The 144,179-nt window shown below is 37.7% G+C and overlaps 2 protein-coding genes across 2 annotated transcripts; one reads left to right on the top strand and one right to left on the bottom strand.

Moving 5' to 3' along the window:
* Positions 1–83,029: 83,029 nt before the first annotated feature.
* Positions 83,030–131,960, bottom strand: LOC124159114 (dipeptidyl peptidase 1-like). Its single transcript, XM_046534677.1, has 10 exons — positions 131,872–131,960; positions 90,817–91,036; positions 88,914–89,065; positions 87,788–87,946; positions 87,519–87,652; positions 87,016–87,138; positions 86,565–86,751; positions 85,589–85,700; positions 84,163–84,317; positions 83,030–83,313 (listed from the first exon to the last, which is right to left on the bottom strand). The coding sequence occupies exons 2-10, from the start codon at positions 90,986–90,988 to the stop codon at positions 83,131–83,133; spliced, it is 1,377 nt and encodes a 458-aa protein (XP_046390633.1). The 5' UTR covers positions 90,989–91,036; positions 131,872–131,960; the 3' UTR covers positions 83,030–83,130.
* LOC124159108 (cap-specific mRNA (nucleoside-2'-O-)-methyltransferase 2) lies at positions 96,429–142,278 on the top strand. Its single transcript, XM_046534663.1, has 14 exons — positions 96,429–96,778; positions 96,865–97,006; positions 97,656–97,817; positions 100,226–100,384; positions 102,791–103,000; positions 105,547–105,658; positions 106,110–106,316; positions 109,240–109,340; positions 111,509–111,706; positions 115,031–115,249; positions 117,492–117,842; positions 118,555–118,860; positions 140,109–140,313; positions 141,751–142,278. Exons 2-14 carry the CDS (start codon positions 96,887–96,889, stop codon positions 141,864–141,866), a joined length of 2,466 nt encoding a protein of 821 aa, XP_046390619.1. The 5' UTR covers positions 96,429–96,778; positions 96,865–96,886; the 3' UTR covers positions 141,867–142,278.
* Positions 142,279–144,179: the final 1,901 nt, after the last annotated feature.

Below are 144,179 nucleotides of genomic sequence, written 5' to 3'. Positions count from 1 at the left end.
AAAAAAGACCTAAAAACGTCACTCAACACTACGGAAGCTCCTTTTGCGCGATTTTCTTGCGTGCACTTTGTTAAAACAGTCTCGTTTAAAGCACCAGCAGTAATCTGCCATCATATATTTATCTTCCTTGGTAGCGATCTTACATTGTTTTGATTTCCTGGTGAAATCATTCGCCTTGTTTTTCACTTGTGTCGCCTAAATTTTCAGGAAAACAGTCTAAGTGACTGTGTATAGTGAACTTTTATGCTAATATTACATCCAAGTGGCTTAAAGTTAGTGAGCATATTGTTTACCAGCTCAAGATAATTTCTCTCGCTTGTGATTTCCCAGAAAAAAATTAATTACCTCAACAAATGAAAGCCAACTGTTTTTTTAAATCTCATTCAATGGCTTGACAAAAGCAGTTTTGTGGCCCATCTGTGTCTGATTTGTGGCCCATCAAAACTACCAGCTTTAAGTTTTTCTATACTTATCTGCGGAATTTTTATTCTTATGTAGCCGAAGCATGGTTCATCCTTGTCGAGAACCTTTACAAATTGCTTCATTAAGCCTAGTTTAACATGAAGGGGCGGTAAGGTGATTTTCTCCCGTTCACCAAAGACTTAGCAATAATGTTTTTACCCAATAATTAAGTTTTCTCCTTTTGACCACTCCTTAATCCAGTGGTTTGTCTGTCCCTGCTATGGCTATCACAGAGGCACCAGAAACAAGGATATTTTGTGTTGCTAAATTGCTGCCCAAGAAGAAAGTTCACCAATTTTAAATCTACACAAATTACCTAGCGATGTCCCTAGTATTTTATCTTCTGTAAGGCCAATACTATTGTATCATATTCTTCTTTCGTTTCAGTTGAATGAGCGATTGGTATTGAGCCAAACTTGTTAACATTGTGAAGAACACATTTTAAACTACGCTTGGAGCTATCAATGAACAAACGCCAATCACTAGCTTCATATTGCGGTAGTCCCATTCCTTTCAGAAGATCTCTAACGTCTAAACAAAATGTAAGATTGTCTTCTTGAGTAAAGAGGGGTAGCAGATCCTTTTCAATTGTGGGATAAAAATTATTTTTGTACCTTGTTCCATTAAATTCTTTTCATGCATCCTTGAAGCTAGTAGTTCAGATGCTTCCTTCGGTAAGTTCAATTCTCTAACAAGTGTGCTTAGTTCATCTTGATTGATGTTGAGGATTTGTTGATACTGCCTCGTAGACACTGCCACTATCGTCAATAGAATCAGGCTCATATTTATCCTCACATACATCACGTAATGTCTGAAATATTAGGATCGGGATTTCTTCTGAATGGGGTACCGGGTGTCTAGCTGAAGGCAAATCTGGATATTTCCATTTGTGGCGATTGTTTCGATTAATTCCCGAAACATTTACCATGCAAAAATAACAGTCGTTAATATGGTTTGTAGGTTCTCTCCAAACCATTGTCACACCAAACTTTAAACTTTTCCTTTTTCCTGTAGTTCAATACCGCTGATGTTCTGCACATGTTTTACACACAACATGCGGTTCCTACTTTTTACCTTGGTCACCAAGCTGAACACCAAAATATCCTAGGCATGCACGTTTCACAAAGTCTGTAATGTTTTTCCTATTTTCTTTTAAAGCATATTCCCCACAAATGTAACAAAACACATCACAATGATTTACACAGCTTCTTCGAATTGAGCTCATTTTTAGAGGCTACTTTACAAAAACTTTGAGAATTTGACCATTTGTTTTCGGAAATCCCCTTACTGCTTACTTACTCCCGCCTCTTTATTTTCAAAGACACACTCTCTCTTTACCCTATACCCCCTTTTTTACTCTTCTCCACTTATCTGTGATTCTTCCCACGTGTCATTATTCTACAGTTATGACTAAGGTCCTTTTCCACCGTCGTTTCCCACATCCCTTAGTTCTATCTTTTCCCACTGCCTCAGCTCTGTGCGCCTGTCTCCCCCTTCTTCAAACACGCCAAATCCTCCCCAACCCCTTTCTCAAAGGTATAAAGGTGATTTTTAAAGTAAATACTGTAGAGTGATTATGAATTAGTTTATTTATAGATTGATTTAAATTTGAAAAATATTTTCTGAAATATATCAAAAATTTGAAAGAATATAATTATAAAATGCACCGTATCTAAAAAATTAGAGCTGTTACATAAAAACGGATATCATATTTGGATTCAGCAACACTAATATTGTTAATATCAGCTCAAAAACTCCCGGCACCAAAAAAAAAGTTTTTTTTGTTGGCCTGTGTAATTATCATTGGAAGCCTTCCTTTGGATTCTTCTTCATGTGCCTCAGCGAAACGAAAATACCTGATCACCTCCTCAACATTCCCTTCGGAACAGGGGCTCAGCTAGGAATTAAGGCTGGGGGGGCGGGGTTGAGGTGAAACTAATACCCACCAGGATAAGCATTAAGAGCGAGATTAATAAATTGCGGAATTTTAAAGATAAATGGTTCAAAATGGTGAGTTTTACGACTTTTTGAGGGATATTTTTTGGTAATCCCTACACTATTCCAGTGGTAACATCAATCTAATTATGTGAAATGGATTAAACTTAAAAATTTCTCTGAGCTCTAGAGGGGGGGGGGGTTTATCCCCCAAACCCCCCCCTCGCTGCGCCACTACTTCGTAAGACCACAGAAAGATTTCTTCCGAGAGAACAAGACAGTGGAATAGCCAGGGGTCCCGAATTACAAAAAATATTGGGGGGGCCCAAACCGAGGACCTTGCCCCGGTAAATTTTATAAGTAGTGAATTTTGAGTTTTTTAAGCTTTTTAGAACAGTAATTTGATCAACATTAGAACCCTGATAACTCGAATATCGATATCTGGACACTACGGGGAAAATTGACCAGCCTGACATTTTTTCCCCACATCTGTAACGAATTTTTGGGGGGGCTCGGGCCCCCTGAGTCCCCATGCAGTTGGCGCCGCTGGGACTAGCAGATTCAATGGGTTGCGAATGTGTAAATGGATAAGTCAGAAGCTATCCACGGTTATCTAATTGATTTATCGGTGATTATTAACACTTAGAGTTCCCGCTGCTAAATTTAAAGCCCTACTGAAAAATCCAGCCATTTTTACTAAATTCGTACATTTTTTTTAACTTAGCATCAAAAATATATTTATATCGATGTGTATTTCGGTAAAAATGGACTTTTATCTTCTTTATGAATGAGTTGAACAACATTTATTGCTAATTTTTAAATATATAAAGTAACAATGAAAACCTACTGTTTTTGAAAAATAAAAAAGTTGCAACATATCATGTACCGCCATAACATGCATAATGATTTTTTTATTACGCTCAATTTGAACTATTTAAAGCAAGGAAATCATAAAAAAGCATTGTTCCAAGTAAAGCATTATAAATCCTGGATGACAAAGAGGGTCACTGCACCCTCAATGAACGGTTCTATCCTCCAAAGAATTTTCACACAAAGTAGGCTGAGATAAGGGTGCCAGTAGCTACAGAGGACTTTTCGTCCTCAAGGCATTGAAAGAAGTCTTTTTCCATCGAGCAGTTGATTTTTGAAAAGACAGAACCACTAAGCAGTAAACTGGAAAAGTACCATGGGCGAAATATCACAGCTTCACGCAAACAAAGACAATAAAATAGATGGACGTAATATTACGTTCACAGACAATCCTCAGAAGGATTAGCAGGACGTAATATATTATGGCAATGGCACGCATAGTGTTAGAAGTCGAAGTGGTTCGCACGAATTGAATGAAAAAATTAAATAAATCGCCATCCGCAGACGGAATAATATAAAGCGACGCTTAGGCCGGTATCCACAGTGCGAGGCTGTTCACTGGGAATGCGTATTTTCTGACCAAGGTGAGGCACGCGCTCTTCAGTATAGTTTGTAACCACGAATGCTCACTGCGAACCACCCGAATTCATAGTAAATACAATAATTCTTTGACGTTTAGAAACGTGTAACTAGCTGCCGCCACAAGTCTTCCCTCTTGTTTTTTTATCATAATATTCAGGGTGTTTCGAGCCCCACATTAAACGTTTAGTTTCATTACACTTCACTAATAGGGTGGTTCCGTATTATTTTTTATTGCCCAAATCGAAAGATTGTTACTCCTGGAGTACGTATTTCACGCTTTTAGATTTTTAAATGACAATATCTATTTTTCGCGATTTAATGAAAAGTGAAAGTATTCAGGTGCACGAAAACACGACGGCTAACTATGAATGCTGGGAAAAGTCCGTGTGACGAATTTCTAGTTCCAGCTGTCGGCGTGTGAGGTGACCTTGGGGCGAGGCTTTGAGCGCTGATACGACGCAGGCTGCTAGCAGGTAGCGGAGTACCCGGCTAGCAGTTAGCGCTTGGCTTAAATAAGGATTATTATTACCCCATCAAACGAAGGAAACTTTCCGATCTTAGCCAGTTTTAATGGGTATTTATTAAGAGATGTTTCCCTGAGCTCTGTGCCTCATGCACGCATTGGTAATATCAGACAATGTAAAACTAACTCCTATTTACTCGTATAGAAACTAGGTCCCTGTGACGTCTCATGGAGATGCATCGCATGGGCGCCAACCTGGCCTTTTTCAAATGAGGTTAAAATTTCCCATTAACATTCGTCTTAACTGGAATTTGTAAAACCAAATAATTGGTAACCTATATTATGACTACACTACTGGTGGGTAAGGAGACGCAATCAATTCGTGGGACAATTCATTAGACTAAGTTACCTGAGGGATAACAGCGTAATCTTCCCTCAGAGTTCATATTTACGGGAAGGGTTGCGACCTCGATGTTGGATTAAGATAATAATTAGGTGCAGTAGCTTAATTAATAGGTCTGTTCGAGCTTTAAATTCTTACATGATCTGAGTTCAGCCCGGTTAAAGTCAGGTCGGTTTCTATCCCCAATTTAATATCAGTTATTAGTACGAAAGGACCATAATTGAAAAATATTTTTTATGTTTTGAATTTTATTACTATTTTGGCAGAAAAGTGCTATGGATTTAGAATTAATCAATGTAGGTTAATTTCCTTCTAATAGTACTTATATTTAAATGATATTATTTTAAGATTTTTAGGAGGAAGGGTAATTCCCATAGATATAGGGTGTTTCATTAATATGAAAATAGTTCTATTTGATATGCCTAAAAATAAAAATATTAATTGTCTGATGTCAGAGGTTAGTTTTAATTGAAAATATTAGTTTTGGAGACTAATGATGAATATAATTATTTACATTTCTTTTTATTAAAGCTTATTTTTATGAGAAAAGAGATATTTGTATGTATGGTAGCTCTAAAAAATTGAATGACCCCTATTTTTTTTAGGTTTTCATGTTCTTTTCGTGATGGGGAGGGAGATTTCAAAATGCTAACTTTTATTAAGTAATTTTTATTAATATTTAATTTATTTCTTTTTATTAATGATTACTTTTCTGAGAAAAAAGATATTTGTGTTGCATTAGCATGACACGATGAATAGCTTACTTAACTTACAGCCTTTAAAATAAGCCTATCCATCTTGTAACCTCCGACTGCGACCTAGGTGTGATCTGTGATGACAAATTAAAATTTCAGGATCATATTTCGATGATCGTGAAAAGAGCAATGGCCATTGTTATGGTATGCTATATCGACTAACAGACCTTCACGACCCTACCGCTTTAAGAACAGTTTCTTTCGGATGTATTCTCCCCATACTATAATACTGCTCATCAGTTTGGTCTACCGCCTGCCCCACTACTCTAAACTTGCTCAATCGTCCTGTAAACATCTTTCTTGCTGTTGCCCGCCATCGAATCCCCGCACTCAGATATTTCGCCCGTGACGCTATCCTTTCCTCCCTCAGGATATCTAGCATAAAAAGCCGCCGTGTCTTATCTGACCTCATGTTTATGCATAGAATCTTCAGCAGTTCTCTGCGGACAAACGAAATTCTCCCTCTTTTCCGTTTTCATGTTCCTCCTCGCCCCTTACGAAATAACTCTCTGCTTCACATTCCGCGATTCCGTCTTTCCATCTCTCAACGCTCTCTCTTCTATAAAATCCCTTCCTTGTTTTAACTCCATAGCTTCAAAATTCCCTTCCCTGGACCTCTTTTCCTCTGCCACTAGTTACAAAGCCACCTTAAAATGCCATCTGAATAATTCACCATTGTCTAATTGCCCCTTGTTATGTTTAAAAATTTTGTTTTCTGTTAGTTTTTATTTTTTTGTGCTATTGTTTGTTATCTTTGAGGTATTATTCATTTAATGAACAGCCAATGTAGATGCCTTTGTGCCGTTTTTGGTGATGAAATAAATAAATAAACAAATGAATGCTTCCCAGAATCACATCTCGTAGTTTCCGTTTGACGCAGATTCTCGGAATGAAGAATAACAGTATAGATATAGTCCTTACTCTGTGGCTCGACTATGCGTAAAATTATGGCCAAAAAACATTAAAAAACGGAATGATAACAGCCTTCCCACAAAAAGTGTGACAATATAGTGGCAAGCCACAATTAATTCCTGTTCTCTCTCCATTGCAGTGGTTCTCCTTCACTAAACGTTAGAAAATGAGAGACATGCACAAGCATACCACAATGAATTCCATGTCGCCCAACAACTCCTGTTATACCATTTCTTTGTAATTGACCAATGATTCTCATCAGTGGACTGTAGGGGGGAAGGAGGGGATGCAATACCCCCCAAAACTCTCTGGGAAATCAAAAAATTATATGACAATCTTATCTGGAATTGATACATAATAACTGTATCTGCTAAAAGTTAAATTTTAAGTGCCACAATGGTGTAAAATGCATTTTCAGACTGTTAATTTTCAAAACTGGTCCTGAAATACCCGTTTCCTGGGGGGGATGTATCCCCCAATAACCCCCTTCATGTCCCCCCAAAGCTCCCTCATCCCCCCCAAAGCTAATTCCCATAGTTACGCCACTGATTCTCACGATTGTGCCATGGCAACCAACAAGGTAACAACCGGTAGCCCAGCAAGGTCAACTTGGGTTCATAGCACGCAGGTAACGAATCTATTAAATTGCGGAATGAAATAGGAAGACGTTCTGCCACTCTGTTATTACACTGGAGAATAATAACTTACGTTCCTCTGACATCTAATAAAGCATAGCGTAAACCAAGAAAACCCTTTCCATTTTAACAGAAATCTCCCAGTGAAAATCAGCGTTGGTGTTCAGACAAAAGGTCTGTTCAAACGATACATTAACACGTACGAGTTCCTTAATGTCTGTTTGCGTGAATGACTTTCGTGGACCGGAACGGAACATAAATACTAATGCATGAACCAAATCAGAACAGGTTCTATTGTCAGTACATGCGTTCGCACAAGTTAAACGGTGCATTTTCGTATTAATTCACGAGTTCATACATTCACACCTTAACTCGAGCATGTAAATGTATTGTGTGAACAGGCCTTGATAAGAAATTCCCTAAACCTTTTTTAATTTTTCATAACTACGCAACAACAATGAAACTGTAACATGGATTAAACTGAAACTGTAACAGCTGGTAACTAGTCAAGAACGATACTTACAAGGAAAAAAATAATTTCTGATATTAGGGGTGCCATCTCTCGGAAATTCTAAGAAATTATCGAACGACCCTCGCATTTGTAATCCATAACTCATTTTTTAGTTGCAAGATTTCGGTTCGTAACGAAGTCATTTAACTTTAAATGAGAACACTCATATGTAATATACAGTAAAACCTCTATGTAGTGAACCTTTTTACATTGAATTTGAATTAAAAGAGATCACATCGTTTTCTCCCGAATCATGGTAACAAATCACGTGATAGCGCTCGCTTTCTGTAATTATTAGATGATAAATATATGTTCACTAATACATGCATGTTTGTTTAAACACATAAATATAATTGTTAAGAAGACGAAGTGCCTTTCATTTCCGAAAGATATGAAAAAAATGGTGCCTATCACAGAAACCTCTATATAGGGAACCTCCAAACATCAAATTGCACAAATTTTGGTCCCCTCCATTACGATGTAAAGAGGTTTTACTGTATGTAGATGTGATAAATTGGTAAACAAACCAACATCATAATTTTATATCCATATTATTGACACGCTTTACCCGTTCAGTTGAACAATACATTTCAATCTGTAAAATCTGGTTTAGATAAACAACAGAAAACGCCTTAGGGTTAAATACTTCTCTGACTTCGAAATTAAGATACTACCTTCGTGTTGATACAATATTTAAAAATTAATTAAAGTGCAATGCACATTTTTTCAGATTTCATTTCTTTTCAACCAATAAATAGCTCAATTTTTCGGAAGAAATACAAATATTACGGACGCCCGAAGTTCCAAAATCGAAAACTGAGGGTTTACGAGGCTCTATATTTTAATTTTCGCCTAAATTCGAGGAATTGTCCTTGAAATGGATGAGGAGGATAAAACCGTGATGCATCGCACGTGAAATTAATAACAATTACTTATAGTGGGGCCGAAATAAGGGAAAGGAAAATGTGATTGGTGAGTTGAAGTGCTCCAAAAAGCCATAGCGAATTCTCCTTGTCCATTTAACACCATTCGTCCTTGAACCAAACCACCTTGACCCAATTCCTGTTTCTTTAACGATCGCTCATAATTTCCATCTTGATTTTAAAGAATTAGCCGAGTTTTCATCTCGGGAAGTGACCGTATCATAGCAACTCATTCGAAAGGTATCATTTCTTCAGCTCAAGGGAATCATAGGGTAGTTCCCTTCATCAAAGAAAACGAAATGAATTGATTTCGATTCCGTACCAACCATTAGTGTATTCATAATATACAAATTATTTGGTTTTACAAATCCCAGTTTAGACGGTCAATTTAATGTTCAATTTTAACTGCATTTGAAAAAGGCCAGATTGGCGCCCATGCGATGCCACTCCACGTGACGTCACAGGGACTTAGTTTCTACACGAGAAGATAGGAGTTTTACATCGTCTGAAATTACCAATGCATTCATGAGGCACAGAGCTCAGGGAAACATCTCTTAATAATCACCTAATAAAACTGCCTATGGTCGGAAAATTTCCTTCGTTTGATAGGGAATAAATAATCCTTATTTAAGCCAAGTGCTACCTGCTAGCAGCCTGCAATGTAGCGGCGCTCATAGCCTCGCACTAAGGTGGCCTCAAACAGCGGAAGCCGGAACTAGAATGACGTCACACGAGCTAATGCCAGCATTCATACTTAGCCGTAACGTTTTCGTGCGCTTGACAATTTTTCTCTTATCATTTAATCGCGAAATATAGACAGATCATTTAAAAATCTAAAAGCGTGAAATACGTACTCCAGGAGTAATAATCTTCCGACTCAGGCAAATAAAAATAATAGGATACCACCCTATTATATGCAATAAGCCATGCACACACTGGTAGTTGAAAATTGAAAAATAAGGTTTTATGTTATCCTGATCCTCTGATTACCGTCGGACTTCGAAGAATTTGTCCTTGAAATGGTGGAAAAAGCAGAGGCCGTGATGCATCGCATATGAACCGTTACTGAGTCCGTAATAAGGCCTGAAGATGCAGAAAAGGTCGTCAAAAATCACTCTATGGTCAACCGCCCGAACGGTTATGTAAGGAAGGAGTTTAACATTTCAACGAATAATTAATCGCTTGAGAATTCAGTAGTCATGCGACATCCCCAACACCTCGCACGACTTAATAGTTTAGCTCTAGAATAACTTTACACGGACTAAATTAAATAGGCTCTGTATTTACAAGTAATAACATACTGTATTTGTCAATGATAGCTCTAGCTAGTATTATCAACTAGTAGCTTATGCTTAGCTAATGCTTGATAAATTTGCATGCTTCTCTTGGCATGTTATAACTCTTGCATGAATCTCTCACGGCGCTAATTCCTATTACCAACTAGTAGGTTTATTTGCATAGTCGTGACTTGAACCCTTTAACCTTTCTTTCCTAGCATGTTACTCAACCCAATCCACAAACTGTACATGGAATCATTACTTTAATAACTTTCGTCGTTTAAATACACTCGCCATTTACATCCTCTTTGAGCAATGTGCATATGCAATATGTTCATTGTTTTAAACACCTCTTTTAAAAATTGAAAAACGTGTAATTACTTCGGACTCCATCTCTCACAGACCTCTACCACATCTACTACTCATAGCATAGACCTAATCGGCTACTGAACTGAGTATTAGTTAGACATAAACAGCAAGACGTAATGTGAATCTAAGGATAGGAAAAAAACCTCGCCACGGAGCCCGAAAGAAAAAACTCCGACGGCCCAAATGCCTGCAGGGACGTGAGTTTCTTCAGTGCATTCCATCCAATGATATTTATTTCGATTGGGCATTCGACCTTGGAGTTTGACTCGTGCTTCGGTAGCTCAGTTTCGTCCGCTTCCGTCCTCGTCGGCTCTTGGTGCCGCGAAGGCTAAGGATGCAGGTTGCTTCATGTGCCAACCTCCCACGTTTTCACCGACTCGACTACATCCGCTAAGTGGGAGTCATCGCTGTCTACATATTACTGAAGACGATAGAACATTCGTATAGTACGAAAAAGAACGTGATGGAGAAGAAAAACAGTCTGGAATATTTTTCAAAATTCTTATTGAAATGAGATTTTGTTTCGAATGATGATATCCGTGGAAAAGAAAATGAATTTACGCCATTCTAAATTTATAAATAAACGACAGCAGTGATTAATTTGCGTTAAAGTGGATAAGAAAAAATTAGGTACCACCATCATTTGCTTCGGAAATTCTTTTTCGGAGAAATTTGAATCTCCAACTTGAAATTGCTGCCGTGAAAAATAATCTGCTTTGCCACTAACAAGCCAACTCACTCACTGATTTCAATATAGTTTCGTAACGAGCTTTCCTAAGTCATTCAAGAGAACGAACCAGTCCTCTAGTGTCACTAAATCAAACTGAATTTTAGCACGCATTGCCAATATTTGCAGTGATGGTTCGGCGATTATTTTATACGTATTTTATTTTCGTTATCTCTCTTTGAAAAGCTACACAGTTAATTGTAAGGAAATGTACTTCGACGGATAGGCTAATTTAAATGAAAAAGTGATTAAAAGTTGCGAAGGTGGATTTATTACCAAGCATGAGCTATACAATTTATGTAGTATTAAATATTGCTCATATCACGTATGAATTTATCTTTTAAGATTTAGTGATGATGAAGATATTGCGAGAGATGGGATTGTTGTTCAAATTTCTCTCCCACTGGTACCATAGACAATAACGAAAATCAATTTCCAAACTGCGGCGAAAGTGGAGCCGCTAAAATCTTTGCAATACTTTTGAATCCGACTGTACAAGGACTGTGTTGTTGTGGGTGTGAAAATTCCCCGAACATAATATCCACTGTTCCTCTGAGGTCAAAAGAAGGAAATCCTCAGGCAAGAAAGCGCTTCATCTAAAGGAAAGTCTCGTCATAAATTTCAGGGTTTCGTGATACTTTGGAGGGCCTCCAAAACACCCCAAGTACACGAGACTCGAACCAGGTGACCTAATCAGTATGGAATTAGCAGCATTAGCAATAGCATTAGCATTAGCAATAGTACTGTGAAAAATCATCTGCCTTACAACTAAGCATACTCACTCACTGCTTTCAATAGTGGTTCATTACGAACTTTCCCGTGTCTCTAAGTGCCGTGAAGGCTAAGGATGCAGGTTGCTTCATGAGCCAACCTTACAACTTTTTAACCAACCCGGCCCCACCAGTTAAGTGGGTCTCGTGGGTGTCTACATATTACTGAAAACAATAGAACACTCGAGTAACACGAAAAAGAACATGATGGACAAGAATAACTGTCTCGAATATTTCTCAAATTCTTCTTGAAATGAGACTTTGTTTCGAATGACGATATACGTGGAATACAAAATGAATTTTCGTCATGAAAATTTTTATAACGAGAGCAGCAGGGCCGTTTTAAGGTCGTCGTAGGCACTTTCAAAGTCGTAGGCCCTCCCCGACTTCATTTTTAATATTTTTCAGAACTCCACCCACACTTCTTTGCTATTGGAACTCTAAATGAATTTCCGCATTGTTAATTATTCTATGCAGTGATGATGTTGTAATTCCGGTGTTACATCATGCGCTTCGCATTCGTTGTTTATTGTTAATCGTGTGCTTCTTGTTTCTTAAGAAAATTTAAATTAAGTTTCCTTTTCTCAACTCAAATTGATAAAAACGTATCTTCGGTCAACGAAGGGACAAACACGACTATTCTCCCTGGCATTACTTTCAATTGAAAAGGATTTGATGAGGGAAATGACATTTGAGGACGTCATATGTGACTTTCCTGAGACAGAGAGCCGAAAAGTTAACATACTGTAATTTACAGATCTACAGCACTGCAGCTTGACTTGCTCAGGTGCTCATCTCACACGGTTATATGTATATGTAGTTACTTTGATAAAAACATTATTGAATTTTCCTGGCAATCTGAACTTGTTTTCACTTTATGATCTGGCATTCGTAGGCCCTTGAAAAGTCCGTAGGACCTAGGAAGAGACCTACTGTGCCTAATTGATGAAGCGACCCTGGACAGCAGTGGTCAATATTCGTTAAAAAGGGTAACAAAAATATGTTCTTGCCATCTTATGACTCAGAAAAAAATTCATCGGAGAGGTTGGAATCATCCGAATTCATATTGCTATATACTCTACTTAATACCAAGCCAGCATACTCACTGATTCATATAGTGTCTACTTACGAGCTTTCCTAAGTCATGCAAGGGAAGGAACCAGTTATCTCTTATACATCAAAAAAACTGACTTATAATACACAGTGGCATCGTTTGCAGTTATGTTGAGGCGGATATTTGATACGTACGAGGGGTATATGGAAAAATATTCGATGCGACATCTAATCACGAGGAGAATTTCAAATTTCGCGTATTTGTTTCCATTTAGAATGTCTACCAAACTCCACACGATTAAGGAGTGCAACAAGGCCAAGCCAGGGTGGGGGGTGAAGGGGGATTTATCCCCCTCGAAATGAAAAAATTAAATAGATACTTTATGCTCGCTTGGTGCTCACACGACGATATTATTATAACGGCGCAAGGACATATAGTAGTCCAATGCGACTTAAGTCAATATTTATCTAGCGGAGTTGTTGGTGCAGTGTGCGTAGTTGTAGTGCAGTGTGTGAAGTAATAGTGCTGTAAATTAGTGGAGAGGTGAGTGACTTATGAGACTCCCAAGGGACCGCAGAATTGACATCGACACCGAGGAATTAATTCATTTGGTCGCAGCAAAAAAAGCTAGAAGGTTAAAATAAATTTTATAATAATATTTTTATATTTTCCTTTAAGGGTTTATAATAAATATGTATATTTAACCGTATACGCTATTTTATTTATCTTATAAAAATAATTTTGTTTGTCTACTATTCCATAAACCCCCCCGAAAATATTTTCTGGCCTTGGAGTACAATAAACACAAGTGAAATGAAAATATCTTGAGATAAGATACCACAAATCTTCGGTCAGTATCCTCCACTTCGATCTGATTTCTGAAGTCCGTAATACGAGACAAAATATGTTAGCATATAATAGTGTGGTTTTCTATTATTTCTTTTATTGCCTAAATCGAAAGATTAATACTCCTGGAGAACGAATTTCACGCTTTTAGATTTTTGAACGACAAAATCTATTAATTGCGATTAAATGAAAATTGAAAAATTTTAAGTGCACGAAAACACGACGGCTAAATATGAATGCTGGGAAAACCCCGTGTGACGTTGTTCTGGTTTCTTCTTCCGCGTCAAGTGAGGTGACCTTGGGGCGAGGCTCTGAGCGCTGATACGACGCAGGATGCTATAGCGGGTAGCAGAGTAACCCTGCTAACTGGTAGCGCTTGGCTTAAACAAAGATTATTATTACCTGATCAAACGAAGGAAACATTCCGAACTTAGGTAATTTTAATAGGTGATTATTAAGAGATGTTTCCATGAGCTCTGTGCCTCATGCATGCATTGGTAATATCAGACCATGTAGAACTCCTATCCTCTCGTGTAGAAACTAGGTCCCTGTGTCGTCTCGTGGAGTGGCATCGCATGGGCGCCAATCTGGCCCTTTTCAAAAGAGTATAAAATTGACCATTAACATTCGTCTAAACTGGGAATTCAAAAAAAAAATAATTTTTATATTATTAATACACTAATGGTGGGTAAGGAATCGCAATAAATGCCTCTCGTTTTTTCTGATGAAGGAAACTGTCCCCTATTACGTAATCGATCTAACTTCCTCGCAACGCTTCCTAAAAAATCGATTTTTTTAAACCAATAACACCGATTTATAGCAAAAGGGCGAATCAACTTTGGCTGATTAAATAAATCAATCGCTATTCAGTCTGCTTTCACACTCTCCGTCAAAGCCAATGCGTGCATTCCTGGGTTGAACTCTCGCAGTTACATGAACTATTATTTCGACCTGCTACTCGTTTAAGTAAAAAGTGAACTGTTTTTTTACATTGCGCTTAACCATGATACCTATCAGATAAATGAATATGGAAAATTTTGATGAGTCCATCTTCTATATTATTTCTACTGTATAGATATCTTTTTTTCAACTTATACGCAACCAAACTCTACAAATGAGGTACCAAAATGCACACAATTTATCAGAAAACATGCGACGGCATATCTCACTTCCTAAATATTGCTACTGTTTCCTAAAATTGGTTTTTTAATGATTAAAAAAAAAACGGTAAATATTCCTGACGTTAACGGCGCACAAACTGATACATTTGTTCATTTGCAACAATATCTCGCATTCTTTAAATAACTTTTATCAAAATGCGGCAGATTCCACATTCAAGTCTCCTGTTGATACGTAAGTATTAGTTTTCATGTGCGTTCAACAGAGGATAGTGTAATTACATCCAATGTTGTGTTTAATGAGATCCTCTGGCCTCAATTTGTACATGAACATTCCAATTAAATTTGTTCATAAGACCCTGCCTATTTTTCTACATTTTAAAATTAGAAACGCGCCCATCCCTCAGTGGACCTGCATTGAAAAGAGCGGGGGAAGCCCGCTGGGAGGGGGTGCAGCACGTCTTATTTATACCAACAGCATTGATTACAGAGGTTTACCAACAGAGTGGGGAAATGAATCCGATAGGATTTGAAAGCACGATGAATCCTATGTTTGCAAGAATATAAATCAGTAGTTTTGGGTACAGCCGTTTTTATAGCGAAAGCGTTGCAGTCGCCGAATACAGCACTACGCAAAAACTAGCCTCTATATCGTGTATCGCTTGTCGCATGTCCTCTCCCCTCGGCGTCGCATTTAACCATTGGTGCACAAAGTTATTTTTCTCAAATATTCATTTCAAAAGTAATTATTCCGGTTAATGAGGTTCATTTAAAATTATTTCTGCAATTTTTTAAATCAATAGTTTAAATTATACAGCCACTCCGATATATCGGACCAGGGGCGCATCCAGGAATTAAGGCTATTGGTGAGGGGGGTTTCATTGGGGGGGGGAAACTAATACTGGGGGGCTTGGGGTATTGCATACCCGCCAGGGTAAGCGGGAGGTGCGGAGGCCCTTTGCCGGAAAAAGAAAAATTAGATGAATGGTTCAAAATGGTGATTTTCACGGCCTTTTGAGGGATATTTTATTAATCCTCACCCTATTCTACAATCAATATTAATCCAATTAAGTAAAATAGATTTAACTTAAAAATTTCTGTGAGCTCTGGGGGGGGTTTTTATCCTCCAAAACCCCCCTCCTCACTGCGCCACTGTATCGGACTGTCTTTTTTCAGTGTTGATTACAGATTCAAAATAGTTCGAAAAAACTTAATAATATAGAAAAAATTAAAAGATCAACCTTTACGAAGAAAAATGACGTAAGAGTTATCATAATAATGAGCAAAATACTGCAATAAAAAATAGTTTGCGTAACCCGTGCGGGTGACTGAAAATTCTTTCAATGCCATGTATCACATAAATGCATCTCAAGTCGATAAATTCAAGTATATAACTAAATATTAGCGTGGCGGTGAAGACAGACATCCATTTGAACTTAATATAGCACAAAATGTAGCGCAAGTCAATTAGAACCCAGAAAAAAATTAAATACGCGCGTCCTGTATGTCGGACCCTGTGGACTATTGGGTTAAGTTACTCATTGGGAAGATAATTATCGGCGCAGCGTCCATTCGCGACGACGTCCCGATTGCCGTGAGAACAGCTGCCTGTCATTACGTTTCTGCAAGCGAAAATTGTTACTTCGATTGAAATTCATCATCAATTTGAAAGAAGTGTACTACCCAAAGTGCTTACGCTTGAAAAATGTTCGGAAGCGGTGCAGAAAATTTACTGATCGCCATCTCAACGTTCACGAAATTCGTTGGAAAAGGGTGGTTTCATATTATTTTTTTAATTTGCGTAAATCGAAAGATTATTACTCCTGGAATACGCATTTCATGCTTTTAAATTTTTAAATGACGATATCTATTTTTCGCGATTCAATGAAATGTGAAAATCTTTAAGCGCGCGAAAACGCGACGGCTAAGTATGTATGATGGGAAAAGTCCGTGTGACGAATTTCTGCTTCCCGCTGCCGTCGTGTGAGGTGACCTTGGGACGACGCTATGAGCTCCGCTACGTTGTAGGCTGCTGGCAGGTAGCAGAGTACCCAGCTAGCAGGTAGCTCATGGTTTAAATAAGGAATATTAACACCTTATCAAACGAAGAAAACTTTCAGACCATAAGCAGTTTTAATAGGTGATTATAAAGAGATGTTTCCCTGAGCTCAGTGCCTCATGCATGCATTGGTAATTTCAGACGATGTAAAACTCCTACCTACTCGTATAGAAACTAGGTCCCTGAGACGTCACGTGGAGTGGCATCGCGTGGACGCCAATCTGGCCTTTTTAAAATGCGGTTATAATTGACCATAGACATTCGTCTAAACTGGGATTTCTAAAACCAAATAATTTGTACCTATATTATGAATGCACAAATGTTGGGTAACGTATCGCAATCAATGCCTTTCGTTTTCTTTCATGAAGGAAAGAAAGGAAACTTCCCTATTCTCAAATCATCGGGCATGATCATTGGTTTACGTCTTCTGGGTCAGAAAGTGTGTCCTGCTGATTGATTTCATGTTCAAGGATACAAAAGTCAACCACGCGAGGCACTATGCGACTCTAAGCAAAGTTCTAAGGGTAATACAGAAGGAATTACGCGGCATTTTGACAAAAGGCGTTCGATTGCGCCAATTCACAAGGTGTGATGTCCACAAGGGACAAGGATGTGGTCGTGGTAAATTTCAAGGTACTTTAGTGGGCCTCCAAAAGGCCCTAAGTACACGAGACTCAAGCCAGGTGACCAAATTAGTATATGGGCATTTACATGAAAATGTCAACTTTTTCTCACAAATTAAAATTTAGGCTGGAAATATTTTATCTTCATAAATCAACAGCTAATTGATTGTATTTCGGAGAAATCAATGTTTGAAATATTATTCACAGCCTCGCTAAAAGTGTTCAAACTATACTTCGTTTAACAGACCTTTGAAGATGTTTAAAATCATTGCACTTTGGAGGTTGAACTCGCAGTAATTCCGTCATATGTTAATTATGGGCTTGTTTAGAAGGTTTTTCGATAATTGAATTTGTTTATGTACATGAAAATCGCCTTCATAAATGTTTCTTGATCATGCACAATTTTCTCTAAAGGTAATTCCGTCACAAATGGAATTGCCCATAGAATATTAGCAGCATGTGCAATAGAACGCAATAGCAATACCTTGGGAGGGGTAATATGACAAGTATTCTCTTAAATATGACGACCTTTTTTAGTTGTATATGTATTCGGCGGCTTGCTGGATAGATTTTCTTTTGCAAAGGCATAGGAAAGACTCCATAAAACACTATTCACGGGATAATTAAGAAATTAAAACAAACATCTTCATTGGATTGGAATCACTATAAACTCAAACTAAAAATATACAAATACCCGCAATGGAAGATCATTCATCGGATCAAAACAATGTAACAAATTCTATTCTCCGATAGATATGCTATGTAATCAGTCACTCATTTTTTATTCGCAAGATGTTGATTCGTAACTAAGTCTTTTGAGCTTAAAAGAACAAAAAATTCACACAAAAAGGCACAAAATATAGATATATGTACAGCCTTACTCATTTTTATTTCGCAAAATATTGGTTCGTAACTAAGTCTATCGAACTTTAAAAGACACAAAATGTGCATCATAAAGGTGGATGTAATAAATTTACGCGCAACTTAGCACCATTATTTTATGACCGCATTATTGATACAAAATTCCCGCGCATGAAATAAGTCGAGAATAAAACATCATTTCAACCTAGAAGTTGGGATTATAAAAAACAACAGAAAACGCTCACGGTAAAATATTAACCAGATTTCTACATAACGTTGCCTCCATCATATTAATTATATTTTGACGTGCCACGTATGATCTATGCACATATAATTCTTATCTCCTCGCAAATAAAACAAATCACTATGATCAGTCCTGTTTCTATGAAGAAATTCCTGAATAGTTTTGTGTGTTGTGTGCTGATGCATGGATATGATTGCGGTCACTATGAACGATATGGTTAACGTAAGTAACCAAATATAAACTTGCAGGAATTTAATTTTTGAGGCTACGTACAAGAACAAGGTGGACCTAAAGAAAAATAACTGAGCAAATACCAAATGACGTCCAATTTGTGAAATAATCAATGATAAAATATGAAAAGTGAGAATGTATTTGATTTTACGCAATCACCGCCTATAAAAGTGAACGAAGCAAAAATTGTCAGAACCGTTTTCATTACGATAGGAACCAAAACAAAGGTATCCATGGGCCACAAAACAAAAAACAAATATCTAAACAAATTAATAAAGAGCATTGATGTACGATAAATACGGGAGTACCTATATACGCATATTCCAACTGAAATCACAATTCATCTGTCACTCACACAAGCAATATATCACGACAAAGAATATTATAGAAGAAATTAACTATTTAAAAAAATGACGATTGTGAATTCATACCTAAAAGTTTTTGTGGTATGACTTATATGCACTTCGAACTATAGAAAGAAAAATGAGGACATATTTGAAAATGAAGTTATGTTTGTAGTCATGGCATCTACACCAAAACAACCTTTAAAAGTTCAACACACAAAGACCTAAACTCACCAGTCTTTGGAACCAGCAAAGATTCCCGAAGACTTAAATCCAGTCGATTAACTGTGAACGTCAGCGTTTCTCTATCACAGAGGTGTAAGCAACCAAGTTAGAATAATTTGATCGTATTTTCAACCATATTTTACAGAACATTGTGTTTTATTTTCTTATTACGCAGGCGATAAAAAAGGGGGCAAGTCGTGTGGAATTTATATAAGGAATATTTGAGGCAGAGCCCTGAAGAAATTAGGATTCGTCAACCGTATTGTGGGAATATTTTCGGATGAGAAAGTAAAAGATAGGTGCTATTTCGCACTCTTCCGACCGCACCTTGAATATGCAGCGATATCAAATGGGATCGGTTGCAGAAAGACTTAATCCGCGAACTGAATAAAATATAAAGGATATCAACGCATTTCGTCATAAACTGCTACGGGCGTACAGACAGCGTTATTCAGATGTTAAGCGAATTAGGCTGGGAACCGCTGGAGACTCGGAGGCTGCGCGCTAGGCTTAGATTGCTTGAACAATTAAGAATGGATATCTTTAAGAGCGACACGGAGAACATAATCTTAGAGCCGCACTATATTTCCAGGTCCGATAGAAGCGATAAATTAAGAGAGGTGTTTTGCCGAACGGATAGATGTGGTAATTCATTTTTCTCACGAACCATTAAGAATTTTAATTAAGGCTAGTCGTAATTTCGCTACAGCATTTTCTTTGTTTGTGTAAACGGCAACGGCTGGTATCCTAACATCCCCTGCCACACGCCTTTTTTGCATAACAAAAGAAAGAATAATAGTCCAAGAGAAAGGAAAATTCATCTGTCACTTACTGAGACTGTACCTCTTCATGCAGAGTACTACAGATGTAATAATTCGTAGAAAAAGAAAATAATTACGATTGAGAATTCCGTACGTAAAAGTGTTTGCGATAGAAATGAGATTCACATCCAACAATGATTCAAAAAACTAAATAAATTGTTGAAAATGCAGTTAAGTTTGGAGTCATGTCTGCATCAACAAGGTCGACCTTCAAATGAAGAAGAACCTAAACCAACCAATGTTTTCAATCGGCGAAGCTTTGCAAAAGACTAAAATTCAAGCCAAGAAATCTGAAGGTCATCGCCTCTCTCTTTCGTAAAGTAGTAAGCAGCCAAGTTATCTTCATTCAATCGTACTCTCAACCATATATTTTGCTTAACATTATGTTGCCTTTTATATTGCGAAGGCAATCAACTCCAAATCTGGAATTTTAGACGAAAGAATGCCCGTTAGAATGACTTGGTAAAAATATAAAGTGACGGTAGGTGTCTCGCAGTGTAAATGAAAACAGCTGGATAGGTTGTTTGGGAGTTAACCTTGTATATTTATAGCAAGGATCTCCTAATGACAAAGAATTCTTTAACTGATTTAATAACCGATCACAAATGCTTGCCGACGACACAAAGGAGAGAGACGCCTACTTCAAATATCAACACGAAATATTAAGGAATGAATCCAGTGAGATATCCACACAACATCTTGTGACTGAAAACAACTGGGCGTAGCAGTCGGCGGTCAAATGGGGCAGCCTTGCGAGAATTCCATCACCTCGGTGACAAGCCCCACAGAACTCGGAATATTCTTGCGGCAATAGCTACGAAGACGAGAATGCTAGATAATAACAATCGCTTAAACCACACGATGGGGGACGAATTCCTTCATGTAAACAATTCTCAAAGCCTCTTAAAGAAATCACCGGAGTAGTAAGAACGTATAGCCTTGGGGAAAAGCACTTCGTAAGCAATTCACATATTATCGCAATCAGGGCTAATCAATCAGAATCCGCCTTAGTGAAAATAAGATCGCAATATGATCGCTGCAACGTACTATTTACGAACATCTGATATGTGAGACACTCTGAAGACATTACCTAAACTAGTAAACTAGACATCGAACTCAATTTATGAACAATTTAAACTCGCAATGACTCTCGTAGTCGTGAAAGCGAAAAAGCGGTAATCAATAGGGGACGAATTGAAAATCGAAAAGAGAGAATATATCCCCAATAAAGTCCTATCGTTTGGCAGGAACAATGGAAACACAGAAATCACTGGCGAATATATCACAATTACGCTACCTTCCAACCTTTGAGGTTCTTTGCATAGGGTAATAAAAATAATCAAAGGCGGGATAAATCACAATAAAGCACAGAAACTCATGAATTATTATAAGAACTAATAAAAGCAGATTATCTGATATATTAAACAATAAAATGTTATAGCAATGCCATATGTATGACACGATAAAAACGCAAACTTATGAATGGCTTGCTTACTTACGTCTTAACTCCACGGCGGTTAGCAGGAAACTGACAGGAGCTCCGCGGGTGCGATTCGTCACCTGAGTGAAGGACGTTTATGACGTCACGAAAATTTGAGTCTGATTTATTCCGTTAAAAAATAAAAATAAAAAGTATCAGTGTTCAGCTAATAAGTGATATTCAATTTAAATTAATTTTAAAATGTAATATTTTTAAATAAAATCGTTTAAAATAATTTTAAAAACTATTACGCCACTTTTTGATCAACGCTTTCGAACACCGATTGGCTTTTGTTTTCCTGACGTCACGTCTGCTTTCTTTGTGATTTCGAACAAGTTCGGCTGTCTCGGTGTCTGGGCCCTTTTGACTCTCCGACGGTTTTTCAATGCTCTATTCAACTCCTCATTCCATTTTAAAATCCTCCCCACCTCCCTGACTTTCCTCCCCCATCCACAACTCAACGGTCTTCTTAACCGTCATCACACTATATGACTCGTGTCATTTCAAACTGCTTGCTCACCGATAGCGTAACATTGTGTACATCAACGGGCAACTGTTTCTAATCCATTGACGTCTGTATGACAACCCAATGGATACACGGATGCAGAACCGTGATTATTTTACGTACACGCAGAGTTTACTGGAGAAATTAAAAAACAGTGAAATAACGTGCGCATGCGAGGTCAGAGTTGGAAGGAAAGCTGGTGCAAACAGCGGCTTGCTGGGACGACATTATCGTGATTGAAAGACTTTGGGTACGTGAGTAAAATATTATTAATAATTATGTATTATTATTATGGTTGCCATCGTATAATATGCATTCCATTGCTTGATTCGTCGTTGTTTGGCAAATTGCCAATCTAAGTACATCAATACGGTTAACTGTTGGCATTATATGGTTCAATTTGCTGCACTATTTGACGTGACATCTCATCACAAATATCTGGCCGCCCTGCTTTTTATCTGCGGGAAAATCGGTTTCTCTTTCATTGGCATTTCTCTCTAAAGGCATCTTTCAACGGTACATTAACACGAACGAGGTAATGTGTGAATGCATGAACGAATTCGGTCGATATGTACGGAACATTCACGAATGAATGAACCAAATTAGAACAGGTTCTTTATTCAGTACATGCATTCGTTTAAGTTGGGTGTTTATTCGGTGCACTTTCGTGTTCATTCACGCGTTAAAATACATTCAGACGTTAAGTCGTAATGGTTGATGTTCCGTAAAAACAGGTTGTACGTGTCGGTCTCTCGTGTGCATTTTTACAGGTAAATTCTTCATCGCCGTTTTTCCGATGATAATGTTGATCTGCTTTACTGCCTACAGAGAATTGGGAGTACGGAATGAGCTGTTCAAGTGGTATGTCCTCTCCATGTTTACGCCTATCCATAGCAACCTCTCGTTTGAGGCAGCGTTTGAGAGATCGACTCGTTATAATTATATTCTCGTAAATCCCCTAAAATATAGTTCTATGCCCCAACGCAACAATTCAATGCCGCACTATAAGCTGCTGTGTCATTACGCATCCCTCATTAATATTTCATAAACTTATCGAGTTGCATTGGATGGATTATCGATATTGTTTTTCACAATTCATTCCCATAATATATTACAAGTACTTTATTCAATTTCTCGGATTACCTTCCTGTATCTCAGTAATATTTATTCCATGTAAAAAAGGTGGTCACTTATTGACATCTTAGATTACCATTACTTTATTTAATCATCTTATGAATACATTTCTAGCAATTGATGTAGATAACGATAATTCTATAAAATTTAATCCAGCTACCGGTTTCATGCAAATTCTGATACTTATATCTACTCCCAAAAAGCTTCCTAATGCTGTATTTTTTCTTTGGTGTAATTTTACAGTGATGCTGTACCAATCTTTTTCCTGGGCATTGATCCTGGTGTTGGTCTGGGCTGCTGTCACGGATATGAGACATAAGCAAGGGAAAATACGGTGTCCACATTTGGTACGAGTATGACATCGGAGCAGGAATTCAGGGGAAATAATTGTAAACACGTGAGTAAAGAAAATGGAATTGTCATTTGAAATTGCAATCTGCACAGGGGTGCCAACCCCCCAACCCCATAGCTGTACTACAACTCACCCTCACTGAAGACCAAATCCTGCGAAAACAGAAGCGACTAACCAAGTATGTAGGGGGGGGGGGGGGTAACAGGGGTCATAACCTCCCAAATTTTATCTAAAACAATTTATTTTTATTGGTCCCACAATTTTTGTATCCTTGTAAAGAAGTGATGAGAATGTGTATAGAGGGAGTTAGATATATTACGAACGCCAACATACTACGGTAGATCAGGTAATAAAAATAAAATAACAGAGATATATAGATTGTAGGGCACATTGATTCAGAATGTCGGTTATTCCACGATAGATAAAACGAGACTATAGAGGCAGCGTTAGGACTTACTTAGAAATAGGTTAGTTAACTTACATTGTAGACTACTAACGATTTTTTTCGTACCTAGTCCCGTTCACACCAAAAATTAGTATAAATCAGTAAGTCAGTGGTCAGAAGTGGATTTTACAGAATAATTATGCTACACCTTGGCGATAAAGAATTGTAAATACACTCATTGTTGTTAATTAAACCAATAAAATTTTATTCCCACATGCAAGAGTATAGATAAATACAATATAATTAGTTTTAAAAGATGAAAATTATCCTTACTTGCTTATTTATTAATATTTGGATCCATTAGACGCTTTCCTCAAGAAAGAAGCCATCTCGTAAGATCCGATAATCGTTTGATACTTTTCTTCCTTAATTTATTTAATGTTAACCCAAAAAGCTACACAACACAACACAATCACCAAAACGTGCTTCCGCACGTACACAATCTAACACACTTCACACTATATGCACAATGCGCTAATCCAGCGATTTCCAAATTCGCATTATTTTATCAATCCACATTCACCAATGCACTCATTCACTTTGTACCACGAAAGAATAACATCTTCGATAATAGTAAAGCACTTCCTTCACGTTATCAGAACAGGGGAATAATTTCTTCACTAGACAGAAAAGGCACACTCGTGAATAAAATTCGACACTCTCGTCACACGGTTACCCAGCAACTGAACGATATTCAGAGTCGCTTCGCATAGTCGATGCGATATTTTTTCTCCGCCCTAAACTCTGAATTGCGTCATGCCGAAGGCCTAAAGACTCACGATCTCTTCCTACGGTTAGTACGTGACCACAGTTCACTGTAATTTCAAGCCCGCAAACACTGAAGAAAATGCGGCCAGCCGAACTGCAGTTGTTCGTCATGTTAACCGCGCGAGTGAAAATATTATCGATCATTCACGATGACTTCTTACGGGATATACAGTGATTCTTTGGGTATGTGTAATGCTAATCTACGCACCTCAGTGATTTTAGTCTAATATATAGGGTTGACATTTATCTCATGTTTGGTGAAGATTCGAAATATCCATGCTTAAAACATCGAAATAATAGTGAATAATGGAATAAATAGCATTCGACACTCCCATTAGAACCACACCTGCAGGGGCGCCGACTTATAAAAAATATTGGGGGGGCCCATATCGGGGGTCTTGACCTGGGAAGAGGCTAAATTCAAAGTGTGTTGCAGCACCGAAACACTATCATAATTCACACCACTTGTTTTCAGTTAACCTGCTTACTACCTTATAATTATTTGTTTTAACACATTGTTGAATGTATTTTAAAAGGTAACTATCGTCAAGCATGGGAAATAAAAATACCAATGTACTTTTGTGATTTCACAACGCATAATATAAATTAATTATTTTCTTGAATTATTGAGGGGGCTCCGCCCCCCCAAACGAAACTTTGAGGGGGCTCGGGCCCCCTCAGGCCCCATGGAGTCGGCGCCACTGCACACCTGCATATTTGCATACTTACAAGCTCCCCATAAACAAACACAAATTCGAAATCCTAGGCATACTGCCGCTTTCACGCAGAGAAAATCCAACGCGATAAGATTTTTCTGCGATTACGCAGGGAGTTGAACTGCAGTGATGCATCGTGTTATAACCGCTCGTGTGAATGCTAGCGATTATTCACGATGTCTTCGTGTACGGAATCCATAGAAATTATTCCCATTGAGCGCACTGCCAAATAGTTTTTAAAGGGAATCGCATGTCCCCAAGGGAGAATGATTATTTATCAATCGGTCGATTCGTTAACCATAAAAACCCTCATCAAGTTAATCACCGCGGATCTTACAGTAACAAGATTTTTGACAGATTTCGTCATAGAGGATGAATGTGGGAATTCGCTTTTCCCCCGAACCAAAAGACTTTAATGAATGCTGGTCGTAATTAATTCTTCTTGAGCATTTCCTTTCTATATAATTAAATGCTTGGATTGCCTGAACAATTGAGAATGGATATATTTCATAGCGACATATAAAGAAACGTATGATATTTTTACGTCCGAAAGAAACGATAATATAAGAAAGATATTTAGCTGAACGGATAGATATGGGAATTCGTTTTTCCTCAACCATGCATAGCAACGGGTGATTCGTGTGTTGACAATAAGTGCTATCAAATGATAAATAAAAACTTTGCGCAATTGCGTTTCAATTGAGAAAATTTCCAAAATTTATTAATCTCGCACCTACCTACGTGGGTATTCCATACCCCACTCACCCCGGTATTAGTTGCACCTAACCCCCCCCCCCACCCCGCCTTAATTCCTTGTTCCACCCGTGGCCCCCACCAGGGGCGCAGCTAGAAATTAAGGCTGGGGGGGAGGGGGTTTGGTGCAACTAATACCGGGGTGTGTGGGGGTTTGGTATACCCACCAGAATAGGCGGTAGGTGCGAGATTAGTAAATTGTGGAATTATAATATAAATGGTTCAAAATGGTGAGTTTTACGGCTTCCTGAGGGATATTTTTATTAATCCTTACACTATTCTATTAGTAATATCACTCTAATTAAGTAAAATGGATTAAACTAAAAAATTTCTCTGAGCTCTGGGGGGGGGGGTTTTCCCCCAAAATCCCCCCTTCGCTGTGCCGCTGGCCCCCAAAATCCCCTCCAAAGCATATTTCTAGTTAATGCCACTGCATCTTAGCACAGTAGAACCACAGAATAGGGACCTTGGTACAGGGATGCCGACTTCCAAAAAATATTGGGGGGGGGGGGACTAACTGGGGATCTTGCCCCGGGAAATCTTATAAGTAGTGAGTTTTAAGTTTTTTTAACCATTTTAGAAGAGTCATATGATCAACATTTGAACCCTGATAACTCTAATGTCGATATATGGACACTCCGGGGAAAATCGACAAGCCTGACACAATTTTTTCCTCAAACCCATAACGAATTTTAGAGGGGGCACGGGCACCCTAAAGGCCTCGTGGAGTCGGTGCCACTGTCTAGATAACCATATTATAAAACATACTGATCTCAATTTCTTCCATTGTATTTGATGGTAAAATGTAAAATCTTACCTCAACTTTTGGTGCCCATATTCTCAATACACATGAAATCACACTCATCCAGGGATGGATTCACCCAAAGTTACGCTAAAGGGACATATCCATTGAGTGCCCCTCCTCACTTGAGCTCCCCCCAATTTTTATGATAAGGTATAGCCACCCTCATGCGGTAAGGTTCGGAAAAAAGGAATAAACAGACATATGGCTGACAGCATCAGTTTATGCTTGAATTTTTACACAGGGAAAACATGGACAATTCAATTAAAGTAAAACAGCTTGGAGTAAAACAATATGAAGCAGTTAAACTTTTATGCAACTAAAACACTTTCCAAAAATAATGTCTAACCTTAATTCATACAACAAAAATATAAGAGTAACTTCAAAATTAAAAACATTGCGTAATGCTGCAACTGAATGAACTGCGGTAGCACGAAATGTAGTATAAATTAACTAATTTTATAACACATGAACGAAAGCAGTGGTACGAATGACATTTTCAATTGAACTAATCCTCCAAAATACAGATACGGCCATACGAAACCGTTGTCCGCAACGCACCACGAAGCGTTGAAAACCGAAAAATGCAGCCTACATTAACTGCATATCTTCCAGAGAAATTGAAGTGCAGATTAAAAACATGAATGAAGACATAATGGGGCCTGCCTCAAGCACAACGGGAACTAGTTCAAAAGTGATGCACAATAATTTTCAGCATGGCAAAAGGAACCCATGTAACAACGAGCCTGCTGACGGCGGTGCACTTCGAGTCCCCTCCAGCACAGATCATCGCCAGTTGCTCAACCCTTTCGCTGCGGGATCGTCAGAATACTCCTGTCACTCTGTGGGGCAGATGAGCGGGGAAGATATTTTTCCATCGACCCCCGGCATTAGGCTGTGCAAAAAAAGCATTTTTTTTAAATTTCAAAATCCTCTTGTTATATTATGAAGGAAAATACCCTTTTGTGTCAGCATTAGGAGATGAATGGAAATAAATGTATCTTAAACAGTTAAAGCACAATTTAAATGAATTCCAAGTAATTTGTCGAAAATTAAATTAATAATTGTATCCAAAAGGCTTGGAAAAGCCCTAAGTAAAGGCTTTTGCAGAATACTAATGAAGATTACATGTTTGTTAACCACCGAGTTACTGGCCTCAAAAGCTCTGTAACAGAAATTACTCAACTCAATTTGACTCTAGCAATGCTACTCAAAACACTTGAGACAAAAACCAGCTATGTACTCGACTCGACTGTAAATATTTAGTAGTAGCAGATCCCTATTAGGGTATTTACCTTCATAAAAGAAAACGAAATGCATTGATTGCGAATCCTTACCCAACATTAGTGTACTCACAATATACAAATTATTTAGTTTTTATAAATCCCAGTTTTGACGAATGGCAAGGGTCAATTTTATCCTCATTTGAAAAAGGCGAGATTGGCGCCCATGCGATGCCACTCCACGTGACGTAACAGGGATCTAGTTACTATACGAGTAGTCAGAAGTTTTACATCGTCTGAGATTACCAATGCATGCATGAGGCACAGAGCTCAGGGAAACGTCTTACTAATCACCTATTAAAACTGCCTAAGGTCGGAAAGTTTCCTTCGTTTGATAAGGTATTAATAATCCTTATTTAAGCCAAGCGCTACCTGATAGCAGTCTGCATCGTAGCGGTGCTCATGGCCTCGCACCAAGGTGGACTCACACTGTGGCAGTAGGAACCAGAATGACATCACACAGGCTTTTGAAATGAGTTCAAAATCTGAATTTGAGAGAGAGGGAGAGAGTCACTGAAGCATGTGAACATGGCGGGCAACCGTGGGAGAGGAAGGGAGGGAATAGGGGACGCATCGCTTAGCGACACTCTTGACGCCAGGCTGCAGGGGGGCTGCAAAGTATAATAGGTGAAAGATACGCAAAAACAGACGAAACTTTTGTGGGTCATAACTTACCCTGATTACCATAAATTAGACAATTTTCGCAAAATCGTTTAACAAATTAAAGGTGTTGGTATTATGCGCCTCTCGCTAACTAATTATTTGAAAATTTTTTTGCCTATCCTTGTATACCCGAATGTCACCGAAATCTGATTGAATATGGAATAAGAAAAAAGTAAAGGGGAAGCATTTATTGCCGATAATACATAATTTCATTCAATGCATGTAATCACAACTACATTAATGGTCTCTAGTTGTCTCGGTACAATAGGGTAGTTTCCTTATCAAAGAAAACGAAAGGCATTGATTGTGATTCGTTACCCACCATTAGTGTATTCATAAATGCAAATTATTTGGTTTTAGAAATACCAGTTTAGATGAATGGCAATGGTCAATTTTATCCTCATTTGAAAAAGGACAGATTGGCGCCCACGCGATACCATTCCACGTGACGTCACAGGGACCTAGTTTCTATACGAGTAGATAGGAGTTTTACATCGTCTGAGGTTACCAATGCATGCATGAGGCACAGAGCTCAGGGAAACATCTCTTAATAATCACCTAATAAAACTGCCTAAGGTTGGAAAGTTTCCTTCGTTTGATAGGGTATTAATAATCCTTATATAAGCCAAGCGCTACCTGATAGCAGTCTGCATCGTAGCGGTGCTCATGGCCTCGCACCAAGGTGGACTCACACTGTGGCAGTAGGAACCAGAATGACATCACACAGGCTTTTCCCAGCATTCTTACTTAGCCATTGCGTTTTCACCTGCTTGAAAACGTTCACTTTTTATTTAGTCGCAAAACATAGACATCGTCCTTTGAAAAACTAAAAGCGTGAAATGCGTACTCTAGGAGTAATAATATTTCGATTAAGGCAATAAAATTATAGGAAACCTCCCTATTACTCTACACCAGTAGTTCCCAAAGTGGGCGCTACCGTCCCCTGGGGGGCATTGCTGTAGTCTATGGGGGCGAAAAGTGCCCCAGGGGCGGCAGGGGGGCGCCGGAAGGTCCCGACAATGTGACAAATGCTAAGATTCCGTAACCTTTGTGTTGTCTTGGTTTTCAGGCTTTGTTTCTAAAGTTTACTTTGTTTCCCTGGAAGTAATTTAAACCAAGCGTTTTCATACATTTTAAAGGAAGAACGGTTAAAGAATATTTCCAAGCCTTTCTTGTAATACCATATTATAAAACATACTGATCTTAATTTCTTCCATTGTATTTGATGGTAAAATGTAAAATCTTACCTCAACTTTTGGTGCCCATATTCACAATACACATGAAATCACACTCATCCAGGGATGGATTCACCCAAAGTTACGCTAAAGGGACATATCCATTGAGTGCCCCTCCTCACTTGAGCTCCCCCCAATTTTTATGATAAGGCATAGCCACCCTCATGCGGTAAGGTTCGGAAAAAAGGAATAAACAGACATATGGCTGACAGCATCAGTTTATGCTTGAATTTTTACACAGGGAAAACATGGACAATTCAATTAAAGAATTACAGCTTGGAGTAAAACTACATGAAGCAGTTAAACTTTAATGCAACTAAAACGCTTTCCAAAAATAATGTCTAACCTTAATTCATACAACAAAAATATAAGAGTAACTTCAAAATTACAAACATTGCGTAATGCTGCAACTGAATGAACTGCGGTAGCACGAAATGTAGTATAAATTAACTAATTCTATAACACATGAACGAAAGCAGTGGTACGAATGACATTTTCAATTGAACAAATCCTCCAAAATACAGATAAGGCCAACTGCATATCTGGTGCGAAGGCTTCCGCGGTGCGCTGGTAATGTAGGCTCCATTTTCCGGGTTTCACCGCGTCGTTGTTGCGTTGGGGACAACAGTTTCTCCTGCATTCCAGCAGGCGTCTTCAGGTTGAAGGCATTATGCTTGCATTTTAACCTAGGGAAAACGTTGACAATTCAATCAAAGAAAAACAGCTTGGAGTAAAACTACATGAAACAGTGTAACTTTTATGCAACTAAAACACTTTCCAAAAATAATGTCTCACCTTGATTCATACAACAAAAAAGAAGAGTAACTTCAAAAGTAAAGCCTCCAAGCATTTCTTATTCCAAATTTTTTAACCCCTCAAGCGCGGCGGGCATTTATTTAAATCCCATCCCAGCGGCCGGATGAGATTAAGATGACTTCACCTTATTGGCATACTATCATTCAATAATTTATATCTCTCATGAAATACGATCAGTATCGTTTAAAAAATTTGTAAACTTGCATAATGTAGTGCGCTTCTATATAATAATTTTTCGAGCGATTTGAATAAATATAGGCGTTGAGTTTTTCGACCGAAGTCGTCAATGTGCTGGTTTAAAACTGAATTTCATCGAATCATTTTTAAAAATCCTGAAGGCATAAAGTCGTTATGAATATTTTATTGGAGAAGGAAAGCATTTCTTCAAAAGATAGAGCAATTTGTTTTAATCTAAAATACAATATCTGGCGGAGAAAAAAAATTATATACAGTAGGTCAGGAAGCGTACTGGGTACGCATGACGGCGTTGAGGGGTTTATAATTAGTTAGCGAGAGGCACCCAAATACCAACACCATTAATTTGTCATATTATTTCGCGAGAACTACTAAAATAAGGGTAATCAGGGTACCTACGTACACCATTGTTGGTAACCTATTTCTTATTCGTCTTGACTGTGACCCTACTGGGTCAACGGTCTTAATTTTCGTAAATAAAAGTATTATTTCCAGTTTCCTCATGACCGAAAACCGTAACCGTGTCAGTTAATGGATCTGTATTGTTGATTTTTTTTACCTCCGATTGTAAAAATAACGAATTTACTAAATTGATTGTTTGAGGCATAACTTGGTGAAAGCGATTTATTATTAATATTAAAAAGAAGAACTTTGTGCTCTCACATTAATATTTTTTCACAAATTTACGGCCATGGTTTCAGCGTTAGACGTCATCATCAGGTGAATGATGTGACATTTGTTAGATAACAGTCATCAAAGTGATTTTGTTTTTGTACCCTCCCTTAGGGAGCCTCCTCCTCCTAACTTTATTCTATCGTATAACCAAGTTATTTCCCCCTCCCTCTTCCCTGTGGACCAATCAGTTAGTTACCTTCCTCCCTACCCCTCCAAGCCTCGTGTAAAAGGATGCGATATGGACCTCTTTAGAGTTCACCTGATGATGACGTCTAACGTTGAAACCATGGTCGTAAATTTGTGAATATTAAAATCCAACAGTAACTGTTAAAATCCAACGGTAACTGTTAAAATCCAACGGTAACTGCTGAAGTCCAACAGTAATTGTTGAAATCCAACAGTAATTGTTGAAATCCAACAGTAACTGTAGAAAATCAAACAGTAACTGTTAACATCCAACAGTTTTTTCGCTAAGGGGTAACAAAACATTTTCGCTTCGTTGCAGTTGGCATCCCTGATTGGCTGGCCCTTACCCCTTGCAGTTGCATAAACAGTTTCTCCTTAGCAAGACATTTATCGGCACAGCACCCATTTGAAAATGCTGTCAAGGTAGCATCTACAGCCCAGTGTCATTAAGTTCTGTCATTAAGTTTTCATCTTTAGAGGATGGTTACACGGGAATGGAGCATAAAATTTACTGCTTAATCTAACCATTTTAAAATAAAGTTGTTTCCGTTTAATGGGTCCACCGGTTACTTGGGGCAGCCGCTTAATTGGGGCGGATCTTGGGGAACAGAACCCAAGTGAGAAGAACAGAAACCAGTCCTATTCTTGCCCTATTTTGAAAGCTCTTGTTGTTATGCTATCCGCAAGAGGATAGGACTTTTCTTTAATAGGACTTATTAAAAGACATTCATTCAGCGTCGCCCGAGGCTGTAGAAAATATTTTTAACAAAAATGTTATAATTCTTAAAAATGATAATAAATTAACAAAAATCGCTGATTTGTTGAACAAATTAATAGTATATTAAACTTATGTTGCATTGTATTAGTCTTCTTTCTACAGTTAAAAAGTTTTTTAAAGCCCATCTACAGGATAGTTCGCCTAATTGGGGCAGCCGCTTAATTGGGGCAAAGTGCACAAGTCCCTAAATGTTCCAATTAAGCGGAATCTACTGCATTATTTATTACCGTATTGGACGGCTTATAAGATGCAATTTTTTTCCTGAATTTGGTCTCAAAAAATTTACCTGTGTCTTAAACGTGAAGGATACAAGTTTAATTTCAGTACTCACTGCTATTTTTAGCCTGGATAAAGTTTTGACACACGTATCATTTTCTGCATCTGCCATCATTATTTTATCAGGTTTAACTAAATTTTTCAAACAAAATTATAGCTCAAAAGAGAGAAATAGGATTTTTCCTTGCGACACCACACCGTTGCCGTCAAAAAGTAAACGGTAGCGGTCGCTCATCCCTCTTTTGTTTCTGTTTTCCTTTGCATGCCTATGTTACTTAAACGGCGAATACAAAATGTGAGAATTATAAGAATATGTGTTTTTTATTATTTCTGCTTTATTTTGTATTATATTCGATTGCTTGGGGTTTATTTTTTTATTATTAAATTTATATGTGCAATGTTCAAAATATCTTGCTGATTGTTGATGTTCCTTAATGAAAATATGTTTGTTAATTGCATCCAACACCATGTTGATTGATACTAATGTTTCCCTTGGAAAAGATGTTTGAATTATAACATCGCGAAGCCTACCAATGAAGTAAGGAAAAAGGTTAACATTGTGCGTTTAATAGTTTATTTTAATGTATTGATGAGTTATGACCAAAAATTACATCATATAGTAAGTACAGTAAAACCTCTTTACATCGTAATGGAGGGGACCAAAATTCGGGTTATTTGATGTATGGAGGTTCACTATAGAGAGGTTTTAGTGATAGGCACAATTTTTTTCATATCCTTTGGAAATGAAAGGCACTGTCTTTTAAACCATTATATTTATGTGTTTAAACACTCTAGGAGAATAGAGTGGAGAGCTGCGTCAAACCAATCCTAGGCTTGTTGACCAGTGATGATGAAACACTCATGCATGCATCAGAGAACATATATTTATTATTTAATAATTACAAAAAGCGATGCTATCGCATGATTTTTGCCATGATTTGATAGAAAACAACGTGATCTCTCTTAATTCAACAGTCACTTAAAATGATTACGATAATTGGATACCTTTTTTCTTATTTACAGTTAGGTATGCTCTCATTTGGAACCAAACAGCCACAACTAATGAATAATATGAAAATTACCACACATTAAAGGTGTATAAGAAAAAAATAAGGGTTACACATTTATCGCTGAAAATGTCGTTCCATGTACGTAATCGCGGCTGCATTAATGGTCTATAATGTCTCGGTATGATTTGGGGAGGAAGTGAGGCCGTCTCGGGGGTATCTCCTTGGTATGATAAGTGGAGGTTTTACGATATAAAGAGGTTCACTACAAAGAGGTTTGCTTATAAATTTACATGTAAATTAGACAGGACTGTAGGGGTGCTATGATGTATGGAGGTTTATGATGTAAAGAGGTTCACTACATAGAGGTTTTACTGTATTGACGCTTATGGGATTGGAAATGCTTTGGTCAAAGTGGGCGTGGCTAATCCTACTTATAGCACCCCCATTCCAGCCACACGTTGCTCCACGGACGTAACCAGTGGTTCCCCCTCCCGTACATATATTCACAACCTCCATCCTCTTTACTTTTGTATCCCATCTCAAGAGAAGGGGCTGATGCAACCACTAAGGACACAACAACATTTTAAAATGCATACCCCCTAGGATACACAGCTGAACATATACAGTAATAGGGTGGTTTCCTATTCTTTTTTATTGCCTAAATCGAAACATTATTACTCCTTTAGTACGAATTTCACACTTTTAGATATATAAATGATGATATCTATTTTTCATGATTAAACGAAAAGTGAAAATTTTCAAGCGCGCGAAAACACGACGGCTAAGTATGAATGCTGGGAAAACGCCGCGTGACGTCATTCTGCCGCCCTGTGAGGTGACCTTGAGGCGAGGCTATGAGCGTCGCTACGATGCAGGCTGCTAGTTGGTAGCAGAGTACCCTGCTAGCTGGTAGCGCTTGGCTTAAATGAGGGTTATTATTCTCCTATCAAACGAAGAAAACTTTCCGACCTTAGGTATTTTTAATGTGTGATTATTAGGTGATGTTTCCCTGAGCTCTGTGCCTCATGCATGCATTGGTAACCTCAGACGATGTAAAACTCCTATCTACTCGTATAGAATCTAGGTCCCTGTGACGTCACGTGGAATGGCATCGCGTGGGCGCCAATCCGTCCTTTTTCAAGTGAGGATAAAATTGACCAATGCCATTCGTCTAAACTGGTATTTCTAAAACCAAATAATTTGCATTTATGAATACACTAATGGTGGGTAACGAATCACAATCAATGCCTTTCGTTTTCTTTGATAAGGAAACTACCCTATTGTACCGAGACAACTAGAGACCATTAATGTAGTTGTGATTACATGCCTTGAATGAAATTATGTGTTATCGGGAATAAATGCTTCACCTTTATTTTTTTCTTATTCCATATCAATCAGATTTCGGTGACATTCGGGTATACAAGGATAGGCAAAAAAATTTTTAAATTATTAGTTAGCGAGAGGCGCCTAAATACCAACACCTTTAATTTGTTAAACGATTTTGCGAAAATTGTCTAATTTATGGTAATCAGGGTAAGTTATGACCCACAAAAGTTTCGTCTGTTTTTGCGTATCTTTCACCTATTATACTTTGCAGCCCCCCTGCAGCCTGGCGTCAAGAGTGTCGCTAAGCGATGCGTCCCCCATTCCCTCCCGTCCTCTACCACGGTTGCCCGCCATGTTCACATGCTTCAGTGACTCTCTCCCTCTCTCTCAAATTCAGATTTTGAACTCATTTCGTAGACCAAATCATGTCGTCAAGTATGGTGATCAATCTTAACTTTATTTTGGAAAATCGTTACAAATTCGTTAACCTACTGAGAAAATTATTCAACAAAGCCAGGTTTCAGTTGTACTAGCTCTTTCCTCGTACCCTCATTTATCACTTTTCGAACTTGGGAAACAATCTGCAGCAAATATTGCTCTTGTTCTTCGTCGTTAGTAAGACTGCTATATTGAATTCCGGGATTAGCCGGGTCATTACGTAAGTACCCTGATTACCCTTATTTTAGTAGTTTTCGCGAAATCGTATGACAAATTAATTGTGTTGGTATTTGGGTGCCTCTCGCTAACTAATTATTAACCCCTCAACGCCGTCATGCGTACCCAGTACGCTTCCTGACCTACTGTATATAATTTTTTTTCTCCGCCAGATATTGTATTTTAGATTAAAACAAATTGCTCTATCTTTTGAAGAAATGCTTTCCTTCTCCAATAAAATATTCATAACGACTTTATGCCTTCAGGATTTTTAAAAATGATTCGATGAAATTTAGTTTTAAACCAGCACATTGACGACTTCGGTCGAAAAAATCAACGCCTATATTTATTCAAATCGCTCGAAAAATTATTATATAGAAGCGCACTACATTATGCAAGTTTACAAATTTTTTAAACGATACTGATCGTATTTCATGAGAGATATAAATTATTGAATGATAGTATGCCAATAAGGTGAAGTCATCTTAATCTCATCCGGCCGCTGGGATGGGATTTAAATAAATGCCCGCCGCGCTTGAGGGGTTAAAAAATTTTTGATTTTTTTTAATCTATTCTTTTATACCCGAGGGTCACCGAAACCTGATTGACGATTTTGAAATTTAAAAAAAATGTTTTTTTTTGGGACAGCCTAATTCCGGGGGTCGACGGAAAAAAATCTTCCCCGCTCATGTCCTGCTGATGATGAACCGGCGATGATCTGTGCTGGAGGGGCCTCGAAGTGCACCGCCGTCGGCAGGCTCATCGTACCTTGGGTTCCTTCCGCCATACTTGAAATTATTGTGCATTACCTTTGAACTAGTTCCCGTTGTGCTTGAGGTAGGCCCCATCATGTCTTCATTCATGTTTTTAATCTGCACTTCAATTTCTCTGGAAGATATGCAGTTAATGTAGGCTGCAATTTTCGGTTTTGAACGCGTCGTGGTGCGTTGGGGACAACAGTTTCTCCTGCATTCCAGCAGGCATCTTCAGGTCGAAGACGCCTGCTGAAATGCTGGGAGGCTTTACTTTTGAAGTTACTCTTCTTTTTTGTTGTATGAATCAAGGTGAGACAATATTTTTGGAAAGTGTTTTAGTTGCATAAAAGTTACACTGTTTCATGTAGTTTTACTCCAAGCTGTTTTTCTTTGATTGAATTGTCAACGTTTTCCCTAGGTTAAAATGCAAGCATAATGCCTTCAACCTGAAGACGCCTGCTGGAATGCAGGAGAAACTGTTGTCCCCAACGCAACAACGACGCGGTGAAACCCGGAAAATGCAACCTACGTTACCAGCGCACCGCGGAAGCCTTCGCACCAGATATGCAGTTGGCCTTATCTGTATTTTGGAGGATTTGTTCAATTGAAAATGTCATTCGTACCACTGCTTTCGTTCATGTGTTATAAAATTAGTTAATTTATACTACATTTCGTGCTACCGCAGTTCATTCAGTTGCAGCATTACGCAATGTTTTTAATTTTGAAGTTACTCTTATATTTTTGTTGTATGAATTAAGGTTAGACATTATTTTTGGAAAGCGTTTTAGTTGCATAAGAGTTTAACTGCTTCATGTAGTTTTACTCCAAGCTGTAATTCTTTAATTGAATTGTCCATGTTTTCCCTGTGTAAAAATTCAAGCATAAACTGATGCTGTCAGCCATATGTCTGTTTATTCCTTTTTTCCGAACCTTACCGCATGAGGGTGGCTATGCCTTATCATAAAAATTGGGGGGAGCTCAAGTGAGGAGGGGCACTCAATGGATATGTCCCTTTAGCGTAACTTTGGGTGAATCCATCCCTGGATGAGTGTGATTTCATGTGTATTGTGAATATGGGCACCAAAAGTTGAGGTAAGATTTTACACTTTACCATCAAATACAATGGAAGAAATTAAGATCAGTATGTTTTATAATATGGTTATCTAGACAGTGGCACCGACTCCACGAGGCCTTTAGGGTGCCCGTGCCCCCTCTAAAATTCGTAATGGGTTTGAGGAAAAAATTGTGTCAGGCTTGTCGATTTTCCCCGTAGTGTCCATATATCGAGATTAGAGTTATCAGGGTTCTAATGTTGATCATATGACTCTTCTAAAATGGTTAAAAAAACTTAAAACTCACTACTTATAAAATTTCCCGGGGCAAGATCCCCAGTTAGTCCCCCCCCCCCCAATATTTTTTGGAAGTCGGCATCCCTGTACCAAGGTCCCTATTCTGTGGTTCTACTGTGCTAAGATGCAGTGGCATTAACTAGAAATATGCTTTGGAGGGGATTTTGGGGGCCAGCGGCACAGCGAAGGGGGGATTTTGGGGGATAAACCCCCCCATAGAGCTCAGAGAAATTTTTAAGCTTAATCCATTTTACTTAATTAGATTGATATTTCTAATAGAATAGTGTAAGGATTAATAAAATATCCCTCAGAAAGCCGTAAAACTCACCATTTCGAACCATTTATATTATAATTCCACAATTTACTAATCTCGCACCTACCGCCTATTCTGGTGGGTATACCAAACCCCCACACACCCCGGTATTAGTTGCACCTAAACTCCCCCCCCCCCCAGCCTTAATTTCTAGCTGCATCCCTAGTGGGGGCCACGGGTGGAACTTCATTTGTCAACTTTCCTTGTCATTGTTTATACATGCCCAAAAAGCGATCTCTTTCAATTTTCCTGTCAGAATGTGTCCTGCACCATTTAAGCACTGCAGTCCATATCAATTTTATGCGTTCGTTTTGTTGCAAGCTGAGATTTCTTTCATTTACTGGTTCCCGTGGCGGATACATATGAGGGGGGGGGCGAGGGGCGGCCCGCATTGGCGAACAATGCAGAATCACAATCTTAACGTTTTTATATCGTAAGATGATACTGTCTTGTATATGTGTATAATCAGTTTCGATAAAGCTTCCTTAAAATTTACACGAGACTTGATTACGATAAAATAGGAATCTTGAGGTTTTTCCTGTATCCGCAACTGATTGGTTCCACCGTAAATTTAACAAGGAGGAAAGAGTTGGATGAAATGATCAGAAGTAGGAGGCTGTTGGTATGCAAAGTAAAGCATTTTACGCACACAGGCGATGGCTGACTGGATATATTGCTGATAAAGAGTGCCGGACTGTGTGAGCAAAGCTTCCCTCAGTACAATGCAGGGGCTCCCGCATTGTACTGCATTCCCGTAGTAAAATCAAGGCTGGTGGGGGTGGGGGTTAGGTGCAACTAATACCGGGGTGTGTGGGGGTATGGAATACCCACCAGGATAAGCGGTAGGTGCTAGATTAAGAAACTGCTGTGGAATTTTAAAATAAAGGGCCCAAAATGGTGAGTTTTACGGCTTCCTGAGAGATATTTTATAAATCCTTAACCTATTCTATAAGTAATATTAACACAATTAAGTAAAATGGATTAAACTTGAAATTTCCTGAGCTTTGGGGGGAGGGATTTATTCCCCAAAACCCCCCTCGCTGCGTGACTGGTTCAATGAAGGGATAATTGCGCTGAGGACAGAAGATAAACCGGTGGATACCGTAGCAGTAAAGGTTTAAATACCATCGCCGACTATGAAAATGAAGTGGTCGCAGTCGTACACGAGGATATTGCCGAAGAAATGAAACTGGTACGACGGCGAGAAAGTTGATTCTTTTATGGGCTTGGAATTGTCGGAGAAGGCCGAGAGGGAAGAGTAACGGGAAAATGTGGCTCAATAAAAAGAAATGAAAGAGGAGAAATACTCCCAGAATTCTGCACTGAGCGCAAGTAAGTTGTTGCCAACGCACTGCTTAAGAATATTTGCGTAGAAATTGCCTATTTGAGAAATAAGATATCATCTATTGAACATTTTAGCGACGCATAGGTTTAAAAACTATACGAAGATTTTTTAACCCTTTTAGTGCCAAACGGTTTACCAGGTACTATGCAAAAAGTGCCGAGGCATTTTTGCTAATTTTGCAGTAGGTTAGGACAAAAATTAGATCTAAAAAGAACTAAAGGTATATTTTCAAAAACTTAAAGAAATCTTTATTATATCTGGTTTCAACTTTTTGAAGTATTATTTGGCGAATTTTTGGTAATATGAGTTAATTTTTATAATTAAATGTAAAAAGCGCTATCGCGCTCCTGGCACTTTTCGCGAGGGATAGGAACAGCGCGGCAGCGTTCCAAACGTTAAAGCTACCCCGAGTGTACAGTGAGTGCAAAAAGTATTCGGGGAGCTCTTGTTTCCTAACAATATTGCTATTTTGACTCAGGTGCGTTACTTCTACGGATTACATACGACTATATTATGACCATTGACGTCTTCAGTAAAGGCATACAAATTAAATATTGGAAAACTGACATTAATTCTTTAGAAATTGAGTCCAATAGACGAATACGAAAAACTTTCCGGCGCATATACTATTCAGACACGCGGTCAACGTCGATGATTTGCGCGTGTTTTTCGGAGCGCGCCGGTGTCAGCGCGGTCCAGCTTTCGGATGACATAGGCCAATTATGTACGACTTCGTAAATCAGTTCGGGAACACCAAGACTGTTCTAAAGAAGCGCCAAAGCGGAAGTCCACGGACATTGACTGATGATGACAACCGATTTAACGTTAGGGAGATCAATTAGGTACCTAAAAGTAGCGCTGCCAAGGTAACTGCTGACCAACAGATGTGTGGTTTGCACGTATATGTAAATAGCGTATGGAATGTGTAAAAGCAGAAGGGGTACCACGGCCGAGTAGCAAGGAGGAGGGAAGCTGTGGATCAGCGTGGTCAATCGCAAGAAGCGGGTAGATTTCACGCGGGAGCATCCATATGAGCCTCTTAGAGCACTGGTATAGCGTGATTTTCACTGAAGAGGAAATTTCACCACCCTCCGATGGTCGGCAAAGGGTGTGGTTACAGAAAAATAATGAGCTTAATCCCGGGAACTTGAAAGCAACTGTGAAGCATGAGATGGTTTGGGGGTGAATATGCTCATCTGGAGTGGGTTATTTCCAATTTATGGGAGTGATCATGGTCCACAAGATATGCATCGACATAATGAAGCAGAATTTGTTTTTTAAAGTTGAGAAAATGAGACTGAGAAACAAATTTATATTTCAACAGGACAATGATCATAACAAACGGCAAAGAATATAACACACCCAAACAGTTGAACACACCTCCACATTCACGTGACCTCGATCCGATAGAACATCGGTGGAATAATCTGGAGACACAAATGACGTAAAGGCATATATAAAACAAGGATAACTTCAAGGCTTCTTTGTTAGAAGAATGGAACAAAATACCCTGTAGAACGATATCAAAATTTGTCTATTCAATTCCAAATCGCCTTTACGCAGTCCTTACAGCCGAAGGGAATGCCTCCAAATACTGAGTATTGCGTACATTGTGCCTTATGACCCAATTTCATTATGAAAAGTTTAGGGGTCCGAATACTTTTTCTCCAACACAGTTGAAGTTCTATTTCTTTTTTGTTTTAAATTTTATTAGTTTTTCTTCTGGTGCTAGAATTCCAGTGCATATATGAGTAAAGATAGTCTATAGAACACACTGAGAATAACTTCAAGCCAGAAACAATCGCGTAACTTAGGGAAAATGGAAATTTTAGCTGGAAACAAGAGCTGTCCGAATACTTTTTGCATTCAATGTTGATTAGGGTGGTCCTTATTATTGAAGTGTTCGAATTTTCTTTTGCTCCCGAGTTTTGTTCAATTTAGCGAGAAAATAAATCTTGAATTTTTTTTTTCAATCGGATACCGGGAAAACGTGTCGCATCGCACTTTTATGTTTTGAAATTTTGGTATTTTTAGGTGTTTTTCGGACATAACTGGAGATGATGTCACTCTCGGATTATGCTATCACTTTTCTCTTTTTTACAACGTCTCGTTAGACATTTTTTAAGTATCACACCAAATATCTTTCATTTCTGCTAATTGGTTCCCGTGATATGGCACCAAGAGTCCCAGGCAGATATTTTGGGTGGCACGCGGGTTGCATACGCTCAATATTTGTAGATCATTCAAACCCGTCGTAAAAACCTTAAAAGTCTTAAGTAAACTTTAAAATTCGGTAATTTAATTTGATACCTATATTTATCACTGTTCATTGCAAAATCGGGCTATGTAGAAGTAATTTATTCTCCAAAGATGCCTCTATCTACATTAAAAGTTAATGTTCGCAAAATCTTTAACTTTGGGGTCCGGGTAGCGGTGAATAATAATATCAGATTTTGAGAAATTTTGTATCTAATCCCTGATGTAAGTTGGCAACTTTCCCGCAAAGGGCTTATCCGATTCTGAAATACGTCATTTTTCTGCCCACCCTAGACTTCAACCTAGAATGGAACTCGCGGCCAATCGGAGAGCTTGGCTCAAAGTGTTTGCAGTTAAAAAAATGGTGCGTTTTCAAACAAAACATCAGCAATTATCTGCATTTCCTCAGGGTTTTCTTCCGCGTCAACAGTTTCGCTGGCTATCCTGTCAGCGTCTTCAGGTCAAAAGGTGTCGACCGTTGGCTTCTGCCTCGCTTATATACCGTAGGCTGGATGGAAGATGCTCTGTGATTGGCTATCTGACTAGGGGCTTCTCTCTGATTGGCTCCCTCTTTGATGACTCTTTTCCAGGCGCTGTAAAAGAAGTATCCATATACTCTGTTGACATTCAACGGTGTTTTTTGAATGTATATTGCTTCCCTGATGTGTCTAGGGAAGTATCGGCACTCCTTAACTATACTCTGTTCATTTTATCTCTGCGGGTGAGCTGGTGTGGCCAAAGCAAGTGGAGATGAGGGGAGGGAAAGTTTCTCGACATGTGACTTTACCTTTGCCAATCAGCAAGCAGTAGGCGTGGCCTCAGTCAGGCACGTCTCAGACTCCGTTGAGTTAACATTGTGAGTATACTCGTGGAGCAGTATTGCCAAACCTCACGCGTTCTCCTTGTATGTGACTAAGTATGCCTTTCACCAAAGGTGCCTCATTCAGTGCCTTTCAGCGCGATAGCTAACAATTTCATTGGCTTCTATGAAAGGATTATCCCCAATCCCTTCCAAATGAGTAGGTATATTGTCTCGGTGACGGGGACAAAATACCTGTGGCCACCTATGACTCACACGTTGTCAGTGGCAAAGTAGGGCGGTTATGTGCATTTGGCAACGTTATGTCCGCTCCTCCTCTTTCTCTCGGTACTACCCCTCCCCTATCAGCGAAGCCATCCGAGGGTGTCCGGGCTCTCACAAAAGCTCACCCGCAGACATAAATTGAACAGACTATAAAAGTTTCTTTTCTTCAAATAGGATGTCGTTGACTGATTCCGACTATGCATGTTAGGCGATGGCGGAGAGTTGAAACTGTTTGGTCTTGGTCGCCCTTCGGTGTTCTTTAATCCCCATATGCATAGAGCGGCAGGACGCGGAAGAAAACTCTGCAGAAATGCAGAGATTAGACCATCGCCGGGGAAACCTACGTCTAACATCAGCAGTAATTTTGGCTCCTGTTTGCATCAGCAATGTTAAAAGTTCGTGGCAATATTTTCTCCACCCTGCATATCGTTAAGTGATTCCTTTAAGTGAAGCATGTAAATGTGTTATGCTCTCTGCTCTAAATGGGTTGAATGCCTAGCTGATGAAGGGGTCCAGGTTAAATCGTGGGTGAAACCTTCGTATGCTGGAAAAAAAGGGCGAGCTATCACAGGGAGGGTTGTTTACTCCCCTACTCTGATTTTGTCGATGTTAACACACCTGCAGTTTAGTCCAGAGTGAACTCTACATCTACATTGCATGCTGCCCCGCAAATATTGAAGTCAGGCAAGATAACAGTACAGCACTTACTTTCATGAAAAAGAAACACAGAATTCTTTAAAAATGCCGTGTTAGTTGAACCTGTCTTGTTCTCTATTTTGAAGCAGAAGGTACTTTGAAGACTTATTTGGTGGTGATGTTAGGCATAAACGATTTAGACAGCAGTGTGATTCTTATAAATCTTTCTCCAGATCCAATTTATAAACTTTTCTGAGGCTTTCGTGACGAGTTCTACCCACCGTTCAAGAGTCTTTATGTGAACTGGGGATTGCATGAAAGTAATATTACACTCCAAAATTCAGTCTTTGTCAATTTGCGTTTTGATCTCGTCGTAATTTCTGCCATCATTGTGGGAGAAGATAATTCACAGTCCATCAAGAAAATCATTGCTGAGTATTCTTGCGCATTGAAGTTCATTTTTGGTGGCATTCCTAGTTTTTTTACTTCTTCCGTGTATCTATTACCATCACCTCTAAGGACAATAGGGTGGTTTCCTATTATTTTTTATTGCCTAAATTGAAAGACTCCTGGAGTACACATTTTACGCTTTTTGAAATGACGATATCTATTTTTCGTGATTAAATGAAAAGTGAACATTTTCAAGCGCACGAAAACGCGACGGTTAAGTATGAATGCTGGGAAAACCCCATGTGACGTCATTCTGGTTCCCGCTGTCGCCGTGTGAGGTAACCTTGGGGCGAGGGTATGTGCTTCGCTGCGATGCAGGCTGCTAGCAGGTAGCGCTTGGCTAAAATAATGATTATCAATACCTTATCAAACGAAGGAAACTTTTCGACCATAGGCATTTTTAATAGTTGATTATTAAGAGATGTTTCCCTGAAGTCTGTGCCTCATGCATGCATTAGTAACCTCAGACGATGTAAAACTCTTATCTACTCGTATAGAAACTAGGTCCATGTGACGTCACGTGGAGTGGCATTGCATGGGCGCCAATCTGGCCTTTTTCAAATGAGGTTAAAATTGACCATAGCCATTCGTCTAAACTGGGAATTCTAAAACCAAATAATTTGGATATTTTGAATACACTAATGGTGGTTAACGAATTGCAATCAATGCCATTAGTTTTCTTTGATGGAGGAAACTACCCTATTACATTTTCAAGAGAATTGCCACTCTCAGAGAGGGAAGAAATCCTGTCTATCACCAATGTGTCGTCCATTCTTACATCTAAATAGACACCTAACCGTAAAAGTGCGTCTTATTTGCAAAACAATTTAGCCTTAACACATATTATATGTAACTTAGATTTATTTTTAAAATTTTATTACCTGTATCTAGCTTAAATATTTAAGCTTTTCAATTATAGAATAAGTCAAAAAGTACGTACAATGCTCGTTGTCAGTGTTATCAGTCATCATGACATTGGCCTGTATTTTTGCAGATACTGTTTTTCTACAGCATTGGGGTCGTTGCGCGACCCCAAGTTGTTTATTCATTCAAGCCATAATTAATCACAACGGTTTTATATTCAAAAGTTAATTTAGAGTAGTATCAATTACGTTAAAAAGTATAATAAAGACATAAAAAATAGCTCATAAAATTGTGAAAATTTTTATAGTTGGGCAAAATTATGGCCCTATGAGCGACTTAAAGATAAAAACTGACCTATACCAAGTCAAAACAAAATGTTTTAAGGCTCTCTTTCAAGACGTTACAAACCATTGCATTGCGAAAACATATCATTCGAAATTTAAAAAATATTCGTAAAAATTAAGTTTTTTTTTCAAATGTCAAACGTTAGGGCAAAAGGGTGACCGGAAGATTCCAACCCATTTTGGTGTTTTTTCTTTTGCTCTGACTATACAATTCGCAACTTTTCCGCGATACTACATCTTCGAAATACAAAAATGAGTTTTTTTCGGCCTACTCTGGTATGTGACCCGCGTGCCACCGAAAATGTCTGCCTGGGGTGGCGCGCGCTCGCTCTTGGTGCAATATATCTCGGGAACAAATGGGCAGAAATGAAAGATATTTGAGTTGACACACTGCGCCTAAGGAGAGTTGTAAAAAGTCTAAGAGGGTCAAATTAGACCTTGTAAAAAATAGAAGAGTGATAGAATAATCCAAGAGTGACGTCATCTTCAGTTATGTCTGAAAAACACCTAAAAATACCAAAATTTCAAGACGAAGTGCGATGCGGCACGTTTTCCCGGTAACCGATTGCAAAATAATATTCAAGCTTTATTTTCTCATCAAAAGGAATAAAACAGGGGGGATACCAAAAGAAATTCGAAAACTTTTAAAATGAGGACCACCCGTTGTAAGGTAGATGTTGACAGTGATCAAATGATAATAATAATGGAAATCCATCTTATTTAAAGTCTTTGTAAAAAAAAAGCTGTAAAAATGTGGACTAGAGGAAGACGAAAATTAAATTTCAGAGGAGTAGAGAAATTGTCAAGAAAGCCAATCCCAATTGGCACAGAAAAAATTCACGAGTGTGAAAGCGGAGAGAAAGAAGTATTGCTCCATGAGAATAACGAACGAGTTTTGTGAAAAACTGAGGAAAGATAGCGGAGAACCCAAGCGATGATACTCAAAGTAACTCCACCCATTGAACAGAAATGAAACTGCCAATAGAAACTAGAGGAGGGGAAAAACTTACAAGAACGGTGCAAAAGATGAAAATTGCAAACTAAAGGCAATAACGGAAACATTCCGAGAAAGAACAAAGACAAAGTTAACAGTTGGAAGGAATACCTGAGTGAATCAAGACCAATATAACGAAAGAAAAAAAGATAGTACGGGAAGGTGAAGAATAACAAGGGAGTTGGTATCTTATGATCGGAACTGTCGCAGATTTGCGTCATGACGCAGGGATGATGTAAAACTCCTATCTACTCGTAAAGAGACTAGGTCCCTGTGACGTCACGTGGAGTGGCATCGCATGGGCGCTAATCTGGCCTTTTTCAAATGAGGATAAAACTTGACCATTGCCATTCGTCTAAACCGGTATTTCTAAAACCAAATACTTTGTATATTATGAATACACTAATGGTGGGTAACGAATCGCAATCAATGCATTTAGTTTTCTTTGATGAAGGAAACTACCCTATTGGTTTCAAGAATAACTACATCATTCCAATTCCAAAAAAAAGAAGAGAGCAGAGACGTATGAAGATATTAGGAATATGATCCTTACATAATCCGATAATGATGAAAGAATGGCTAGGAACAATGGCTTAAAAAAACATTTATTTATGGTAGTGAGGTATGGAATCGACAGAAGTAGGGAAGGTGAGAGTGGAAAATATAAAATGGTAGTGATACCGTAGAATTATGATGATAAAATGAATTGATCGGGTCAGCAATGAGAAAGTGCCGAGAGAATTTGGTAATCAGGGAAGTCTTAAAACCTTAGCAAGAAGACTGGACAGCTTAATCGGGAATATCTTTAGAATAAGCGTTCCATTGTTAATTATCGTCGAAGGACAGGTGGACAGAAAGATGGGACACTTGGAATGAGCTGTTATTAATGACAAGAATTCAAAAGACAAGCTGTGCTTTAATATGAAACGGTAATAAGATGGAATAGTGGAGTATATATATGCGTCAAACTAATCTTCGGATGAAGATTATAATGATTATGATGAAACAACTAGAAGAGCAGTGTGCTTTTCGATACACGAAAGTCACGTCATAGATCTAGGGAAAATAGCCGTCGAATTTAGTCGTTGTCCAGGTTATACTGTTCTATTCCTTATACTTTCGCAAAGCTGAGAAAGTGCAGTATTGACTGGACTATGATTTCCTTTCATTAATGAGGGTAGAATATCTCTAAAATCACGTGCGACACTTTTTGAAAAAAATAATCAATTAATTTTCGAAAATATCGAGTTGAAATTTTAAAAAAATATGTGAAGCAAGCCGCAAGCATGGATATGAATATTTAAAGTCAATCAATCCTAAAACAAAAATGGAAAAACTTTTGACCAGTTATTTTGAAGGAAAATTCGTAATTTTTATCGTCTAATGATCATTATTAGCAGGAAATGATTCAGCGGGGAGTTATATCACTAGCCTTCTGGTGAGTTGAATTGCGGAATCCGACCCTGACTAAATTAAAAATTATTCTTCTGAAGCATCTTAGCGACGGAAATAATAATTAAAACCTTTTTCCGAACATTAGAATTTGAAACATTTTCTCGCATTGCCACCAATAATCCACCTTTCCCAGGAAATTTTTACTTCTCGCTCGAAAAGTAGCAGCACTATCGCAATATTCCAAAACAAACATCGCTAAGAAAAATAATGAAACTGAATTGAACTAAAATGAAAAACATATCATCCTTCCAATTTTCAAATTAGTTAGGCGCATTTACCAAATAACAAACGAACCAACAAAACAAAACGCAATGAAATGATATTCTTACCTTCTGCCGTGGTCGGTGCACCGTCTGAGTCCGGATTAGTGTGTCCTTCCGTCAGCTTTCCCTTATCTCATCTGCCGAGATAACTTGCTGCTGAGGAGAGATGAATAGGGCAGATATAGAATTTTCCTCTTGGATTTGCATATACTGAATGACATGAAACCAAAATTCACTTGTAAGCATGGAATAATTGTAAACACAGCCGTGCGTAAATTCAATATTAGTGTTACATGAAGCGCATGTCTTCCCCAAGATGAAAAGTTGAATAGGTGTTTCATTTCGTCCAAATTCATGCTTAAGAAGAACATAATATAATTTTTTGAAATAGGTTAACAACTTTACAGATAATCTTATTTTCAATCATGAAGGCCATTCAAACATGTATTTTATATTCTTATGGGAAGTAATTGACTTTATCAATTAGAAATGGAAAAGTCACGTAAATAAATAAATGATGCTATGGATTCAGAGCAACACACAATTGGATCAATGCATGGAAATTAAGAAATATAAAAAAATTAAATGAGACTGATTATATGAATGATCATGACCTATCTGGATGACCCCAGGCAAAGACAACTGCGGACTATACGAATACATCTAAATTTATTGGTAAAAACAGAAAGACGTAGATGTAGTCTAAGACGTGTATGGGGGCCTTAGTGTAAGTGATAAATTTTACATGGTATAATAATCAATACGAAATAAAATTATTAAATTCATTCGCATAAACTACACATTGAATAAAAAGGCAAAGAAATTATGGCCGACTACTTTGAACAAGAAAAAAGACTTCCGTCAATTCTTAAAGATCATAATATTATGCCACTTCATACAAACGTCAATGTTGACAGTGAATCGTACTTCAGTGGAATTGAGTAAAGGATTAAGAAAAAGACCAAAATAGGTTTCATGGGAAACCAGGGACAATATTAGTGCAAGGGAGAATTTCACCCTTATGCGTCTGTGAAACGTAATTGCATCAGAAAAAAACATAAAATCGGAACCAAAAGAAAAATTAAAAAAGATACGTTAGAAAATTACGTTAACTTCGTTCTTACCATTTTTGGTGGCACCACCGAATGAATTCATGGCTTGACACGTAACTTCTTCAGTTGCCGAGATGTTCTCTCTAACGAGGTCTTCATTTCTTCGGCCACACAGATGTCTTCAGTCTAGTGATAGAGCGGGTTAGTGTAATCAAGGTAAATTACAAACCCTTCCCCCAAGGAATCACATACGCCCCATTAAAATGCAAGGGAAGGCACCATGACATCAGGAGGGAATAACCACTTTTCCATCCAAGTGACACAGTTTCATCTCCATACACTGCAATGGTATTCAGTGAATGCAATGCCTTGGTTCGACACAAGACTATAATTAACGCAAGCTAAAAACCCTAGCCTTACTCGATGCAATGATCATGGCCTTAAGGGCACAAAAGCTAACCTAGTTTTGAAGCTGGGGTCCTCATCACGTGAAGTTCCGATGTCTTGAGCCTGGGGAGAGAGTACATACAAAGGAAAATAAATTACCCTACCCCCAAGGAATCGCATACGCCCCATTACAATACACGGAAACTCACAGTGACACAAGGAGGAAATTGCCACATTTCCATCCCAGTGACACAGTTTCATCCCCGTACACTGCAATGGTATTCAGCGAATGCCATACCTTGGTTCGACACAAATAAACTATAACTAACGCAAGCTAAAAAACCAAGCCTTACTCGACGCAATGATCACGGCCCTAAGGGCTCAAAAGCTAACCTAGTTTTGAAGCTGGGGTCCTCTTCACGTGAAGTTCCGATGTCTTGAGCCTAGGGAGAGAGTACATACAAAGAAAAATAGATTACTCTTCCCCCAAGGAATCACATACTCTCCATTACAATACAGGGAAACTCACAGTGACACAAGGAGGAAATTACCACATTTCCATCCCAGTGACACAGTTTCATCCCCGTACACTGCAATGATATTCAGCGAATGCCATACCTTGGTTCGACACAAATAAACTATAACTAACGCAAGCTAAAAAACCTAGCATAACTCGACGCAATGATCACGGCCCTAAGGGCCCAAAAGCTAACCTAGTTTTGAAGTTGGGGTCCACTGCACGTGAAATTCCGATGTCTTGAGCCTGGGGAGAGAGTACATACAAGGAAAATAAATAACCCTTCCCCAACCATTCCCCCAAAGAGTCCAATGCTTAGCTAAGCCACTCGTTTTCTTCTGGGTGTGGTCCTCTTGTCCTGGAGTCTTCTGTCTTCTCTTCCTTATGTTGGAGGACACACGAATCACACGCAGCCTTTCTACGTTCGTGCCATCAAAAGGCAAATTGGTCAATCGCGCTACGCATGTAATAAGACGCACTATTTATACGCATGTCACCGATTTGCTTCCTTCGAGCTCACCGTTGTCATGTCTTCTGCATCATCTACATTCGTAATCCTGTAACAGAGCGGGTTAATGAACATGACCATAAATTGCAATATAGTTTTTAACCCAAAAATACATCACAACCTCAAATACATACTCGAACACATCGCTGTCCCTAATAAGGTACCTTAATGTATGTATCTTCGTGTTACCTTAGCCGGCTTATTTTTTGTGTAACGTAGACCTAATTTGTGCACATATTTCTACCTTTTGTATTTTCGGCGCATTTTTCATTTTGGTTAAAATGTTTTACCAAGTTTTTTGTGAGCTTTCCGTTCACGAGAGCTCTCACAACGAGACTCAATTATTCATGAGACCATACCAATTTACCTTATAGAGCCCTATTTTACCAATTTTTTAATTTCATTCCTATCTCATGTGAATGCGTCGTCCCTTTTTGAACACATTTACCAAAGAGAGACCTTATTTTACCTTTATACCTTGGTATATACTATCATGATCTTATAATTGGATGAATCCTGTGGAGGAAAACACATAACACGCATGGCATTTCAGGAATCACTTAATAATATGAATAAAAATACCCTCGGTGATGAACAGCGTCCTGCCCATCACTGAAAACCCAAATTTGTTAGAAGGTCCATGTGCTGCAAACACGCCTTCAGTAATGCTAGATCCATCTTGCATGTCATTCATTGTTAATTCGTCATTGTTTTAGCACTGTTAATGCTTCAGATAACAGCACAATTTGCGTATTCCTGACAGACAATTTCCTTTGTTCTCCCTGGAATATATAAAAATAATAATTACATAGCAATTTAAAGTTTTAACATTTATTTGAAAAAGGAAATCACTATTCAAAATTATGACTACTTTAAGGTTATAAGCCACATTATTATTGCTATAACATGATACATACTAACTTATTTTTTTTATTATTTGTTACGTGCGATTAAATTAATAAGTATTTAATAAAATAATTCTCAAATGTATTAAAAATTGAAAATGTCGTAAAAAATTAAGGACGTCTTCAACTTCCGATGACATTAAATATTCATTTGTTGACTCGTTAGTATTCAATTTTCAAACCCGTTTCTGGAGCGTGATACTGAAGCATCCCTAATACAAGTGTATTGGCAGTAGATGTAAAAGATTCCTCAAGGAAAAATAAGATTATTTTTCCGGTTTGCATAAAATTTATTACTGTTTTCTTTATAAAATATCACGTGATATCTACCTTTCATTTTGAACATAATTTATGAGAAGAACGTAATAACAGTGCTGAATAAAAATAAAAAACTGAAATATTGTAAAATAGTGTCGAAAATAAGACATGAGATGGGAAATAAATAGTGAATTTATTGATTAATGTCATCATAAAAGGACGGATTTGATGTTTAATAATGATGTCTTTTTCCTCCGTGATAATCTCTCGCGAAAGGAAGTAAATTATTTTATTAATTTATGAGCAAATAAAAACTGCAACACAAAAAATTGGCCACTGACTAATCTGATGATTCTTCTTTTCGTGTAAAAGTTGGCTAATGGAAAAAAATTTGTTTTCTAGAGAATCCTCCGAAAAATTATCTCACGACATATTTTAGGTAAAATTTATGATATACCTACCAAGAAAATAAATGTGACATTCGAAATGTGGTGCATTATAAAAATGATGGAGATGCAATGAATAACCTAATAAACTAGTAAGTAACGAGAATTGCCAAGAAGAGTTGGGTAAGAGGATAGATTAGATAGATTAGATTTTTAAATGGCGATATCTATTTTTTTGCGATAAAATTAAAAGTGAAAAATTTCAAGCGCGAGAAAACGGGATGGCTAAGTATGAATGCTGGGAAAAGTCCGTGTGACGTCAATCTGGTTCCCGTTGCCGCAAAGTGAGGTGACGTTGGGGCGAGGAGTTGTGCGCCGCTAGGCTCAGGTTGCTGATGCAGAGTGTTAGCAGGTGGCAGAGTATCCAGCTAGTAGGTGGCGCTTGGCTTAATTATGGATTATTAATGCCTTATCAAACGAGGGAAACTTTCCTACCATAGCCAGTTTTAATAGGTGATTATTAATACATGTTTCCCCGAGCATTGTGAATCATGCATGCATTGGTAATCTCAGACGATGTAAAACTCCTATGTACTCGCATAGAAACTAGGTCCCCGTGACGTCACATGGAGTGGCATCGCATGGGCGCCAATCTGGCCTTTTTCAAATGGGGTTAAAATTGACCATTGCAATTCGCCTAAACTGGGATTTCGAAAAACCAAATAATTTGTATACTAAGAGGGCATTAATGGTGGGTAACGAATCGCAATCAATGCCTTTCGTTCTCTTTGATGAAGGAAACTACGCTATTCGACGGAAAGAAAGGTAAAGGACGGTCCCCAATGATTAGCATGGGACAAGTTATTTAGGATGTAAAAGAGGAGCAATATATAAATGAGAAAATGTTTTGCAGAGAGGAATGGAGACCTGGTGAGACCTCTCGATCTTCGGATTGGTAACTCAAGATGATGATAGTTAACTCATAATTCTTCAAAATATACTTAGAGGTGCCTGATGAAGACGATGCATCAGTAACACCTAAGTCATGCCCCACAGAGGAATGTAAATATAATTATTAGCTTCAGTTCTTACAGAAATTTCGTCATAAGATTTCATTTACCGTGTGGGTATCAAATATTGACGGCGTTAATGGTAAATCATTGAAGCTATGGTCACATTACCGTGGTGTGCGGAAATTGATTGAACCACGGGTTTGTACTTTAACCCCAATATACGAATTTTATATTGAGACCCAAAGACCCACACTAGATAAAAAACCGAAGTTTCAATTTTTACCGGGATTGATTAACGATGAATACTAATTTAAAATAAATTTTCAAATGATTGGGGATAAATTTTTAGTCAAAGTAAATTACATGGGGATTTCCGAGACGACCCATTCGAGATACGATAATTATTGATATTTGTCAACATTAAAGATGAAAAAATTTTGGATTTGTAAACAAATCAATTGTCATGCTATCTATGACTAAAATGAAATCTAAATTTGAATATAAACTAAATATAGTTGAATACACCAAAGGATGAAGTTCGCCATGAAAAAATATTTGACTTAGCCGGGATTCGAACCCGGATCTCCCGATTGCCGGTCAGGCGTGCTACCAGTTACACCACCAAGCCATCTTCTCAGAGCGAACTTCGGGATGGGTTTTACCGAACAAGATGTTGACGTCACAAGTCCACACTGTGGCACATGTGGCGAGGGTCGTGCTTACTAAGCCACTGTCGGGGAGAAAAACCGTTATTTTCCGCTGGTCTGCGGCGACGATTTTCAAAGCACTGGACCCTCGCCACATGTGCCACAGTGTGGACTTGTGACGTCAACATCTTGTTCGGTAAAACCCATCCCGAAGTTCGCTCTGAGAAGATGGCTTGGTGGTGTAACTGGTAGCACGCCTGACCGGCAATCGGGAGATCCGGGTTCGAATCCCGGCTAAGTCAAATATTTTTTCATGGCGAACTTCATCCTTTGGTGTATTTAACTTTGCACCCGTGCGCGTGACTGCGTACAAAGTCACTTGTTCCTTCAGTGCTTTGAAAATCGTGGTTGCCAACGCACTGTTTAACATTCACAAGCGAAGATGAAAAATGCACTTGCAAAATTCCGGGCGAAAAACAAGATCGCAACTAGTCTACATTTTAGTGAAGCAGGGGTTTCGGAACCAGGTGAAGTTTTGCAAAAGCTACCCTGGGGCAGACGTTGACATTGATCATCGTTTAATGATTCAGAAAATCCATAAGAAATTCAAATATTAATGAAAGTAGTGGGTAACACACGGCATGCAGAATAAAGTTTAAAAAAATATAAGTGCCACAACATCAGCGTTCATTTCAAGGAGCAATATAAAACGAAGTCGTGAAATAAGCACCTTAAAAAATCAGTGGTAGATACATTGAAATTCCATTTGTTTTTCAACAGTCAGACATAGCTGTTACGATATGGGATAGATGAAAAAATATTTAAATGATATCAGAGGAAAACGGAAAAGAATTTCAGGGGAGAATTGAAGCTGGCAAGAAAAAGACATCGACCACGGATTATATCTTAGACCTTTTTGAAGAAAGAAGAGAAAGATTATGAAAACGAAAGAAGACCACAGTTACAACGATATGAGAATTAGGAACAAGATTCATCGAAAAACCAGGAGAACTAGCAAAACATGCATGACGAACACATTCCAAGATACACAGAATAACCTGTCCCATGGAAAAATGGGAATTTACGATATATTTGGGATAAAACATTTCAAGGAACGGTATGCAAGATGTTAGGCTATCATTGGCAAGAATGGAACTTTCCAGATTGAAAACCAAAACTGAATTGAAACGACTGGAAATAATATCTTGAAGAGGAATACATCGTAAGTGAAAATTTTCTCAGAAGAAAGTGGAGTGAAATAAAATGTAATGAGAGCAGTGGCGCCGACTCTATGGGGCCTGAGGGGTCCCGAGCCCCCTCAAAAATTCGTTTGGGAGGGCGAAGCCCCCCAATAATTCAATAAATAATTAAGTTATATTATGCTATGTAAAATCAAAAAAATATGCTGGTATTTTTTATTTCCCTTGTTAGTCGATAGTTACCCTTTAAAATTCATTCAGTAATGAGTTAAAACATATAATTATTACGATAGTAAGCAGGTTAACAGAAAACAAGTGGTGTGAATCATGATAGTGTTTCAGTGCTGCGACACACTTTGAATTTTTCCCGGTGCGTGAACCTTCGGGTACAGACTGGCGAGCCAGCAGTGATGCAAACGGCCTCCCGGTTGATTTAAATGGAAGAATGACTTATATTTGCTCAAATAATGACCACAAATTGATCAAATACAATGTAAACCCAACTGAAACCGGCCAGATAATAATGAGTGTTTTGTCACGTTTTTGACCCTTTGTGTTACCGTAGTTACTCACCCATAAGACGGCTTTGAAAAAAGAACAATGTAGAATTTTAAGAAATTGGACCTGTAGATTCCGTTTAATGGGTCCACCGGTTACTTGGGGCAGCCGCTTAATTGGGGCAGGTCTTGATGTTCCTTAACCAAGAGAGAACAGGCAGGCGACTGTTCGTAGAATGTAAATTGGAACGCCTTGTCTGTTCCTTGTCTGTGACAATGTGGGAAGATGGTTATTTGTCTGTTCTCTCCCTATGCGCATACTTTGTTCCTTAACTGTTCGCTGTTGCTAAGTTGGACATAATAGACAAGAGATAATTGATGTTAAAATAGAATTAAAAGTTGAAATTTATTTGAATGATTGTAAGAAAAACTTTTATTGTGCTTTTCCACATATTCCATTAGTTATAAAAATCTTGAATAGTTGCAGAAAAGCAAGCTTTGTCATCATTAACAGAACAACCACTACATCAACAAATATTTCACATGCCTTCATCAAAGAAATATGTACTTCCTTAAATTAATACAACTCGGATTCTGCACTATGTCAATATAATACGTGTGATTTTAAAAGAGAAACACGCCTTTAAAGAATATTTATGAACACGATGATTTCACTTCTCACAAACAAACCTACAAGAAAGACAGTCCTCTGACAATGTTTGTTGGTTCTTATTGGCGACGTAACGCACATACGCATTATACAAATACAATACAAATCTCAGTACTTGCTCAAAAACTTAAGAGACACAATAAATTATTAAATAAACACACTCAAGAACAAATATCACTTCACGACTTTCACTATCACTGAATGGATGCACGAATTACTTAATTCGTCACTTAGCGCATTTAGCACAGGTTAAATAATAATCAAATAAATAACTGTTTTCTCCGCAACCAACGACTTCACCACAACACAGTCGACCATGTGCTCGTAAACTGTCAGGATAACGGTATCGGTTATTGGCGTCATTGTTTGCGTTTGCTATCTTCTATAGGTAGGTAGCAGCACCACGCTATCTTTCCGTCCTTGTTGAGAACCTGTTCACTAGCTGTTCACTGTTTTCTTTTCGTACCCTGTACCGTGAAACGGACTATGAACCGGCCCTTGCCTGTTGACTGTCCGTTCACTGTTGTCTGTTCGTTCACTGTTGTCTGTTCGTTCCCAGTCCGCTGAAACCACAGAGTACATACTCTTTGGCTGAAACATACGGCCCCTGCCTGTAATTGGCGAAGTAAAGTATTTAACGTGCGTAAGCCGAGCAGATAGCTAATATAATTTGCGTGCTCACTTCAATAACCGTCATCCGTGGTTGATGGTAATCGTGCGATAATGAATTCAACCGTATATAATTACTGTTTAAGTAGATGATATTTTCTTTGGATTCAATCAAACTTCTTTGTACTCAATTAAATTTGGATTAATCCAAATTGTTGTCCAAATTCCGAAACTTAAAACAATTGTTCGTACGTTGTTCATAATCTGTTCTCAAAATCTCCAAAAGGTTCCAAACTGACAGCGAACAGGCATCATTTTTACGTAAATCGATAGGGTGTTTAGTGTTTGTTCACTGTTGTCTGTTCATTCCCTGTTCGGTGAAACATACTACCAACCGGCCCCTGCCTGTTAAAAGCTTGTTCACTATTGTTCCCGAAATGCTTGTTGCCTGCCTGTTAAGGAACAAGCTGCAAACAGAGTACAAACTGTTGGTAGGCTGTTCGTAAGTTGTTCCTACTTGTGAGTGACCCGAGATTGTTCGTTGGCTGTTTATACTCTGTTCACTAATCTCCAACAGGCTATCAACAGACTTCAAACGGACAGCGAACAGGCATTGTTGTTTCAGAAATCGACAGGGATAGACTCTATACTCGCGACTAAATTAAAACTTTTTGTTTTCAGAATACTATTTTTTTATTTTCCTCCTTTCATTTACTCTTATTTTTCAGTAATGTTCCTATTCTTGCCCTATTTTGAATATTCTTGTTGTTATACTATCCGTAAGAGAATAGGACTTTTCTTTAATAGGACTTGGTAAAAGACATTCATTCAGCGTCGCCCGGGGCCGTGAAAAATATTTTTAACAAAAATGTTATAATTCTGAAAAATGATAATAAATTAACTAAACTCACTGATTTATTAATTAAATTAATAGTTTAATAAACTTTTGTTGCATCATAAACATTCTTTTGTCTTCTTTCTACCATTTCAAGGTTTTTTATGCCCAAATACAAGAGGGTTCGCCTAATTGGGGCAGCCGCTTAATTGGGGCAAAGTGCACAAGTCCCGATATGTCCCAATTAACCGGAATCTACTGTATAAAAGACGTTCTGGCTCGTCTTTATTTGTCAATGGATAACTTAAGAGGACTGTGATGGCGCCTCGAATATGAGAGATAGGTTCAAAGGACTATAAAAGTTAGTTTTGAATGTACAACCAAAAGCACGTTAGTGCACTGCACTGCTCACAGTTTAAACTTGGCAGTTGTAGACAGTCTCCGCGCTCTTACGTGTATGAGGGATATTATGGCTTTTGCAAAGGACTTAATAAACACCGTAAGGGAATCCACCAAAAGGATGGGACTTTTCAGAAGCATACGCTGTGAGAGCGCCAATGATCAATCTGGTCTACGACCTCGTTGCCCAACTCGATGGACAATGCCAGCTTCCAGTATCTTGAGAATAGTGAAACACTGGGTGCTTTCCATTCATGCGACTCACGCGACGACTAGTGTCGACTCGCGGTAACTGTTTATAACTCTCCAATAGAGTGTTTGCATGGGTGAGGAATAAGCATGAAACCCTTTCCATTTAGTGCATACATGTTTGAAGTTCTCATATGTTTAATGAAAATTCCATGTGTTTTGTTATTAATTTATTATTTAAGTTTTAATAACCTTTGTTTTAGCCTCGAAATTCTGGAGGGTAAAACGACCTGTAATTGGCTATTCGTTACGTGACGTCATCTCCCATATTATAGTTGCAAGCAGACGGGAGCATTGACGAATAACTTATATTTCACGTATTTTACGCGATATTTCTTCATTTTTCTGCAAGTAAATTTGCATAATGGAACCTGGTTTCGTTAAGGCTTCTTCAAATAACCTCACAGACGTTGACTCCTTCGTGATCGGTGTATACCTAGGGCCTATCTTCGTTTTTGTAAGGTCTGTAACTTCATTTTCTCCCGAGTTGGGAGAAAATAGACTCGTGAAGCGTTTCATCCAACAATTAAGTCTCTAACTCGATTGCATATAGACGATGAAGTAAAGAGTGAAGTGAGTTGTGAATGTAACATCTTCGAGGAATTTATTTCTTCCATGCTGGTTCAACCAACCGTATGCATTTCGATCAAATGTATCTGACTATTGCGAAGGGGATATGTTTCATATTTGGACTAGTTGTGCTTTAGGGATACATCGAACGCGTATTAATTTTCATTCGTTTGTTCGCTTTTAAGTTCTGTTTGATTTTATTACGTATTAACCTATTGCCAATTCATTTTGAGATTTAGTTATTGTTTACATTTCACGCATATTCGTTGCGCTTTTGTTCGTTATTGTTTTGGTCATATTTTGGTTACGGTAGGAGTGATAGTGAAATTCTAAGTTTTTTGATGTTACAATAACTGGTTTAGTAGGTAATTTGTTTCAGACTATTCATTTAATTGTCTTCGCAATGTTAACGTGAAATAACGTAAACTGATTCTAAGTTGTTAGTGATGTGTGGGAAGTGAGATGTGAAGAATCCTTACGAATTTTAAGGAGTGCAAATTCTTTTAGTGTGGTGTGCAGAGTGATTGGAAAACCGATAATTATGCTTTATTAGTGTTACATAATAGTGTTTTATATTTATTGTGAGCCAAGTTCTTCATTGAAACAGTTGATTCGGCATATACTGATTATAAGCATTAAAAAGACAGCTCGTGAAATGTGTGCGTGGTAGTGCTATTTGTGATATGATGAGCAATAAATAAGTACAAGTAAGGGTAATTTTGCATAGTTTTTTATTCATTAACACCTCTAGTAAACTATTTTTCCCTATGTTTCCGCACTTTTATGCTGTCAATATTTGAAAATTTAAATGTAGGGAGGCAGGTTGTTGTGTTTCCTCAACTATAACATTTTAGGGGTAAACATATGTTACTAATTGCTCGCATGTAGGTATTTGCAATGCATCAAATTTGTACCATTTATACATTTACCGTAACGTTATTTTCTTTACTGCATTGTAAATTCTTTAAATTTTCCTTTTCCACTCCAACATTGTTTATATCTGCTTTTCGAGTATAAGTGCTTAAAATACTGACGTTACCAATTATGTTTTTCCATAGTCATCAAGCATACATAATGAAAGTAAGCATCCGAAGGGAAAAAATATGCAATGTATATCATCAATGAATACACGGCCGTTTGTATACAAGAATAACTGGATCTCAAACATACATATGCTTCAGTATTACGCATTAGTCTCTCCTTTCTGAATGGAATAATAAACTCTTTTGTGTGTAATAATGGCATCGACTTAAGATCCCTCCGGGCTGCCAATAACCATTTCCGTCGTAGTTCAGGCTTATCGGGAACATCCACAAAAATTTTGTTTGGTGTAGAAACACGGGTGCTCCCACGTATCGGAACAAAACAATATTCATTCCGGAATTTTGTCCCACAAGCCATTAATCTATCTTCGCTCATGGCTACGAACTTAAAGAATTATTGTACGAAATATACCACTAATTTATAGTAGGACAGATGGTTTATTCCGTCAGATTCACCTCAGTGTTCGTAAACAACAATAAACAAGGTTTCCATCAATCGCAGATGATCGGAGGAACTGCAGTCAGTTGAGTATGGGGATTGACGTCACAAGCCGTCTGGCATGGCGGCGGAGTGTTTTAAGCGCAACATTGATTTTGGAATGTTTATTTGTTAATAACAAATTCGCCCATGGTCGTACGACTGTAGGAGTTGGAATTTTGCTTAATTAAACCAAACTGATATTTTTAACAGGCCTCACCAAAAACGTGCAAATACTCTATTCCTGCGCGTTATCGTTTGTTGACTTGTGTCACAACAGTCGGCGACACACACAGAATGGAACACGAAAACCGCGACGCAAGTCGTCTTGTGTCGACGTGTGTTGATGAATGGAAAGCACCCACTTTGAAGAACTTCTAGAGTTTTTTTAAAACATTTACTGGAGAGGACAAAACAGAAGCAGTTTACAAATGTGCAGGCTAACTTGAGACAATGTTACAATTTGTGACTTTTTTTTACGTCTTCTCAATTACCTCGACATTGAGAGACTGCGCTTACACTTGCGCGTATTAGCAGATATTGCCAATAAAAACTGCTGGACTTAAAAAACATGCGCAAAAAAGTACATTGCACAATAGCCTGCAGTTGGAGAATGTTATACAAAGTGAGGTGCATCTTCTCCAAGTACTTCCAATAACAACAGCGACAGCAGAACGGTCATTTAGCGCCCTCAGACGTCTAAAATCATATCTTCGATCAACAATGGGACGGAAGCGATTGAACAACTTGGCTGTCCTCCATGCCCACCGAGGTGTTTTGGATGAAATGGATATTCGAGGAGTCATCAACGACTTCATTTACAGTAATCCGGTCAGGCAGTCGACATTTGCACCTTTCTAAAGACACTCTTGCACTAATAATGGTATTTACAGCAATATTAAAAGGTCTATAAAACAGATAAATACATAATCTAAATTACATACATAAGAGTGTTAAATTTTCAGTTTCGAAATTTAGTGATACTCCAGTACTGTATTTATATATTACGATTATATCTATATTTCGTGCTACAGCACTGTATTATTTATTTTCAAGTACTTCAGGATTTTTAGAGTGTAAGACCCAATTAAAACCCGCTATTTACATACTTGTTGACTGAAAGTATAAGGTGTTCTGTATAAACCTTACTAACAGTACTAAAGGATTAACGTTGAGATATTGTTTTAACTATATGAACCCTGAGTCTCAGTCAAAGTAAACTTAAATTAGCTATATCACTTATTAATCAAAGTGCTATTGCTGAGGGTCAGCAATATTTTATGTTTTATTCCTTTCATGATAGTTTAGGATTTGTTTCAATATAATTTCAGTTTGTTCAGAGCTATACATTCATTGCTCTTTAATAGTCTATGAGCGTAATTATAACTGTAAATGAAATTAGTTTGTATCAACATAGCATGCTGTTGATGTTTTGTTGTTTCCTTTTACCAAAGCTAAAAAAATGTGTCAGGCTTGTTGAGTTTCCAGAAGTGCCGAGTTATAAAGAGTCGAGTATTCGGGGTTCTTAAGTTGATCATATGACTCCTGTAAAAGGCTTTTAAAAAATCTTTAAAACTCACTATTTTTTATCTAAAATTTAGAAAATTTCCCGGGGCAAGACCCTGATATGGGCCCCCCAATATTTTTTATAAGTTGGCGCCCCTGAACGACAGCCAACTTCTTCAAGATCGCAATGAGATATGGATGAGCAATTTTGACCGGAAACTTTCATGGATACATCGAAAAAGCCATCCATGTATTCAAAGAGAAGGCTTCAGGACTCAATATCCATGGAGAAAGAATAAGTATATTTCACTTTTGTGCCGACAAACCATTCATGGCCGAGGAAAAAAGGCTTGAGAAAGATTCTGATCAAAATGAAAAGGAGAATAGGGGGATCCAAACTAAAAATTAATAAAAATCTAAGACATGGAGCAAAGCAGAGGAGACGAGGAATAATATTAGCCTAGGAAAAAAAAGGCTCAAAGAGATGAAAGAGTTCTGAAACCTATAATTTTGAGTTATCAGCGATGAACAAAGTTAACAAAAATACCAAGTAGTTAAATAAATGCGAAGAAGGCAGTCTACGTAGAGAAGAACCTACTCACAGCTAAGAATACAGGCATAAAAGTAAGGAAACGACTCATCAAATGATATGAATGGAGCATATCCCTTTATGGAAATGAGTCACGGACGACGACAGCAAGACAAAAGTCAATACTGGGAGCATTTGTAATGTTGTGATACCGAAGAATGATAAAATGAATCGACCGATCAATTAATGAGGAAATACTAGCAATAAGGAAAACGATATGCATTCCAATAACCCTAAGGAGATGGAGGAATAATTTAAAAGGTCTCGAGACCTTTGACGAGATGAAAGACAAAGGACTTCCCGGAATTAGTTGTAAGCTACAATTACATAGTAATAATAATTAATTTCCTTTTTAGTTAATTTTAGTTTTAACTTTAACGTTACATCAAACATAATATTCCGACAGTTATGTATATCGTCCATTTGTGTGTGTTCAAGAGCGGTGCCTCGAACTTCATCTCAGCAAATGAACCGCGACACAATTCTTGCGGAGATCGTCCAATAATTCCCATATTTTTGCTGTTGATGGTATAAACAAAACGGCAGCAGAAGAAAAAGAAGTACGTGTGAGTTACGATACTTTGAACCTATGTAAGGGACCACATATCAGGAATATTTGAGCCAAAGCCCCTAAGAAGTTGGGATTATAGCGTATTGTGGGAAGATTTTTCGGATGAAAAAGAAAAAGAAAGGTGCTATTTCACACTATTCCAACCAACACCTTGAATATGTGGCAGGCACGCGAGATCCGGTGCAGAAAGACTTAATAGGCGAACTGAATAACATGCAAAGGAAAGATGCGAGATTCGTCCAACACTGCTGTGGGCGTACAAACATCGTTACCCAGATGTTAGGCGAATTATTCTGGGAGCCGCCATAGACTACGAGGCTGCGCGCTGGGCTTAGAATGCTTGAGCAATTGAGTTTGGATCTTTATAGGCCGTTTTACACTGGGCACGTGTTTGCGAATTTTTGACACACGGACGTAGGCGCAATCAAAATTTCGTAGTGTAAAGCGGTGAATTGCAAAAAAAAAACACATGCGAGAATACGTGGAAGCGAGTGGGGAAATTGCCCCTTCTCTTATTCTGAGCTCGTATTCTGGCAATTTCAACATTTTTTTCCGATAAATGTCGCAGTGTAACCATGAATATTGTTCAGAATATTCTGGTGAAATGAGCAAAAATGCTCCTAATTTCTACTTATAAATAAGTGTCGGAGGTGAAAATTACAAGTTGTGTAAGAATAAATGCCCCAGTACCCATATATGAAATATATGATTCGCTAAGTATGAGTGCATTTCCGATCTGGGGTCTTGAGTGTCTCGCGATACCACATTGGAAGATAAGTAAACACAAGGAATTATAATTAGACTATCGTTTTTCGCGGATTTATGTATAGGAAGTTTTGCGACGCATTAATTTTCTTATTCTGCCATAGCCGTTTAATGAGAGAATCATTCATTGATTCATCTAGAGTGTAAGTTGTATGAACATACACATCAGTTTAAGTTCATTGTACGTTCCATTACATTTGATATATGAGATTCACCATGTTACAATGTTTATATCCACATATGTAATATATGAAAAATTTGTACTTGGATTATGATTTCCGTCTTATTCCGATTAGTGCGTGTCGCAGGAAAGTATAAATTTTAGGAAAAGCAATCGTAACTATGCGTGAGATCTTCGTCTCCCTTTTTAATGTTTTACCTTATTAGCAGGGCGGTTTCCTTTTATTTTTTATTGCCTAAATCGAAAGATTATTACTCCTCGAGTACGTATGTCATGCTTTTAGATTTTTAAATGACGATATCCATTTTTCGCGTTTAAATGAAAAGTGAAAAATTTCAAGCGCGCGAAAACGCGACGGCTAAGTATGAATGCTGGGAAAACTCCGTGTGACGTCGTTCTGGTCCCCGCTGCCACCAAGTGAGGTGACCTTGGGGCAAGGTTTTGAGCGCTGATACGACGCAGGATGCTGTAAGGTAGCAGAGTACCCTGCTAGCAGGAAGGGCTTGGCTTAAATAAGGATTATTAATACCTTATCAAACGAAGAAAACTTTCCGACCATAGGCAGTTTTAATAGGTGATTATTAAGACATGTTTCCCTGAGCTCTGTGCCTCATGCATGCATTGGTAATCTCAGAGGATGTAAAACTCCTGTCTACTCGTATAGAAACTAGGTCCCTGTGACGTCACGTGGAGTGGCATCGCATGGGCGCCAATGCGGCCTTTTTCAAATGGGGTTAAAATTGACCATAGCCATTCGTCTAAACTGGGAATTCTAAAACCAAATAATTTGTGTATTAAGAATAGACTAATGGTGGGTAACGAATCGAAATCAGTGCCTTTCGTTTTCTTTGATGAAGGAAACTATCCTGTTATACGCATATTATCGTCTGCTTAAGACTCAGGATAATCGTCTTTGTGTCAGTGCATTTACACGACACAAACCAGAATGTCAACAACGTCGAGCACTGAATTTCGTATGTTCCTTGTTCTAACTAGTAACACGCTACTTGCGCACTCAACAGACGACGAAATTTCGTGAATGAATGCTTCATTGCAAGTACCGTGTGAAGCGGTAATGCATTTATAGCGCCATAAATATTGCATGCAAGTTTCAGAAATTAATGCAGTGCTAATCAGCACAATGAACGTGTAAAACGGCCTTAAGAGTGACGCGGAGAACATGATATTAGAGCTCTGGTATGGTTCCGGTATGTTCTAGACGATAAATTAAGAGAGATATTTTGCCAAACGGATGGATATGGTAATTCGTTTTTTCCCCCGAACCATAAAGAACATAAAGAAGAAAAGAGAAAAATTTACGAGATAAAATTAGTCACCACTATCAATCATGCTTTTAATTTTGCTAATTTCAAAATGAAGTTCCTGATTTCAGGAATGCTCTTATAACCATTTCATTGGGATTACGAGGGTTGCTATTTATGGTTCCAGAATTGGCAACATTGGCGTTTCTAGTTTCCATCTGATCTGACATATACATGGTAAAGTTTGAAATTTTCAACGTTATACGTACTAGAAATTCATGAAAGTGGGCACTAATTGTGTTTTTTACAGTTTTACAGTAGTTTGAACATTTCATCTCGATAAAACAATGAAATTAACTCGCGAGAATTTTCGTGCGATGATTTACTGCGACTTTCGACGTGAATTATCTCCACAACATTGCATCGACCAACTCCATTCGGCTTTTCGCGAATTTTCACCTTCCAAAAACACTGTATATCAGTGGTTTATTTACTTCTTACTGGTTTGGTTACGTCTCAATCGTGGCCATTGTTCACTCAATCACGAATTTAAATATGGTCATCCAAAATCGATTGTAGTGTCAGAAAACATCGATGCTGTGCACGAAGTGATAAAGTAAGATAGTCATGTGACATACCGTGAGATTTATACATTCTTACGCATTAGTATGACAAGTATTTACAATATTTTACACGAATATTTAGCCGTGAAAAATATTTGTGCGCGTTGGATTCCACACAATTTGAAAATAACTCAAAATAATTCTGGTGTGGATTGGTACAGAGGAAATCCTCAAAAAGTGCAATCATGGCCCGTCAAAAGCCACGCATTGCATATACACACGTGGAGAATCTTGGATCTATGCATTTGAGCCCGAAAGGAAACGAAGACCTGAATGGGTCTTCCTAGATTAGCCAAACCCAAGAAAAGATGTTCGGGCCAGAAGCACTTCGAATCAAGTAGTGGCCTATTTTTGGGGATAAACGGGCATGCGGCTACTGTGCCGTTAGGGAATCGTAGAACGGTGAATTCTGAAAGGTATACAACAATTTGTTTTCCATAAGTCTTTGAAAAATAAGAAAGAACAATCAGCGATGTAGGATCATCCTTCCCCATGACAACGCGAGCTCTAACACATCGGCCAAAACAAATGAAAATCTAACCGGTCAAAACATCGTATTCGTGGATCATCCGCCACACAGTCCTGGTTTGACATCCAGTGATTTCTTTTCGTTTCCGTTCGAGAAGAATCAACTATGTGGTAAACGATTTTCGACGCCAGAAGAAGCTGTTGATGCGTTAAAGATACATGTTTTTGAAGATATTTCAATCGTAATGACAGAATTGCTGTAAAAATTGCTGCAAACGTATGCAAAAGTGTATCGATCATCGAGGAAAATATTTATAAAAACAATAAAACCATTTTTAATGACAAATATTAGTTTTTATTTTTTATTCTGGATATATAAAAGGCAACCCTCGTATTATTGAGTTCTAGGCAAGGAGGGCGTCCTACAAAAAGAAGAATCTACTGATCATAGCTGATGATATCAGTCTAAAAGTGAGGAAACAATTCATCAGATGCTACATATGGAGCATATATCTCAATGGGAGCGAGACCAGCGAGCGAGCTAGAATGTTAATATATTTAGGCTTGAAAGAAGATAAAATTAATCGACCGATGAAGTAACAAGCAAGTGGATAGAAGGGAATGGTCCAGCGTAGTTGGGCAATTTGGCCTGAAGAAAACAATCGCAGGACAGGTGTAAGGGAAGAGGGGCAAGGTACAGTCACTTTCAAAAGTCAGTCCCCTCGGCCAGCGCCAGCAACTACGTTTTCCAATGAGCTCGAACTTCGGGTATTGCCTATGCCTTCTGCGCCTTGAAAGGGCCTGTGTGTTTAATGTATTTAAAGCTAATGTGTTTAATCCGACAAAAGTTAAATCAAGCGGATCGATTGATTAGAATTGAAGTTATGATCGATATAAGGTTACAATCGATGGAGCCATTTTTCAGACCTATTTCCATAGATACGGGGGTAAAATTTTTAACAGTATGTAAGGGAAGGAATGAATTATACGTACATATAAATTATTTAGATGAGTAATGTTTCCTAATGAAGATATATCAATATGCATTTATATCTTTTTGTAATAGGTCCCCGTAAGAAATACACGCATCACCCTATCTACGTCACCAATATATGTACATAGGTGAAATTTAGAAAGCGAGGATACACCCTATCTACGTCACCAATATATGTACATAGGTGAAATTTAGAAAGCGAGGATAGTTGAGAAGGCAGGGATAAGGGAATGACCATAGAATGGAAGGGATATCAATAGGATTGCGAATTTTTCAATACAGGTGTCAGTACAGTCGAAAGTTCGATTCGACTTATATAGCATATACGCAAATTGGCATAACTTGATAAGTGTTTACGTTGAACCAATGAAATTCGATGAATGGGTACATCTTGGTATTCCCCACAATGCGCAATGGAAATATGTTTTGTATATAGTCTCACGCTTGATATATATCGAATCTACTTTTTCTTAAAATATTGCAGATTACTGCAAATACCCAAATATGCATAACTTGATTACTATATAAGTTGGACCAATGAAATTTTGTGAATGGAAACATCTTGGTATTCCTCACAATGCTAAATAGAGATATGTTTTGTATGTAGTGTCACATTTGATATATATCGAATCAAAGTTTTCACAAATTATATCGAATTGCTATAACATTTAGGATTTTACATCCACGGGCATTGTTGACCACGAATTATAGAGTAGATGACCATAGACAGAAATTAAAATCTACAGCGTTGCGGATTTTGCAGTACAAATGTCAGTATAATCTCGAAAGATCGAATCGATTATTGTAGCAAATACGCAAATTGGCCTAACTTAATTAGTATATCCGTTGGACCAATGAAATTCGGAGAATGGGTACATCTTGGTATTTCTCACAATGCCCAATGGAAATATGTTTTGTATGTATTCTCACGTTCGATACATATCGAATATGCTTTTTCTACAAATATATCGAATTGCTATAACGTATAGGATTTTACATCCAAGGGCATAATTTACCAGGAATTATATTTTAGATGACCATTGACTGGAAAAAAATCAATATCGTTGCGGATTTTACAGTACAGGTGGCAGTTTAATCGAAAGATCGATTCGATTATTGTAGCAAATACGCAAATTGGAATAACTTGATTAGTTTATACGCTGGACAAAAGAAATTAGGTGAATGTGTACATCTTGGTATTCCTCACAATGCTCAATGGAAATATGTTTTGTATATAGTCTCGCGTTCGAAATATTTTGAATCTACTTTTTCTTAAAATATATCGAATTGCTACAACACACAGGATTTTTCATCCAAGGGCACAATTGACCAGGAATTATATAGTAGATACCCATAGACTGGATGTTAAACCAATAGCATTCCGTATTTTACAGTACAGATGTCAGTATAATCGAAAAATCGATTCGATTATTATAGCAAATACATAAAATTGGCATAACTTGAATAGTATATCCTTTGGACCAATTAAATTTGGCGAATGCGTACATCTTGGTATTCCTCACAATGCTCAATGAAAATATGTTTTGTATGTAGTCTCACCTTTGATATAGTATATCGAGTATGCTTTTTCTTCAAATATATCGAATTGCTTTGACATATAGGATTTTACATCCAAGGGCATAGTTGACCAGGAATTTTAGGGTTGATGATCAAAGACTGGAGGTTAAATATATAGGATTGCGAATTTTCAATACACGTGTCAGTATACTTGATAATTCGATACGATTATGGAAGCAAATATGCAAATTGGCGTATCTTTATAACTATTGATGTGAGACCGAAGATATTTGATAAATATGTTCATCATAGTATTGTTCATGCTGCACTATGAAATATATTTGCTTACTACGCTCTCATTCGGCATATTTCGAATCTGCGTTTTCGTAAAATATGTTGAACTGCTATTATCAATAGAATTTAACATCAACGGGGACAGTTGAGCATTCTTTGGTTCTGTCTCCAATTCAAGTTTCTTAACCGTATTCATATATTTATTGTGATCAATTCGTTTCGTTGTTTAAACCTTCCTCAGATATAAAAAGGTGGCAGCATTAATAGACATACGTCGTCAGTGACATCCGAACATTACTTCATTATTCGAGACATATTAATTCCGATAGTCATTTCCGAATTAGTCTCTGTGCGTTTATTTTCTAAAAATGATGTTTTTAATTTGATTCAGTTTGGTACGTTCAAACGCTCATAACAAAAAAATGGAGGTGCTACAATCCTAGGGTAAGGGCTAAAATACGAAAATTGACTATATTTCACAAGTACATCCGTCATTAAATTTAAATTTCTCTCCATTACGTAAACTTTAAGTTCAAAACGTTCTCATAACGTTCATATCATCGTGGTAACTAAGACGACCTTAAGTATTGTTGAGGGCGAATGAGCGAGTTGTTCGCCCATTCGGCCCATTTCAATGACATTTTGAGTGTTTTGTTTTTCGATTTTTTTAGCAACTTATGGACCCAATACTTGAACACAGGTGACACAAATATGTTCAAACCCCCCTAATTACCCGCTTGATGAATTCAAGCGCCCATCGACTCGTTATTATATATATGGGATTTTTTAGCAATAATAGAACTTACACTCACGTGATGAATACCCTGAGTCAGTCTTACAGGTTAACGGATACTTATCATATTCCTCCAAGTACAAAACTACGCATGCATCAATTTCATTGGATAAAATATATCGTGTTGGGTAGCTGATGACTATTTCTGCGAAATTAACACAAAGTATATTTATTATCTACTAATTATACTGGTTTGGGTGTGGCACTTTACGGTGGGGAAACAGACGCCTACGAAAGAAGGAGCTGTAAAGAATGAAAGCATTCGAGATTTGAGTATGAAAAAGAAAGGAGAATGTGAGATGGACGTAGAGGAAAAGAAATGAAGAACAGCTGTCCATAGTGGAGAGAATTGAGGTAACGGGGAAGGATGAAAGTAAGGATGTGGATAGAATGAAAAGGTCTTGTGTGAATGGGCGTTACCGTTAATTAATGTGGTAAGTTCAAGTTGGGAGGGGCACTGGCGGGATGGTTCATAAAATCTTCCTTCTCATCCAACATTATCAGGCTACCTTTAATAATAATCAAATATACTCCCTATTTCATTTCAGAAGGGCAGGTAAATTATGTTTTTCCATGGCCAGCATAAACGGTTGGCTCTGAATCATAATGTCACGCTGACGTTGCTCGAAATAATTTTATTAAAAAACACTGAGCAGTACTTTTGTACGAGTATTCCCGGGAAAGAAAAGGACAACACTTCCTAAGACTCACTGTGGTCTTAATACCTGCCATTTTACTAAATGCACATAAATATCTCGCTACTTCTTTCAGTGTAAAATTATATTTATCTAACGTAAAGAAATTCAAGCAATTCCGAATGCACATCTGAAAAATATATTTGATGCAAAATTTATCTTCTCCCATAAAACAATTGCCTAACCGCTAGTTTTTTCCAGGCAAGAAATTAAAATATTCCTTCTTATTTTCTGTTTACAGGATGGGATTAAGTTGCGGTATTCAAAATGAAGGCACCACTTGTATTCCGAATATACTAAAACTTGGGGAGTAACTGCTATTTTACCTGTAAACATGAAAAATGACAGAAAATCCTTCGTCGCCAACGAGGGTGAACGCAAACATGGATGGTAACCGTGACACAAAAGACAATATTAACATTGGTGTAAGTATTTACGTATTTTTCACAAGACGATGTGGAGAAAAAAATGTTGAAGTATTATGCTCGAAATGTTCCAAAAAAATTTTTGTACTACATGTGCTGTATAAATATAACTGTCGCGTGGTTGGCGGTCGCAACATTATTGGTGGGGAGCGTATTCTCAATAACTAGACAGTGGATTAATTCATGGGTTTTTAATAGTCAGATACACTGGACGATCAGGCACAGCGGATAAGGGGGAAATGAGGACTCACATGAATTCAGCGGCAGACGAGACCTGTGACGGACGGCGACTCGGGTGCGGACGGTACGACGGCTCCTGGCGAGGTTGGGAAGGCAGGAAGGAAGTCCGGAGGAGGTCGGTATAGCGACCCGCGACCGAGTAAGGGAGGATTCCCGGAGGAGGTCGGTATAGCGACCCGCGACCGAGTAAGGGAGGATGCCCGGAGGAGGTCGGATTGGCGACCCGCGACCGAGTAAGGGAGGATGCTCGGAGGAGGTCGAATAACGACCCGCGACCGAGGAAGGGAAGGAAGGAACAAGGTACTGGCCGGAGGACGGCGCCTCAATATAAGTCAATCCTGAGGAGCAAAGATTGCAGGTAACGCTCGGATTGATAGGAAGGTCATTGCCCGGGTTGGGGGAGGGGTTGAGTGAGTGACTAGTCGGCCTCGTCACAGGGGGAGGAGAATAGCTGGCTCGCGATAATGGTGATACCCTTTTCCGCGAAACCGAAGTTCCGCGAGTCACTCCGACATAACAAACGACTCATATGATCTTCCTCGCGCGATGGGTTACTCGCCGGAAAAATCGATAAATTCTTATCCGTGCTCTTCGATGGTGGAATACTTTGAGTCTCGTGGGGAGGGTTCACGGGGCTTCCCTACCTCTGAAATCGTGCTTGGGGCTCTTTGGGAGAGTTAAAGTCGTCAAGTTGCACCAATTTTACAGCCATATCAAGTCAAATTTATCCTTAATGGACAAGGAACGCGTAAAGAATATGCCGAGGTCGACTTCGGAGAATAGCGGAGACAGCTGCGCCGGGTATGTGGACCGACTTTTGAAAGTGACTCCCCGAATGATAGGACAAGTTGTAAAGTATGTAAAGAAAGGTTTAAAAAAACGTCACTTTAAAAAGGCTAGCGATTGAGAGAGAGGAATTTAGATCTCCGTCAAACCATCTTCGTATTTTTAAGTCATGATGATGATAACTAACATTGTAAAAGACGACGTATAACTAATATTGTAAAAGACGACGGAATATTAAGTAGGAGATCTCTTATTATGTGAGACAAGTAATAAAGGTGAAAACTGAAGAAAAATCCTTAAATGAAGGCCAAGAGAGAAATACTAGCGGCAAATTAAAAATGCGAGAGGACGAAGAACATCTGACAACGAAAGCAACTGGCTTGAGGTATGGAAGAATTTTATTGCAGTAAAGAAATCAAAATTTCAAATGCTAACAATACTGAAAGTAAAGTTCTTTGTAATAATTGAAGTGATCACAAGCTTGGATCCCAAAGGTTTGGGAAATAAGGTAATACTGCAACCCTGAGTGGAAGGCTTGATTGAGGAATTTTAATTTCCCGTCATTTAATAGCTGTTAGAAAATTAGACCACCGTCAAAACACCCATAGCATTCAATTAAATTTCTCCTCCAGGTTAAGGTTTATTTGAAACCTTAAAACAACGCGTTTATCGAGGTATCTTGCAGTGTAAAATGTAAATAAACACTATAAAACAAACATTTAAATAAGATAGAGAACCCTGCAACCCTGAGTGGAAGGCTGGATTGAGGAATTTGATTTTCCGTCATTTAATAGCTGTTAGAAAATTAGACCACCGTCTAAATACCCATAGCATTCAATTAAATTTCTCCTCCAGGTTAAGGTTTATTTGAAACCTTAAAACAACGCGTTTATCGAGGTATCTTGCAGTGTAAAATGTAAATAAACACTATAAAACAAACATTTAAATAAGATAGAGAACCCTGCAACCCTGAGTGGAAGGCTGGATTGAGGAATTTGATTTTCCGTCATTTAATAGCTGTTAGAAAATTAGACCACCGTCTAAACACCCATAGCATTCAATTAAATTTCTCCTCCAGGTTAAGGTTTATTTGAAACCTTAAAACAACGCGTTTATCGAGGTATCTTGCAGTGTAAAATGTAAATAAACACTATAAAACAAACATTTAAATAAGATAGAGAACCCTGCAACCCTGAGTGGAAGGCTGGATTGAGGAATTTGATTTTCCGTCATTTAATAGCTGTTAGAAAATTAGACCACCGTCTAAATACCCATAGCATTCAATTAAATTTCTCCTCCAGGTTAAGGTTTATTTGAAACCTTAAAACAACGCGTTTATCGAGGTATCTTGCAGTGTAAAATGTAAATAAACACTATAAAACAAACATTTAAATAAGATAGAGAACCCTGCAACCCTGAGTGGAAGGCTGGATTGAGGAATTTGATTTTCCGTCATTTAATAGCTGTTAGAAAATTAGACCACCGTCTAAACACCCATAGCATTCAATTAAATTTCTCCTCCAGGTTAAGGTTTATTTGAAACCTTAAAACAACGCGTTTATCGAGGTATCTTGCAGTGTAAAATGTAAATAAACACTATAAAACAAACATTTAAATAAGATAGAGAACCTACCATTCCCGTTCGACCTGCTATCTTTCTCGAATTTTTTTGCCGCACTATTTGTGTAATACTTAATGATATCATTAAGAAATTATCAGGATATATGGAATGTATACCCTTATCAGCAATCTCCTGTATTTAAAATACAAAAATTTAGAATCAGTATTTTAAATAATGTTCGGGTAAAATGTTCTTGTCCTTCGCCAGGCCGACATTCTCACTTAAACGCACGAGGTGCCGTGCCAGCCACAACTAGGGTGTTTGTCATAGGTTGATTCCACATCAGCCAAGCAGCACTCATCATAGCCTTAATCACAAACGCGCTCGTTCCTCGAACACCGGTGAAGCACTAACGACAACGACACGCCGCACAGTGGGCGGAAATCGGAAACAGCCGGACAAAATTACAAAATGGCTTTTTTTTAGTTAGAAACTTGATACTTCGCCGGTATGCTTAAAAATGATTTCAATGTATAGATATGCACTTCATTTAGCGTATGTCTTATCCGTTACTGAGATACGGAGCCTCAAACGTTAGCAAATTTCCATAAAAACGCCCATCTTCAATTTTCTCTGAAGTCTTCCAAAGTAAGTAGATGGCGGAGGTATAGGTGGATTCTTGCGGAATAAAATGCCACATAATCTGTTGCCATGGTGTTTTTTCTTTAATTTTCCGTAATCTTAAATAATATCATCGATAAATTCTAACCATGCAGTTACAAAATGGCGAACACTGTTTTTCGACAAAGTTTAACATTTAGGTAGAGTTTCAAATGGGTTTTCGGCAAAGTCACGGGAAGTATCTTATATGAGAGCATCATTTGAAGATTTATTGAGGTGTACATGCAGTTATCTTTGAAATAAGTTTGCGAAGCCGGAAATTACAGTGATTTTTTCGATCACGCGGAAGGGTTCGTCTCCGCGCGTCGAGAGTTGGATTAGCCGCGACGCGGTAAGGTTATTGAAACTGTATAGGATTTTAACGCTCAGCATTCACCGCATTTAAGTTTTGATTCAAGAGAACGATTCTCAAATAGTCAACGGTGAAGACAGTGGAGAGTTTTCAGCCGAGGTAAGTGCACGTATCATTGAAGTTCATTTAGATTTCTTTGGAACCGATCGTAGACCATGATTCTATTAAAAGCGTTCGAACCTCGAAAAAGTGAGTTGTTTTCCTGGGACTCGTAAAATAAGACCTCCCAGAAAGACGCGCTCCGTCTGGCCAGGAACTAGGAAAGTGTTATGGACACGGAAATGCAGCCATGCAAGTAAAACTACCAGTTAGTAATAGAAAAACGAACAGTTTGCGCAGCAGCTGTACATTAGGGCGGATCGCAAAAATCGATTTTTTTCAAATCCATCTGGCCCAATGATAAAAAGTTGTGGGACCGATCAAAAATAAGGCCTGAAAATTTTGAGACATGTACGTGAACCCCTGACCCTCGCTCAAATGCAATTTAGGGGGGAGGGTCAAAATTCGAAAAATGTAATATTTTATGGTCATTCCCAATAGATTCTGCCGAGTTACTGTTCTTCTAGGACAAACATTTCGTGCATTTTGACGTATCTGCCATCGTTTAGCCACAAAATGCCTAATTTGAGTCCGCGTCCGCGAAGAAAATATTCCAACGCCCACGCAGCGTCGCGGATACCAGAGCCGCAGGCCGATCCCTTCCCCTCCACGCTCGCTTCTCCCCCTCCCACGCCTCTAACACAGCAAAATTCATCCTGCTAGGAGGTCGTTTATCTTTCATAATATAAATCAGAAGATGGTAGACGGTAAAAAACGATGCGTAGTGAGACGACTTATCCCTTCTTTGGCGCCTCGTCGGCGTTAAACAAATCGATGTTACCAACTTTTAGAGAAGTGATGAAATAATTTTACCCCTGCGCGTGCAGGAAAGGAGACTACGGTCTTGAAGACGCCTCTCGAGTGGCTATGGTGACGCGCTTCTCTTCCATTATGAATGTGACTAAATAGATTTAGCGGTACCACAGGAAGTACCAAAACTTACGGAAAATCTAATACTACTAATAGGCCAAAAGTAGGGTTTTACTGAAGTATAAGACTCAAACAATTTTAAAGGAACATTTTAAATTATGCGATATTTTTGCGTGTAAGTGCATGGAGGAGCATGAGGTTCCCCCAATGAGAAGTATTTTGAGAGACAATCTGACGAAAAGAAAGATGATGGCTGCTGGATTGAACCCTAAAGAAACTCGACAACTTAGGAAAAAGGGAATCGTAGGTGAGCGTTGAGTCATCATCGTCAATTCTTGCACGGGAAAATAGTATCAAAAGTTCGATATATTTAGTATCAATCTGAAGAAAATTAAAATGGCGAGAAATTAGCCGATTTGTATCTCTACTTTCCTCATGAAATAAACATTAAGGACTATAACCTCAAATTGGAACTTCTTCGGGGAAAATGCGTCTGCCAACTGTGATAGAGGTATATGCAAGAACCAAGCAACAGCAATGATCGTTTCCGCAACTTTAGCTGACGCAAAAGTCATAACTTCGTAAGATATATCAAAGCTAGTGTACCGGAATTACTTACGTAGACAGAAAAAGATGCTAATTACTGTGAATAAGAAAAGAGAGGTGTCATCAAAGGGTCTCATTTTATTGGAATGAAAGACTACACTCTTGTCTGATGAAAAAAGGGAAGAGGACTTATCAATACAAGTTCATAGGGGAATGTGTGGTGTTAGTTGAAGAAACAGGTTCCCACTTTTGGAGGTTTCCCTCCCCCGTCGGAGGATTAGCAAAAGTTATAAAATCTGCGATTATGATTCCTTTCCGAGTGAAAATTAGATACACAGAATTAAAAAGGATTTGATTATGATGGTACCAAGCGAATACCGCCCAAAAAGGAGGCATCATCCCTTTGCTTTAAGCATAATTCCAACATCCTTTGCAGTGTGGGTAGACTCTTCTCGGGATTCCCACCGGGTTAATTTTTCCATAATGGCCAACATTTCAAGCTCCGACTGGGGGCTCATCCTAAGAGATAAATTTTGTTGAACCCCAAAAAGAGTTTACCCACATCATTCGCCGGGAAAGCATCAAATCGTATTTCATCCCTTACAGTGGTCTATTTGCTAATTGCACCATGTTGACTTGGATTTGTGACATAAACGTTGGGAGGGTAATCTAGGGACCAATATGCGTTTCCGCAAGGATGCGTTTGGCGACCAATCCGAGATATTTTTTAATTGCTGGATTTTAATATCGACGTAAAGTACTACCCGCTGATGATATATTGGAGAGAGACTCCGGTTCCTTCGGCTATATCCGAGCTTAGCGCTGTGGAATTTAAAAATCTATTGATGAAAGTTCAAATTTAAATTTCAATATCCTTTTATTATACATACGGACGAGAGATTCGCGAAAGAATTTACCAAAACTTTGTTGACAGCAGCAAAAGACAAGGAATGACAATAACATAAGAAATATAGACTGGAAAGCAGGTAATTGAATAATTCCTTCGTGATTGTTCCTCACTGGACGATGCTGATAAATCAAATATTAGTAAGACTAACGAAGAAAGACGCACTTGGTGTGAATTTTGCTGCATCTGGGGCGTTCGAGAGGGGAGCGGGGAGGGTACGCCGGCGGCCTTCACCCTTATTCATCCATTTAGTCACAGCTGTCGGACAATACCGGAATAGAAGTGCATAACCTAAGTTCCCAAACCTTCATAGCCACTCGAAAGGCGTCTTCAAGACCGTAGTCTCCTTTCCTGCACGCGCAGGGGTAAAATTATTTCATCACTTCTCTAAAAGTTGGTAACATCGATTTGTTTAACGCCGACGAGGCGCCAAAGAAGGGATAAGTCGTCTCACTACGCATCGTTTTTTACCGTCTACCATCTTCTGATTTATATTATGAAAGATAAACGACCTCCTAGCAGGATGAATTTTGCTGTGTTAGAGACGTGGGAGGGGGAGAAGCGAGCGTGGAGGGGAAGGGATCGGCCTGCGGTTCTGGTATCCGCGACGCTGCGTGGGCGTTGGAATATTTTCTTCGCGGACGTGGACTCAAATTAGGCATTTTGTGGCTAAACGGTGGCAGATACGTCAAAATGCACGAAATGTTTGCCCTAGAAGAGCAGTAACTCGGCAGAATAAAATATTATATTTTTCGAATTTTGACCCTCCCCCCCCTAAATTGCATTTGAGCGAGGGTCAGGGGTTCACGTACATGTCTCAAATTTTTCAGGCCTTATTTTTGATCGGTCCCACAACTTTTTATCATTGGGCCAGATGTATTTGAAAAAAATCGATTTTTGCGATCCGCCCTACTGTACATGCACCAGTCATAACATGCCAAGAAATGCATGCAGAAACCTAGTATTGATAATAATAGTAAGTTCTTGACTATACACGAAGAACCCATTTTATCAAGCCCTAGTCAAGTTATTTTAGAGCTACACTATCACAGGTATTGTGGTCAATTGTTGTACACGGAAAAAATTACATCTGAAATCTATCGGTTCCACAGGCTATTTCCCTAATGTTATACATGTGATCGTTTCTGCCATCTACATCTACATTATACCCCACAAGCCGCCTCAATAGGCGGGTGGCAGGGGGTGTTAGGATACCAGCCGTCTCCATGTAACAAGGAAATGCTCCGACTAAATCACGCCCAGTATTTATTAAAGTCCTTTATCGTACGGGGGAAAACGAATTCTCATACCTATCCGTTCGGCAAAGTATCTCTCTTAATTTTATAGTTTCAGTAGGACACGGAAATATATTTTCATTCTTATATTATGTTCTTCGCGTCACTCTTTAAGATAACCATCGGTTGGTCAAGCCTAGCGCGCAGCCTCCGAGTCTCAAGCGGCTCCCAGCCTAATTCACTTAACATCTAGGTAACACCTTCTGGGTGGTGTTTCAGAGTCTCATCGGATTGGCGGCATCGGGAACGGATTCAGTCCGAGTCGATCGGGTACCTATCCTACCAGTGGCGTAACTATGAGTGAGTTCGCGACGGTGGTGAGCGTATTCTAATCTCCAAGGAGGAAGATCTTGGTCATATCTATTAACATGAGGTCCCCCCGCTGCTTCCCAAAGTCAAAACATCTGTGAGTGAAATAACAGTAAGCCTCGTTAACTGTCAGTCTCTGATGGGTCATATTGACGAGTTTCGAAACCACTTCACATGTAATCCAGCTGATATCATTTGCTTGACTGAAACGTGGTTGAAGCCAAGCATTTCTGACGATATGGTGGGACTGGACAACTATCACATCATCCGTCACGATAGGATTAACAAAGTTGGTGGTGGTGTCGGTGCCTTTATACACCAAAGGCTGCACTCAAAGGTCCTGGATACATCGCCTCAGGTCTACGAGAAACGACCCGAGTTCCTGGTCATCGAAATAGCGGGGGTAAATTTTTTCTAAACTTCTATTATTCATTATCTATCGATCTCCAAAAGTTGGGCATATGTCAGATATTGAAAATGTATTTTCTAAATTTAGCCCAACGTTTAAAAATATTATAATTGTTGGTGATTTCAATGCAGACTTGTTCCGCGATACCTATTACAGCACATTCTTGTATAATTTTATATTTTCCAATGATCTTTACCTTCTACCGTTGAATGCCACTCATCATACTGAGAACAGCCACACGCTCCTCGATCTTTTCATTGTTGACTCACAAGATAAAGTCTCTTCTTTTAGTCAATCTCCAGTTCCATTTCTGTCGGCCCATGATAAAATTGTGGCAACTTATAAATGTAATGTTACCAAAAAATCTCAGTCTCCTCTGGTTGTTAGAAGTAATGCGTGTTTCAATGTTGAAACTTTCCAAGATGACTTATTGAGCATTGATTGGAAAAATGTATGCAACTCTCTCAATGTTAATACAATGCTGCAAAGCTTCAACTCTGTTTTCCATGACTGCCTTGATCGTCATGCTCCAAAACGACTCGTACAGCCTAAGCGTTCCAGAGCTCCATGGTTTACCCCAGCAATAAAGGAGCGAATCAAAGAAAGAGACAGACTTAGACGAATTTTCGTTCGGACGAAAAATCCTCCCTCCTACCAATTATTTATCATACAACGCAACCTTGTGAAAAAGTCCTTGATGAACTCAAGGAGAGAGTACTACACAAATGCTCTCTCTAAACCAGCCTATCCCAATGAACTCTGGAAAAAACTTAAAAACCTGGGACTCATTAGAAAACCGGACAATTCTGCGGGCTCTATCTAAATGAACTTAACAACTACTTTTCAACGAGTGGTATTCCTCCCCTGAACTCAACTGATGCTCGCCTGACAAACCTTCCTTCTCCTGTCATCTTTGTGCCTTACAATGATAAAAATGTTTACTTTAATTATGTTACGCCTGACGCTTTGCGTAAGGTACTCACTGCGTCAAAATCTAATTCAGTTGGTATAGATGACATCTCTGTTAAATATTTGAAAGTTGCTTCTGAAGTTGTGACTCCTGCTCTACTTGAAATATTCAACTCTTCGCTGATGTCTGGAATTTTTCCCACACTTTGGAAATCTTCCCTTATTCGACCGATTAAGAAAGTAAAAAGTCCGTCTTCCCCTTGTGATTACCGCCCAATATCAATACTTTGCGCCATTTCTAAATGTCTTGAAAAGAGAGTATTTCAACAAACTGTTGATTACCTCACAACAAATAAGTTATTTGATCCATTTCAGTCAGGTTTCCGCAAAAACTCCTCTACTCAAACGGCTTTAATCAAAGTTTCTGATGACATCAGATCTTCTGTTGACAAAAAATTGTTGACTATACTGGTACTGTTCGACTTTAGCAAAGCCTTTGACTGTGTAAACCATAAGTTGCTCCTACAAAAATTGAGAAATCTAAATTTTTCCTGTTCTTCATTAAATTGGTTTAATTCATACCTAACCGGACGACGCCAAACAGTAAAAGACTCCAATGGTAATTTGTCTGAATGGGCGTCTATCTCTCATGGAGTACCTCAAGGATCAGTTCTTGGGCCATTACTCTTTTCGTTGTACTTGGGAGACCTTTCTGCATGTATCAAAAAATGCAAATACATGATGTATGCTGACGAGCTTCAAATTTATATACACTGCCGCCCGCAGGATTTATCAGAAACTGTTAAACTAGTAAACGACGAAGTAACTGCTATTGTGTCATGGGCTCAAAACAACTGCTTAAAAATAAATAGTAATAAAACCAAATCAATGATAATCGGCCACTCTATGGTAATTTCTAGGCTAAATACTGCCGATATGCCAACGATTGAACTTCAGGGAATTTCAATACCTTACACAAAAGCGGCTAAAAATTTAGGGGTCATCTTTAGCAATACCCTTTCATGGAAAGATCACATTTTATACGTGTCAAATAAAGTTAATGCTGCTCTTCATCAACTAAAACTCCATAAAAATCTACTTCCTATCCATGTAAGAAAGCAGCTTGTCTCTACGCTAATTTTTCCACACTTCGACTACTGTTGCCTGGTGTTTTACGATCTCACAGCCGAACTTAATATTAAGCTTCAACGCCTCATGGATTCCTCAGTAAGATTCATATGCAACTTGCGAAAAGATGAGCACATAACCCCCTATCTTAACAAACTCTCCTGGATGGACATTAAAACAAGAAGAAAGTTTGAATTGGCCTGCATCATGTTTTCCCTGTTTAAAAATAACGAACCGCAATACATCATAGATTTCTATCCCAAGAAAACAACTTTACCTAATGTCATTACCAGAGCCGATCCGAACTATCTCCATATATCCCATTATAGGTCCACAACCTTTCAAAAATCATTTACTGCTGCCGCTTCACAAATATGGAATAGCCTCCCTAAAACATTAAAAGATTCTTCATCCCTGCAAATTTTCCGAAATAAACTATACTTAGTATTAACCAACTCATCTTAATTGACTACTTATACCTACGTAAACATGTTTTGTAAGTCCTGCATTGTTGTTTGTATATTTTTCTTTGAAAATTTTGTAAATGTTAATTTTTGTTAATTGTTTCAAACTATTTTCTTCTATTGCATCAGATTAATCTGAAATTTCTGTATATGTTAAATTTCGTTAATTGGTTCAAATTATTTTCCTTCCTTAAAATTGTATGTGTTAATTTTTCTTAATTGGTTTCAAATTATTTTCTTCTGTTGCATTTTATTAGCTTGAAATTTTTGTATGTGTTAATTTTTGTAAATTGGTTCAAATTATTTTCTTCTGTTGCATATGATTATCTTGAAACTTTTGTATCTGCACATTATTGTTAAATTGGTTCAAACTATTATTCAATTTGTTAAACTGATCGCTGAGCTATAAACTGTTTGCATAAAAATGTTCCATCGGATGTAAAAATCTGACAACAATAAATTATATATTATTATTATTATTATTACCATTTTCTCCCACGAAATCTTGATAAAAAATTGTTTGGTGGACTTAATGAATACTTTTTCATCATGACCTCGATAATAAGTCGGAAAAATAAGTCGCTACTGTTTCCCCTTTCGACTCTTCTCTCATTCGCACTGATATGAAGAATCTTTCTCCGGTTGGTTCTTAAAACAATTGTTGTTGTTTGCAATGGGGTTCGACGATGACTTTAGACGTTATGCACGGATTTTTCCCATTTTTATGGCAGCACAGTATTCACAAGTAATGATCAAATCTTATCATGACAATGAGGCGTTACTACATCCAGGTACCAGTGTCAAGAATTCTATATCTTAAAGTAGCCCTAGTTTTAATTCATGGAATATTGGTTTTAGTAACTTATCCTTCTCACGTAGTCGGGAATATCCTAATTTGATGAGATGTCTGGGTCTAAACTCAAGACACTCCACTAACATAGCGTTTTTGTCCTTGTGCCCTTGTACATCCAAAGGAGGAGAAGAGTTTCGTTTTCATAGATATTTGAGGGTATAGTTCTGCGGAAAGTCCCTGACACCGAAGTTCGGCGATCGGCGGGGAGAAGAGGGTAAAGCCACCTCGTGGTAGGTTGCTTGGGTTAAAGGCATAAGTCACTCCTAGCCTCAAAGAAAAGGCAGGGTATTTAGGGACACCAACCGAATTGTAGAAATTTTAAGTTATTTATCGTTTGAACACAAACGTTACTGCTAATAGGAAAGATTCTCTAGAAACGAGGACTCATAGACTATGGAAGGTAGCGTCTATAATTGTTAGCATGATCTCCATTTTCCGTTGATAAATGTTCTATCTCATATTATGAATAGAGGAAATTTGAGGAAACAAAAAATATATTTCCAATGCGAAAGAAATAAATTCGTATGCATAAAAAACTTTTTATGATATTATTTATTTATGCAGTAATCAATAACATTTTACACACTTTTATGATATTTTAGTACAAATAAAATGATTACGTAAATTACAACAATTTACGGGATAGGATGGGCATCCACAGCCTGCGACTCCACTCCACATTCATTTGTTCCCCTTCGAATCAGGAAGTATCCATCCAACCCCCAGCTATCGCCCCAACTGTTCTTCACTATCCAGTACTTGAGTCCTGTTTCTTGTTCTGTTCCATAGCCAACAATTAGCGCAGCATGGTTGACAGCCTGTACCGAGAATTTGCGGGTTTAATTTTTAAGCATCTTTATTAGTACACCAGAATGCTTTGGCAAGTAAACGCAGTTAAGTATTTGAAGTTTTTTCCTTTAATTACCTCAAAATATCATACAATTAACTGTTAAATAAAATTTTCCCAATTCTTTGAGAGTACTCATATTATTTATATTTGAATTTTCTACAATTTTATTTCCAATTCAATTAATTTAACTAAGGAATTTGTGTGATATTTATTTCTAAAGTTTTATTTGACACAAACCTCTTTAATCTCTAAGTATTCCGAATTATGTTAAACTAAATTCCGAACTGTGTTAAATTATGATAACACAGTTTTTTCTATCAAGATTCGTTATTAGAACCAAAAAAGAAATTCGAGCCAACAAAGTAAGGTATTATCCTCTATTAAGCTTTTATTTAGCTTTAATTTACCTTTTTAATGCTAGTTTTAATTTATAATTTCACATAAAAAGTGAAATATGTATTATGAAGATTATTCAATTCCTGGTAAGTATATTATCAATTGAATACACCTAAAACACGGACTATGCCTCATCATTTACATTGTTAAATTTGAAGATATAGCAAAAAATGTTTTTATAAAACAAGCCTAATAGCCTTTTTTATAAATAAATAAAATTTAAATGACAATTTAATAGCTGAAAAAGTATGTGTCTGATTGAAAATTATTGTAGTACCATTGAACATTCCAAAAGAATTTTAAAGGCTGGAAGAAGTCTTATTGAAATATCTTAGAACGATAATTTCTAGAATTATTCAATTTTTTTAATTTAATTGTTTTTGCTGTACTTAAATAAGCATTATGTAAATATCAAACTTACATAGTATGGATTAATTCGGCTAGTTAGACGAGTGTATTGATAAACTCCTCCTTCATAGTTATAAAAGTCTGGATATGCCATGTATGCAATGACAAGGGGACCATTGTTTACCAGTGAAACCATCATAGTTTCTTCATTTGATCCTCCGTAGTAGCCTGAAATGAAATTACCAATCGTTACAATTATTTATTCAAGGAACCCAATGCTTCCGAGAGTAGGCATATGTTCAAATATTGAGTTGATTTTATCAGATCATTTAATTCATATCGAATAGCATTGTTCAGAGTAAATTATTTGGGACCTTTACAATAGCTTATGCATTTTTAAATTTACTACTTTCCACCGCAAAATGTGTGCATTCTCCCATATTAAATATGTGGTGTACGGTTATGTTTCTTACATGAATCTGGTCTCGATTTATCGTGGCTTCATCACACCCCGTTCGCGGCGTGCAGCAATGGTAATTTAGTTGTGTTGAGTTCAGTGGACATAACAATGCTTATTTTCGTGGTCTTTGTTGTCCGACCTAGTCGTACTGCTTTGAATTATCTACTGAGATGTTTTTTTTATAGATCAGCGGGTTTCGCCCATGTGCTATGATTTCTTTTCTCCATTTTCCCACGAAATTCTAAAGATCCCCTTGGCTTGTTGTGGCGCTCTATCCTTGACGGGTTTTGAAGAGATCTTTCACCTGCTCGTCAAGTGTACTTTTCCACCCTCATCTCCTCGCCAGCTCCCACTTGATAATGACGTACGAATATGATCAAAAATGTTCACGGCCAAGTCACTCCTTAATAGCGGCCGGAGTCGTTTGAGAACCGTTGGCATGGTAGGAAAATTGGTGGGGAACTGTCTTTTCAATGCATCTTGATTGCTCATTTTTACCTCAAAAAATCCTTATGTCTGAAAGCATAATAAAAGCTAAATATTTTGTCCAAGTCAATTGATGTTCGACTTTAGAGGAGCCGGAATGGAATCGAAAACTACTATCGTTTTACCGAATGTAAAAGGTCAGAAACGCTAAAATAGAATTGCTTGAATTGTTGAGAAAGCGGCAGTGACGTTTTCTTCAGCATCAAAGTGGTGTGATACTATGCTAGTCGAGGATAAGGAATTGGGTTCGGATGAGTGGTGTTGAATTCTCTACATTCTTAAAATTTCCCTGGCCCACGGGTACACTTTCCCCTTCCCCCTCTCTCTGCGGGTCTGCCGGTATAAAGTATCAGAAAAAGCCTTATTTTAGCCAATATTCTTGCTATTAATATGATTAATACCACCGAAAACAATTAAAGTCACATTATTGGTGTTTTGTTAAGTAATTTCCTCCCCATTGCGTTTTTAATTGGTTTAGGTGTTTTGAAAATTTCTAATTATCGTAGCTGCATACTTAAAATGTGGTGAATAGATACTAATTTAATTTTCATACCTCCCACGTATTCATATTCCGCGACATAATGACGGGGTGCATCCGAAGGAGTGACGCATTCTGTGTCGATTCCTTGGTATGGATTGTACTGTTCCTCTACCATTCCATAGTTCTAGAAGCAAGAAAATTCCTTTGGTTAAAATTAAATATACTTCAGTAATACACTGGCGAAACAATAGAATCGTATTCATAAGTTTTTTTTTCAGATTAAACCATTTATTTCCATTGAGTCATTGATTTAATAGTTTCATTAAGCCTGTAAACTGCTTCCATCGTTAAAAATGTGACTGATATTAGAATTATCTTGGATTTAAGAAGAATCACTACTCCCTGGCAATAAGTGAAACTTCTCTTTTAATTCTTAGGAAACCGATTTTATAAAAATCATTCAGTTAGTATGATGCACATTAGAATTACGCAGTTAATTGCAGAAACACAACTTTCCTTAATTTCATAGGGAAACTTAGGTATATTTCACCTTGACGATAACTCATATTGTGAAATAAATTGAGAATATTACCCATGGCTTTGGTAATTACTTTATATGATTACTTGATAAAATTCAATCTTTCACTGCTTCATATTGTTTTGAATTGACATTAGCTGTTCTCAAGCGGAGTCCTAGACGATACGACTCGTCGTATCGTCTAGTACTCCCGCTTACTTGACGATACGCTCGTCTAGGACTCAGGCTTTGATCGTCGAGTCCAAAAGCTTGTTTCCTTCCTCTGCGAATTAGCGAAAGCAAATATTCTACTGCCACACCCGCTTTTATTCCGAATTTTTGGCAGGTTTCTTTTTCTTTGCATCCAAGCTAGTGTCCCTTAAACAAAATTACTCACCCACGTTTTCAAACAACTGCATAAGGCCAAAAGTGCAATAACATTTGAAATTGTGTGAAAAATAGCGATAATATTGTATGTAGCATTTTTTATTCCCATCATTTTCAATGGATATGCAAAGAAACAAATTGTACCTGAGCATACTTCCCAGCAATCAGGTAGGGAACACCACCCGCACATCCGTCTGCGTATTTGGTGCAGCTCACAACATCTTGAGGTGAGAAAACAGGTTGCTTCTCGTTGTTTGTGCGAATCCTAATTCTGGATTCTAATTGAGCTGCAGAAGCAAATGCAAAACAACTTCCACACTGCTGCTGATTCCTATAAATAAATGAGATAGGTTAATTCTGTTGGCAAGATTCGCAGACCCAATCACATTATGCTAAAGCAATAGCTGTATATGTCCAAATACGACGTTCAATTAAGCCCGTACATGGAATAATTCATGATATTTAGTCAGATTTGTAATAATGACCTCCTTGAATTCTTGTAAAAGAGTAGAATGAAGGCTTTTTAGAATAATCTCAAATAAATGTTAAAAAAACCGTAATTATTTAATTGATAAGAAATTTGGTACATGTTTACCTGACTGGGGACACATAATTATCTCCACTGACGTTCCTCCAGTCAAAACTCTCTGGCAATTCCAACGCTTTGCGTTTAATCTCTGGTGTTACTGGAGCAGGATGAGGCAGTGCGAATTGAGATCTGGAATATAGATATGGGTGTAATAATGTAATAAAATGTGAACTATGGCATGTTCACTGTAAAAATATGTGCAATCACATTGCAATAATGATTTAATTTATGGATTACAATAGCGTTTTTTACGTTTCTGTGTATTTTGCACTCATTAAGGAGTAAGAATAATTGTCAATAATGACGATGCTAATGTAAGAATTACGAATTCTTGTAAGTGACAACTGCATCAAGAAAAAGGTTTCTTTTCAAGTAGTGAAAATAATTATAAGCTTCATTGTTAATATTATTATTATTATTGTAAAGCGTGGAAAAGCTGCACGGGTAGTAATTATTTGTAGTTGATAGAACTTAATGAATCCCAATTTTTGTATCATTATCCAACTTACGGCGAACCACCCATTTTCTGCAGAAATTTTTCGAAAGGTAGGCCCTCATGCTCTGTGTAAAGTTTGGCTTTCCACGTTGTACCAGCGGCATTAATTCTATTAACCAAATCAGCATCTGCACGATATACTGCATCCTGTACGGGAAATGAAGTTTGTTATCAGCACGGAAAAGAAATGGTAAGGCTGCTGTAAAAATTTCTTGGCTGTGTAGGAAATTCAATGGGTACAATTCAAAATGACATTATTGTGAATCATTGATAAAAAGTCACCTTATAGTCTGGGAAAACGTTCGACTTTGACTTTGATATCCTCGGGGTACTCGACATCTGCTTCTTTCCGTAATAGCAGGCCCAATTGTGCGTCAAGACGTCGTGGGACCATCCAACGGATGTCATTTCGCAGTGGCTCGCCGTGTAACCATCGCTTTCCTGTAAAAAAATATTCAATTAGTTCCTGTACCTAGGGGCGCAGCTAGGCATTAAGGCTAGGGGGTTTTTAGGCGCAACTAATACTTTGGGGTGTGGAGGGTATTGCATACCTACAAGGGTAAGCGGGAGGTGCTGGGGCCCGCCTCCAGAAATTTTTTAAGATTAATGGTTCACAATGGCGAGTTTTATGGCTTTCTGAGGGATATTTGATTAATCCTAACACTATTCTATAAGTAATACTAATCCATTATGTAAAATGCATTTAACTTAAAACTTTCTCTGAGCTCTGGGGGGGGGGGGTTTACCCCCCAAACCCCCCCCCCCTCGCTGCGCCACTGCCTGTGACTGCTCTTATGAAAGAATTCCAAGTTTTTCTCGATGTGTGATAAGCGAATGCAGCTAAGAGAGGTCAGGCGTTTGTTGTCCCTAAACATTCTGATTTTCTGGGACATTTTTCTTTTGAAAACAATGGCTTTGACCTGTAAAATTGTATCCCTCAACAATAAAAGAACTCCTACCTATTCTGTACCTTTATGATGGCTTTTTTTCACTCACAATCAGCGTTTTATGGAGATATAAACTACTTCAATGCAGAGTAATTTCGCATTAATCGCAATTTCATAATACGCTCTTGGTTAATTTTGCTCAAGCAATTATCTAATTAACATACAGTGGCTCATCCAGGGGGGTCCAGGGGGACGAGACCCCCCCGAAATATAAAAACGCAATTATTTTCCTGCAATAAAAAGGAAAAAAATATTTTTAATCATGAATTTACAAAATATTCCTTTAACAAGTGAAGTTTTTTCGATTGTGAAAAGTGTTAAAATTAATTAAAAAGTCATTACTTAGAAGACTGTTTTTCAAAACTTTTCCCCTCTTGTTTTGGATCCCCCTCCCCCGAACGAAATTCCTGGCTACGCCACTGTTAAAATACAAAATTTCATTGATCCCAGAATATACTTACTTCATAAGCAAAGGAAGCGAAGTATTTACGTCCATTGACAATCACTTCGAATCCTTCATCATAGATGATTGTCCAAGTTCCTACATTGCCATACTGATCGACGGCAACATTTGGCTTTTGTAAATCAACCACGGCGAAGTTATCAGTGGTGACTGAAAGAAGATTGAGAAAACTCGAAATAAAATAAGCTGTCGAATTCTCCTGAAAAAATTATTGAGGTCATAATCATTATTTTTATGGTGTTTTTTTTCATGTGAACTCTGTAGTGGTCTTAATCATGCGGCGAGAAAAAGGGTAGACTGAGCTGATATTTTGAACGTATAACTCAGCGTAATTGACTGAACCTTGTCAAGAGTTTTGAAAGTAAAAAGTTTTGTTGCTTCAAATTATTTTTTCTGCTTGTTACCTCAATTTTTAATGAACGTATGCGTCGAACTATAGTTGTTTTAATGTATAGTAAATCCACTAAATGGATTAACTGGGGAAAAGATTACCATCATTTAGAGATTTGAATTTTTGAAAAAAATTAATATGACCTTGACTTGAAAATAATTCCAAACCTCTCTCCATAAAATGAAGAGATAGCGCTAAAAAATGTCTTTTTCATGCTCGACGGAAAGTGTGGTACGAATCACGTTCATAATCCATGTAAGTTGAGGGCCATTTAATATTTATCTCTTTTGCAAGTTCAGCTACTTAAATGTTGTGCTTATCTCCTTTTAATCTGCATATTTATCTAATATTTAGTTAAAACTCATCATCCGAAGATCTAATCCGATGAAAATAGCTTTTTTAAATTAGATGGTTTTTAATTTCCACTATTTGTTCACTGCAAAAATATATGGGATATGTTGTAAGAGCGTAAAAATTAATTTTTTATTTAGTTTCATTGTCATTCAATTAGTATTTTAAAAAAAGAAGTTTTATATCTTCACGTTTTTGCTAAAATATTAGTTCTACGAGAAAAATGACAGTTTCTTACCTGAGGAGTACAGTATAAATACATAATTATTTTAATTTCATTACTTATGCATACAGATGTCAGAGATTAAATAATGTCTGATTTTTGCTACTCATGACCGCATTTTAACAGCGTATTTGGATTTTAATGTGTGAAACAACTTCTGTCAATATGCATTCTCATCTTCAGAGATCAATTTTTAAGAAAAGTCTGATACGATATCATATGAAAGTAATGTGGAATTATTGGACTGATAAAGGACTCTTTTCGCACCTTTGGTAAGATTTTCCCTTATAAATCGTGCAATACTTTCTGCGAAAGGAATCATTTTATTTTATTTTTTATAAATAACCATAACTCGATCATGTTTCTACTTGTTAAATACTCGTATCAAATCCATTCTCTAAATTTTATTCCTGGAGACATATCTTATCGATTGCTCGCAAAATAAAAAGGATGGCCAAAAATTGAAGCGTAAGGCTATGATATATTCCTGTGGAAACAATCATGAGAGGTTTATTTACCACATATTTTAATATGGTATGCTATATATTTCATTGAAAAAATATGGACTTTGGACTGAACGGGGCCAGTTATATGGCAACAGTACTATTGAATTGGTTACCGTTGCAACTGTTGCAATTTGATTTTCGACCCATTCAACCTGCGGACTAATTTTTCGTGGAAATATTCCGTGTATGACAAAAAATTGAGTCCTTCGAAATTCAGAGAGTTTTTATGGTCGTCTAGTGCTTCAGCCTGTGAAAGTTTTCCTCTTTATTTCCATTATTCAGATACGGTCATTTTTCAATATACCTTGATAAAATATGATTTCCAGATATTCTTCACGGAGTGGTAGGAAATAAATTGTGTGATTATGATGGCATTGTCGTATTACCGCGGACCAATTTCTCTAACTTAAAATTCAAAGTGATTACTTACATGAGCTATCACAGGCGATGTCATTGCTTCCATCTCGAGGTCCTTCGTGCAGTTCCCATTTACCTACGACGTCTTCATAGAGACATACTAGAGGGATGTCTGCCAATGCAGTGTGGATACCGAGAATGCACAGCACTGCCGCGAGGCAGATGGAGAATCCTTTCTGATTCATGGCTGAAAATGTACTAAGCACCTTTCTTACGTGTTTTCTTTTTATAACCTACAATTTTATGTATACTCAAAGTTAATAAAAAAATAAAGTAATTAATTAATTAAATTAAAATAAGTTAATCCGATTAAACCTAAGTATCCTCTAAAGAGATTATTTATCATTGCCGAAGGATTTTCCCATCTCAAACATTATTTTCGCAACACCCAGTCCTATAACCTCCATGCCTTATCATTTAGGATTTGCGCGAGAGGTTATCGGCGTTAAGATCCGGAGATTAATCTCCCTCATTGTTTGTGATAAACTTTTGTTGATTGTGTATATTGATGTTTTGACTATAGTCATCAGATCCGATTGATTAATGGCCGAAACAAAATTTTACGTCCGCAAATGTATGATTTTTTCTCATCGGCTTCAACGGAAGTAGGTTTCCCATTTTCCCACTTAATTAGTTTTTTATAATGCTTTTATTGCAAATTACTTCTGCAAGATCCTCTTTTGGATAAACTTAATTATAAATCAGTGGCAAAAAATGTGTGAATACTTGTCTTCGACACCATAGTTTCATAAAAAGTTGTGAAGACAGCAGTTAAATAATCATTTCGAGAAAGTGCAAGGAGTTTACTCAGCATGAATGATTGATTTAATAAATACTTACACCTTCAAAAGTCTTCATAACCGTAACACTCGAATAAATAATCAGTATATATCCTCGTGATGCGAGCAGAGACAAATTCGTCAGTCCTTATCTTACATTTGACGAAGAAACGTATGCGGTTATAAATTTGGCTAGGAAAATGAACATTTACGTTCTAATTTCCCACTGCTGTAATTTTGGGTGAACTAGGCTACACCGATCTCTCATAAACTGCGGTGTGCAAGAGTAGTGTTTTTGCATTCTATAGTTGCAAGAGAGCCATGATATATAGGATGAATGTAATAGTTTCAATCTGTTTTTCGTGGCAACGATTGTGGCATCGATTGGCATCGATTTAACACAAGCTGCAGATTAAATCACGTTTATTTCTCTAATGTTTTAAAATCACTGGATGGGATCGAGCTGAGAAAATTTGAGTTGCGTGTAAACGTTTTATTCGTCAGCCACTTATGCGCGTAAAATTCTGAGAACTGCAGATCTGGCGGGATCCTCCCTCACTCATGAAATTCGACCAACTGTCCTAACCAGGCGTCATCCTGCCTATATACCCACCCGTCCGCCGAGGAATAGGCGGCCGAGCAGGCATAGGGAGGCAGGACGGTCCGGGAAGGACGGTCGGCCGGATTATCGGCGGAGGGAACATACCGCCTGGTCACCACACGTGACACATCCTTTATTATGCGTAAGAACAAGGTTACAATTTCTGATACATAAAACAGAAGGCCTCTGCCTTTATCAAAGGAATGAATAACAGACATATTATCACAGTATACATTTATGTTTGAAAATTTTGGCAAAACTTTGATGGCATGAATAGCCGCCATGAGGGCGGCCCAGGCCTCTGCTTCGAGTGTCCGGTAAGGCCCAAATTTCTGTTATATCTAAACACGGGATGACTCACGCAACCTGAAAGGGAGTTGCGTCCGAATACACGTCGAAGGTTTGTTGGTAAGCACTAAATTCCCTAGGTGCTTGCCAAATGTTTTCGTCCCATAACACCTTGGGCCATTTAAGTCGCCTCTGGGCGACGTCTTTAATAAGAAAGTAGGGAAGCTTTTTGATGTACACGCACCATGAGATGAAGCCGACCGCTTTAGGCATGTCGATCTGTCGTAGACGTGGCACAATGCTAAGGATATAATGGACACGTTGCAACGAGTTAGGCGTCAGCGTGAGTCTCCATGGAGATATTTTATAGAATTTCTAATTCCCTGCCAATAATTCTGTAGAACGAACATTTACTACGCGATGAAGTAAACTCCACGTTGAACCCGACTTGTGAGCTTGAAATCAATGACGGTGCCGAACAATTAGAAATTTGAAAACAATCTTCCTCGACCCATTCATTTTCCTGAAGAAGAGTGATTTCGGAAAATCCTAATGGAATCGCATTAAAACGGAAACTTTGTGGATATATACAGTTCAAAGAAAGAAAAAACAATTAAAATTTGCTCAAATGATTTTCCCTCATACGATGAAGGGAAAAATATGCATAACCATTCAATTTTTCTACTTAAAAAAGTCTATTTGAGGCCTTCGAGGCTTCTTAGGAGCAGGGCCTTTTTCAAGGCAGTTCCCCTTTGACGTATGAGAGTTTCGACGCCTCTGTTTCATTATGTTCTTTAGATTACTCTAACGAAATAATAAAAAATTGATTCGCCAATGGCACTGCGACGGAACATCCGTCTTGTAGTCAAAATTGGTCGAATGGCCGCTCGTCAAATCATGGGAAAGCCGCGTGATTAGAATGTTTGCTAAACGTGTATACAGTATATGATCGATTTAATCCTTTATCGGTTATTCGGGTTTATCCAGAGGTCGCTGGTTTATCAACGTGGAGTTCATCTTGAGAAAAGAAGGAAAAGAATTTCATGTTGGTTTATTTTTTGCCAAGAGCAAGAATGATTTCGAGACATCAAATGAGATTCCGTTACGTAACCTGAGAAAAACAAGTCAATCGGTTATATCCTCCTAGGAAAGGAATTTCCGTAACGAGGTCATCAAAATGTTTACAATGGTCAGAAAACAACGAAGCATAGCGTTGTTGATGTAACGTTGTTGTCGATTTCTTTGATAATTCTCTTGTATCAACCTTTTCTTGGATTGATAACATTTACCAACTGTGGGTAAAAAGTAAGGATGGGGTTCCGGTTATTGTAGTGGCTGTTTATTATTATTGGGGATTACATTAAATCCATATAATTAAAATATTTACAAACTGAACTCGGGAAACTCGAGCGGAAATCAAGCGCTCTAACCACTAGTGTAACATGCTCCCCATGCTTCGTTTAACATCCTTTGGATTAGTATATATAATTTACAAACTGAAATAATTTCAGACTCTTGAATCAGTATTAAAAAACATCTCTAAGTCCTTCATAAAGATCTTAAGCCTGCTCAACATTAGTCATTGCAGAAAATAGAAATACAATATCCTCCGCAAGGCCTAGGGAAGAGAAAAGTACTTGCATTAGTTCAAGAATGGCATGAAGAAGAGGAATCATTGGGAATTGGAAGGATTGCAATGAAAGGGAGGGCTGCGGAAAACTAATCCAAAGGTTGTTAAACGAAGCATGGGGAGCATGTTACACTAGTGGTTAGAGCGCTTGATTTCCGCTCGAGTGTCCCGAGTTCAAATCCCTGGCAGAAGCGGATTCAGAAAACTCTCAAGGGGTGGCGCAAAAGATATTTTGAGCTAGCTTTACTTTCATTGTAATGAAAAGTAATCAAGTTACATGCAAAGTTATAGAAAGTTTTATTCAAACTGATCATACACACATATAAGTCAATGCCATCTTATGATATAAAAATGCTAAAATTGTGGTTCTGCAACTTTCGGCAATGAAGCCCCGGCCCTTCGAGGTGGGGGGGGGGGGGCGTGCGCCCCCATATGCATCCGCCACTGATCCCTGGTGAAGATCCCTAGGGTCGCTCCTAAACAAAATCGTCGAATTTTGAGGTAACCTAGGAACTGGCCCTCCCACCCTTTCCGTGGGAATTTCATGCACCTGAGACTACGTCTGGTGTGAGCTCTACCATCACCGAACGAAACCACTGATTGAATAGCATTTTTGCATCAATAGGGTGGTTACCTATTTCTTTTTTATTTGCCTAAATCGAAAGATTATTATTCCTGGAGTATGTATTTCACGCTTTTTGATTTTTAAATGACTAAGTATATCTATTTTTTCGCGATTAAATGAAAAGTAAAAATTTTCAAGCGCGCAAAAACGCGACGGTATGAATGCTGGGAAAAGCCCGTGTGACGTCATTTTGGTTCCGGCTACCGCCATGTGAGGACACCTTGTTGCGAGGCTATGAGCGCCGCTACGATGCAGGCTGCTAGTTGGTAGCAGAGTACCCAACTAGCAGGTAGCGCTTAGCTTAAATAAGGATTATTAGTACCCTATCGAACGAAGGAAACTTTCCGACCATAGGCAGTTTTAATAGGTGATTATTAAGAGATGTTTCTGATTTTTCCCTTAGCTCTGTGCCTCATGCATGCATTGGTAATCTCAGACCATGTAAAACTCCAATCTACTCGTATAGAAACTAGGTCCCTGTGACGTCACGTGGAGTGGAATCGCATGGGCGCCAATCTGGCCTTTTTCAAATGAGGTTAAAACTGACCATTTAACATTCGTCTAAACTGGGATCTCTAAAACCAAATAATTTGTATATAATGAATATACTAATGGTGGGTAATGAATTGCAATCAATGCTTTTCGTTTTCTTTGATGAAGGAAACTACCCCATTGCCTCTCCAAAGAGGCAGCACTAAAATTTCTTCATCTGCCTGTATTTGGCTGTCTACATACTTCCGTATTGTCCCCACTGGCTCACGGTCAGAAGGAACAGTTTCCAACCTTGCACTTTATTTACTATTCACATAATAGTACCGGCTATCAGTAGGCTCCGGAATATACGAGATGTCTGCATATTGGTCAAGTTTATTTTTCCGGAAATGAGGATGACAAAGAAAAAAATTTCACCAAAAGCCGTGGTTCTGAAGAAATAGATGAAACAGCAGCAAGAAAAGAGACGGTGGGCTAGAATTTTCTTTTCCAGGAGCGCAGTATTGCAAGAGGGCGGGTAGATCATGGCGGTGTCGCGGTGTGCTAGGGAGTTGGGGGATGTGAGGAGTATGCAGTGGGCTAGTAGGAGGAGAAACGGGGGGGGGGGGAGGAAGGGGAGAAAAAGATACAGAGAATCCTGGAGAAGCGCAAAACTCATCCGCTTACCCGTTATTTATAAACATGTTTATGAAGCGGGTGAATTAAAAATAGCATTGGAGAGCCGCCTCACAGAGTACCATCTTTTAAAGTTTTCCAGATGGGGTGACGGGCGCAACCCCTCCCGCCCCGCTCTTAATCCGCGTGTTTTTACCTCGGGGGCTACATAGTGATCTTGGGAGTCCATCAGTAGTAGTCATAGTTGGTAGTAGCCCATAGTTAAAGTATATGGCGTAAGTTTCGCAAAAATTTTGGGGGAGAGCGAAAGATTTTTACCCAATAAAAAAACATTGTTGCTGATGTTTAAAATGATGAATTTAACTATAAACGCTGAGTTTACTGTAGTTGACGCTGGTAGTTGGACATGCTAGAGGCCTTGTATTGGGTAATTAAGGGGAAGGGGGAATATTTAGTTTGGGTAGGATTTTGCTGTTATCATTGGAGTTATGGCACTGGAATCCCACTACTGCACCGTGAACATGGCCATTACAGTGTTTCTATTTTCATATTGATGGGAAGTCATCCCTTATTATTTTTACGGACTCATTTGATACTAACTGAGCGTCTTAAGTCACACGCTCAAATCTTGTGCTCCCTCTTATCCTACTCCGGGAACCAATTAGAGTGCGGATTAGTTTGGGCTGGGTAAAATTTTGAGACGTTCGCGCTGGACCAACTTAACGTAAAAAAAACATGTGACGAAGGAGTGGCCGTCATCTGTTTGTGAGTGGTGGATGTGGATTGCGGTGTATTTGGTTATGAATGATTTGTTTACAAACAGTTAATATGTTAATTTTTGGTTTGCAACCACAAAGTTATGGATGTGGGACGTGCAATGATATGGACCTGATAGCAATCGTAGTGATGTTAATTTGGCATTCGTAATGACGGTTTTATAATCATGTATGTTGTGCATTGATAACACCGGTCGAATAGACCTAATGAAGAATAATTATTTTGCCACCGATTGAGTTACCGATTTTCTCCAGTCTTTGGTGATAGACCTTAAAAATGACGCCGCAGGAAATGGAAGTGATGTTTCAATTCGAGAAGAAGTTCTTCTTCAAACGCCCCCGCGATGAATGGATTATGCCTGACCCTAACACCATGTTTAAAGATCCTCGATGGGTGGTAAGTCCAAAAAATTATTTCTCGAGTTTGTTTACAATAAATGGGCCGGGGTCATCATATGTGGACTTGTTTACATCGATAACGGTATATATGCTCGCAGTAACAATTTTATCGTACTATGTGAAAGGGGCTTTTAGGGGACGATTAATGTCGTTTAGGTAATCCATCATTACTTTTTGTTAAGGTTATATCTCTCAAATGTATTCGTTTCCCCGTTTTTTTAATTCTACCATAGTCTTAATAGACCATTATTATCATTGCAGTATCATTTTCATTATGAAACTTATCAATCACCTCTGGCATCAATGAAAACCAGAATAAAAACAATATAAATGGGTGACTCTTATAATGTGTAATAAGCATTTCTGGAAACTGTTCCGTATTTTTTAAGATGGCGATTGATTCATATCATTCATAATTTGTTGGAATTATTTTACTCGTCATAATTTTAACATTAATTTTTGATGACATAAGGTCTCTGGACTTCGTTTATTGTGGTGATCATGGGAACTAAACATTCAGAGAAAAATTAGACTTTTAAATGAAACGGCTTATAAACTATTAGCACACTATAACCTTGAGATGTTTTAAGGATGATGACAAGATGGTGTGAAATGTGGGTGTTTGAAGCAGGTTGTTTACATTATAGATTCCTGAGCTAATGGCATTCAAAGAAAGACTTAATGAAGTGAAGAGCAAGTTAAATGATTTCCCTCTAGAGAAATGGCATAAACATACCACTGCGATGAATCCTGCTGGTGGAATACTGTGGAAGCTGCGAGAGATTGTGGATCCAGAATTACTTACTCAGGTACATACAAGAATTAAATGCATTGTAAAAAGGGTGGGTGTAATGGCCCTCCTGTCCAGGCCTCTTATCTTAAGTGTTTCCTGTTTGTTACACAGTGAATGACAGAAATTGTAAATATTAAGTAGTTCCAATAGTGAGTTGTGTCACAGCTCTCAAACTGTGACCTCTATGTTATCCAAAGAGGGCTAAACCCTGCCTCTACTAAAGTCTTTAGATTTAGTTCAAAATGGATTGAGGAACATTATAGGTATTCTTCCAGTTTGCTTGGAAAAAATCATCATAGCCTACCACCCGTTCCCCAATAAATTTTCTCCTCAGCTCAGTATTACTCTATGCTATATTCATGAACTCTTTTTTATCTTCCCTATCTTTACCCTCTTTTCTCTCATATCCTATATTCTTCCTGGTAATAGGGGTTTCATTAAAAACTCACCATTTTGAACCATCTATCTTAAAATTCCGCAAGTTATTAATCTCTCACCTACCGCATATCCCGGTGGGTATACCATACCCCCACTCTCCCCGGTATTAGTCGCACCTAAACTCCCCCCAGGATTAATTCTTAGCTGCACTCCTGATTGGCGGATACATATGGGGTTCACGTGCCACCCCCTTGAGGTACTGCCTGTATTGGCGAAAATTGCAGAACCATAATTGTAACTTTTGTATATCATAAGATAGCATTGTCTTTTATATGAATATTATTAGTAATTAGTTTGAATAAAACTATCTTAAATGTTCCATGTAACTTGATTATTTTTCATCACGATAAATGTACGGGTAGCTCAAAATGTCTTATGCACCCCATGCCTTGAGTTTTTCCTAGAGCATGCCTCATTGACACCCTCTGCTTCCTCCTATCTCCTTCAACAGTTTCTTACCCACCATGGCTCAAACTTCCTTGTTTCATCTTCATCTCTTTTTATTCAATTCTTTTTCATTCATCTCTCCCTACCTGTGGCTATGCCGCTGGTCAAGGTCAAGTTGCCATAGTGGAGGTTCTGATGAGAAGTCATGAGCTGTGTCCAAATTAGCTAGGATGCAATGATCCAAGGATAGGTGGCAAGTCAAGTATCCAAAAATTGACCTCAAGAATGTGCTGGTTCTGACAGGCATCAAGGGGATGTTTTTTTTAGTGTTGCCCACAGTAAGATATTATACATACAGAGTTGAATAGCAAAACATAATGAAATACACTTTTGTATGTTCCACAAGAGTTTTTAATACCGACCCAGGTTTCGGCAGTACACTCTGTCATTATCAAGGTATGACAGTGTGTACTGCCGAAACCTGGGTCGGTATTAAAAACTCTTGTGAAACATACAAAAGTGTATTTCATTATGTTTCCTGCGAACAAGTTCCACCAAATATCGCCTTCCAACCTTAAGTTGAATAGCAAAACTTGAAAAGCCATCTGATGTACACACAGGCCTTAATTTTTAACATATTTTAAACAAATAGTGTGATTTTTTATCTTATGGGATTTTATTTTATAAGGTCAAGCATATTTCAGCATTGTTCTATTAATGCTACGTTGTGGCTTCTGGTCATTAGTTGCTCCTAATTTCATTGCATATTGCGTATATTCACATACAAATATACATCAGCATATTATTTACGTTGGCCTATTTTACATGAAGTTTTCTGTCAAATTACTTATAATCGATATCAATTTTACTTTGATTATTAAAGTTGCAGTAGAGGTTCATAAGTGGCCTATATATTGCTGCACCATCCAAATTTAGGTCATAGGTGGATCATAGCATGTAGGAAGAAAGGAAGTCTGTCTGGTAATAATATTCCCTCTTAATTATTTAACATTAGGCAATGAATTCATCTGTAAATTAACTTATTTGTGCCTGAGATATTTATGCCGACATTAGGACCACTTGCTTTATTGGAATAAATAATATCCAGCTATATTCAGCATATCTTAAATATCCATTTTATTTCGTTATTTAAAATCTACTGAATAAATAATTGACAAACTCACTTAACTGGAACCCGCACTTCATGAGAATTTGGCGTACTGATGGCTATGTGGTGAGCAAAGACGTGTGAAAGTGTAGATTTTCAAACCCTTGGCTGGGCAGCACATCCTTGTGTGGTTGTCAGGGGCTTGTACGAGTGCAACATCCTTTAATGTATCCACTGCATGTGGAGGTATGCAATTGCAGCCTTAAGAAGATCATTCAAGGTAAATTTTGACACAGATATGAAGTGATGAAATTGCTAAATGTTTAGCTGAAGTGGTTTTGCATAATTATTTATATTTATGTGAGTTGGTGTATGTAATTGGCAATTATTCATTCTGCAGTACAAATATACTCAACAAAATTGATGAGTATATTTTTTGTAATGGCTTATGTACATTTATATATTTTTTTCTGTTTTAATTACTGTCTCAGGCCTGGTGCAAATTCTTTGAAACAGTGAACAGCTTTGAACTCATTCCTGCTCAGTCCATGGAATCAAAAGAGTTAAACTCAGTGCACTTGTGTGAAGCCCCTGGAGCATTCGTTGCTGCCCTGAATCATCAGTTAGTCTCAAAGTTTCCTTGGATAAAAGTGAGTAGAGAAAATTTCTTTTTTCCTGATCTCCATGAAATCATTTGCTTTATGCCTAAATTTTGTCTTTTTTATATGTAATTGATAATCTTTTATCCAATATCTAGATGCAGTCTTATAGATAGAGACTGCCCCTTAGTCATGATAGGTTTGTAGTGTGGCCTTTGGAGACATTCATTCGAAAATGGCATTATGTATTTTGTGTGTTAACCCTGTGGTATATTCTCCAGAAAATAGTGGAAACTTAAGCAAATGACACATTGAAATCCTGTAAAACAGAGACTTCCATTTAACGCTGAATTCTTTGCCCAGAAGTGGCTAGTGTCTCTATCGTGGTTTAGAGAAAATGCTGATTCCCCTCTCTCTCCCTTACTCCACCACAGCTCTTTGAGCATTGGAACTGGCTACAATGTTGAATATTCTTAGGCTCCCTGAATGGAATAGTTAAGTGCATTGCAACATTGGAAATTAACAGTCTAGATATTCTTGCAACTTTACGCCTAAAGACTATTTGAACTCCCTCTGTTCAGCAATGAGTGCCCCGGCATGTTAGTATTCAAAAAAGTCCTCTCATAAAATGACAGTATTTCCGTTGAGCTGTTACATAATAACCACATTCAGTAGGAAATTCTGCTACTGCTGTCAGAGTACTCTAAGTGTAATTCTTTCTGAATAGACCCAATCTGTTCCCAGTTATTGCTGTGCATGTTTAATCTGAATTAGAATATTTGAATAAATGAAATGTACCTAATTAAATCTAGCTTTCCTAAGCCCATTTTTGTTTCCTTAAAAGCATTATAAAGCTTCTGAGAATTATATATGCAGGTTTTTCTTATTTTTTGTTCACTGATTGACCTTGTATTGCTTTGATTTTTGATGTTTTTGAATATGCATTAAAATGGTATCACCTTTAAAATATCAATTCCATATTTTCTTTAGGTAAGGTTTTCCCAATTTCTTATATTTGAATCATATCTTTGATGTCCGTATCAAGGTAGGTAAAGAAAAAAAAATCTGTCATCTTTTGTCAAATGCAGGCTTTGTTTTTCAGGAGATAATGTGACTTTGGCTACCATCTGTATTCTATCATATAGTCCTTTTGTACTGCTTGTATACATACTATTGACAGATGATCTTATCCAAAATTCCATGAAATTCACCTTGAATGAAAATCTCAAATTTTTTTCTAATTTTAGAAGCCTAGTCTTGAAAGATTCATTTTGTGCGTAAACATTGAATTTAAATTTGTTTTTATTTTAATTCATGTTGAAAATACTTCTTCTATGTTTAATTTTTTTAAATAAAAGTTAAAGATTATTTTAGGTCTTCTGAAAACATAAATGTTCATATTTCGTTTATCACTACTTCACTGAGTTTGCATGAGCAAATAAAGCAACTCCAATTTTTTTAGATTTACTTTACCTTCTACTTTTGCTTATACTTGTCTTAACTGTTTCAAATCCTTCTTTTAATATGGTGATACATACATATAATTTGGCAAGTGGTGAATCTGTTGTTAACATCGCATTTACTTTTATGCAAGTAATGAAGCAATAATATTTGTAATCACTGAAAAGTTATCAAAATGGTGAATGCTTTGAAGAATTGATTTGATGATGTAGTAGGTGAAATTGTTCAAATCACCAGTACTAGCAAGGGGCCGAAGGAAATTGTTCGTAAGGGTCTGTGACAAATATCAATTGGCAGAGCTGAAAGATGGTGGGCCAGGCAATGAACTGGGGAGGTAGTCAGGACTCTTTAGCCGCAGGTAAAGCAATCTGCCTGAGGAAAGAACACCCCAAAATCCTCCATATTGTGGGTTTGGTGTGAGGCTTATCTCCTCACCCAGTAAATATCTATTGCTATGAAACCTAAATAAAGCCTTTGAACAGGGAGAATGGCTATTGAAAAGAGAAATGCTGCCAGAAAGAAAATGCTGTAGAGAAGGATGCAGACATCAACAGAAGTATTTATGAGAGCTAGACCTACAGCTTCTCATGTATGTAGGTGCAAGAAGAGAGCAGGGAAATGTGCAAAGGTGGAAAAAATTGAAGATATGCAAGGTGTATATGTTTTGATACCTTTTGAAAGAATAGCTTTTTATTCCATATCGGTAAACTGTAATTATGATAGATCTTTTAGAAATTCAGATTGGTCTTATTATGAGTTTCTAATTTCTTTATTAAAAATTAACCTTTTTTCAACATTAACAAGTTATTTTCCAGGTTTTCTTCAGACCATAAATTATATATTTGCCTGATTGATGAAATTTACGTTATTTTTGACACTTATGGTTTTAAAATTACAAAGCGACATATTCCAATTAATTCTTTATTTTAATCTTTATTTTCTTAAAGACATTGTTTATTTGAATAATATTGATTTATATTTATTTTTTGATTTCAGTGGAACTGGATGGCCACTACATTAAATCCTCATTACGAGGGCAATGATCCTACAATGACAATATTTGATGATAGATTCATTATACCTACGGAGAAACATTGGACATATGGTATTGATCATACTGGAGACATTCAAATTAAATCAAATATGCAGCATGTTCTAAGTGAAACTAGGAAAAGGGGTCTTAGTGGCAAAGGAACTTTGATGTTGGTAAGTTATTTGTTGTCTTCTTTTGAAGCCATATTAATGACTGTTTTGTGTGTGAAAGTCTTGTAAATGATGTCTTTACCATAAGTCATTGAAATGTGTTGTTTTGAAAGCTAGGCCATATAATTTAGATCTAGATTTAAGATCCCTATTTGGCTTGATGTGTTATTAATAACTGTAATTGTGGCAACCGGGAGTTACTAATTCTAATCCTATTGGAGGCAAGTTATTTTTCCTCTATGAAATTTTCTCTCTTTTGAGTTGTGTTTAATTTAAATTCATGATTTAAGTGATCACTGACAAAATTTTGTGATTACTTTTCCTCTAACTAATGGGCTCCATTTGGTATATGGTGAAATGTATGATAGATAACGGATGCAGGCATATAATTACTGTACAAGTTGAACATTTTTTATTGCATTTAAATTCCCTCCTTGGTGGATATATCATATGCATGCTTTAGTGTCCTTGTTATTCAAAACATAGGTAAAATTTATATTGCAAGGGCTGTCCAGCAAGTAACAGACGTTGTGAAATATAAAATAAATATAGATGGGTCGAATAGCATTTTTCTCAAATTCGAATATGGAACGCGAAAACTTAATTTATTTTCGAATACCTCACTCGAACAGTGAATACTGCATTACTGAATATGAATTTTTCCACCAATTTGAAGTACAATTGAAAATTAAAATAAAAAAATGCTGAACACTTTGCATGTCGCTTTACTTCAATACGGCTCCCAATTCTGACGCAACTGTCACCTATGACTACATCAAACTGGCACGCATTAAGCACCTCAATGATTTTGTTTCTACTTATATGCATATTGAAGGTTATATTATTAGTATTGCTTTACTGCATTCTTTGAAAACCTAAAATTAAATATAAAATCGACAGTAACTTTAAAATTAGAATATCTAAAATGTGAATTTGATCGTGCAAAAGGGAGTCAGAAAAGGAACAGCCTTCGCACGTGCATTTGAAGGTATACATGCGTTCTTCTTAGTGTTGCCCTCATGGAATCATCAGGATTATACAGATTGTAATGCTTATTTTCTATGATAATTTTTCGTAAAAATATTATTTAAGAATTGAATCCACCAAATATGCAAACCTTCATGCAATACCCAACCATTGTCAATGGATTTAATTAGAATCACGGACAATCAGTGCTTTGTATTTCAAATTCAAATATAATTGATATTTGAATTTCAAATACAAAGCGCTGAATAGAGAAATTTGATTCAGGATCAAAGGGTACGGCCTTGGGGAATTAATTTTCTTTCAACTGTTTAACGGCCGTAGTTCGTTCAATCCCTTATAAATAATTGATAACTTTGTGTCATCCAATATCAAATAGTGTAAAAAGCTCTTTATTTGAGGTATTTGGTGATTCAACTATTCGAACATCCCATTCCTAAAAATAAACAAAGTGAAAATAATAATTTTTATCATATAAATTTTGAATTTAAACTCTTAGGCTGTTTTTATGCATAATCGCCATTTAAATTAAATCATTTCTTGTAATGTGGTACAAGCTTTTCAAAACCCACTTTTCAGAAATCTGCTACCAGCAAGTCCAAACACTGGTTTAGTTATACCAGCATGATATTCAGCTATTCCTATACAGTAAACGCTTGTTAATACAAAGTTCATGGGACCGTAAAGCCAGTGGTTAGTAATAACGAATTTTGTAAGACCGTTACTTTCAGGAATCATCGCAAAAAAACATAACTGGCCAAAATTACATGTCTCTCCAATCTCCCGTACTTAAACTTGTTAATGTTAAACTCATTACAGTGAAACCTCGATATAACGACACCCCACGGTGCACTAATAAACACTCGCTATAGCGAATTGTCGCTTTACCGGAGGTGGAGCAAATAATAGCCAATATACCTGTTGCGAACAGATATACAGGAACAGGAGTGGTGCGGCGACAGATAAACATCTATCCGATAAACGTAAGCATAAATCCAGACGAAAGGCGATGTTTTTTTGCATCACTAAATTTCCTTACTCAAATAACGACTAACTATTCAAACAATTTATAAGCGCCGCACTGAATAAAAATCATGCAAAGCATTGTTTCGTCATCATTATATTTATCGAACGACAGTTTACCACATAAATTTGAGACCGAGCACTCCATTAACTTCATTTCTTACAGATCGCTAGCAATTACAGAGGTTAAGGAGTCTTGATGAAAGTCTTCCGGCGGTGAAACCCTCGCTATGGCGAGAGCCAACACCGAAAGGGTCTCGTAAAAACGAATTTTTTAACACGCCTATTATAGGGTCAATTGACGGTACATCGGCTATCTCTCGTAATAGCGGGGGTCTCGCTATAGCCCGTACTCGCTTTAACGAGGTTCCACTGTATAACATTTCTTTCACAATAGATTGGATTAGCCTTTTTGTCGGGACTAAAGATTTGCTTTGTAAGAACAAGAACTTGTTATAACGTTGTTTGTATTAATGAGAGTCTACTTTAATGCTATAATTTATTGTTTTTATGGAAGACTCATTGCCCTCTGTGTTAAACAGGTTACAGCTGATGGTAGCATTGATTGCCAATTCAACCCTGGAGAACAGGAGAGGTTGGTATGCACTTTGCATTTATGTGAGGCAACGACTGCTCTGCATATTCTTGATAAAGGTCAGCATATTAATGCCATGTGAAACCTAATTTTTGCCCACCACCTATTTTATCCTTGTGCTCAAAGAAGAGAACTAAAAACCAGTTTTGTGTTATTTTAGATGCATTCCAATATGCATGGGATATGCGTAGTTGATTTGAATTTGAAGAGAATCAATTAGATTATTTTTCAATTCAATCAATCAGATTATTTTGTCCTAATCCAATGTTTTATTATCTATTTATTGTTAGATTTCCCTTGTCATAAATCTAATGGTAAATTGTACATATTTAATTTTTATGGAAATAATTTTTGTGATGTCTTCAGTCCATGTTATGCTCCAGCCACTTATGGTTTTTCTGTAAATTTTGTGTAGTTCATTTTATATACAAGTGCTTGATTTATTATTACCATTATTTTCACATTAAGCATACATTTTTCTCAATTATCTTATTTCTGTCCTCTTTTCAGGTGGAAATTTGCTTCTGAAAGCCTTTACTGTATTTGAGGCTGAAAATGTTTGTCTTCTTTACCTGCTTGCATTTTCTTTTGAGTCATTGGTGGCATGGAAGCCTGCTACCAGCCGAGAAGGAAATTCTGAAATGTACCTGGTTTGTTTGAACTACTGTGGAAAATCTGTGATGTCCCCATGGCTTGACATCCTATGCAGATATTATGGTAAGTGCTCAATGTAAAAAGCATTTTAAAATTATTTTGTCATTTTTTGTATTAAATAAGATACCTATTTTCCTGTAAAGTACAGCAGAATTCCGATTATCCGGGTGTGGCTTATCCGTGTTGCGGATTATGAGTGCTTGAGTTCATACTTCTTTGATGTTTTCCGCGATCCTTGTAAAAAAAATAAAATAGGACACAAAAGCAGCAGGTTCTTTGCATTTTAATGATTGGCTGCACTGGGCCTATTATTTCCATTGGAATTCCCATCAAAAAATGTAATAATTTTATTTACTTGCTGACAAGGAATATTTCAAGTTTACCTACTTGGACATATGATCTAGCATTGCAGATGACGATCAGTGGTTGGAAAAAAACTAGAGTAATTTTCAAAGATTCGTGAATGGTAAACAAATCATAAATGATGAACAATGTTATCTACGATCATTATACATAAGTATATTTCATATCACAAACACGCAATTATTGCCCTGGACTCGCATACTGTTGAATATGGCTCAAGGGAACAGGAGATTTTGTTGCACTCAGGCATGTTTACACTGTGACAAGTGAAGGTCAATCTGGAGAGGAAAGGAATAGTATAAGTGAAGGCAGCGAGGGAAGTGGAAACAGAGATAGAATGAGCCTGGCACTTGCTTGTGTAGACAGTTTGCCTCAAGCCCTGGTTTCCTATAACCACATCTGGGTGATAGGGTGATCTCGCACCAGTTTCCATCCGAGGAGTACTGTGTTCCTATTTTCCAAGCATCGCGGTGCACGATCGCACTCAGTGATCACGAATCTGCATCCCGAGCAACTTGTGCGAGACGCGTTATGGTGTCTGACGGTGTGGTTTCGGACGTCACGTAGTGCTTTTGAAGTATTCGTGCAAACCGCGTTTCTGAATCCATGAACTCGGTGCCACGGATGCACGGTTTTCGGAAACGAGGTACTACACGGAGCAGTAAGAATATGAGTGCAATCACCTTATCGCCGCTAAAAAGATCACAGTCGATAAATAAAGCTGCTAATAACTCTGGAAAGCAATCTAAAATAACATAAAATGTGCGTAGATAATAATTGAGTGATTGATTTATGTATATGATGATAATAGGGTGGTTTCCTATTATTTTTTTATTGCCTAAATCGAAAAATTATTACTCCTGGAGTACGTATTTCGCGCGCGAATAATATTAATTTATATTTAGATTTTTAAATGACGATATCTATTTTTCGCGATTAAATGAAAAGTGAAAAATTTCAAGCGCGCAAAAACGCGACGCGTAAGTAGGAAAGTCCATGCGACGCATTTCTGGTTCCCCCTCTCTCCTTGTGAAGTGACCTTGATCGAGACTCTGAGCGCTGATAGGACGCAGGATGCTAGCGGATAGCTGAGTACCTTGCTGAATGGTAGCGCTTGGCTTAAAAAAGGTTTATTAATACCTTATCAAACGAAGAAAACTTTCCGACCTTAGCCAGTTTTAATAAGTGATTATTAAGACATGTTTCCCTGAGCTCTGTGCCTCATGCATGCATTGGTAATCTCAGACGATGTATAACTCCTATCCTCTCGTGTAGAAACTAGGTCCCTGTGACGTCACGCGGAGTGGAATCGCATGGGCGCCAATCTGGCCTTTTTCAAATGAGGATAAAATTTGACCCTTGCCATTCGTCTAAACCGGTATTTCAAAAACCAAATAATTTGTGTATTATGAATACACTAATGGTGGGTAACGAATCGCAATCAATGCCTATCGTTTTCTTTGATGAAGGAAACTACCCTATTACAAGAAATTAAAATGAAAGTTAGGATTATCCGTGTTTTCCGATTATTTGTGCCGCCTCTCCCAATCGTTAGCCCGGATAATCGGGAGTGTACAGTATGTTGGTATTCATTGCATTGAATAAAAGCAATGAGAACTTGTATTTAATCATTCTACCTTCATGGGTGATCGTACTATGTATCTTACTTATTACTATGTACAAGGAATATTTCCAAATCATGCAAGATTAATATTCTGCAGACCAAACAAAATCGTGTCTTTCAGCAGCCCCAGAGCAATCATTCTAAGTGAACTGAAGTCTGAATAGGGCATCAAATATTTCTAAGATATTTAATACAGAGTAAGGTACCAAATTACATGAAAACCCAGCTTCATTTGAGTTTGAAAGTCAAGTTGAACAAAAATATCATGATTCCATGCGAAGAGATGAAGTATAAAAGTTTGCCAAATATTCTAAGGTTTTTTCATGGGTGAGGCTGTTGAAGGTAATATTTTGGCGAGAAACTCTCTCATTTTCGTCATAACTGAGGCTGATTGCCAGTAAGGTCAATGCTGTTTATTTATTTCGCTAGCCAAGGATGGTAAAGCCATTTTCCAAATTCCTGGCCTGCCAATCAGGCTCTTCTTAGTCATCTTTAACGTATCTTTCTCCACGTTGCCCTTCCGAAGATCAACTTCAAGGCAAATCATCAGCGGGTAGCAGTTTGTTCTTGTTCTGCCAGTCAAGCTCACCTCTTAGAGATTTGAGTCAACAAATAGGTGAATAGCAACATAGAGTTGATGGAAAGAACCTACTCTCACAGCAATTTTCTCAGAGCAAATTGCAAGGTGGCCCAAAATATGGTCGGAAAAATATTTATTTAAGGGTTGGGTAAAATATCCTGAAAAATTCTTCTAATTTTGATCACCTTTTTCACTCAAGCAATCTTGCCTTAGGGATAAATTAACCTTGATCTAAACACCACTGAGGGGCTATTTTGGACTCCTAGGGTACTAGAACTTCTGAGATTTTCATATTTTGGAAATATTTTCTCAGTCAACTGTTGGTTATGCTTTTTTTTAAGCTCTGCTTTTGAATTGCTGCATTTTTAGTTTTATTGTGCTAATTTGCTTAATTTGAATGTATTATGTTTTGATTTCAGGAAACAAATTTAATGAAGCTCCCATGTTTTCTTTGAATTCAATACCAAAATCATTTTTGGATCAAGTGGTGAATTGTGCAGAAGTATTCATGAACTTCCAGGTAAATATCTTGGTTAATTTAAATTGTCATCTCTGGTGTTTGTTTTTTTTTTTCAGATAAAATCTTTTCCATGTTTATAAGCTATCTTACCTACTTTCTATTCTTAGCATAGAAACTGCTTGAATGCACATTCATTCTGGTACCCTAGTGGAGCAATTTTTGCCCCACTTAGGTACCAGAATGTCAAGGTATACATATCAAATCGAAGTAAGGACTGATTAGATGCTGCACTCATAATTTAGACAGTTTTTATGGTTATTCGATCATCAATGAATTGAGGTGGAGGTCTTAGCAGATGAAATTTGAAAATTGGAATACCTAATTATTTTTTTTACTGAAATTAAACCTTCCTTGGATAACCTTTCAGGCAATTGATGTAATAATAATTTTTTATTACTTTTATTGCCTTGGCCAGCATGTTTCAGAGCTCCTAACTATTGCATACAAGCATGTTGTATTACTGTTGCATTCTCAATATCTTCCCCTTCTTAAGAGGAAACTCCTTAAGGTTTGGCAATGCAGGATTTAAAAAAAGGTTACAGTTTCTACTCCTCTAATTTCCTGAAGACAGACAGACATTTTCAGCTAGCTCTGTAAATTCTTCATACAGATGCCAATGAGCCACCAACCTTGCAGTGTTCAAGTTTACATGCCCTCTAGTAATCATTGAGAGTAATCATACGCTTGAGTCGAGGAAGAGAGAGATGGAGACAAAGTAGGAGAATTTGGAGTAGTAATGTGGAACAACAGGGGAGATAAAGCAGCTGAATTTTGCAGGAGAAACAAGTTATTCATCTCAAACTCGTGGTTCAATAATGATAAAGGGTGAAGGTACACATGGAAAAGTCCAGGGGAAATGGGGAGCTATCAAATAGACTACATCATGGTAAGACAGAGGTTTAGGAATAGTGTGAAATGCTTGCGCAGCTTCCCTGCAGAGGATGCGGATTCAGACCACCACCTCGTGCTCATGAAATACAACGTTAGATTCAAAAGACTTATGAAAGTTAGGAAGGTGAGAAAATGAAATGTAGAAACTCTAAAGGGGACTATGAGGAGAGAATCAGCCATCTCAAAAAAAGAAATGGTAGAAGAGATACATGTACATATTGTTTTATAGATATGGCAACGAATAGACCGAGTGAAGATATCTATAGGTTTCCTTGATGTATTATATTACAAGGCATAGGGTGGCAGTGAGTTGTTCTCAAAATTCCACAAGACATTCCCTATCATGTGAGAACACACTCTTCTCCCACCTCTCTGTGCTTTCATGCAAGGACCATTTTATTTTGTCTTATTTGCTGACCAGCTTTTCACCAAACAGCATTTTTCTGTCACAGCTTTCATCTCTTTCAGCTAGATTGAACTTAAAAAGAGTAAAAATTTATATGTACATATATACCTAAAGGTGCATGTTTTGTAGTAACTTTATAATTGTGCATTAATGATGCATGCTATTCATTTTAATCGATTGTATCAGCAAAAATTGGGTGAAATTGACATAAGACGTGGCATGAAGCTAGTAAAATTAATTACAAGACAATTATGAAGCCATTTTAATGTCTGCCAGTCAACCAATGATGTTTCCTAAATTTCACTCATGCTACATTGTATTTCCTCACATAATCAATTACTATTTGGTGGATTGCCATCTGTGCATTTGTGTCTGTAAGTAGTAAAAGTCAATATTTAGTTATGCTCTTTATCTAATTTCATCTAATAAGAACTTCCTATTGTATTGGACTTGAATATAATGAACTAACTTTAAGAGAATTTTCATCTTAACATCATCTGGTTTGGGTGCATTTTTAGCCTTGTGATGGTAAACTTAAACTCTGAACTCACTTTGTCTCAATTTCTGAGAAAATTTTCCTTTATTTTTTAAGGGCTGGTGGAACCTTGGCAACTTAAATATGTATTTTCATTCTCTTGAGTTTCAAATTGGCAAGTTTTATTGTGCTTGATGTATTGAATAATGTGGATCAATTGGTCTTGAAGGAAATATGCTGTGTAATTTCTTCATCCAATGAATGAATTATATTTTTGATGTCTATTCTGTGTTGTATTTTTGGTTTTCAAAAACTTGGATTCAGGGAAAATCTGTGAAAATACTGCCGGCCTGCTGTCTTGGAAATATTACGTTGTTTATCGAATTTCATTTCTAGATTAATGTGATTGAAAGAAATATTCAAACATTTTACTGGAGTGGTAAAAGGCCCAAACAAAAAGGGAGAGTGACTTCCAACTACCACTGGAATAACAAGTTCAAGTCTGATGTTACCAAAGAATTTTTCTCCAGATATAATCCAAAGCCAATTCCTTGCGAAGCAAAGATGTTGGAGGGGTGCCCACAACTAAGGCCGGTAAGGATATGTGGTCTAGTCCCGCCTGGATTCACGATTCTACCTCTATCATATGGATTGATTATTCAATAAATTTATATTGAAGTGCTACTTAAAGATTTTTAAGGTAATGATAAGTTCCTTTGATTCTACTCCCTTTCTATTGTACCGATTAAACCATATTCAGTTGAGGACCTCAAATCTGGAAAGCTTGAGACCAAAGGGTTTCTGGATTTCCGGTTTTTCTGGATTTCTGGTCTTCATGATATATTTTGTTAATTAATCGATTTATAAATGCGTTCAGGCTCTTGTGCTTGATATTTGAGATCCCTACTTGTCCCTGCCTAGGTTGTTAGCGTATGTTCATAGCTTGTGCTAACTTTCTACTCGTCCAGAACAAGGCTCAGAGAGTGGTGCCACGAGGTGGCAATTCAAATCACTATGCAGAGGATTTTTCAAACGTTCCAGATTTCTGGTTTTCCAGGTTTCTGGATTCTGGATTTGAGGTCCTCAAGTGTAATAAAATATATTTTTTCCTATGGAGATAGATTCAATCTGTCAATCTTTGATGGGCATTATTATCTCCTTGCAACTGCTAACATAAGTTTTGTATTTATTAGAGATGGGTCGAATAGCAGATTTCTCGAACTCGAATATCGAATTCAAATATTAAATCATTGCTCGAATATTTGAATACCTCGAATACTAAACGATGAATGCGGGAATGTTTGGCTGGGTTGCCTATGCAGCAGGAAACACAAGATTTTGGGGAGTAATTTTGATTTCCTTTAAAGGATTCGAACAGGAATTTAGCTGATTAATGGAATGTTTTAATTTTATGGAAACAGTTGGGCAAATAGTTGATTCAACTAACATCTCTTTCAAATATTCTAAGGGGACCCACCACCTCGCGAAAAATGATTGCATGCTGTCTCGGCATTTACACTGCTGCGATGGATTTCTGTCTGATGTATACATTCTTATATACCAAACGCCATTTCAGCGGCATGCCCATCTGATACTCGGCTTCATCCAACTTCTTATTTTCAACAGGTAGCTCGCTTTACCCCTCACTCCTGTTGTCAAGTGCTAGCGGACAATCTGAGGCGTTTTGCAAAATACACGCGCTTCTTCACCGGATTTTCTTAAATCATTTTCAGTCCATCTTTGGAAGTTGTCACGAGATAAGAAGATGAATTCGAATTGCTTTGAGGGAGAAACCAAATGTCCTGAGAAAATATCCCTTCGTCTGTGACTGTAACAATAGAGATTTATAGCACAACTCATAAATTGTAACTTGATATGTTTTCGGGAAAAAATACCGCATCAACTTCCGAGAAGCTCTGCTGCTTATATCGAGTCTCGCCAGAATGCTAAGTCTCCGTCGTATTTCTTCGTCTTTCCGACATTTATTTTCTTGTGTAAAATGCTTAAATAAAGTCAGAAATAAGTCGTGTTTAGTCATATTCTTTTTTAAATTACACGCACATTACTAATATTTCAATCCAATAAAGGTGTAATACCAATTGCAGAAAGTCATTGCTAGACACCTTTTGGGCTAAGAGATGACTCATGCAGCAGTTGACCTTCAGTAATGGGGAACTTCGAAGCAGGTAGGCAGAAAAAGTCAGTGGGTGAGAAAAGCGGGAGGGTTTGAAACAGGTTTTTATTGTTCTTGTGTAACTTGATTTTTTTTTTTGAAGCTAAGGTCTTCGTAATACGATCCCTGCACGAGCTGAGACCTTTTGTTTGATTTTGGAGAAGAGTTAAGCGTCAGAGTGGGTGAGGCGAGTAATGAATGGAGGGGGATAGCGGATTGTGGGAAATGCCCTAATGTTGCTATCCCACGGCACTGAGTTTCTCCCTGTGGCAGTTTCATCTCCTGGGGAAGATTTTTAAATAAAGATACATTTTTAAATAAGACTCATAGATTGTAGCTTGATGTATGTTTTTGGAAAAAATACCTCATCAACCTCCGAGAAGCTCTGCTGCTGATATCGAGTCTCACCAGAATGCTAAGTCTCTGTCATATTTTGACATTTATTTCCTCACGTAAAATGCTTAAATAAAGTCAGAAATGCGTTGCGTTTGGTCTTATTCTTTTTTAAATTACGCACACATTACTAATATTTCAATCCAATAAAGGTGTAACATCAATTGTCGAAAGTCATTGTTAGACACCTTTTGGGCTAATAGGTGATTCATGCAACAGTTGACCTCCAGAAACTGGGAACTTTGAAGCAAGTAGGCAGAAAAAGGTCAGTGGGTGGGAAAAAGGGGGCACGAAACACCTTTCTATTGTTCTCCTGTAACTTGATATTTTTTTCGAAGCTAAGGTCTTCGTAATATGATCCGTGCGCAAGCTGGGGCCTTTTTTTATTTCAGAGAAGAGGAAAGCCTCAGAGGGGGGGCTAGTGCTGAATGGAGGGGGATGGTGGATCTTGGGAAATGGTCTAATGTAACTATCCCATGGTACTCATGCAGCTGTTGACCTCCAGAAGTGGGGAACTTCGAAGCAGGTAGGCAGAAAAAAGTCAGTGGGGGAGAAAGAGGGAAGGGTGAAACACGATTCTATTATTCTCTTATTTTCCGAGTCAACTACCAACGACAGTGTGCGACAGTGTACGGCATGAAATTCAAAGTACTCGAAGTATTCGAGAGAGTACCTGTAGCATAATTATTCGAGACCTCGAATAGCGAATACTTTCTAGTATTTGAGGTATTCGAGTATTTGCTGATACTATCTTCTAATAGAATTACTAACATTTTTCAAGCATTGTGGAATTTTAAACAGGTTTCTAGCATTAACAACAAAAAGTTAGTGAACACAAGGTACTAAGAATAAGTCCAGAAGTCCGTTATTTTTAATGCTAAAATTTTGTTTAAAAATTGGTTACGCACAGAACAAAACGAAGAATTCATTTCAAAGTATAAAAAATTGTAGTATGCAATAAAATATCTCATTGAAAAAACTATTGACAATATAACCACTTCGCAACAGATTGTTGCGGTGAGGATGATCATAAATGAGTGGGAGGGTTGGGTTTAATTGCCGAGGGGTGGCCCTAAAGATTCGCTATTCTGGGTCTCCGGCAGGGCCTGAATGCATCAGCCAATTGCCACCTCAGCTGTCACTTCCCTTCCCTCACGTCGGCCAGAGCCGACATCCGGTCGTTTGCATTGAAAAATCTGCGACAGCTATACCCAACATCAGGTGTTCTGCGTATGAAAATGCCTGTCGGCTCCACCCGATCTGCGGTGCGAAAGGGTTAAGGATTTGCTTGAATTAATGGATGCATGTAATTTATCTTTATAGTGAGATGTAAGTGACTTATTGTTTTACAGATGAATACCATTAAACAACTCCATAGTTTATATGACTCTGCAGGACAGTGTTCCTTCAATCAGAAGATTAAGCATAAGCAACAGGAGTGTGGCAGTCTTGAACTTTGGCAAACATTATTCAGAGCACTGCATGAATGCGATGTGGTTCTCAAGGAATATATTCCATTTGTTCATGGAGAGAATAAACTATCTTCACATTATGAGGGGCGATCATGTAAGGTAAATATCCTTTTAACCATCAATCTAAAGTATAACTCACAGCATTGGCTGCTCACCTATACTTAAGTACCTGTATATTGTTGTAGTTTTGTTCACCCTTTCATTTTTACTGTTTATAGTCAAATTGCTTAATCTCCTTGTTAAATGTTGATTTTGCAAAGCTGTATGTTTGGTGCCAAAGAAAGGGTGCCCTAAATTAATGTGGACACCCATTAGCCTTTTCAAACAAAATCCTAAAAATCTTAAAGGTTCCATCAGTTTATTAAGAAATAAAGCGAATGGTTTGCCGACACATGAACATGAAATCCATCCTGAAATTTTATTTTATGGAAATATGGCTTGCATCATAAGAATTTTATTCATAGAGCTCTCCATCTATACTGTGATTCATGGGTCATAATTACTCATTGAAAAAGCACCAAGAGCTATTTAAGAATAAAATATCAAATCAATGACTGATTTCAAGCGTATGTATTGCTGTCTTCACAAAATGAATGCAAAGCAAAGGCATTCATGTCACGGCTTGGCGATTCGAAGCCAATGGGAGAGGGGCGGCAGTTCGAGAGTCACCAAAATGGCAGGAAGGTAAAAAGAATGATTAATTTTTTCATATGATTCATCGCTCAGTTTGTCCGGTATGAATTTTAAGAAAAAAAATAATTCAAGCAAGCCAGCATTTTCATTTTGAATATGGTTAGGTGTCATCGGCATTGCTTCAAGTGGATTTAGCTGTTGATCAGAAAAAGTATCTCAGTAGATCGTTGTACAGAAAGTGCGTCGTGGTAGGAGGGAGGACCTACAACACGGGGGATGTAGGATGAGGAGAAAAGAGACACTGGCATTGCCATGTTTTCTCAAATGTCTATGTCAGTGCAGCAAAACAAAAAACTGTGTCAAAAACCCTTTTCCCAATTGGCAATACAGCTAACTTATGCATTAAGCTTACACCACGGAGGTCTGAAAAGGATCAAAGTTCCCGGAGAATAGGCTTCTCCCTTAGCATTTCGGTTGGTTCTAATTTAGTCATGTGCCCTTAGCTCTCACCCCACAAAAATCTTGGGCCGGCTTCTCAGTCATAAGGATATTTGAAATGAATTCTTTACTGACTGGAGCACCTCTACACTTAACTCAGCTTAATTGTCCTTTTGAAGAATCTGTAGTACCCATGATACTTTTCATGTTCTTTAGTATTGTGGATTTGGCAAATATTTGTGATTCTTGATCCTGCAGTATTTCTGGATACCGATGGAAATGCCATTGGGGCTGGGGCTCGGTTTTAAAAATTTACAGTTTCAAAATTTTATATTTGATCCTATCTTTATCTTACGTTTTGCTACCCTTTTGGTTTGTACCATTAATTTGCTTCTTTGTAATGTTGTTGTCATAAATGGGAATCTCCTGATGCTAGGGTGTACTGTAATGTCCTCATTGGCTCAGATATTTCCTAATTTCTATTGGGAGGTTCATAGTTACCGTTATTACCTCAATGCTATCTCATCTGCTTAAGGTAATACAGTAAAACCTCTATGTAGTGAACCTCTTTACATCGTAAACCTCCATACTTCATACCACCCCTACGGTCCCATCAGATTTACATGTAAATTTATAGGCAAACCTCTTTGTAGTGAACCTCTTTATATCATAACTCTACTTATCATACCAAGGATATACCCCCAAGACGGCCAAACTACCTCCGCAAATGGTACCGAGCAAACGAGAGACCATTAATGCAGTTGTGATTACGTACATGGAATGACATTTTCAGTAATAAATGTTTCACCCCTATTTTTTTTCTTATACACCTATAATGTGCTGTAATTTGCACGTCAACCATTAGATTTAGTCATTTAGTTCCATATGAGAGTATACCTAACAGTAAATAAGAGAAAAAGGTATCCAGCTATCCTAATAATTTTAAGTGACTGTTGAATTAAGAGAGATCACATTGTTTTCTCTTGAAAAATGGTAAAAATCATGTGATAGCGCTCGCTTTCTGTAATTATTTAATAATAAATACATGTTCACTAATGCATGCATGTTTGTTTAAATACATAAATATAATGGTTTAAAAGACAGTACTGCCTTTCATTTCTGAAGGATATGAAAAAATGGTGCCTATCATTAAAACCTCTCTACAGTGAACCTCCATAGATCAAATTACCCAAATTTTAGTTATCTCAATTGCGATGTGAAGAGGTTTTACTGTAATAATGACAAATGTCTGTGGAACATCTCATTGCAGGTGACACAGCTGAATTCTGAACTCACTCTTGAGTATGTCCTTGTTGGTGCACCTTTGAAGAAAATCCAAATCTCCAAGTTTTGCCATTTTTGGCTTCTACACCTTTACGAGCAATGTGTTTCTCTTTTGAGACACCTGAGAGAGACAAACGCAATCATGAATCAACAGCAGACTACTTTAGAAGAAAGTAATGAATTGGATGCACATAAAGTAAGCGCACAAGTGATCCCTAGTATGAAGTTGGTCACTGATGAATTTCAACAAGAAAGGGAAGATAATGGAGGAAAAAGGTGTGCTTCTGTAAGAAATAATCCTGGGATTATCTTCAGTGCTCAAGCCAGTATGAATGCTGTAAGTGACAAACGTTAATACATACTGTTGTGAATACCTATGTACTTATACCACTTGTTTGTGGCAGTTATGATAATTTTGTATGCAATTTTGTGCTATAAATCTCATTCCTTAGGATAAAACTTCCATCATTTCAAGTGATACAATGGCAGTTTTTAAATTTGAGACTAATATCTCTGTCATCTAGGGAGCAAAGTTCCCTAAACTTGTTCAAATTTGGCAAGAAAGCAACTCTCAACTAGCGATAATACTTAGGACTGAGGATGTTCTCAGAATATGTATACCAGTTGCCTTTTCAAAGGACATTCTGTGAGATTCCTAGAATGATGCAGATTTTTTTCTTCATAGATTGGAATCATTTTTTTTCAACCATATGATTTTTTAACCAATGACACTGGTTAAATGAGTCAAAGATTTTAATAGATTTCATCATAATTTATTGCTCATGTTTAAATGCTGAATTTTAATCTGTGTAGGGAATTTCTCTATCACTTTTTGTAACAGAGATTATCTACTTAGTAGAAATTCTCCCATATACATATAATATGTCATTCATGCTCTGCATATAGATTATAATCTTATGATTCCTTGAAGTTTCATTATCAACTCACTAAATTATATCAATGAATCATCTGATGATTCCTTTTAATTTTTAAAATTTTGCATTGATATTTATCAGTATTTATACTTATGGTAATGCATTTTGTTTCAGATAAGCCAGAGTGTTTCAGAATCTGATGGAAATATGAGTTATCATGATCATGACCCATGTGTAGAAAAACAATCAGAAATTTTTGAAAGAAATAGTATCCTTAAAATTTTCTCTGATAGTGCAACTCCCAGTTTCGTATGGCGTGACATGATGAGCAGTGGCAGTTTTGGTTCTGGCATCAAAGAATTATTATTTGCTCTCCAAGGAGTTAAGGACAATGGAAATCTTTTGATTTTGAAAGCCTTTCCAATTTTGACCAGAGTTGAAGTAGGAGTAATTTATCTACTATCGCAACTTTTCAAGCAAGTAAGTTCGATGTTTTAAATGATTGTAACCCTATTTCATTAAATGTTTTATATAGTGTGAAATGTTCTTTGCTGATTTTTCAAAAATGTTCAGTGACTTTGTATTGGCCATATAATTTTCAAAGTACAGGTTTAACGAGTGCGCATAGTCCCTCAGAAATTACTTGCTAAACCGAGCACTCGTAGCATCCGAAGGTATTGAATAAGCCCTCCAAAGTGTCATAATCGGTCGTATTTACAGTTTTTCTTTTGTTTCCGTGGTATTTAACGAAGTTGAACTGGTAAAGAGTCATTATCAGGCACAATGTAGTTGAGTATCAACATATTTAAGGAAGGAAACAGGGATTTTTAATTTCATTAATTATTAATTCCCCCAGTTTCAGTGATTTTATTCCCGTAATTATATTTTTTGATCGCCGAAGAAAGCTGTAAAAACCATGTAACTAGTGCGAATCAATATTTTTGGTATGCAGTGGAAGTTTTTGGATAATTTTGTGAATACATCCTGCCGACAATGTGAGTTTGGTAGATTTTTCGAATGTTTAACCAATACATCAGTCAGTTGGAAAAATTGTTGGAAAGGTTCACTGAAATATCGCATGATTCAGTGGTCAAAGATATTTCTCCCCATTGGCAATGTAGTCAGCTTTCATCTTTAACATCGCACCATTTCTTGGCAGTCCTGCAGACCTTTGTTGACAAAACTACTCGAATAGTGGAGATTCCATTTGAGAATGTTCCCCTTGCCGCAAATATTTTTGGCTGCTAGGTGTTCCTGGTTTGGTCACTGCCACACAAATTTTATCTTTGTTCGTAAATCTTGTGAATAACGTAGTTGACAAGACACCAAACCACCTTCCGATATCAGTCTTTGAAGTCTTGCTACTTCCACACTCGTCTATAATTTTAATCTTGGTTTTAAGTTCCAAAGATTTACGTTTCCCATACATGATGCACTTGTACAAACCACTTGACACTACTGAGACAGTGTAAACTCCCCCCCTCTACCCACACCCCATCTCTCCGTTGCCGTGTGATTGGGCGTATCCAATCGACGGGATGGTAGAAGTTTTTCAATTGCTGTCATCTGCTGAATGTTGAGGCCCCATCAGCCCTCTGCCTTGAATCATGGCCGAAAGATCGGGTGCATTGAGTTCACTCCTCTATAGTCTGAGAGTTTTTTGGAGACCGATTGGGATGATATAAATATTGTACTTAATTTGCAAAATCTTGAGTTCCTCTGAAAAATATAACCCTTGGCAGTTTACATACCTGCAATAAAAGTACCCCATGGTATTGAGTTAGTGGGGATGTGTATGCTGCATTTCAAAATTCAGAGAGGAATATTATTTTGGACGTAGGAGTATGTATGAGGGAACTTTAAATCATTGCCAAGAGATTCCAAGGATCTGGTGTAGGAATCAGAATTTTTTAATTTTGCTCGCATGGTAAATTAAAGAGATAATGTGGATGTGTGTCACAGTTTTGCTGATATGATGTGAAACTTTGACTCGTACAGAATTTTGGAGAGTATGAAGAAAATATAATGAAGATTCGCAATGATTGGTCGCTAAGCAGAGGATTTCTGCTATCAGCTCGGTAATCCTGCTTTTACAAAAATTTTTTACAGTTGTTTACTCGGCAGTGCTGAGTCATCGCTCACTAACCTAAAGTTGACTGTTATTGTACCATCTTGGTAATAACTGTGATTTTCCTACATGGCAATAGCTGACAATGTCTTGATCAAATTACATTCCTATGCATAAATGAAGTATCAAAATGTATATAGCCGGATAGCATGCAGCAACAGAAAATGTTGCTCTGGCTTTCCACAAGTCTAAAGTCAATGTAAGGGTGTCGATCTAACTAGGATAATGCTGCACCTTCCACTTCCATACCTAACACGTGCAAAGATGGAGGGGTTTCACTACAATGTAAGTTCCCGCACTTAAGATGTAGCCTATTAGCGACGAAGCCAGCCAAAGAGGATGAGGGGAACTTACTCCATCTCCCACTGTCATCTTCCTCCTATTCCCCTCCCACTGATAACTGGGCCTAACAAAAGAATAATGTAGCATGGGAGCACGCAGACTGAAGGCCATCAACCACATAAATGCCCGGAAATAACTGGCTTTAAGTGTTGTAGATCTGACACACACCTTGGATTTTTAGTTTAATAAACAGATTATACAAAACATAATAGTTAATGCGTCCTCAGCAGTGCATCGGCCTCGAGAAATATCGGTCATAATACCTAGCGTACACAGTGGGAGGAATTTTTTGACCTAGCTATATCCGATTTATTTTACTTGTAAAAGCCACTTGGCAGCACAAAGACTATTACTCGCTAAAACAGGATTCTTGTAAAATGCCGTACTCGCTAAACCGGACTTCCTCTGTAGCTTCTTAGATATCATGGATTATTGTGAGGTAACCTCGAGTCTGTCTAAAGAAAACATTTACATATTATGTATATTGGCACATTTAACCAAGTAAAATACTTTAACGTGTAGTCTGTTGTGCTGGTAGTAGGGGCAGTTTCCAATCTCTAGGATAGCTTGTACCTAAAGGGTTCATCGGCCTCGAGTTTGGTTTGTGAGTGTCCAAAGTCACCTAGGATTTGAACTTGGGATGCTTAGATCAGGATAGCATAGCATCTAAGCTGCCCATTCTCCCCAAAAAAGGCATTCCTAAAGTTTTATTCCCTCATTCGTATTTGTATTAACTTACTTACTTAGAGGTGATAAAGAATTAAGAAGTGGGAGTAATGCCATTGAAAGATTTGCGCAAGGAAAGGGTTGAGGGTCGGGGGATTTTTTATGAGTATGGGAGTTTTTACGATGGTAATGGCTTACAAGTGCTTTTAGAATGTGGTGCTTGATTTATTAACTGCTTGATAAACTTTTGCCATCTGTTCCATCCTATTGATTATGTCTACTTATTTTTATATCCTATGGAAAGAAACTTTGTTGTTGCTAATACATATCCTTTGCAAGCCAGCTCTCAATTTCAATGACTTCATTGGTGTCCTGAAATTATGTTCTTAGTTTGCATGTTTTTTATGCTACATTAATAGGGGCACCGAAGTTTCGCGAAACGCGAATTATAACGAGAAATTTCCAAGGCTGCGCGAAATTCACTTGGTTCCGCGAAATTTCGCGTTTAAGAACTTTTTCTGCGAATTTGGCGCGATATTTTCCACCGTTGCCGATAAAAAAATACCCCGTCACTTCAAGTTCTATTTGAAAACCGGTATCAAGAACCGATCGCATAAAGTCTGTACTTTGCAACCGGCTCGGAACTGTGGCGAGGATTTGAATTTGGCGCCCAAAGCCGAAATGGTCTGCAGCGTATTTGTGGCCAAAAAGTGAAAAAAACGCATATATTACTTTCCGATTGCATGGCGTCCATGTTTTTTTTTTCTTTTGAGAGTTGCTTGCTAACTCGCGCATTTAAGGGTTCGTCAGTTTATCGCTCTCGCCATGGAAGAAGGAGGAGGATATTATCTCCTCCTTCTTCCATGGCCGCGGCCACGTAGGCCGCTTTCAAACAAGCTGACGTTTCGTCTCCCACCGTCCACATCACGGTGACGTTTTCTCTATGACTATGGATATCTTCAAACGAGTCGAATCGCGCCGTTAATGGCACGGCGCCCATTTTAATCCGGCCCGGCGATGCACCGTCTACGGGGGGTGCGGTCCGTTGAACGCAATATAGTCTACGCTACATTGAGGCCGCTTATAGACGAAACGACCTTTCGCCGGCCGCCGTTCACATGAAATTCAGGCGGCTTTCTGACGAGACGATTCTCTGCAACGCCATGTGCCGTGCCGTGGACTGCGCCCGCGGAAAATCGTTTCGTCTGAGAGTGGTATTACGATTGAATCATGTACTATGGGGGAAAAAAGTATCCCAACAAAGTTTGTGCCGCCACTTTCGCTCCGCGGAATAGTGGGTTTCCTTTCCAGAAGGTTGCTATTCTTTGGTCAGTGAGGGAAATTCAAACAAGGCAAACCATTTCCTATCTCCGTCGTCCAAATACGCGACCGACTACTGAGTCTCCCGCAACCCAGAGCATGATTCGCGATGAACTCCGTAGAATTGAGGCGCATTCGACGGCATCATGTGCGCACAATGGGAACGCTTCTCTGAATTTTCCTTCGCCTATCTCAACGATACGGCAAAAATCACTACCCACGTATTTGAATGCAGTTGATTTTGAAGGAGTTTTAGCTTTTCCGGAAGGACTGACGAGCACATTGCCAGAACGCGTTTTTCTTACGATCGAGAGGGATATGTTCCTATCTTGATTTAAGATGCCTTTGTCAGCAGGCGAAAGGGGGACAAGTAGTCAGCTTGTTGGAGGCAGGCTTAACAGTTGCGGAAACATAGCGAAGGATAAAAATTGAAGTACCGTGTACTACTCGGAGAAACGCAACAGGGAGGGTAATGAGGTATTGAAAAATCGGAGAAGACCTCCACCTGATTGCCATCTGAGAAGTGACCGATTAGGACCGAGGTGTACAACCGCAGATGTTGATACTGACATAATATACATCGAAGTGCTGCTGAGATTTCGAATTTTATAACAGGAGAGATATTGTCCCAAGTGAAGTGTGAATTCATTGGAGTATATTTTTCGTCCTTTTTTCCTCCATTATTTTTGTTCACATTAATTTAGATATCTATTTGATCCTTACATATTGTTACAAGTAAGCGAAATGTCATGCATTGTTTTGATTTACAAATATTGGTTTTCAAATAAATTGGAAAGAAAGTGAGGTATCAAACTGCAGAAAATAAATGTTTTTTCCACTGGCTAGGGAAAAATAAAATGTTAGTTTTGTTTTACGATTTATGGAATTTACCTAGAAAAATTGTGTGTCGTCAATTAAATTTGTAGCAATCATGTGCATATGATTGAGAAAAATTTCAGTCGCAATTGACGCACTAAAACCTTTTAAAGTGATAATTGTTTAGGTATCAGTGGGCACCATAGATTTAGTTCTGTGTACCGTGTAGCATATATTGAGCCCTGAAGGTCTTTTTTTAGGGTAGAAAGTAGGGAAGGGTGTAGATATAATGGTGGGTTGATAAATAAAAGGGTAAATTCAGATGTTCTCAAAGTTCTTCAAGAAATGAGAACAGAGTGAAAGAAAGAAAAATCAGCCTGTCATAATCAGCATTACCAATTTACAGGTTAATACAGGTTATAACATTAAGCATGAGAAACGTCAGTTGAATCATAACATCAAAGGCAGTCAAGGTTAAAGTATGGTGAAACAATAAAATCTGCAGAACCTAAATTAGGGATATAGAGCCTAAAAATAGTCTCTTCGACAGGAGCGAATCAAAAACAGTCCCGAATCGCAATAATACTAGTTTCAAAGTAATAACCTTGACACTAATTAATGGCCGTAGTTTAAGGAATTAAATTCCTGAATTCTACCATTTAATTCATAGGACGAAGTAAAATGTTATTATGGGAACAAATAGTTGACTAACAGATGAAGATTTAGACGGAAAAATCTTTCCAAAATCCTTCATTGTTCATCGAAAAGATAGAATTAATCGAACTGGAGGCGGTGTAATTATAGCTGTAAATAATAGGGAAATTGCATACTTTTTATAAACAGTACGCTGATATACTACAGTAAACACTTGCAATTAGTACCGCAATTTACTTTTTTCCGCTTAAAATTCAGTTTATACACTAGAAAATTACTCCCAAAAGTCTCCCGAGTTTCGCGGGCTAAAAAATACTGCCCCCATTAATCTTTGGCCGTGACGTCATAGTTCAGTAGGAGTCAAAGATCCAAGCCCAAACTGCAGGTTTGGAAGAGCCACGTTGCGTTTAAAGGAGAACATGGGTGAAGTAAGGAAAAATTACAAGTGGTGCATTGTTCCTCTGTGCAATAACACCCCAGAAAAAATTTTCGTCTGCATTCCCACGGAGGAAATTAGAAGAAAAGCCTCGATGCATGCCGTCTGTCGGGATGAGCGTTACGGAAAAATAAAGAGTATAATAAACGGAGTGATAAACCCGTGTGCTATGTGAGCGAAGATAACTTTAAGATAAATAATATTTCCATATTTCATTGACTGAATAACTTGAAACTGAGATTTTTCGATAATTCGGCCGCCGTAGAATAATTAAAACTCAACTTCACAACAAAAATCGAGATAGGTGTTTCTCGATGGTTACGATGGACTCAAATTATTTATGGCACTTGTTCAATTGCAGTTACGGAAGGACATAGAAAATCCCATGATGTTTAAAATCAAGGGAGGAAATATGAAAATATAGAGCAACGTTGATCCTCATGCATTCGAGTGCTAGCCAAGAAGACAGCGTTTTCTTCTACTGTCGGCGTCAAAATGATGTGCCGCTGTACTTTGCAAATTTATATCCTGGCGTCACTGCATGCTATAATAATGAACTATACGTCATTTTTAAAGGAAATTTTATCCTAAATTCTGATTTATTTTATTACAAAAAAAATGAAAAATGTAGACACGGCCAGTGCAATAAATGACTCCGCGCACCGAAAAATTAGCCGTTTTGTCAACTTCATGAACTTTGCAACTCAACCTAAGGAAAACTACTACGTCTACAGCATTCATCTTCCACATTAATTTACACTCATCAGTGTGGAATAATAAAATGGCTTTTGGGTATTTTTAGAACTTATATTTTGTTATAAATTAATGAAAATATTTAAACATTATCTTGTCCAATAGTTTACCCCGAAAGATAAAGGAAGTTGTAGATGGAAAAAGAATGGAATCCAGAGGTAGTCACAAAAAATGAATCGCAGCATTCTTTGATTTTATTCTACGCCGGTTTGCTTTTCAGAAAAAGTTGAGTCACAAGAGGAATGTTCCGCGGCCCTTGATTTGGAAACTGTGGAGATAGAGGAAGACGTGTGGATCAGCAATTTCCATTTAGTTGGTTGTCAGGATAAACCAAGGATCCATTTAAAGGTTGTCAGGCTATCGTATAAAGATAGGACTGATGTGCACCACAGGGGAAATGGGGTGTTTGAGGGAAAGTCAAACCCAAAGTTGCCCAAAGATTGTGCAGTTCTATGTTGCTCTTTCCCCAGTTAAAACCAAATAGAAATTGGATTGGGATGATATTTTCACCACGGGTTCCAGTGATAGTGAGAGTGCAGGTGATCATGGTCATCGTCGAAGGTCATCCCTCTAGGATTTCCGATACGGAATTTTTAAGTGACAACCAATCGCAATGACGATGAGCTCGCCTTTAGAGTAGGTTTCAGATATATCGTGAGAAAAGCTCCCAAAATGTATTAAAGACTCTGTTTGGAAAACATTCACATTTTAATGCTAATTTAGGAAGGATTTCATTACAAAAGTAACTTATTAACACCTGAAGACGTTGTGTTTATTATATTGATCGAAGTGCGATTGACCGATTCTTTCTGCAGAATAGGAAGTGGCTTCGGGGTTTTGAGTCACAAGATGGTAGATTGTGTTGGAAGTTCGTCTATATTATCGCTACTAAATTGAAACATTAATAGTATGGCTTCCTCAGAGCTTCCTGTCGCCCTCCAGGCAAGATATTTTTAAGTTGAAAGTATCATCGATAGCTTCGAGGTGGAAATAAGTTCACCAAAAGACTCTCTACCGGACTGCCAAAAGAATACACATTTCACATGAGTATACGCTTTCGCCAATATTATACGCAAGTCTCACTTTGTTATGAACTATAAAACATTTCAGATGCACATCAGCTACCTTTCCATTTCTCGGCATCGACTTTCCGCGCCGACGAAGTCTACAGTTTCACTAAAATACCCTGTTATCATGATGGAATCAGTAACAGGAAGCTTGCTAGGATCAGCCTAAGAATAACCATATTCCTTCATCTTTACGCAATCTATCGCTTTCAATGGAGGAGAAATAGATCAAATAATAGCCCTGAAGTCACAATGAACAACTCCGATACGTCTGCACTTCAATAAATGAATCATAACCACGCCGTCGCATGTATTCAATTCAAGTACTATGGCCGCGCCGCCGCACAGTGGGCGGAAATCGAAAAAAGCTGGCCAAAACCTCTGTGGAAGAATTTTTGGCTAATTTATGGCTAATTAGTGGTGATTCTGGATGTTTTTGATCTGAGGAATCCAATTTTAGTGTTTTTAGGACTCTATCTCTAAAAGAAGACGCTCTAAAAACAAAATGGCGGAGAGGCCGTTTTTGCGCCATCCGTTGGGATGGTCTAATTTCTGGAAATCTACCCCAAATATTTTTCCATCAGTGTAATATTTTGATATTGACGTAAGTCTTCTATTTGCAATACAAATTAGAATTTTAATAACTTTCTCATGCAAACAATATAGTAAACTCTTAAAGATTCGAGGATGAGCTTACTTCTATTAACATAGAATGGGGAGGATTAAAGTTATTAAACGCATTATCATACATGAGTTTTTATTTTTATGTATGAAATACATATAATATGAACGATAAAAACATCAAAAAGGTATATGAAAAGTCAAGATCTAGATATGATCCAGAATCTTCCTCTTTAGCACCTGAATCAATTTCTTCCGTCAATAGAAGTTTTCTGACTAGGTCAGATACCTTCTTATTTGTATTTTTACCAACTTTTGGTTTAGATGAAATATATGGGTCGGATGTAAGAAGTATTCCGTGAAAAAGGTTGTGATTAGTGGCTAGTCTGTATATTTTTCCTGAGCGATGCTCTCTAAATCGTTGAATATCTTTATTCCTTGCTTCCAAGGCCTCCTCGGATAGCTGGCCAATACGAATAATTGCGTCCTTAATAACTGCCGCATCGTGAATCAAACATTAATGTACATTAGGCGGCATATAGAGCCCGAATAAATTTTGAACATAAATTTTGGCCGTGGAACAACGATATTCTGTTAATACAGCTTCATTTATTTGCAGCTAACAGATAGCATTTCATGCTGTTAGTTTCTGCCAGTGTATCGCATACCTACGAAACCAAGCTATGAAAGAATTTAGATATAAATTGAAGAGTAAACTCTTGATAAAAACTAGTTATTATTATTCGATTTATATGCCATATCTTTCCATCAATCACTATAAGCAATAATATTAAAGTCACCAAAATACTGTCGATCTGAATTGGTCAAAGATTCTTTATCTGCTCATTAATATACCTTTCTTCTTCCACGGAAACCTCTCTCGTTACTCGGGTCCATTGAATAGTTATTGGTCCACAAAATCTGGCCAAGGATGGGCGAGGATTAGACCATAAAGATTCACCTGCATCAAAAACTCTATCATTTACGTTCCAGAATGAGAACGTTGCGTGGTGCTAATACTACTATTTCCAAATGTGCTTACCTGATGTAGTGTCTAACAAGTGAAGTGGTACAAGAGAGGTCGCGAACTAGCTTTCGTATCTTACATTAGGTTTCTCACATGTGTGCTTGTGCTGGGAATGGCCAGAACTTCCATCAAAACCCCATTTACATATTAGGATGGGTTGTTGGGGCAGACTTTCGTTAAAAACTTATGTGAAGATATTATCCTTGAGGCTGTGTGATTTAATGGAGACTGCAAGTTAACTTCACATTTTACCTCAGAAATAGATATCCCTCAGGATATGCTGCACTTTTTACCAAACTGATTAGGTCGTAACTTGGGTATGTTTTGTGGTCATGATTTCTCGCCGTTTCACGAATTAATATATACTGCGCCTTTGTCAGATGGCCCGCTACAATAAGGGTCCTCTTCCCCCGATAATTCTGTTCGAGCTATTTCTTTCCTTCTCCATTTGTCAAGCATCCTCTTGGTTCTGGTTGGTGTAATTGTTGTTGCTTATTTAACATTTTTTCCTGCAGCATCATCTCCTGCGCTATGTAACTGCATTGAAGTTGCCACACATAATTCCTTTTTCGAAGTGCTGCTTCTCACATTCTTTTGTTTTCCTTCTTTTGGGCCTATCACTTGCTCTCTCAAAAGGCGTCAATGGTCTTCCTCCACGAGTAACCAATATTGAGGAAATAATTTTAGGAAAAGGCAGTTTATGACAAATACTCCTCGCACGTGCCCCTAAAATTTTTTGCATGAAGGAACCAGTTACCGCTGTAGACAAAAGACGGCAAGGGACAGTGATAAAGGTTATTTATTGCCGTCTTGGTGAACCGCGGGCAAAGTTTGAACACTGCGGAGTTCTAGGAAAGGATTAAAACACAGGAGCTGGGAATAGCCCAAAAAGAAATAAAGGGAATATGTGGAAAATACAAAATGAACAGCAAGTGTGATTACAATCCTAGTTTTCCAAAGAATTGGATAATCAGAACTCCCCCTGTCCCAAGCGCTGCGACGCCCCTCCTCTACGCGCCGTGCATTATTTTACATTATTCAGCAAAAGTGGAAAAGTTGCAAGTATGCGCAGGATTTTATCGTTCCATTACATAGAATAAACCTCTCTCTAACTGTTGATGATAATATCTCCGCGGAGATAAGCGGAGATAAGTAAGTTTATCTCTGATTTAGTTCAAATTTAAACGAAAAACAGTTAATTTTTAATTAATATATAATGGTCATTCGGAAAGTGTTGTTTTCCACGATGAATAGCGTTATAGTATCTAAAAGATACATATTATTGTTGTGTATTCGCCAATAGAACAATATTTATGTTTTGTTCAGGCACCAGGGCAACAAACATAGAGATTTTTGAAAAAAAAACGTAGATTTGGAACCTCGCGATTTTTTATCACTTTTTGAACGATATTACACATATAAAGAGCATAAATAAATTTTAAAAAGTTGACGTATTTGGAAGTATAGACATTCTAGAACAATACTACGTTACTTTTGGATTTAAAAAAAATAGTGAAAAATTGGGGTTTTGGCCAGCTTTTTTCGATTTCCGCCCACTGTGCGCCGTGCCTCCTCGTACTGAACTATGACGTCACTTTTCTACCATCCAATCATCGGGCGTTTTCGCTTCTCACTTGCATTTGAAAATTCTCGTGAACTTTGATGCATTAAATATCGCCAACCACGTCATAAAATAATAAAAAAAACTTTCACCGAGGTATGCAAACATATATTTTTATATAATTTTGGGGCTATTGATTATATCTGAAATATATGCAAGTTCCCTATTCAATCGTCAGATAAGCGGAAACCATAACTGAGACCAGCGTTTAATCTGTGTGGTGTTCAATTAAATATCTTAAATCTAAAAATATATTAGTAGCTAGTACTAAACAGCACCAAACACAGATTTAACGTCAAAGTTAGATTTTGAAACCCAAATAAACAGCTTAGCATCCAAGTATCCTGAAAGAAACTTGATTTTTGGTGAAGATTTCAACGCACCTTCTAAGGATTAGGAGACGTATAGCTTCATTCCTGGTGGGGGGATTAATTGATTTGCGAGGCGTCATTACACATTTTTACATAAAATTCATTGTTTCAAATAGTTTCCGCACCCAACAGAGGAGACAGTATTCTTGATTTATTAGCAACAAGTATACCTCATCAGGTAATAAACGTGAGAACCGCCGAAGGAATAAGTGACCATAGGGTAGTAACTGCAGAGGTTTCTCTAAATTCCACTGAAATGTTCAAGAAAGAACGTAAAGTTTTCCTTTTTGAGATCTGATTCTGATGGGTTTAAGAGTCATCTGAAAAATGCTTTCCCCGCGTTATAAGTAATTACTTGAACCTAAGTTTATTGCAATTATAAAATTTTACGATTTCATTGGTAGCTTTCTTTACAGAATAGCGTTAAAATATTATGTGAAAACAAATGAAGGTTTTAGAGAACCTGATGGTTTTGTGAAAAGGTTAATCGTAAGGTTATTTTTGAGCCTTTTTTTATTTCAGTGCAGCGTCAAGGAAAGCATTTTCTAGATATATGAGAGAACTTTACTACACTTTAAAATTTACCAGCTTTACACCTGAAATTATCACTTTTCACTGTATTTTTTAATGCGAAAATCTAATTTTCATTAACTTTTATCTTGTTTTTAAAAGAGAGAATCGAGAAAAATCTTTTTCGTGCATGCAGTTTCCTAAAATTTTCCGAAGAGGACTACCGAATTCCCCGGCAAGGAGTAAGGAGTGCCCCACCATAAGCCCGCCCTTCTCAAGGGCTCCCAATCTACCTAGACCGCCCCTGGATTCGTCAAGCTTTCTTGGAAAAATTTGTGATTGACATAGCAAGAGAGTACTACTCCGCATACGAAATGCCATACACTTAATATGTAACGAGTATATAAGATTCAGCGCAGAAATACTGTGTACGTTAAATTAATAGAATACAAAGAAAATCCGCGCAGTTAAAAAAATACTGCTAAATCCGTGGAGAAAACGATACACAAATTATCAGAAATAAGTTAAAATTGAAGACGTTAGCCGAAGGATACGCTAATGGCTTATATTGCTTGAGCAATTAAAAATAAATATCATTCAGTGTAACATAAAGAATAAAAAGAGAATCTCTTTGCCATTTCATGACCAATAGAAATCATTAACGAAGAAAGATGTTTTGCGTAACGGAAAGGTGTAGTAATTAGTTTTTTCCCTAGTTAAAAAGGACTAAAATAGGTGATAGGTGGTACTTTGTACACGCATTTGAGGTTATCTACGGGTGGCATTTAGGGGGGCCGTGGGTCAAGGCGATTTTCACCCCATCTCATGTGGAGTACAGGGTCGTACTGGCAAATATCACAATACTTTTCCGCGAGAAACAGTGCAAAATTGCGATCTAAGTAATGGAAAATAAAAGTGTATAACTAACATTAAATAAAAATAATTAAATAAAATTCTGTTTTAATAAATCCAACGCAATGAAGCATAATGTAACGTGTTGCTATGAAAATTTCCAGATGCCACCAATGTGAAGCAAACATTTAGGCCGTTTATTAATTATTTCGTATTTAAATTTTTACAGTAACATTATTATGAGTCTATCAGGTGAAAGATACTGCAAGCACTGGCGTATTCATTGAGTTTAAATACTATAACTTACCGAATATATCGTATGGGATGATTCTGGATCAGATGCGTCTGGTCTTCTCAATTCCGCTGTCCTGGTGAAAGTGACTTGGAAATGCTGTGGGACTCTGCTTATATGGCATTTGGAGCTACCGTGGACCCACCAAAGAGAGGAAATCGGAAGACATCATCCCTCACGGATGTTAGTATCACCCATGTCTCACCCAGGTATCACCCATGTGTCACGTGTCCCATGATGATTTGCGCCAATAAATATTTATAAAATGACCTCTAGAACGAGCATAATATTTATTATTAATAATTATTATTTCGTATCACTCCGAAAAAGACCGGACGAATAAAAGATATCCGATTCTCAATACTGCGAAAACATTTTCTTCTATTTAATCAACGGTGAAATCGTACTCCAATACAAGTTATTGATTGACGTAATAGATCTTTTTCAAGAAAAAAATCTTATTTTCAACAGGAAGTTTAGTTGTTTGCATACTTTTATATATCTCCCATTGCCGTATTTACGGTCTTTTGAGAAAAAACGTCGTATCATCGCTAAGATTGACGTGGGTGTTTGTTGACAATCGCGCGGTACTGCATCCGCTGTGACTACAATTGCTGTTGACGCTTTTTTGTGCCCGTGAAAATTCTTTATTTGCGCAAATCCACTGCCGACGCATGTATGGTTGGACAAACATTCAGAGGCTAAGACTTCCGGTCTCTGGTCGTCGGCGTTTCCTAATGCGTGCTCCCCTGTTAAACACCCTAGACGTGGCTCAGACGCAGGTTATTATGTAGATGCAGCTGTAGCTGTAATGTAATCGGCGCGGCGCCCGTGAGCCTCTCTCTGGCGCAGACTGTAGTTTTTTATTTGATATTTTTGGGGAATCGTGAGTTTCTCTTGATTAAAAATGATCTCTTGAGTTGTTTCAGAATAGTTTGAGAATTTTGTTGATCGCAGGAAATTATAGCTTATTATAATGTAATCGCTGAGAAGTGGCTTAGCTTTATTCAAGCCTAGATAGTGCGTGAAACATCCAGATGACTTTTGTTATGTATACGTTGAAATTGCTTTTAAGTCTCAAAGGTGGAAAATTACTTCCTTTTGCAGACATAAGCTTTTTTTTGACTACCTGTTGGGTGGCCAAGATAAAGGATGGGCTCCCCATGTGTTGTGAGGCACCAGTGTAGGGCTTCTTACTGGTTGGACTAAGGGAAAACGTCATAAGGAATTTGCCATTCCCATGATTTGGCGGATCCTTCTTCAGACTGTTATTTTTGTTGAAAAAATGAAACGAATTACACTGAAGTCAAAACACACAGTAAAATATCCAGACAACTTTGAATCAGCGATACTAATGTTCCCTCACTCTGAAAATGTACAAGAGCCGGAACCAATGGAGTATGTTAGTCTTAGCGAAGATTCAGAAAGTAATTAAGAATAAGGAAGGATTCGGAAACTCGGAGGACCCAAATTTTGGAGCGAGTACATCTGATGGACCTCATTTTATAGCGCAAGAGAATTTAAATGATCAAGTGCACGGTTTAAATTTTATCAAAAAAGTAGGGTGAAATATTAGGAACACGATTGGTCCTAAGATTGGTTGGAAATTGCTGGATCCACATACGAAACTTTTAATGTCTCGATCTCGCTATGACGAATTAGAATTGATTTTTTCTCCAGAAAACAATTTGATTTTTGCAATGATGTTCTCTCCATTATGGATACTCTTAATTTTGAATTCAATACAGATGATTACGTTTGTTCATTTACTCCTCCTAGGTTATATTAAAGACTAATCTCGTACATAATGGCCTTGAGCTCCCATTAATACTGTTAACTCATTAAACTGAAATGAAAGAATGTTACGAGAATATGCAGTTACTTTTAGAAAAAAATCACTACCAAAAATATAAATGGAAAATTTGAGGCCACTTAAAAGTAATTGCGATTTGACTAGGCTTACAGCTTGGTTATACGAAATGTTGTTGCTTCATCTGCGAGTGGGATATAAGAGACAGAAAATAATTATTACTTGAAAGAAAAATTGTCCGGGACATAAAGAACTCGTTCCTGGATCCAAAAATGTCCTTTGTCAGCCTTTGGTCGATCCAAAAAACCCAGACAGCACAGAATCCTCCGTATCTAATTCGTATGCAGATAGTATCCATTGACTACCGCTCCGTCGCTTTTCGTCAATGGATACTATCTGCATACGAATTAGATACGGAGGATTGTGTGCTGTCTGGGAATATTCTTTTTCCACCTCTGCATATGAAATAAGGACTTTTTCAATTTTGTGAAAGCAATGGACAAAAATAGTGCTGATTTTCCTTATTTGAAACAAAAAGTCCTTCAATTAAGCGAGGCAAAGATCAAAGAAGGAATTTGTATTGGGCCACAGATTAGGGAAGCGCTGAAGAATTCGGAATTTCAACAGCAATTGAGGTCAACGGAAAAAGCGCGTGGAACGCATTCAGAAATGTATCTGGACATTCTTTAGGAAATATCATGGCTGAAATTATCATGATCTGGTGGCTAATATAATTAATTGTACCAAAAAATGAGCTGCAATATGATAAAAAAAATATTTTCTCGACTCACACCTTGCCTTTTTCCACCAAAACTCAGCGCTGTTAGAGATGAACACAGTGAGCGTTTCAACCAAGATGTTTTACATTTGGAAAATAGTACCTAGGAAATTTCAGCAACATCTTAGCAGATTACTGATGGACACTTAGTAGGGACTTACCAGATGCTAAATATTCGAGAAAATCCTATGAAAGTACCATTTTTTCACATTTTTAAAAATCACGATTTATTTGCTTAAATATCCTTGAACCCTTATTTAATTCGGTTGTACTAAAGAAACTAGACGTAAGAACCTCTAGGATGACCCAGCAAAATCTCTAGGACAGAAAAAAAAGTTTTTGTTGACTAGTGAATTTAGAGTAATTCCTGATGTTCAAAACCGCTCCTCGCCATTGCTGCCTTTCAAGGTTACGTCTAGCGAATATTTATCCCGTAAATTTTCAGAGGCGAGAAAATGAGGCAGTGGAGATGGCATTTAAGTGAATTTTATTACGAGTGCCACTGTAGGCGCGAAGAAGGAACGGAAAGGAGGGTTAGAGGGATATAGCGGGCAAAAGGAAGGCAAAATTCCTAAGGATATCGAATGCACCAACACTCTAGATAGGAGTACGAAATACGTTCGAACCTTGGTCCGAGGCAGGAAAATTCACTGCCACGACCATGGTGGCTGAAAAAAAAACCGTATTTGAATTTCCCTCGTCTCATTCCAAGGATTATATACCGTTAGAAAGGGAATCCATTCTCCTGCGAAGCGATGGTGGCGGCACAAACTCTGTTGCGATACTTTTTTCCCCCATAGTTCATATACTGTAATTCTACGATATACAAGCAAGATGCGTTCCGAGAGCTTATTTGCAAGTTAATAAACCTATGTAAGGCATCAAAAAGTGTGGTTATCCTGCAGAATGCAACACCGCATTACAATTTTGCGTTAATATTCCGCTCAGTTTATCCAGTTGCACTGTACCGGCGTGTTGAGCAGTTTATTGTTGAGGTTATAAGAACTGTGACACTGAAGCATGCAAATAAGTTGTCAATTAAAGCAACAATTTAAGTTAACTACATCACAGAATGTATTTTGATCTGACTTACAAGTTACAACAAAAAACCTGGTGAAAGAACCAGTGGCTGCCTGATGTAATGAGACATATTGATCGATCATGCATTCTTAACAATGTGTTATTTAACTTTTTTACTTGGAAAATAAAATTATGGAGACATTTTTTACAGAGCTTTCCTGCTGATTGACATCTTTCTTGAAATTATTTTCATTCACTTCTTGTGGTTGTTCATTAAAATTTGCAATTATTTATTTATTTATTTATGTCACTCCAAAAACAGCACTAAGGCCTTTACATTGGGCTTATAAACAAAATAAATTATATAAATATAATAATGAACATGTAAAAAATTAATATCATAAGTAACAATCATTTTCAGCTTGTACATCAGATACAAAAGGTCAGTGTCAGAAAGATAGACTTTTCACTTGGTTATTAAAATTAGAGCGGGAGGCGAAGATGTCTAGAGAGGAAGAAGTATTGGAGACTGAATTGAAAATAGAGGTAGGCGGGAAAAGAGGGATCGTTGAGATATTGCCAGACGGAAGTTGGGCTGGTGTAGAAGTTCAGTATTGCGGGTTTTGCAAGCAGGAATGCGTAGTGAAAAGAAGGATAGGAGATCACTGGATCTGAAGGACCCATTTAATTCAGATAATTAGAGTTCATCCTTGGAATTGAGTATCGAGAACCGGTGGGGGAGAACCAGACCGGTATCTATGGAGAACCGAAAAAATTTAAGAACCGACTCAACCTTAATTTATTGAAATCCTAGTAGCAATGCACAGTTTGGAAAAGAAAATGATCTTCTCTTAAAAGTCTCAAAAAATCTGTGCAACTTTCCATGTGTGAGGTCCTGAAGCAAATAGGCGGAAAGACTAATATGAAGTTGTCATTCCTTGTATACAGTGACCTAGGGAGGAACATTATTGTAGCCATGGGAAGATTATTCAACACAGGGTGTATATTGACAACTGATGTGAAGGACTTAAGCACAAATGTTGCTAATGTCCTCATATTATCACTAACAGAAACTCAAGAACTTCTTGGCTATTCTGCTTTGAAGGATTCTGTTAGATCAGTTCAGGAAGATGGAAAAGAATTTGCAGTACTTCCACTTATTCTTGCCCTTTAAAATGATTTTCCCCATTTTGTAGAAAATTGTGTGATAGAAAACCCTGAAAACCCTGTGGATACCTGTGGCAATAGGCCGGCCCTTATTTTTCAGAATTGCGAAAAGTTATGTTTTCCTGGTCTCAAAATTATCCAAATGGTGTTATTATTATTATATTATTACCAAAATTATATTCTCGTGTTAAAATTTGGTAACTTTAAAATAACGGCAACCCGTGCCCCAAGGGCCCTAAGTACTAAGGACCCTCAATTGAGTTTTTTGGGGCCGAAAAAGCGCTATTTCTACGTAAAACGTAAAAGTAATGCCCTTTAGGGCCGATTTTCTGTTTGTTTTAACCTATCTCTAAGCATTTAGGAGTTATCGTCCGTCGTAATGCAATCCCCCCCCCCCCTAGGGCGCCACCCCGCACCGTGGCACCGCTGAGGTATGTCCCGCACCACTTACTAGACACTTCCCCTCAACCCCCTCCCCTCCCTCGGCAAAGACTTGCTCCTGATGACAAGATTTACATGCTAGTGGTACAGTATTGAATAGGTTGTTCCTCTTGTGTCATGATTAATGTTGTTAAAGCCTATAATGTCAATTGTAACCCTTGAACGCCGTCCTATGTACTGGGTACTGACCCCTTAAACCTTGATTTTTGCCGCCATACGGCCGCGAACCATTTCAGCAGCCTTTGTTCCAAATTGCTTTTTATGTACAAAATATTATAAGCATGTGTTACAAATGTGTCTATGAATAATAAAGGCATGAAGGGAATGAGCAGGGCTTCCAGGGCTCCAACAGTAGATAGAAATATTCAAGGAAGAAGAAACGAGGCAGTCAGTTCACAGATGTAGATCACTGTGGATAGATAGAGATAGTTCTTGTGTATAGTGTGCAAAGGATAGGAAGTTTTTTAGGGTGTAAGGAGAGAAGTGGTGAAATAAATACTTTATCATGAACGTGACGTTAATTTTAAGAATAGACCAGCAAGGAAAGGCATGTAATCAAGATTAAATCCAGGCATTGAACTGGTTGGAAAAGAAAGTGAAGAAATACTCGGCTGACAGAAATAAAATTTACCGACAGTGAGGGAAGTACTGTGTGTTTTCTCTATCACCTAATGGGTTCGAAATTTGTAAGACTTAGTGCGAGAAAAACCGTGAGAAATGCGTCTCATCCATAGTATAAAACTAGAATTCATGTTGTTACGGAAAATAAGGCGATTGAACAGTTAGAAAAATGAGGCAAAGAATGGATGAACGTGCATCGGCATAAAGAGAGCGCGAACTACAGTGGATATGAAGAGAAGAGAATCTTTCGTAACAAAACTTGATGATTTGCTTGACATTGCAAGGAGCAGTACCATTGCATTTTTGACGCGCGAGGAGGAAAGTGCAGTTAATCTCTCGGATAAATGTGCTTGGGCTGAAGAAATAAAGTTCTTACACAAATAAAGAGGAGAACGAAATGCAGTGATTGGTGGAATAGATTTCAATATATTCAAAAAGAAATGAAAAGATGTGGTTCTCCGCTCCTTTTGTTGCATTAGCTCCCATCAGTGACCCGCAGTTCCTACAAAGACTTGTTAATTAGGAAAGTGTTAACCTGGACATAGCGAAAGCAGCACAAAAGAGGTTTTCAAACCACTTTTGGTACATGAGTGAGGAGTTGGTATGCCTGTCATTCTTTGACGGATCCATTGCTAGGTGTGAAAAAAACGTGATACGCCGTATGTGGTCTTGTGTAGGAAAATATGATCCACCGAAGAAGGCATTCTATAAACGTAAAGACATTTAAGGTATCTATACCAAATTTTGTCACCACTAATTCGAGAAAGCTATTTAATGTATTGTAAATATGTATTGCATTCTTTGATGTGAACATGCGACACTTTGATGAACATACAAGAACGATTCGCAAATTATTCGGGGTCATTAAGTGGGAAATTATTGTGCAGCGAGAGGAGTGAAACTAATTCAAGATTTTTAGGCAGTCACGTTGAAGGAAGAGAGCTTTCTAAATTCATTACTAACAATAAGTGTGACTTTTCATCGCAATACAACCCTTACGTGCGGAAAGGCACTTTAATTGCCAAATATGGGATGTCGGTGAAAAATATATTTTATTTTGGTTAATGTACCGAAATTCATAGACAGAGTGAAAATAAATTGATCTCTTGGATTGGAAGTATTGTTATGGCGATTAAATTCTTTATAAGGTAAGCACATTTCTTCAGAGGCTAGATCTTGACATCAGGAGCAAAGTCTTTGCCGAGGGAGGGGAGGGGGTTGAGGGGAAGTGTCTAGTAAGTGGTGCGGGACATACCTCAGCGGTGCCACAGTGCGGGGTGACGCCCTAGGGGGGGGGGGGATTGCATTACGACGGACGATATCTCCTAAATGCTTAGAGATAGGTTAAAACAAACAGAAAATCGGCCCTAAAGGGCTTTACTTTTACGTTTTACGTAGAAATAGCGCTTTTTCGGCCCCAAAAAACTCAATTGAGGGTCCTTAGTACTTAGGGCCCTTGGGGCACGGGTTGCCGTTATTTTAAAGTTACCAAATTTTAACACGAGAATATAATCACCATTTGGATAATTTTGAGACCAGGAAAACATAACTTTTCGCAATTCTGAAAAATAAGGGCCGGCCTACTGTGGCAAATGTAGATGCAGAAAGAGGTTTTTCCATGCATGGAAATATAAATAAAAGAACCACTAAACTTCCAAAAAATGCAGAATTAAAGTCAAGTTAGACCAATGGATCTCAATTTCAGTAAAAGAAGGATTCAGCCAATTTTAAATTCCATAGTGTGAATAATTTCAGATGGCATATTCCAAAAAAAAACCTTTATAGGTGGAAGTAACCTATTAGTAGATAAATACATATTTGTAGGTGTTGATATTATATTTTTGTGTAAGTCCTTAGAGACTTTTGTTATCAATGTGTTAAGTGATAACTATACGTTTTTTACATCATGCAGGCCAATGTAACAGTGAAATTTAGGCCAATCAAAAATATTCCCCATTTGCACAACTTCCGCATTTCTCTATTCTCGCACTTTGAGGTTGAAATACATACATAGCAAAGAGTTTTTATGGTATGTGTATCTAACAAATGCTTAACTTATTCCTTTAGCATTTGCTTTGACCCTTCTTTATCAAGGTTTTTACCATTAAAAATGTATTTAATATGGTAATAAGCATTTTTATTGTTGAAATTATTGTTAAGGGGATGAAAAAGGATTATTTATGACGAGTGAATTTTTATGACGAAACTGTATTTTTTGTGACGAAATTGAAATTTTATGATGAAATTTCAAACCGAAATTGACAGATTTTTATGACGAAATTCACAGTTTTTATTCACCGATAATCTTTGCTTCTTTACATTAATCAATTATATCAAAATTAATGTCATATTTCATTTGGTGAGAATATGTTCGAAAAGTGTTTGATATGATGTTACTTGCGTTTATTTAAATAGCTCTGGTTCATTTGGGATGAAGCGGAAGAAAACTTAGGAAATGAGCAGAATTATTTTATTTTACTTCATGGACGCAGTGACTGCAAAGAAAATCAGTTGAAAGTTGTAAATTTCTTAGAAAAACTAACGGAAATAGCTGGATGTGAAGAAAATAAATCTGATCCACAAACTCTTCTAACAATAGTTCCAATACTCCTGCTTTGTGGTGAGTATTTCAGTTATTTTAATGATTTTATAGTTACATATATGGTTTGTTAAATGCATATCGCTACCTTGGTTTGACAAGGTTCTAACTGACCATCAGCTGGTTTTGAGAAAAACCTTGTCAAAGTTTTAAACTGCTCTATTTCTATTATTAATGGGAATTTATTTTTGATTTTTGGCACATACACTAGTGATCCACTAGATACACTAGTAATTATTACTTTAAGAAAATATGTTATTTATTTTATTTTTTTACATGTTTATATGAGTAATAAAATAAGTAAAATGCAGTTAGAACCTTGTCACACATAATATTAGTTTTTTCTCCTTGCAGTTGGAACTTTGTCACTGTTCTAAATTTGTTATTATTTTACATAGAGGAATAAAAACTGGTGCAACACATAGAGAAACATAAACTTAGTTATCTTGTTTGAAAACACCAAATTTTGCAAAAATGTCAGTTAGAACCTTGTCAAACCAAGGTAGCGATATGTGTAAGTTTATTATGAAAATTTATTATGATAAAATTGATTATGATAACAGCTTGTTTGAAAACTGCTCTTTTTGCAAATCAATGTATCATTAATTATTTTTCCTGGATTTTATGTCTGGTACTAATTTCATCACGTTAATGTTTACCAAAGGGTCAAAAGTTAAATGGTTTTTCCTTAGAAATTAAAAGGAAGTGAACAAGTAAAAAAAAAGATTGTCGGATGTTGTGTACATTCAGGAAAAAGAAAGAGCAAAAGAGGGGCATCTTTTGTTGGGAAATAATTGTGACTACTAGTGATGGGGAAAAGGTTTTTCCTGTTGGACATTCTATAGCATCGATTAAAAAAAGATCTTAACAGTTAAAAATGAAGTAATAGTGAGTTAGCTTGTACGTATATATTTTTAATTTTTCAATTAATAAGTATTGTAATTTTTCAAAAAATTATAATACCCCCAAAAAAGACAATATTTTATTAATATGATGGAATTGAACACATTTTCAACTTTTATGATGCCATAACTGCATTTTCTTAATCATGAAATCATATGTAGGTTTTATATAGAATATTTTTATTTTATTCATTTCCAGTTCTCCTAGCCTAGCTTATTAAGGGGCCCCACAAAAATTTTTGTGGGAGGGACCCTGAATCCTTAGTGCCGCCACTGCATCCATCCATTACAAGTGCTCACTTTTGCGTACGTTGTGAGACTTGAAATTGATCTAATTTTGATGAACAATTTCAGGAAACCCTTTCAGCAAGAATCATGGAAACATTTGTTTATTCTTGATGGTCCACAGTCACATTTTGTCCTTGCTGAATTTATTTTTGCCTTCCTTCAATGAATTCCTTCTAAAAAACCTGTATTTGCTGGTAAAATTCTAAATTTAAACTAACCGTGTGGAATATTTGTTTCTTGCCTCATTTAAAATTTCTTTTTATTCCAGAACAAGACTTCTATGAGTGTATTGTTCGCATTAATCACTCAATTTTGTATAATAAGATAAAATCAGTGTTGATGGACTGTTCTAAGAGAATGAGTGATATGCCAAGTCACCGGTAAAAGTTTTGTATGTGTTCAAACCATTGATGTACAAGTATTTAGATAGGCATTTTGATTGTATAGATGTGATACCTTTATGTTCATAAATTGTTTTATATGTTTTTTGCTGAATTCCAGGAGCAATTACGTATTTTTCTAAATGAAACCATGCAATGTAAAGCTCGAAGTAAAAAGAGAAGAGTCAATTTTTATAAAATTCTGAGAATAAGCCACTTGAAATATATTTTCTAACCATGTTTTTTTAAGCAAAGCTTCAAAATTGTTGATTTTAAATACATTTTTATAATATATAACTTGTAATCAATTGTTTTCAAGATTATGTAGTCGCAAAGGTATTTTGTCGGTACTTCTGTGACCAATGCCGTATTTTTAATATAACCACTGGCTTAAGAATAAATATAATTTCAAGATTCATGCTAACTTCATTTTCATTACATACTGCTTTTACAAATGTGTTGTTATATTTTTTATGTATACAACGCCAAATTATGTGAATTTTGTTTCAATTGCAAAATTTACCGTATGAAGGAAGTAGCACTGTTGATTGTTATCATTATAATGTAAAGGTTAAATCAAGGTCAATCGATTCTATTTCTGTTGTGGGGAAAAATTTTTATATCCTTAGCATTTTTACTTTGGAGGCAACATGAAGAGAGAGTAGAATTTGTTTCATTTCATGTACTCCTTGGAATTGCAATTGGAACACCATGGTTACTCCACTTACTCTTACTTATGTACCTGGTTACTGTATTTGACTGTTTAAAACCTCTTGTTTTGCCAAATGGCTTGAATCACTGGGTGGAAGGCGGAGAAAAGCCTGTGATCTTCAAAAATCAAAATCTTTGCAATGGAAAGTGAATATTGCCATTCACATGCGAGCAAAGCAATTCCCTACTGTGTGAGTGGTTTTGTAATAAGGTGAGCGAAGTCTCCCATCACATCTGGGTCAGGAAGGCTGTGAGTATGTGTCGGGCTAAGACGTTTGGAGATGGACACACAATGTGGCTGCTACCGGAAATGTGAAAAGCAGCCTCGTAGAGAGCAGTGCCAAGTATTCAAATCAATCAAGTAAAATAAATTAACCACGTCATGAATTGTGGATTGGGAGTCAATAGCTCCACCTCTTTAGGGACCTTCCCTAAAGTTAATGTTTTGAGATGGGAAGATCTATAAAGAACGTCATAGTGGAGTATGGTAGATGTTATAAAGGGATATTAAGGTTCAAAGAACTTTTGAGTACGTGAAGCGATGATAGAGAGTCTGCTAAGGAGGTCTTCAATGATGGTGATTATACCGAAATTTCTCCCCTTAACTGACTGTTTACTAGCTTGGTCGATTTCGTCAATCCACCATCTCTCATCCCGTTGAACTTCACTCTCCTCGCTTCGTGTGTTTTATGCTCTACCCGAGAGTGTTATACTGATCGTCCTTGGCTGTTGGATGGGTGATCTCGGAACCCCCACCGAACACTGGGAACATTTTTCCATTTCTCTGTGAATGAAACAGGAAAATGACACAGTCGTCAACATCTCTGTGATTTGATTGCGTGAGCTCCGCAGCAATTACATGCATCCTGAAACCGGCGACCTTGAAGTAACATCCTCATCGCAAAAAAATGGTGCGCGTCCTTTTAGGAAGACTGATTCCTTTGGATGCCGATTCACGGACGTTTTGAAAACGGTGACCCAAGATTTCTAGTAATTATGTACCTACTAGCGCTGCTTGTACAATGTTCAAGTAACGGAAGTGGTCCATTCCGTTTTTTTTTCTTTTGCGAAAGTTTTACTAGTTTAAAATTGTTAATAGGCCTTATTGTAATCTCCGCTTCATTCCCCGCGACGGAAGTGAGCGCAAATTTTGGCGCGGGGTCGTGGAAAATGTCCATGGCATTATACGTTCCCCGAAGATATTTCCATTTTTGAATCGCAAACAATTTCCTCGCTGTCGCTTTCTAGTCCGTCCTCGAGGTCGTGGCACTTCGCGTGTTTCACGTTCGAAATAATGACGGAACGCACGCACGCCTAGAAAAGGGTGGACAGGAAATCGCCAGCAGTCGAACTGGGAGATCATTCGAATCTTCTTTGTCGCTCAGGTAAGGTGTAACGTTTATTTGTGCGTAAGCATTGTAACTTGTTGAGTTTTCATCCATGCCCGGGATTTCCCACTAATAGTGAGTGTGAGCGTTTGAAGGGAATAAGAGAATTTTTGAGGAGCATCATAGCCGTAATATTTGCTCGCTTCTTGTGTTCGATCCCCACGTAACTATTCCACGTAAGTAGACGACAGTATGGTTCTGACGTTGATAACGCACAA

Source organism: Ischnura elegans, chromosome 1 (genome assembly GCF_921293095.1).
Source record: "Ischnura elegans chromosome 1, ioIscEleg1.1, whole genome shotgun sequence".
Lineage (NCBI taxonomy): Eukaryota > Metazoa > Arthropoda > Insecta > Odonata > Coenagrionidae > Ischnura > Ischnura elegans.
The sequence above is the reverse complement of the archived record's forward strand: the minus strand, read 5'-3'. Positions and strand labels throughout refer to the sequence as shown.

Coding starts and splice junctions, on each gene's coding strand:
- LOC124159114 (XM_046534677.1), bottom strand. CDS start 90,988: ATGAATCAGAAAGGATTCTCCATCTGCCTCGCGGCAGTGCTGTGCATT. Junction 87,947..88,913: donor TCGCTTCCTTTGCTTATGAA/GTAAGTATATTC, acceptor ATTTTTTTACAG/GAAAGCGATGGTTACACGGC. Junction 87,653..87,787: donor ACGTTTTCCCAGACTATAAG/GTGACTTTTTAT, acceptor TTTCCCGTACAG/GATGCAGTATATCGTGCAGA.
- LOC124159108 (XM_046534663.1), top strand. CDS start 96,887: ATGACGCCGCAGGAAATGGAAGTGATGTTTCAATTCGAGAAGAAGTTC. Junction 106,317..109,239: donor CATCCTATGCAGATATTATG/GTAAGTGCTCAA, acceptor TTTTGATTTCAG/GAAACAAATTTAATGAAGCT. Junction 111,707..115,030: donor GGTGCCCACAACTAAGGCCG/GTAAGGATATGT, acceptor ATTGTTTTACAG/ATGAATACCATTAAACAACT.